This window comes from Oncorhynchus gorbuscha, linkage group LG06 (assembly GCF_021184085.1).
Source record: "Oncorhynchus gorbuscha isolate QuinsamMale2020 ecotype Even-year linkage group LG06, OgorEven_v1.0, whole genome shotgun sequence".
NCBI classification, from domain to species: domain Eukaryota; kingdom Metazoa; phylum Chordata; class Actinopteri; order Salmoniformes; family Salmonidae; genus Oncorhynchus; species Oncorhynchus gorbuscha.
Window position 1 is genome coordinate 45,271,853 of NC_060178.1, and position 144,179 is coordinate 45,416,031.

Consider the following 144,179-nt stretch of genomic DNA (forward strand, 5'->3'; position numbering starts at 1 on the left):
ACACATATATTTTCTAATCCCCTCTCTCACCTCAAGACGTTCAGAGATGAGGTGGTTTTATGAGATCAAAGCAGGGTGAGTCTGTGGTGTATCCAATTTGTCATTTATTAATAAAATGTAAAGGGGACGTAAAGGGGACCGACCGATATTTTAGCTTATAAATCCATCTGTATATACCATAGATCGAAATGGCATTGAGCAATAGCCCTTGTTCACACGGACACAGACTCCTGGCTGAATCCTACAATCGTTACATTGTAGTGCAGCAGGAGAGAGCGGTTTCATCACGGTAGCACAATCAGAGATCGATATATAGCCATTAATCTAAAATAATGAATAGATTTTAAAGAAAAGAAACACTTGCTGTTTGTCATAGACGGACAAGATTATTATCAGATGAACGGCGAGTTCCTAACAAGTTCAGGAAGCCAAGCTAGAGCTATGTGATTAGTTCACAGTGATGGAGGCAGACGTTTTGATCAAGAGAGACCTTTAGAAAATATGCACATTTTCTCTAACACTAAACATACAAATATGTATTTGACAGTTATAAGGAAGGTGAAATCTTATAGTTAGTGGTTTTAGAATTTGATTATGCTTTATTTAGAAAGCATGTAAGCATTTCAAGCCTTATCCATACAGTTTTATTGAATAGGAAATACAATATAAAATATTTGAGCTTGTGTCCTCAAAAGGGACTACACCTCAGGAATTCCAAACTTTTTAATACAATATGTAAAAATTGAATTTACCAGAAAGTTTAGATTTGAACCTTTCTTGGAGTTTGCTCAATTACTAGTTATTTTCTACGAGCCTCTCGTGATAAATCATTTATTTTGGGGTTACATTTAATAACTGGTTTTAAATGTACAGTATTGTCTGTGCTATATCATACCCCGACTGTGGATAGACCATGTTTTGATAAGTAGACCTATGTAATGTGTAAATATGAATTTGTATTGATGTGTAAATAACATGGATTCTCAGCTGTGAACTCAGATGACTGGAAAGTGTTATCTGTAGAACAGACTGCTATTGTGTGTAAACAGTCGGACATGCAGGACAAAGCATGTCATTTCAAAGCAACCGCCTTCCTTTACTGCATGGCAATATTGACTGAGGCCAGGTCTAGTGAAAGTAGGAGGCGAGTGCACCTATGTAGTTACAAAGTTACTCATTGACTTGTCCTTCGCAACATGATTGAGGTGAACGCACCCCTTTCAGCCTCCATTTTATAGCACAGGTGAAAACAAATGTTCAGTGACAATGCTGCTTCAATGTGAGCTATAAGGAAGAGGGTCATATCCGCACCTGAGTTTCAGGTACATATTGACCAGGCTGACCAGGTAGGACACTTCTAAAAAGTGGACTTTCTCAAAACCTTTCCCTTTTGGGCTGTGTTACCTTGTTTACATTTGTCAACACTGAGGTCATATGACTTCCCTGGTCCACCTGTTGATATTGTAGTGAATACACTCATTACAGTATCTTGCTATATACTACTATGAAAACTTACTAGTATAATAACCAAATGGAAAGAACCTTTTGAACAATCTCAACTAGTATTCTGTATATCACTAATTACATTTGGATGGATATGGCAATATATATTCAAATGAAAGTAGATTCGCGAGAGAGAGAAATAAATACATGGGTCCATTTCTGAGGAAGATATCATACTGCAAGCCAATGCTGCTCTACCAGTCAGTCATGCACACAGAATAAGGCTAAACCTTTGACAGCCGCTGACTTCTCAGCCAGGGTGTTGATAATAATGTAAACCATTGTTCATTCAGGCAGGATGTTGTGGTGAGGTCCAGTTACATTACAATGGAGAAGTAGAGCGCAAAAAAAGGTAAGAAGCAGTGTTGTAGTACTCGATCCCGTCCTCGAGACTACATATTGAGCGTCTTCGTCTTGTCTCGGTGTACTCGGTCAGTGAGGATTCGTCATTTATTCCCGAGACCAGCGGAGTAAAAAAAAAACTCCTAATTATCATCTTCCATTCAGTCAGCGCATAAAACCGCTTCGACAGGCCAAATATGAAACATCAATATCTTAACAGTCTTTATATCTATTATAGACATGTTTGCGCAGTGCCAAACATATTCGCCTTCAGTGTGTGACAGGTTCGTGAGTCCGAAAGGACAGCAACAGTAATACCAGTTTACTCATGTAGGAGAGTGCACTTTTCGTAAAACACAAAGTCCCAGTGGTGTAGTGGAGGGTATACGCAGGTGTAAACAGTATGCTCTCTTTTGTTCAGTTCTTAATCCATTTCAAAGTAGGGTAGTGGAGGTATACGACTTTTAGTACGATAGAGAAATCATGCAAAGTTCCCTACACAATCGCAAAGCACGTGAGATATATTCACACGCCAAACACACAGCCTAGTTTCAACGGAATATCATCTGCAGGCAGCATGAGTTAAGAAGAAAAAAAGTCTCTCAATTGGTTTTTAGCATGGAGCAGCACGCAAAATCGCTAGCCGGTAGGGTAGGAAAGACGTTTCCACGTATGATATCTACCAGCAAATACAAACTAAGGCAACGATGGGTATGCAAACCAGGTATTGCAAAAGTTTAGTCCGAAGTGTTGGCTATTTGTGATGTGCAATTGTCATGATGTGCTGTTTGCATCAGGGGCATAGGCATGAATGGGCCTGGGTGGACAGAGGCCCACCCACTGGGGAGCCAGGCCCTTACAGGCCCACCCACTGGGGAGCCAGGCCCTTACAGGCCCACCCACTGGGGAGCCAGGCCCTTACAGGCCCACCCACTGGGGAGCCAGGTCCTTACAGGCCCACCCACTGGGGAGCCAGGCCCTTACAGGCCCACCCACTGGGGAGCCAGGCCCTTACAGGCCCACCCACTGGGGAGCCAGGCCCTTACAGGCCCACCCACTGGGGAGCCAGGCCCTTACAGGCCCACCCAATCAGATGAATGTGGTTGAAGCATTGTTGTGGATTTAGACCATCAAATGTGTATTTATTTTTTTAATTAAAAAAATGGGGAGGGGGGGATGAAAAAATCCATAGAAAAACTCACAAAAACAAACAGGAAAACACGATTTTTCAGACAGGGTTTTTCATTGGGAACTTTCTAGTTAAATTAGAGCATACCGACTTCTCCAGGCACCACTACACCACTGCATAGGGCCAATGGAAAGACAGCAGTCACACACAGCGTGATGGTAAAGGATCAGCCGTCCATAAACTCTGACATTAATAAGCCAGTAGGTCCCTATCATAAGTAAACAAAAACCATTAAGCATTTCCCAATCGAAATGTACAACTATTACTTCCCATTGCAAAAAAATATTTCATGTTTAGCACACAAAGCAATCAGTGACCTAAAGTTTAAAGTGTAACTGACAGCGCTTTAACAGATATGAAACAGACAATCATAATATCAGTAAAAAAATATAAAATTCCCAGTATGCTTCAAAACCAACTTTATAAGAGGTTTTAAAAATAGTTTTTTTTTCAACGTTCCAAGAAGTACACCAAGGCATTGTTGGCAGAACAGATGCATGCATTTCAATGCATGATTATTATAATTCACTAATACATTTCTTGGTAGTCAAAAACATATTGCCTTCAGGTTGTAAATCACAGCTGGCCCGGTACAGTGTTTTCTGCCTCCATTCAGGATGCACTGTTTCAGTTTCAATGACTGAAATGTAACTAACGCTGGGAATGTCAATTCAATCAAAATAGCAAGGGCAATGATCACAAGTCAGTCATAATTTGGCTAATAGGCTAGTGTATCTATTTATGTAGCTAGCTAAAAACACGGAGCCTAAAGTTAGCTAGATAGCGAGCTATCTGCTAGGAGGATAAGTGGGTGAGTGACTGATTTTTTCCCCCTCATATCGTTTTTCAGTTTTTCATACACAAGGATGCTACAATTCCCCCATCATTTATCAGAGCAATTCTGACGGCCAACTAGCTTAAAACTTATGAGGGTTTGTCTAATGTTTCTTCATTAGATTTTAGCTCATCTTGCTCTGGCTGGCATTAGTTGTTTGATCTTGTTGATGTGCATAACTGAGGGAGAGAGAGACTACCTGTTCATTGTTGTTTGATCAATACATACATTTGCAGAAATCCATTCAGGTGTATTTTGTGGCTTTTGGCGAATGCGTTCTAATGATCTAAAGTCATGCCTATGAACACACAGTCCAGTTGAAAGTGAATGATTGCAGGCCCGTGTGGCAAATGGCTTGTTTGTATGAAGGTCCACTGTAGCTCTGATTGGCTATAAACGCACCGGTCTGTGTAGACTCCGGTCCTGGACAAGACAGATGTTTTTATTCCGTTTTATTTACTGCAGTTTCTATTACTTCTCCAAATGCACAGCCACTATGCCTTGGTATACATAATTCCAAAACATACTAAGAATTTATGAAAATGACCATACTGTATCTAAGTAGTCGCTTGTCAGATTAAAAAAAAAAATCTTCCTTGATGTGTGTATGAACAGATTTGAATAAGATGTCATGTTGTTAAAATGCTGTCAGTTCCACTTTAAATGGAACAATGTTTCACACACGAGTTATTTTAAAAGAGACAACAGCAAGAGAGCTGCAACAAAAAAAACACATTTCTACTCAGCAGATGATTATTTGAAACGTAACTTCTTGATGAAAGTTATTCTTGAAAGGGAGAAGCTAACAAATTAGCAACAACATCCTCTTTGATAACACCTGCAGCAGCCACTGCAAACTAGCCGACAACAAAAGCTAGCTAGCTAGACCGTGGGAAAACTACTGCAAGCTGTTGCACAGTGACCTGTTGGCTTTCAAGAAGGCAGATGTTTCCATAAATTTGAGTAAAAACGGTCCCACTCATTAAGTCAAAATGTGATTGGTTGTTTCCACTGGCACGCCCATTTTATTTTGTGCCCTAATACAGTTGAATAGCAGATGCCTTTATCTAGGTTCTGATGGCCTAGCAAATGGCTGACTAAACTAGCTAGATTTATCTCCCCAGAGACCAGCAAAGAAAAATCCTGATTGGATCTTTTTTTTCTCTTCAGTGTTAACCCTTTCCATTCCACTGAAGCAATTAAATTAGAACATCATTGAAAATAGTAATATAGTTATCATTATAGTTACATTATAATCATTCTTTTATAAATCCTTAGCCCTTCTCTGAAATTGGTCTGAAATATGAGCACAGAAATACTGGACATTTTGGACGATGGTGGTGATTTGACAAAATGTACAATCATGGTCTTGAATTGGACTTTCATTTTTATGGTCTCGGGCTTGACTCGGTCTCAGACCCCTTGTCCCCCTCTAGTCTTGGTCTTGAATCAGTCTCGCTTTAGGTGGTCTTGAACACAACACTGGTAAGAGCTATTAGTCCATCAAATGTATTACTCTGCTATCTGACTAACCTCTAAAGCTAAATATATCCGTTTCATGGTGCTTTTGTTTGCACTAGTAGCTTGGCTCTATTGATGACATTGCAGAGTGTGTAGGCCTTTAAGTAAATGTTAGAAAGGATTGTATCCATTACCACTTTCTTTGTTTAGGACAAACAGTAGAATTCACCTAGTTGCAGTCGTAGATGTGAAACTCCTTCAAAGTAAAGAATAACTATTGTTAAGAATACCACCCTATTGCATGCCTAAAACATCTTCCTCATAAACAACCTCCCTCTCTCTTTGCCAGCTGTTTTTCCAATCACTGTATGATCAAACCATGTCCTTCATTCTTGACAAACAATGGCATCACTTAGTTCATCACGCAAAACAAATAACACAAATATATATCTGGCACCATGAATAAGGACTGAGGAGGTGGAGGAAGGTGGAAGGATGACTTGCTCAGTGGCACCAGGAGATCAGATGCAGGATGGCTTTGTGTGTGACTTCTGTACCCAGAGAGGAGAGGGAAGAGAAGGACAGGACCTAGGCAACCCATTACAGAACAGCAAGAGGTGGCACTGGGCTGCAGGGATGGGAGTGTGTGAGAGAGAGGGTAGTGTGGTGGTCAAAGAGCTCTTTGGCACTCCTTTCAAAGCCTACTCTTTTTAAATATATTTATTTATTTTTACCCCTTTTTTCTCCCCAATTTTCGTGGTATCCAATTGGTAGTAGTTACAGTCTTGTCTCATCGCTGCAACTCCCGTATGGACTCAGGAGAGGCGAAGGTCGAGAGCCATGCGTCCTCTGAAACACAACCCAACCTAGCAGCACTGCTTCTTGACACAATGCAAATCCAACCCGGAAGCCAGCCGCACCAATGTGTCAGAGGAAACACTGTACACCTGGCGACCTGGTCAGCGCCCGGCCCACCACAGGAGTCGCTAGTGCGCGATGAGACAGGGATATCCCTGCCGGCCAAACCCTCCCTAACCCGGACAACGCTGGGCCAATTGTGTGTCGCCCCATGGACCTCTCGGTCGCGGCCGGCTGCGTCAGAGCCTGTGCTCAAACCCAGAGTCTCTGGTGGCACAGCTAGCACTGCGATGCAGCGCCTTAGACCACTGCGCCACCCGGGAAGCCCTCAAAGCCTACTCTTAAACATACAGTGCACACTCATGCAGTCACAAACGCTAATGCAGATGCAGACACACAGACAAGCATGCACACACGCTAGTTGTATGCACACACACATACACACACCCTACTATTATAAAACAAAGCCCCTTGTGGGCTCCTAGGCTTTCCATAGCTCCCAGGCCTGGCGTGTTGTTTTTGTGCCTTGGCTGTGTGAGGACAGGAAGAGATAAAAAGAGCCCCACTCGGGTGTTTACAGCCAACAATGCTGAGCTGAATAGCAGGAGAAGGAGAGGGGAAGAGGCCCAATGGCAGACCGACCAGCCAGCCTGGCCCCTCTGTGAAAAATCACCACGGTGCCAAGAGGACTCTGAAAACAGAAGAGGCAGGGTGAAAAAAAATAAAGAGAGAGGAAGATACAAATGGTTCTAAGAAGAACTACGTAAGAGCACTCTGCAGAACAAAAGCTATTGCTATTGTGTGTGAAAAGCTCTTCATTCTATAACTAAACGCTTCAAATCAACTTTTTAGTGCATAGAAAGTGTGTACACACATCTTCATAGAAAATGTACAACACTAAACTGGTGGGAACACTAGCTGGTGTGGACGGACTGTTGTCTTTGTGAGAACATGCCAATAGACATCTTCAGAGTGCAATAAGTCATTTATGACAGCATGAATCAACATCACATGCAAACAAATGTACATTTAACATATTCATTTACAGAAGAGCACAGAGGTCACTGGTTGCAGCTTTGATTGAACATGTCAAAAACTGTTTATGTTTTTCAACCCAATTCTGGTGTTTTTTAGGGCTAGTAGTTTTTCCTGGTCAGGTATATTTCAGTTAGGCCATAGGCCCTATATGCCCCGTAAGTCAGGTTATAATTGCTACACAAATACAGTCCAATTCTAGTTCTGACTTACTTTTCAGTCTGATTAATATGTTTTGTGTTTCTCTATTTGTCATTTCTACAGGAAGTAGGGAACCATGGGGTCCTGGGGCCCCGGTCTGTGTGTGGTTTTGTGTTTCTGGGGAACAGTTAGTTGGAACACACTTCACGGTCACATTGTTGGCCCGTGTACTGTCAATACTGGCACGGTAAGAAAGACACACAAGAGCTTTGTCCTTCTCCCCATGTTCTTCCCTTTGTTCAGTTCTGAGCTGTCACATGACACAATGGAGAATTTCCTGTTTGTGCTACACTTCTCCTGTTGTTGATCATACAGTAAACTAGTGTTACCTCTGGGAGTCGCGTCTTCTTCGTTATAGGATATCGACATTAGAAGGATATGTCAAGATTGTGCTTCTGTCAGCAAATCTATTTGTTTTTCACAAATTGATCTGTTAAATATTAGATGGTTTTCTTTATCCTTCTGTTTTAAAGTGATTACATTCAATATTTAGTCATTAGCACTAGACAGTTGCAAAGACTCCTGGTTCATTCCACAAAATGAGGGCCTTTGATTTTTTTCAGTAGACATTGTGCACTAAATATTGAATTTTATAAGCCTGTTTTATTAAATAAAGTGCCCTTTAATATATACCACATGGACAATTCAATAAATCAGATTTATTTTATGTGAATAAAGGCTTGCTAAAGTGCAAAAATACTGCATTTTGACATGTCCCCCTGTGTCACCTCTAGGAAGATTTCAACCCCCTTAATCCTAACATTTCTCCACGTTTCACTATCATTGTAGAGCCTTAGTGATTTTGCTGTTTTGACAAAGTCATGTCTGAAGATGATTTACTTCATGTGATTGGTGATTAATTTACGTCTGTCCCTCGTTTTATGGTCAACCCTGTTATGTGCACTGACCTCTTGTTTTAATCAAATCAAATCAAATTTATTTATATAGCCCTTCGTACATCAGCTGATATCTCAAAGTGCTGTACAGAAACCCAGCCTAAAACCCCAAACAGCAAACAATGCAGGTGTAAAAGCACGGTGGCTAGGAAAAACTCCCTAGAAAGGCCAAAACCTAGGAAGAAACCTAGAGAGGAACCGGGCTATGTGGGGTGGCCAGTCCTCTTCTGGCTGTGCCGGGTAGAGATTATAACAGAACATGACCAAGATGTTCAAATGTTCATAAATGACCAGCATGGTCAAATAATAATAAGGCAGAACAGTTGAAACTGGAGCAGCAGCACAGTCAGGTGGACTGGGGACAGCAAGGAGCCATCATGTCAGGTAGTCCTGGGGCACGGTCCTAGGGCTCAGGTCCTCCGAGAGAGAGAAAGAAAGAGAGAATTAGAGAGAGCATATGTGGGGTGGCCAGTCCTCTTCTGGCTGTGCCGGGTGGAGATTATAACAGAACGTGGCCAAGATGTTCAAATGTTCATAAATGACCAGCATGGTTGAATAATAGTAAGGCAGAACAGTTGAAACTGGAGCAGGAGCATGGCCAGGTGGACTGGGGACAGCAAGGAGTCCTCATGTCAGGTAGTCCTGGGACATGGTCCTAGGGCCCAGGCCAGTTGAAACTGGAGCAGCAGCATGGCCAGGTGGACTGGGGACAGCAAGGAGTCATCATGTCAGGTAGTCCTGGGGCATGGTCCTAGGGCTCAGGTCCTCCGAGAGAGAGAAAGAAAGAGAGAAGGAGAGAATTAGAGAACGCACACTTAGATTCACACAGGACACCGAATAGGACAGGAGAAGTACTCCAGATAAACAAACTGACCCTAGCCCCCGACACATAAACTACTGCAGCATAAATACTGGAGGCTGAGACAGGAGGGGTCAGGAGACACTGTGGCCCCATCTGAGGACACCCCGGACAGGGCCAAACAGGAAGGATATAACCCCACCCACTTTGCCAAAGCACAGCCCCCACACCACTAGAGGGAAATCTTCAACCACCAACTTACCATCCTGAGACAAGGCCGAGTATAGCCCACAAAGATCTCCGACACGGTACAACCCAAGGGGGGGAGGAAACCCAGACAGGCCGACCACAACAGTGAATCAACCCACCCAGGTGACGCACCCCCCCAGGGACGGCACGAGAGAGCCCCAGCAAGCCAGTGACTCAGCCCCGTAACAGGGTTAGAGGCAGAGAATCCCAGTGGAAAAGGGGAACCGGCCAGGCAGAGACAGCAAGGGCGGTTCGTTGCTCCAGAGCCTTTCCGTTCACCTTCCCACTCCTGGGCCAGACTACACTCAATCATATGACCCACTGAAGAGATGAGTCTTCAGTAAAGACTTAAAGGTTGAGACCGAGTTTGCGTCTCTGACATGGGTAGGCAGACCGTTCCATAAAAATGGAGCTATATAGGAGAAAGCCCTGCCTCCAGCTGTTTGCTTAGAAATTCTAGGGACAATTAGGAGGCCTGCGTCTTGTGACCGTAGCGTACGTGTAGGTATGTACGGCAGGACCAAATCAGAGAGGTAGGTAGGAGCAAGCCCATGTAATGCTTTGTAGGTTAGCAGTAAAACCTTGAAATCAGCCCTTGCTTTGACAGGAAGCCAGTGTAGAGAGGCTAGCACTGGAGTAATATGATCAAATTTTTTGGTTCTAGTCAGGATTCTAGCAGCCGTATTTAGCACTAACTGAAGTTTATTTAGTGCTTTATCCGGGTAGCCGGAAAATAGAGCATTGCAGTAGTCTAACCTAGAAGTGACAAAAGCATGGATTAATTTTTCTGCATCATTTTTGGACATTTTTGGACAGAAAGTAACACGGTTAATATGGTGAAACTATTCCTTTCTAAATATTTATTTCTAAAGAAACATTGAACATCTAATAGTCAAATCATAGAGTAAAAGCAAATGAGCTGGTTCTACTCTTTTTGGCCATTTTCTGGTGTTTTGTGGTGGAAAACGGAGTGGATCAAGCATAGCACGTCCACCCTGGTACCCATAGGTAGACAGGCTAGAATAACACATCAACCCTGTTACCCATAGGTAGACAGGCTAGAATAACACATCAACCCTGTTACCCATAGATAGACAGGCTAGAATAACACGTCAACCCTGGTACCCATAGATAGACAGGCTAGAATAACACATCAACCCTGGTACCCATAGGTAGACAGGCTAGAATAACACATCAACCCTGGTACCCATAGGTAGACAGGCTAGAATAACACATCAACCCTGGTACCCATAGGTAGACAGGCTAGAATAACACATCAACCCTGGTACCCATAGGTAGACAGGCTAGATATGTTTAAAAATAATAATAATTGTACACCTTTTTTTTAATTCCCTGTTTCACACAAGAAGCTTCCATTCCCCCTCTAACAAGGGGATTTATGGCTGATTTAAGAAGGAATCGTCAACCCTGTTAAGGTGAACCCTGTTACGGTGAACCCTGTTACCGTGAACCCTGTTACTGTGAACCCTGTTACGGTGAACCCTGTTACGGTGAACCCTGTTAAGGTGAACCCTGTTACGGTGAACCCTGTTACAGTGAACCCTGTTAAGGTGAACCCTGTTACGGTGAACCCTGTTACGGTGAACCCTGTTAAGGTGAACCCTGTTACGGTGAACCCTGTTAAGGTGAACGCTGTTACGGTGAACCCTGTTACGGTGAACCCTGTTAAGGTGAACCCTGTTACGGTGAACCCTGTTACGGTGAACCCTGTTAAGGTGAACCCTGTTACGGTGAACCCTGTTACGGTGAACCCTGTTAAGGTGAACCCTGTTACGGTGAACCCTGTTACGGTGAACCCTGTTACGGTGAACCCTGTTACGGTGAACCCTGTTAAGGTGAACCCTGTTAAGGTGAACCCTGTTACGGTGAACCCTGTTACGGTGAACCCTGTTTATTTGGCTCTTTTTTAAATTTGATGTATTTGACCTTTATTTAACTAGGTGATTCAGTTAAGAACATATTCTTATTTACGATGACGTCCTACAAAGGCACTTAATAGACACTTTTTAAAGCCATTTCTTTTAAAATTTCACCTCTTGAGATGGGAAAACTGGTTTTTTGACATTGAACATGTGCTCTTTATGACAGAATGTTATAATTAGGTTACCAATTTACACTTCTCAAAAGGTACTGAATTGGTGGAATGACCTTCCTCATGCATTTTAACATCAACATTTTAATAATTGCCTTTCAATTCACCCATACAATGGTTTTAGGGAGAAAATCCTGAAGTTGATTTATTCTTTTCAAAACTCTTCTTGATTCTTGCACAATGGCAACCACAAAATTGGAAGGGTTGGCTTGACCAATCTTGTCCATCTCTTCCACAAGGCATCATTTAACTGCAGTTGGAGGAAACTGGCCCATATTCCAACAGAGATATGGAACAATGCAACCACACTGGACCTCTCTCAGAACCACCTGAACCTTACTAACCCTCAACACCTCAGACAACTACAGAGGTTGGATCAGCTGGTTAACCTAAATCTCTCAGGAAACTACCTCCCTCTGCTGGAGAAAGGCCACTTCTGCAGCCTGCCCTTCCTGCAGATACTAGACCTCAGTGGTTGCCAACTGACCTCCATGGAGGCTGGAGCTCTGCAGGGTTTACCCAGGTTAGGGAAGCTGTTTCTGGGGCACAACATACTGCAAGCCCCCCTGTCTGTCTCTGCTCAAACTATATCCTTCCTGGATCTCAATGGGAACCAAGAGCTTGACCATGGCTCTGATGATACGTCAACAGAAATTAGAAGACCATTCCATAGGAAACTGTTAGAGGTCATTGAACATCCCAGCCCAACTCCAGCTAACTCAATGACTACAACTAATGGTATGGATCTCAGTTATATAACGTACATCTGCTTCATTATATCAATTCATTTCTATGTACTTAGTATCAATTATCTGTTGTCACTCTTACTCACGTGGTCTTTGCTGTTTTGGCAGTGAACATCAGAATAATGATTTGAGCAGTAAAAGCTATTCCCTTCTCCCAACAGGCAGTGAGGATGGTGGTCAGAGCCGTTTCTCCAAAAGCTGGCAGTACCTGGTAGCAGTACTGGTGTCAGCCATCTCCCTCTCCCTCCTCATCGCTGTCCTGGCCAAATGCCAGCTGGTCCGCCGCTACCTGGCCAGTTACCGTCACACCCGGCTGATCGAGGGGGACACAGCCAGCCAGTGTGACCCCAACAGCCTGGAGGTAGGCTTCTCTATGCACAACCATGGGGGACAGGCACGGAGCCCCCACCCTGCTGCTGTCCCCCAGGGAGAGATGTACATGGAGGATGAGGAGGATGATGATGATGGCTTCATAGAGGATAACTACATACAAGCCAGCGAGAGGGAGAGGGCTAAGAGGGCACTGGAACTGCAGGAGGAGGAGGAGGAGGATGACATGGTATTTTCCATTGGCTAGAAGAGGTGGAATGGGAGGGGAGAGAGAAATTAGAAAGAAAGACAGACAGACATACATACAGAGAGAGAGAGGTCACTGTAGCCAATTTGGACACTGATTAGGGCCAATGCTGATGTCAAATATATGCATGTTGTCATGACGTTGGCCTGGGGGTAGGTTTATGACAGTCATAAATACCTCTTCCCCCCATTTTCCTCTCTCTACCCTACTGATGTTACATTTGCAAAACCCTTGGTTAACAGAGATTCTGGGAAAATCAGAAGGTGGGGGGAAATGAACTATATTCTGGTAATCTGACCAATGGAACATATGCGGTGGTACTTAATGAATATGATGTCAGTTCGGTTGTCATCTGAGACATTCTCATCAATGATAAGATTACATAAACTCTACAGTGGAAAGTCTACACATCAGAGTTATCGGATTCACATGGAATTGTTGTTCAATATAGATGTTTGAATATGAAATTATTTGTGATGGGATGAAATGTGATTTTAGCTTCTAAAATGTGAGATTTGGGTTTTCATAAGGTAGGGCTCTGCTCAATCAGTGGCCCGCCCCTGTGAAGGGACGTGGGCTATAAAACTTATCAAACAAGCCCTCCTCTCCCTTCCTATATAAAGCCTTGATGACAATATAACCTCCTGTTCCGAGGATGTGAGGACGGCGGTCTGATGTCAGAATGGTTCAGATAATAACTACAGAACGAAGCCAACATCAGCATGAGCTTTGGTTGCGAATGGTATGAACTTTGAACTCTTATTCACTACAGAAGTGATACCTCCTAGCCATTGAGTTAGCAACAGCAGCTGCAAATTCATGTTAGGAAGGAACAGACAGAGTATTCCATCTACCACACAACAACGTTACTACAACGTATCCACTTTACCAGCAGAAACATTCTTCAACGGACCAACCTACCGAAGCGCAGCTCAGAGTAAATATTTATTGCATTTTCCTTTTCCAAATGGGCGGTAATTTAGAATGCATAAGGTACTGTATTTACGATAGCACAGCTTCGCCCTTTGTTCCTCAGTCTTCCCGCTCTTTCACTCAAACCCAGACCCTTTTATTTTGTGTAACAAGCTGTCATATCTGTTCTGCCCGCTAGGAACGTTTTCCTTTATGACGTAATTTGTAATCCAGTTATGATTTAATTATGTGTATGTGTAATTCTGTGTGATTGGTTAGGTATTGAGTAAATATATAATTAAACCCAATTTTGTATTGCTGATTCAACTTGTTAGCCAGGGTTCGTGCAGATAACCAAGAATTTACAACTTTCAGATGAGACTGAATTAAGATGACGATTAATATTGACTGGTATTGATGTAAAATATTACTAGGTCTTTAAGTTTATTCGGAAGATAACAGCTCTATAAATATATTTTTTGGTGCCCCGACTCTCTAGTTAATGACTGATTAGCTCAATCAGGTAATATTAATTATGGAGAAATAAGTTTATAGTTTATAGTTTAAAGTTTATAAGCATGTCATATCACTTTTTCCGGCATAGCCAAAGACATGACGATGTCTATCTCCATCATCTTGGGAGGGAAAAAACAGTCACAGATGAATACAAAACTGACAATAGCAATCTCTCTCAGAGCAGAGCCAACTCAGTGTAGCTTTGCAATAGGGTACCTGTGGATGTGTGTCTTTCATTGGAATTCCAAATAGGGTTGATTTTGTACGGACTTGAAATACAAATATATTTGAAAATTATTATAGAAAGTGGATCAAATAATCAATCAATTTGTTTTGAGTTTGCTTTTTTGAGTTCCGGCATAATTTTTTTTTTTTGGGGGTGTGCTTGCACTCCACTTTCATACATTTGTAGATCAAATAAACGTTTTTAAGTTCAATAGCACACTTCTGTAGAAAAAGCCATCAAATTATTTTGAAACACAGGTATGCATCGATCTATAATAAGGTATAACAATGTTTTATATAGTACAATAAGACAAACACTCCTGGTAGTAGTTTATGCATAACCTCAGTAGAGCAGAAGATAATCGATACCGTGGTATATAAACCCATTCATTGATGTAGCGACTCGCGCACAGACTGACTGTCCACACCGTGGGTTGGTTTTGCATGCTCTGTTGGGTTGAAAGCTGCTCGACAGTTTTGACGACGAAATACTACCCGGAAAAGAGCCGTGGCGTGGTTTAGACAACAGAGACAGAGCGATAGGAGGTTCACTGGATAAAATGTTGTAAGGGATATTGAACGTCAAAACATCAGTATATTGTCCGTTATTCGTTTATCAGGATGTCGGCGTCTGCTATATTTATTCTGGATCTTAAAGGCAAGGTGAGTTGAGATTTGACAGTTTACGTGGCGGAGAAGTTTATTGTTAAGGCATCGAGATCAACAGCGCTGAGCACAGGCTGCACCTGCCAGTGTAGCGCAGTAATCCGTGCGTAAAACTATAAATAAAAATAAATAAAAATATGAAAGATAGCGGTAGGGCAGGCTATAGTAAAATTACACACCTGTTTATTATCTTTGATTACTTACAACTAAATGTCGTTGTTTATTTCTGAATAAGTCAATGTCATTACATTCACAGCACAGCTATTTAACTTCGTGATCGGCTCAATTTTCCGTAGTTTTTTTTTGTCGGCAGAGAAATAGCAATCTACCTCAGCACTCTCTGAACCCTACACCTACATCAAATAAAACAAATTTCTTGATAAGTTATTTCTCAATCACTTATACACATTCTCAGCAGGTGTAGGCAGTGGCGTGTCCAGAGCATTTTAAATGGGGTGGCACAGACCCGGTTTTTAACCTTAATCAATGCTAGGTAGATTATTTCAATATCGTTATGATGGTTCAACGCCATTGGAGGCTGGTGACTTGAACAATCGAGGAGGATAGGAGACTCACAGCATAGGCGTGGACAGCACAGATGACAAAACTTGTTTTTTTTTTTAATCGAGGGAGTAGCAGTGTGCAGGACAGGCTCACCGTGGATGGATGGTGTGGGAGAAGAACTAAATAAACTCTTCCATTCAAGGCAGGATAGGATGCTACTGATAAAGATGTGCAGTTAGTTTAAACAGCCAGCACATACGTGCTAATGTTATCACTCCTCCCCCTATTTATTGCAGGATTGTGACTTGTGATTAATCAACATTGACACTAGTTCTTTACAGTCTAAACAACAATAGATAATTGAGTAAAGGTAAAGGTGAACAACCAAAATAATGATATCCCAGAGGTAGCCAACCTTGCTCCACTGACCCCTGCTCTTTACAGGGTGACCAGATGTCAGTTCCAGACCAGCAATAGTCCACTTGATTATCAACTCATTACAGTAGGTTTGACAAGTTGAATCGGGCGTGTTATTGCTGGGCTGAAACAGAACCCTGCACACCCAGCAGACCTCCAGCAGGGTTGACCTGCTCCTGTTATAGAAGGTATATATATACACATTGTGTGTGATGTTTTAACTGCATTTTTGTATACAACATTTGCTAACATACTGTATAATCCATGATATACGTTATACCCTTTAGTCTCAGTCTTGGGACATTCATTGGGACCTCGCTCTTCATCTGCAAACAGGCTTTCACAGCTTTCCATATGAGTTCCCAGTTGTTTTGTACGTGTAATTAAGAGTTGGGATTATGATGAATTGTTTAGCTAGCTACATGTCTAAACAAAAGACTCCACTATGAGAGGAACCATTTCACTGTACCATTTACACCTTCTGTATCCTGTGGATGTGACAAATAAACTTAGATTTGATTTGATATAGTGTGTGTTTACCAGAGACGGTAATGTGAAGAACAACATGACCTGCACCAAAATCAGATTAGGATAAAGGCCAAGGACTAGAAGTGTATTTTCACTACTACTTTTTGCTGCCACTTTTAGTCTTGAAATCTTTGGTTGTTTACAATACTGTGAATCCTCAAAGAGACGGGTGTGAACCATGCTGAATGGGTGTAGACAAAGAAAAGGTCTCCAGTAGGTGTACCAAAACATTCACAGGCCATTTTCTCAACAGTGGGGTTACACGTTTTTCAAAATGACTTTCTCATTGTTCCTCAACTGCAGTGCATGATATACAATTTTCTAGCCTGGAGTCTCTACTTTTGTCCAATGTAAAAAACTATTTCAAATGTTGCTGCATATGACCTAATCCAGGTGGTGGGTCACATGTAGCTAAGTGCTTTCTCATTGGCTAAACTAGGCTCGTAATAAAATCAAATCAAAATGAATATTTACGGATCCCATACAAGTTTGTAATGAAGGCACATTAAAGTTGACATGTTCAAGAAAGCATTTCTGAAAGAAAAAACATAAATGTCCCTCAAACAGCCTTACTGTCAAGTAGAAACTTGCGTCATCTGCCCCCATCGGGCTTGCATGTCACGTTTAATGTCTTATTAGGCAACTCTACGAACACAAGATAAGGTGCATTAATAGCCTAGTTTAATTGGCTCGTTCATGGTAAGAGGTTTACATACAAAGTGTGGGGTACCTGCTCACCCAGACAGCAGACTATAGGCTAATCAAGCCAAACCTGACTTTCCTTCTTTGTGTGGTTGTGGTAATAATATTGTGGAGAATGAGATCCTGAGGTTGTTATTAAGGGGATGGGTCCCTGGATCCCTATCAGTGCTAAAGCCTTTTCTGCCCTCAGGCCTTCTCCCTGCTAAAACCAACCCAGATGGGCTGTACTGGAGGCTGAGGATATCTATCTATGTATCTATCCATCGATCGAGGCTAGAGTGTCTGGATACAGTCACTGTGTCAACGCATTGTGTGTTTGGTCTTGAAGTTTGAGATGTTACGAAGGTCACTTTTTATGCTGTATTGGTCAACTGAATGCGTCGTCCTTTGAAATATATTGTTGTGCTGATAAATGGCTGCTTTGTTTTTCACACTGACTACAATCATGTATTTGAAATAAAACGTTTACACCAACACACTGATGAATGAGCCCGAGCGGTTTTAATGAGCGAATTATACAACTGGAGCATCTATAACGTTACTCTACTTTGTGTACCCTGCACATGCAATTCTGGATGTGTGTACACTAGGCTACTTTTAAACTACACTCTCACGTTTGCTGGCTTAAGTAATATACAGTGCATTCGGGAAGTATTCAGACCCCTTGACCTTTTCCACATTTTGTTACTTTACAGTCTTATTATAAAATGGATTTAAAAGAGCTTTTTTTCCTCATCAGTCTACATACAATACCCCTTAATTACAAAGCAAAAACTGTTTTTTAGAAATTGTTGCAAATTATTACAAATGAAAAACTGATATCACATTTACATACATATTCAGACCCTTTACTCAGTACTTTGTTGAAGCACCGTTGGCAGCGATTACATCCTTTAGTCTTCTTTTGTATGACTACAAGCTTGGCACGCGTGTATTTGGGGAGATCCTCTCAACATCTGTGAGGTTGGATGGGGAGCGTTGCTGCACAGCTATTTTCAGGTCTCTCCAGAGATGTTCGTTCGGGTTCAAGTCTGGGCTCTGGCTGGGCCACTCAAGGACATTCAGAGACATGTCCTGAAGCCAATTCTGCGTTGTCTTGGCTGTGTGCTTAGAGTCGTTGTCCTGTTGGAAGGTAAACTTTGGCCCCAGTCTGAGGTCCTGAGCGCTCTGGAGTAGGTTTTCATCAAGGATCTCTATACTTTGCTTTAATCTTTCCCTCTATTCTGACTAGTCTCCCAGTCCCTGCCGCTGAAAAACATCCCCAGAGTATGATGCTGCCACCACCGTGCTTCACCGTAAGGATGGTGCCTGGTTTCCTCCACACATGACGCTTTGCATTCAGGCCAAAGAGTTGGTTTCATCAGACCAGAGAATCTGGTTTCGCATAGTCTGAGAGTCCTTTAGATGGCTTTGGCAAACTCCAAGCGGGCTGTCATGTGATTTTTTTACTAAGGAGTGGCTTCCATTTGGCAACTCTACTATAAAGGCCTGATTGGTGGAGTGCTGCAGATATGTTTTCCTTCTAGAAGGTTCTCTCATCTCCACAGAGAAACTCTAAAGCTCTGTCAGAGTGACCATCGGGTTCTTGGTCACCTCCCAGACCAAGGCCCTTCTAACCCCGATTGCTCAGTTTGGCCTAGCGGCCAGCTCTAGGAAGAGCCTTGGTGGTTCCAAACTTCTTCCATTTAAGAATGATGGAGGTCACTGGGATTTTGGGGACCTTCGATGCTGCAGAAATGTTTTGGTACCCTTCCCCAGATCTGTGCCTCGACACAATCCTGTCTCTGAGCTCTACGGACTCTTCCTTCGACCTCATAGCATGGTTTTTGCTCTGACATGCACTGTCAACTGTGGGACCTTATGTAGACCGGTGTGCCTTTTCCAAATCATGTCCAACAATTGAATTTACCACAGGTGGACTCCAATCAAGTTGTAGGAACATCTCAATAATGATCAATGGAAGCAAGAGGCACTTAAGCTCAATTTCAAACCCTCATAAGAAAGGGTATGAATTCTTATGTAAATAAGGTATTTCTGTTTTTCATTTGTAAAACGTTAGCTAACCTTTCTAAAAACCTGTTTTCGCTTTTTCATTATGGGGTATTGTGTGTAGATTGATGAGGAAAAACATGTATTTAATCCATTCTAGAATAATGCTGTAATGTTAGAAAATGTGGAAAAGGGGAAGGGGTCTTAAACACAGATAGCCTGACGTGATGGGACATGGTCATAAATATAACCTGACATTTGTTTTCAAGGCGAAATATAGTGGCCATGGTGTGTGTTTGACTGTCAAACCATGTCATTCTCGGAGGGGAAAGTCATTTTAGACCCTCTGGTAGCGTCATAGATTTTTCATGGAACGTTTACCTCTAAATCACTAAGCTCGTTTCCCAACGGTACCCTATTCCTGATGCAGTGCACTACTTTTGACCCCTGTTCAAAAGTAGTGCACTACGTAGGGAATAGCGTGCCATTTGAGATGGAACCTGAGGGATCTCTGGTCTGTTTACCTTAACTGAGATGTCATACAGAGACGGTAGTTCACATTGATTGTAAACATTGTAAACAATGCCCCATTGACAATAACCAGTGTCCCATTGCCAAACAAACATCCCCTGGCTGAATCATCCCATCATTTTTAAAGGGATATGGTGTGTGTGTCTGTGAGTGAATAAACCAGGCCCTCATAGTCGGCCAGTGTGTTTTACTATTTGTCAGCCAAAAGTGGCACTGAATTTGAACCATAAGCCTGCTTTCATATTCCCAGACATGTCTCTCATTCAATCTCTAGCCCTTCCCACACCACTGCAGCAGTCTGACAGATCTGTCTGTGTCTGGTCTCTGTAGTACTGTAACAAGATGCACTGGCTAACTCCATTGGAGTTGCTGTGTGTGTGTGTGTGTGTGTGTGTGTGTGTGTGTGTGTGTGTGTGTGTGTGTGTGTGTGTGTGTGTGTGTGTGTGTGTGTGTGTGTGTGTGTGTGTGTGTGTGTGTGTGTGTGTGTGTGTGTGTGTGTGTGTGTGTGTGTCCTTAGGTTCACCTTTTTAAAGTTATCAGAATATTAGTCTCACGGTACCCAGACCCCCAACACTGTATCATGGCTGGAGTCTAGGCTAGCAGAATACAAATGTAATGGTTCAACAGAGAAAGTGTTTTAATGAAAAACAAAAGGTGGCTGGAGTGAGGTTTGTTAGCTCAGGATGACTGCAGACAGTGGCTGGGGATTAAAACAAGAATGACCATGATGAAGGGTTGGCGACAAATGGGTTTTGAACAATATTTTAACTTTTTATTTCCTTGAACCTCAATGGCAGTTTAATGTACTTTTTAAGCAGAAGCCAAACACGTCCTCCAAAGCCATATTTATTCTCAAAATGGTAATAATTGTGATCACTGAAATCTATCATTTTTCTCTACGTTCTTAACATTCAGGTAGTGTTTGTGTTTCCTGCAAGGGCAGACTGCTTTTTATATGCAACAACCTTTGAAATGTCTGTCCATCTGTCTGGGGTTCCGCCTGTCCATATCCTTTCACTGTGTGATGAGTTTTTCATTTTGGTATTTCCTTTGTCTTATTGGTTATTTCCTCCTCTTTTGTTGTCTCTGCCCTGTGTGATCTCCTCGGCACAGAGGCCCCTCTAGTACAGAGGGTTGTAAGGCCATGTCTTCAGTGTGTGAGATCCCTCAAGCATAGGCTTTGATCTCTTTCAACACTTATTTCAGAGTGTGAGGGCTCCAGCCCAGCGACTCTCAATACTGACTCATCTTGTTATTGGCGTTGGAATGAGTGTGTGTGTGTGTGTGTGTGTGTGTACATTTTATTATACTTGTGAGTACCAGAAGTCCTCAAAAGAATAGGAAACCAACTAAAATTGAAAGACATTTTGCCGGCCTCACATGTAAAAAAGGCTATTTAAGGCTTAGGTCTAGGTTTAGGGTTAGCAGTTAGGTTTAGAGTTAAGGTTAGGGTAATGGTTAGGTTTAGAGTTTGGGTTGGAGGTTAGGGTAATGGTTAGGCTTAGGTTTAGGTTTAGGGAAAATAGGATTTTGAATGGGAATCAATTGTTGGTCCCCAAAAGTCCTCACAAGCAGTGGCAATTTTATCATGTAAATCTTGGTGGGGCAAAAAAAAAAAATTGTGGGATGCATGTCAGCAAAGCCACTACACAACACTCAACAATACATTAATTGCACTATAACGGTGACAAACGTGGCCCAGAAACTGTTAGGGCCTACATAAAGCTGCCCCAACAGCAGCGTCCCAACAGCAGTCCCATCACCATACCACTGCTACACCTGGCTATCAGCGGAGCCTTGTTTGGCAGCGAAACAGTTCATTCAGCCTCATTTACTGCCTTTAAAAAACATGATATGGTTGACTTGCTTAAACAATTGTGGTTTCTACAGACAATTGAGACGTACAAACTATGGCATAAAGGGACGACGAGGCAATCCGTAATTTCGATTAAGACATTAATGAGCGAGCTAGGACGGATGTAGTCAATATGACTATTTGTTCAGCACTTTTGAAATGTACAGCGACAGAATTCAGAACATGGTATGTTCTTACAGTGTTTTCCCTGTACACCAAGTCAGAACCGAAGGATAAATAAAGGGGGCATATAAGCAGACAATGAAAGCCCTTACAATATTTGTTGATTACATTTCTCTAGAACAGGTTATTGGCTAATGTGCACCACCAAGTCAGAACAGTAGGCGAAATGAAGACAAATCAAATCAAATCACATTTTATTTGTCACATACACATGGTTAGCAGATGTTCATGCGAGTGTAGCGAAATGCTTTATACAGTTGCCATTCATACAGGTAACGAGTGGAGGACAGAGGAGCCTCTTAAAGAAGAAGTTACAGGTCTGTGAGAGCCAGAAATCTTGCTTGTTTGAAGGTGACCAAATACTTATTTTCCACCATAATTTGCAAATAAATTCATAAAAAATCAGACAATGTGATTTTCTGGATTTTTTTTCTCATTTTGTCTGTCATAGTTGAAGTGTACCTATGATGAAAATTACAGGCCTCTCATCTTTTTCAGTGGGAGAACTTGCACAATTGGTGGTTGACTAAATACATTTTTGCCCCACTGTACTTAGTATTACTTTTCTTATCTACAGCATACATATCTCTCTGGATATTACATAATTTATGCATCAGCATACAAGACATTTCTGGACACACCTTGTCGTGCTGTGCTCACTTGAACATGAAGTTGGCGCGGCGTTCCTTCGTATACAAACGTTGTTATCAAAGTCTGGCATTCTACATTTACATTTACATTTAAGTCATTTAGCAGACGCTCTTATCCAGAGCGACTTACAAATTGGTGCATTCACCTTATGACATCCAGTGGAACAGCCACTTTACAATAGTGCATCTAAATCTTTTAAGGGGGGGGTGAGAAGGATTACTTTATCCTATCCTAGGTATTTCTTAAAGAGGTGGGGTTTCAGGTGTCTCCGGAAGGTGGTGATTGACTCCGCTGTCCTGGCGTCGTGAGGGAGTTTGTTCCACCATTGGGGGGCCAGAGCAGCGAACAGTTTTGACTGGGCTGAGCGGGAACTGTACTTCCTCAGTGGTAGGGAGGCGAGCAGGCCAGGGGTGGATGAACGCAGTGCCCTTGTTTGGGTGTAGGGCCTGATCAGAGCCTGGAGGTACTGAGGTGCCGTTCTCCTCACAGCTCCGTAGGCAAGCACCATGGACTTGTAGCGGATGCGAGCTTCAACTGGAAGCCAGTGGAGAGAGCGGAGGAGCGGGGTGACGTGAGAGAACTTGGGAAGGTTGAACACCAGACGGGCTGCGGCGTTCTGGATGAGTTGTAGGGGTTTAATGGCACAGGCAGGGAGCCCAGCCAACAGCGAGTTGCAGTAATCCAGACGGGAGATGACAAGTGCCTGGATTAGGACCTGCGCCGCTTCCTGTGTGAGGCAGGGTCGTACTCTGCGGATGTTGTAGAGCATGAACCTACAGGAACAGGCCACCACCTTGATGTTAGTTGAGAACGACAGGGTGTTGTCCAGGATCACGCCAAGGTTCTTAGCGCTCTGGGAGGAGGACACAATGGAGTTGTCAACCGTGATGGCGAGATCATGGAACGGGCAGTCCTTCCCCGGGAGGAAGAGCAGCTCCGTCTTGCCGAGGTTCAGCTTGAGGTGGTGATCCGTCATCCACACTGATATGTCTGCCAGACATGCAGAGATGCGATTCGCCACCTGGTCATCAGAAGGGGGAAAGGAGAAGATTAATTGTGTCGTCTGCATAGCAATGATAGGAGAGACCATGTGAGGTTATGACAGAGCCAAGTGACTTGGTGTATAGCGAGAATAGGAGAGGGCCTAGAACAGAGCCCTGGGGGACACCAGTGGTGAGAGCACGTGGTGAGGAGACAGATTCTCGCCACGCCACCTGGTAGGAGCGGCCTGTCAGGTAGGACGCAATCCAAGCGTGGGCCGCGCCGGAGATGCCCAACTCGGAGAGGGTGGAGAGGAGGATCTGATGGTTCACAGTATCGAAGGAAGCCGATAGGTCTAGAAGGATGAGAGCAGAGGAGAGAGAGTTAGCTTTAGTAGTGCGGAGCGCCTCCGTGATACAGAGAAGAGCAGTCTCAGTTGAATGACTAGTCTTGAAACCTGACTGATTTGGATCAAGAAGGTCATTCTGAGAGAGATAGCGGGAGAGCTGGCCAAGGACGGCACGTTCAAGAGTTTTGGAGAGAAAAGAAAGAAGGGATACAGGTCTGTAGTTGTTGACATCGGAGGAATCGAGTGTAGGTTTTTTCAGAAGGGGTGCAACTCTCGCTCTCTTGAAGACGGAAGGGACGTAGCCAGCGGTCAGGGATGAGTTGATGAGCGAGGTGAGGTAAGGGAGAAGGTCTCCGGAAATGGTCTGGAGAAGAGAGGAGGGGATAGGGTCAAGCGGGCAGGTTGTTGGGCGGCCGGCCGTCACAAGACGCGAGATTTCATCTGGAGAGAGAGGGGAGAAAGAGGTCAGAGCACAGGGTAGGGCAGTGTGAGCAGAACCAGCGGTGTCGTTTGACTTAGCAAACGAGGATCGGATGTCGTCGACCTTCTTTTCAAAATGGTTGACGAAGTCATCTGCAGAGAGGGAGGAGGGGGGGGGGATTCAGGAGGGAGGAGAAGGTGGCAAAGAGCTTCCTAGGGTTAGAGGCAGATGCTTGGGATTTAGAGTGGTAGAAAGTGGCTTTAGCAGCAGAGACAGAAGAGGAAAATGTAGAGAGGAGGGAGTGAAAGGATGCCAGGTCCGCAGGGAGCCGAGTTTTCCTCCATTTCCGCTCGGCTGCCCGGAGCCCTGTTCTTTCTCTTCTCTGGATTTTTGATGCTTTCAAGACAACAGGGAACTCTGAAAAAAACAAGGTTGAATCATGATGACGTCAGTGATCTTCAGGTCGTATCGCTAGAAAGAGGTGCAACTTCTGGATTTTCAATTCGAGTTGGATGACCGTTCAAAAGTAATTTTCCCAGTCTGAGCTAATTTTCTCCCGATTTCCCAGTTGTCTCGAACTCCCTGAAGTAAGATTTCGCAGTTCTGAGTATACAGTTTTGAGCGCGGCACAAATTATGCTTCATTGACAGCATGGCCAATGTTGAATGTTTATAGTTTTTTTATTGGAAAAGAGACCCTTTATCCCCTTAGGACAACACACACATCCACTCCACTGAATAGCAGGCTAGTGATTTCTTTGCAATGCTTGCAGTTAATCACTGATTCCTTCCCAACCACTCTTTGTTGAATTTGCGATTTCCATCTTGTTGTGTAATGTTTATGACCGATTAGCGCCGATACGTTTTATTTCATTTCTCCTCATTATTTGTCTTTATATGACAAGGATTAAAAAGGATTTGCCAGTAGATTGTCAAGTTGATTCATGAGGATGACAGCTAGCTAAGATTTTAAGTATGATGTTGACATGATCAGTCCAATCAAAGCTACTGTAGATGTAACGTGATTTGACGTCATTTTATCTGTGGCCAATGACCTTGAGCCTTCTTGGATGGGCACTTCTAATGTAACTCTATGGCAGCACCCAAGGGGCTTGCATTTTTTACCTTTACCCATAGACTTGGCGGTGACGTAGTGTCCCCATGAGTGACGGAACACTGAGCCAATCACAGTGCAACTAGAGAACATGACCAACACCTTCGCTCTGTATTTTCCACTGGCTGCCCTACCACCACAGAAAGCACTGAGCTGGGCTGAAACACCTGCATTTTGAAGCTGCCTTACTCAAGAAAGCAAAAAACGGCTTTGTTGACGCAATTACTTATTTTTTTATATATATTTTTATACATTGTTTACCAACTGAAATGTGTCATGTGTTAATGCCAAAATAACATGCAAAACAAGCACTTTTTTATTTATATATTTTTTGGCTTAAAATGTGGGGCTCAAAACAGATGGGGCTCAAAACAGCTGGGGCTCAAAACAGCTGGGGCTCAAAACAGCTGGGGCTCAAAACAGCTGGGGCTCATAACAGCTGGGGCTCAAAACAGGTGGGGCTCTGCCACTGCTTATTATACAATAAGACATAGGTGTGTGAGAGAGAGAGAAAGTGATGCTTCCCTCGGGCCACTCCAGTGTATATTGCACAATGCTGTTATTGAGTGGTGTGATCACAAGACTAGTTATTTACTGTTTCTGAACAGTGGTCTTCCTGGCAGAGGCTGCTGCCCATTTCGACAGACAATTTTATGATGTTACACAACTTACCGCTGAGCCGTCAGAACGAGGGGAAAGACATATGGCTCCATTTTTGGATCTTTTTCAATTTGTACTGTTGCATATTTTCCACTATGGACTCCTTGGAAAACATTTAGATTGAAATATACGAAATATCTAAATGAAGATGAACTGAATTGAATAGAAAATGAATGTACATCAATGTGTTACAATGCCCTTTGTCACGTTATCTAATTGGCCAGGCGTTGATATGTCGTAACTACAAGAGCAACATGGACATGTTGCAAATCTTCACCCTCTATTTTAATAATAATAATAATAATATAATAATAATATAATAATATAATAATAATAATAATAATATAATAATAATATAATAATAATAATAATAATAATAATAATAATATATAATAATAATAATAATATATGCCATTTTCATGTTATGTGTTTTCCTTGTAGGTGTTGATAAGTCGTAACTACATGGGAAACATGGACATGAATGAGATCGACCATTTCATGCCTATAATGATGAGGATGGAGGACGACGCAGACACGTCGCCCCTGGTGACCAGCGGCTCCTCACACTTCCTGTGGATCAAACACAGCAACCTCTACCGTATCCTGTCCAAGCAGGAAGTCCTGTTACTGCTCAGCCGGTCAGGCCGTCTGTCTCAGCCTCTGTTTCGCTCACGAGACGCATCTCACAATTCACAGTTCACATCCTCACTGCATACATGCAGATTCATGATGTCGTGCTGTGTACAGTACAAGTCAAAAGTTTGGACACACCTACTCATTCAAGGGTTTTTCTTTATTTTACACTTTTCTACATTGTAGAATATTAGTGAAGACATCAAAGCTATGAAATAACACATAGTAGTAACCAAAAAAGTGTTAAACAAATATATTTGAGATTATTCCACCCTTTGCCTTGATGACAGCTTTGCACACTCTTGGCATTCTCTCAACCAGCTTCATGAGGTAGTCACCTGGAATGCATTTAAATTAACAGGTTTACATTTTTAAAAGTTTATCTGTTTTGGTAAAAAGCTGAGGGATGGGGCTGGAGAAATGTAACCACTCAAATTCATAGACAGAGCTATGGATGCAAGGGCTGACCATCCCATGATATCAAATTATAGTTTTAACCATGTTTTGAGGCTATCTAGTGTTTGTTTACATTTAGTTTGTTTACAAACATTGGAGTAAAGCAAGCTTATATTTTGGGTTCTGTTGGGATAAGGCAGTTGAACTAAGGCATTTCTAAGTTATATTCTTCAAGAGTCAATCGGTATGTATCATTAATTTACAAGTCCAAAAATAGATGTAGCAACTGCAGATTGTAAATGCTCCATTTGATAGATTTAAAACAGCAGTGGCACAGTACCTTTTTCTGTTCAACAATGTAGTACGTACTTAACAGTCGTCCTTTAGTGGTGGCAATGACCAAGAAGAATGCCAACGCTGCTCTGGTATACTCCTTCCTCTACAAAATAGTACAGGTGAGTGTGTGCTTCACTGACAATACCTACTATAATACACTGTGCTTACTATTCTGGTATTGTATTGATCTTGTATTTAAGTTGTCTGTAAATCTGTAGGTGTTTAAGGAGTACTTTAAGGAGCTGGAGGAGGAGAGCATCCGTGACAACTTTGTGATTGTGTATGAGCTGATGGACGAGGTCATGGACTTTGGCTTTCCCCAGACCACAGACAGCAAGATCCTGCAAGAGTGAGTAGAGGACTCGGTTACAGTCAAGACTACAGTCTGGCCTGGGAGGCTTGGCATTTTAGACTGCAACACAGGGACAATGCTAAAACAGACTACCATCCAACAGACTACCATAGTGCTGAGTAGGCTACAGTATAAAGTTCAAAGGCCTTAGCTCAGCTGTTCCGGAACTAGGGGTCGTGACCCCAGGTGGGGTCACTTGATATGAAAATGGGGCATGCGGGAGAATTTACAAAATATATATACATATACACTGCTCAAAAAAATAAAGGGAACACTTAAACAACACAATGTAACTCCAAGTCAATCACACTTCTGTGAAATCAAACTGTCCACTTAGGAAGCAACACTGATTGACAATAAATTTTCACATGCTTTTGCGCAAATGGAATAAACAACAGGTGGAAATTATAGGCAATTAGCAAGACACCCCCAATAAAGGAGTGGTTCTGCAGGTGGTGACCACAGACCACTTCTCAGTTCCTATGCTTCCTGGCTGATGTTTTGGTCACTTTTGAATGCTGGCGGTGCTTTCACTCGAGTGGTAGCATGAGACGGAGTCTACAACCCACACAAGTGGCTCAGATAGTGCAGCTCATCCAGGATGGTACATCAATGCGAGCTGTGGTAGGAGGGCAAAAACCCAGCAGTAGAACCCCTACCTCCGCCTTTGTGGAAGGAGGAGCAGGAGGAGCACTGCCAGAGCCCTGCAAAATGACCTCCAGCAGGCCACAAATGTGCATGTGTCTGCTCAAACAGACTCCATGAGTGTGGTGTGAGGGCCCGACGTCCACAGGTGGGGGTTGTGCTTACAGCCCAACACCGTGCAGGACGTTTGGCATTTGCCAGAGAACACCAAGATTGACAAATCCGCCACTGGTGCCCTGTGCTCTTCACAGATGAAAGCAGGTTCACACTGAGCACATGTGACAGACGTGACAGTCTGGAGACGCCGTGGAGAACGTTCTGCTGCCTGCAACATCCTCCAGCATGACCGGTTTGGCGGTGGGTCAATCATGGTGTGGGGTGGCATTTCTTTGGGGGGCCGCACAGCCCTCCACGTGCTCGCCATAGGTAGCCTGACTGCCATTAGGTACCGAGATGAGATCCTCAGACCCCTTGTGAGACCATATGCTGGTGCGGTTGGCCCTGGGTTCCTCCTAATGCAAGACCTCATGTGGCTGGAGTGTGTCAGCGGTTCCTGCAATTTTTTTAAAATTTTACCTTTATTTAACCAGGCAAGTCAGTTAAGAACATATTCTTATTTTCAATGACAACCTGGGAACAGTGCCCCTGAACAGGTTAACTGCCTGTTCAGGGGCAGAACGACAGATTTGTACCTTGTCAGCTCGGGGGTTTGAACTCACAACCTTCCGGTTACTAGTCCAACGCTCTAACCACTAGGCTACGCTGCCGCGCCAAGAGCAAGGCATTGATGCTATGGACTGGCCCACCCGTTCCCCAGACCTGAATCCAATTGAGCACATCTGGGCGTCTCGCTCTAGTCCAGGTCTGGGAGGAGATCCCTCAGGAGACCATGCGCCACCTCACCAGGAGCATGCCCAGGCATTGTAGGGAGGTCATACAGGCACATGGAAGCCACACACACTACTGAGCCTCATTTTGAATTGTTTTCAGGACATTACATCAAAGTTGGATCAACATGTAGTGTGGTTTTCCTCTTTAATTTTGACTGTGACTCCTAATCCAGACCTCAATGGGTTGCTAAATTTGATTTCCATTGATAATTTTTGTATTTAAGTATTTAATAAGAATATTTCATTCATTCAGATCTAGGATGTGTTATTTTAGTGTTCCCTATATTTTTTTGAGCAGTGTATATATTATAATATCATCTTTGTATCTCACAATTATTGTAATGTGGTTAACCATAAAAAAGTAAATGAAAATTATTCAAATCCAACGAGATCTTAGATGAGCCCTTAGATCATGGAAAAAGGCCTTGACTGGTGCACTTGAATCATTCCCACGGTGAATGGCTAGGCCGGATATGAAACCACGCACTATTGCAGAGACTTTGATATTACCAGCTGCAATTGATATGGTGAAAAGGATGTGTGGGGAGGCAGAGGCAGAGAAACTCGCATCAATACCTTTGTCAGATAGCACTGTTAACTGAAAAATGTATGCTATTGCTTGCAATCCAGAGGAAACTCTGACTGAATGACTCAAACTCCCCAGCGTATGCTCTTCAAACTGACGTTAGCTGTGAGGGCCGAGATGCCCATGCGTGTCGGGGGATGCTATTCACGAGGACATATTGTTCTGTCTCGCGATTCCTGAGCATGAAACGACATAGGGGATGTTCAGTGTGCTGCGTGGCTATATTGACAAAAAAGTTTTGCACAGATTGGGCGCCATCTATCACAGGACGGCGGGCAGGCCTCTGCACTCTAGTTATGAATGTGTCTCCCTCTGACATATGGACACATTGTATGATAAACCGAGAGAAAAAGGTGGCAAAAGAGCTGAGCACGGAACTCGGGAGATCTACTGCAGCACGTATCTTCAATTGTAAACTACATCAAATCACATCAATTGTGCGAGCGCCTTTTCGCAAAACTATGAAGCGATATGGGATCAGAGCATGACTGTTCTAATTCACACCGAGGCTTGGTGGTTATTGAGGGGGTGTTGGAAAGTTTTTTTCACACAGAGAGGAACTTTTGTCATTCACAATGGATGTAAAAAATCTGACTTGGTTGACTTTCTGTGTAATGAAATGAAAACAACAGAAAATAACATCAGTGTGTCCCACATGGCTGCTCACCTCTCATGCTCGGAAGAGCACTTTGGGACTGACCTACTTCCCGTTTTGACTGTGATCCTGGCTCAGTTGACATGTCGGTAAATGAAATCGTACAGCTGATCAAGCTGTCATGTGACCGAATGCTACAGACAACGCATTTACAGTTCACTACGGAGGAGGCTTGGTTCCTGTCTCAAAGGAAATACTCTGCCGTCTCCCTCTGAGCATTAATTACACGTTCAAAACAACTGGTAATTCGGAACTGGGAACTGGGAAATCTCCAACTTCAGTACGTTCAAGACAACTGGGAACTCTGAAAGAAACGAGCTCCGACTGGGGAAAAATGGTTTTGAACGGTCATCCCACTCGGAATTCCAACTAGGGAACTCGGACCTCTTTCTCCAGCTCTGACTTTCCTCACTGACGTCATGATTTGACTTAGTATCTTTCAGAGTTCCCAGTTGGTTCGAAATCACATGGTAGGCAACCCTTCGCCAGCCCATATCGATGTCAAACTGGATTCAGTGCTCTCTCGTGTGTATTAAAACCAAATAGGATCCAGATTGGATGTGACAGCGGAGATGAAGTGCGCGCTGTCGACCACGCCCCCTGATGTTGAGAAGCTCGGACGCGACACGCATCAAGCACACACATCTCATTGGCGGTGGTGAGATGAGAGACATTACTCATTTGCAATTGACTGCCCCACATTAAAAGTATACAATTGCCTTCTCAACTCACAATCGGAAATGCTGTTAGAATGTTTTTCAATTGACGGACATGGCCCCAAATAAAAAAGTGAACATTGGCTGTTAATTACATTATTGCGACCCCACCCACTTGAAAAAAAATACTTTTTCAGATATCAAAATGGGGTCGTAGGTCAAAAAGGTTTGGGGAAACCCTGCTTTAGCATGTTAAGTAGACTTTATATGTCATGTTTTCTTCTCTGCTAAAGAGTAGAGTCGGTTCGAGTCAGTCAACACCTGTCTACTAATCTCTCTACTAGATGGCTTGCCGTTTGATGCCATAAAAGACTAGCATCTAGGCTAGTGCCAGACAGTATACAGTAGCCTATAGGGTTCAGAGGGTTTAAAAGACTAGCATCTAGGCTAGTGCCAGACAGTATACAGTAGCCTATAGGGTTCAGAGGGTTTAAAAGACTAGCATCTAGGCTAGTGCCAGACAGTATACAGTAGCCTATAGGGTTCAGAGGGTTTAAAAGACTAGCATCTAGGCTAGTGCCAGACAGTATACAGTAGCCTATAGGGTTCAGAGGGTTTAAAAGACTAGCATCTAGGCTAGTGCCAGACAGTATACAGTAGCCTATAGGGTTCAGAGGGTTTAAAAGACTAGCATCTAGGCTAGTGCCAGACAGTATACAGTAGCCTATAGGGTTCAGAGGGTTTAGCTCGTTAACGAGACATTGTTTTCCTGTTCTGTTACTTGCCCCTGGGAATGGTGCCATGTTCTGGCAGAAGGTTCCGTGTTCACTTAATTAAGTCCAGACTACCATGGCAATCTGCCTATTTTGTCTGCTTAATTACCTGTTTGTAATTAGTCTTACACTTTAATTGAAAGCCTGTATGTAACATCATATAATATAATTTTGTCTTTTTATAATTGCTCAAACAGATGGTTTACTTTGATAATATGGTGACTGTCTGATGTGGATGTATGAAGATGTGTTTTTGCCCTGAGCTTTGATGAGGTCTTTATCAGTGTGTTGTCTGTGTTGTCTGTGAATGTGGGCCTGAATAGGGCTGATAATCGCTAGCCTGTCTCCCATTGACACATACACAATGCCACCGACAGCTGACTCCACTCGACACCCAGACAGACGAGCTCAGCTCTGCTCCTCATTTCGCCAAGGAACCCCTCCACCACATCCCGAAGCTCCTCCCCTGCTTCTCCATCTCCCCCAACCAGGCACTTTCACAACAACCCCCCCCACTTTAGCCTAAAATACTGCCCACCTGGGCGCAATTTCCCGATAGCAATGGAATTTAGGCTTGTGACTCTTTTAACGATGCACTCATTACAAAGTGGAATTTAACTGTGCCATTGCAGGAGCTGTCCCTTGCTGAAATTATTCCCGACATTAAAGGCTAGGTGTTTTTTTCCGGGATATTTTGTATGCAATGTTTGATTATGTAGGCTAAATCCTACATTTCTTAAGTTTGTGTAAACTGTGAGCAAGAATGAATAAGGCCATTATATAATGACAAACTGGGGCGTAGGTTTAACTACTTTTAATGAATATATTCAGCTAGAAAACGCCATGTTTAGCCATGCAAGGCATTCTTTAACCATCCGCCTCCCACATAGCCTGCTGGGTAACGTAGTCTAAATGTTATTAACACATAACAACACATCTTCTTTCCTTTAAAATAAAACTACTTGTCTATGTAACTACACGTCACATCACATTTGTTTACTCAACCTCCATAACATGCCGTTTTCAATAACACACATTTCATTCCCCCAATTTTCTGAAAAAAAACCCAATATTTTTTAACTAAATATAGTCTGTCCAACAATGCTCTATTGTGGCCCTATTTATTTTCACATAAACCAAACATTCAGTCGAGGTGCCCCTTTTTATTTTATTTTTTTAGCAATTCTCAATTAGCCTTTCAGGGGCTCTGACAGTCCTTTTTGGTCGTTCTGCTGAAGTGCTTCCTGAAACAGTTGGACAGTGTTTGTCGTCAGTCAGGGTGTTCTGACTGAATTGTCCATTTCAAAAGGCATTTGATGCTTCAGCAGTATCCTCCTGATGATCCTCGGTCCCTTGAGTGAATGGCTGAAGCCTTAGATCCACTCTGTTTCGTCTCAGTTGTGATCCATTCTCCGTTTGGATCTCATAGGATCGCGGTGCAACATCTCTCTGCACACACCCTCTCTGCATCCAGGTTCCTGTAGTGATGTCTCGGAGTCGTACATGATCTCCAAGGTTTCAGTTCAGGTTAGTGTCTTGGACTTTTGTCGTGTCACTGTTTTTGTTTGTCTTTCTGTTTTTCCTTTGCGAGTTTGACTTTGTGAGCACCTCTGGGTGTTGACATGTCCTCATGGATGGGTAGGTTGGTTCTGATGCGACGTCCCATCAACATTTGTGCAGGTGAAAGTCCGATTACATGAAACAGTGGTCTGAGCTAATTTCCTGGTTCAATCTTGGCCAGTACATTACTTCGCGTGCTCGTCGCTTGCATTTTTCCTCACCCAAGTGGCCCTCGTGTATTTTCTGTAGCATTTTTTTGCGTGGTGTCATTGGAATAACAATCTTGTTGCTTTTGAACACTATGTCATCCACAACGGTGAGCTCTGCTCTGCACATCCAGTCATCCTGTATTCTCCTTGGACAGTTGTTTTTCTGTGCATCCTATCAGTGTTTCTTTCAACTGTGCCATTGTTCGGTCAGCTGCGGTCTCTCTTTCGATCTGCTGCATTCTCTCAGGAGACACAGGAAGTGATGCTACAATCATGTCGACGTTGGCCTGAATCTCAGTGTTTCTCTGTGTGTCGAAGCTCTCCTTGTCGACTGCTCGAGAAAGAGTGTCGGCAGCGAACATGAACTTTCCCGGGGTATCATCTTCCCATAATACTTTTGCAGTCTGATCAACATTCTCTGGGTTCTCATTGGACAATCATTCAGTGACTTAGACATGATTGACACCAATGGTTTGAGGTCGGTTTCTACTTCGAAGTCTCGTCCGTAGACGTATTGGTGAAACCTTTCGCAAGCATATGTGCTCGCCAGTAGTTCTCTCTATTTGTGCATACCTTGTCTCTGCGCCTGTCAAGGCTCGGTACGCATAAGCGCCGGGTTGCCATGTGTCGTCATGCTGTTGCAGAAGAACTGCTCCCAGGCCAAACTCTGACGCGTCTGCAGAAATCCTTGTGCTTTTCTCTGGATCATAGAACCTGAGCACTGGCTCTTCTGTGATGGTCTTCTTTAGGTTTTTGAAGCAGTTTTCCTGTTCATGGGACCATTCCCATTCCCAAGCTTGCTGAACCACTTTACTCCAGCGAACTGTGACATTATCTCTTGTCTGGTTGGCAACTTGAAATGCTCTCTCTTGATTGCTTTGTTGAGATCTCTCGGGTCTAGGCATATCCTGAGATCGCCGTTCTTTTTCACCACAATAACCAGTGAGCTTTACCCAGTCTGTAGGTTCATCCATTTTTGTGATGACGTCCCTCTTTTCCATGCGTCCGAGTTCCTCTGAGTTTTTTCCTCAGTGCAAATGGAACTTTTCTGCATGCATGCACAACTGGAGTCATTTTGTCATCAGTACATATTTTGTGTTCTCCTGGTAAACATCCAAGACCCTCAGACACATCCTCATTCTCAGCCAGTAGTGATTCTTGGTCATTTTCAGTCTGTGATGTCACTACATACACTCTTTTCAACAAATTGAGCTTTTCACATGCATTGATTCCTAGAATAGGCTGTACACTCTTTTCCACAGTCAGCAGCTGTGCTCTGAACTGTTTATCTTTGTGCTGTAAAGTTACTATGTAGCTATCTTTTTGACTGGTACGTTCTTCCCAGTATAACCAGTAACCTTACTTTTCACCGGGGGTATTTTGCTCTTCACCTTCAGTGTTTTGTAGTCAATCCAGCGCCAACAGGTTTACCTGTGCTCCAGTATCAAGCTTGAATGGTATTACAGTTTCATCCACAGTCAATGGCACAATCCATTCAGCATTTACTGCATTGCATATTTCCACAGAATCAACAAAGAATTCTTCCATCTCGACTGTGTGAACCTTTGTCTTTGTAGCCTCAGCCTGGCAGCATTTTGAGAAATGATTATTTTTCCCCACAGTTGTGACATGATTTGCCATATGCAGGGCATTTTTGTTGGCTTGTGGATAAATCCACATTTTCCACATGTAGTGATTTCTCTTTTGCTTGTTTTTGTTTTGTAAGGCGTTGTGTGTGTTGCTCCTCTCTTTTTATTGCACTGACGTCTCTTCCCTGCTCAGCTCTTTAGCTCTGGTGGTTTCAGCTGCTCGACACGCAGCAATCTCTCCTCGAGTCCATTATCAAGTGGGGCGGCAGGGTAGCCTAGTGGTTAGAGCGTTGGACTAGTAACCGAAAGGTTGCAAGTTCGCATCCCCGAACTGACAAGGTACAAATCTGTCGTTCTGCCCCTGAACAGGCAGTTAACCCACTGTTCCTAGGCTGTCATTGAAAATAAGAATTTGTTCTTAACTGACTTGCCTAGTAAAAAAAAGTTTTATAAAAAATAAAAAGTATGCCACAGACCATCCTGTCTTTCAGATTTTCAAATTCACACGTTTTGCTCAGTGTGTTCAACTCAGCCAAATACTGGTCAAAACTGACTCCCTGTTTCTGATCATGAGAGAAAAACTTGTATCTCTCAAACGTAACGTTCTGGCTTGGTACAAAGTACTCCTCAAATTTAGCCATTAGCACAGTCAATGTCAAGTTGTAAATGTAAATGTCCAAAGCATCCTCTCCAATAACATGCAGAAAAATGGAAGCTTTAGGATATGTAGGATATGATGATAACCTTTTTACGTTATTGGTTCGGCTACAGTGAAATGCTTGAGCTTTCAGATAATGTAGCCGAGGTGTAGCCTAATGACCTAATACTAGTTATCTATCGATTGCACTTACATGAAAGAGATGTCAATATGTAGTCTAATCTAGCACTCATATAATTAGGTTCTCGGTTTCCATTTTTATATCCTTGCTTCGCTTGTTTATTACATTGGGAAAGGAGACCTAGTCAGTTGTACAACTGAATCCATTCAACTGAAATGTGTCTTCCGCATTTAACCCAACCCCTCTGAATCATTGCAAACTTTTTAGGCTATTTATAGTTAACTTGTTAAACTATGATGTTTTTAGGGTATTTTTATAGTTAACTTGTTAAACTATGATGTTTTTAGGGTATTTATATTTAACTTTTTAAACTATGATGTTTTTAGAGTATTTTTATAGTTAACTTGTTAAACTATGATGTTTTTAGGGTATTTTTATAGTTAACTTGTTAAACTATGGTGTTTTTGGAGGTCACAGAGACCAAATAAACATCTTCATTCTATGTTTAGCAAAGATTTTCTGTGTGTAAAATGACGCGGGAGGGGCAGAGGGCAAACAGTGGTCTAACAACTCATTTAGCTGTTCTACGAGTGGTCTTCAGATTTCCAGCGTTTAGATTACGATCGCTTTCAAGTGCAACGTTAATAAAGACAGATTTGGGAAACGGCTCGAAGGATCGAATGGTGATTTTAGCCATAAAATGCTTTTGAGAAAACTGAGCCCTGGCCTGTCTACCATTCCAATTGTCTTTCCCTGTTTGTGTGTATGTGAAAGAGGAGTGTGTTTGTGTGTTGTTTCGTAGTATGACTGTTGATTTTCCCGCCAACTCAGATGCTCTTGCTGGATACATCATTAGCATTTCTGGGGAGAATCAGGACCAAAACCAACACACCTAACAAGCCCAATTGTCTCCAACTTGACTTTCACCTCTTTCCACTCTCCTTGAGTCAAGATGAGGTATTGAGATGAGATGATCTCCCTGTATCACACGGGATTACCATAAAATATGAGGTCACCATGGCCTGTGTCAAGTGGTGAATTCAAACCAGTGTAATGTCATTTTTGGGGGCACGTTTGGGGGCGGCTATCGGTGCCTTTGCAATGTGCAGACACATTTTGAACCACGCTAGCCTCTTTCAAGCTGAGCAATAAGGGGATTCTCAAAGGAGCCCAGGGAAGGGTAGTCGGGGAGAGAAAGACTGCAGGCATCAGAAAGATCTATGGTTGAGATTGGATCAGTCTGTCATTACCACAGGGAGAGCTGGGAGAGATGCAGGCAGAGGAGAGATCTATCTGGTGGGATTACAGGTCGGGCGGTGTGTGTGTGTGTGTGTGTGTGTGTGTGTGTGTGTGTGTGTGTGTGTGTGTGTGTGTGTGTGTGTGTGTGTGTGTGTGTGTGTGTGTGTGTGTGTGTGTGTGTGTGTGTGTGTGTGTGTGTGTGTGTGTGTGTTTAAGGAAGTAGATGGCGTTGCTGTCTGTCACCCTGGTTGTGTGTGTGTGTGTTTAAGGAAGTAGATGGTGTTGCTGTCTGTCACCCTGGTTGTGTGTGTGTGTGTGTGTTTAAGGAAGTAGATGGTGTTGCTGTCTGTCACCCTGGTTGTGTGTGTGTGTGTGTGTGTGTGTGTGTGTGTGTGTGTGTGTGTGTGTGTGTGTGTGTGTGTGTGTGTGTGTGTGTGTGTGTGTGTGTGTGTGTGTGTGTGTGTGTGTGTGTGTGTGTGTGTGTGTGTGTGTGTGTTTAAGGAAGTAGATGGCGTTGCTGTCTGTCACCCTGGTTGTTTGTCAATGAGAGGTAGAGGCAGCAGGCAGGTGTTCCACCTACGGAATAAACGGTCATGTGTTTGCATAGGTACTGTATATCATCTCCCTCCTACCCACTCCCCGTCTCATCACATCATCCTGCAGCATACGGTATTGATAGTACAGCCAGTAGTAGACAATAGACATACAAGGTCTACTGTGTTTAAAGACACAATGGGATGGAGCTAGGCTAGAGAGATGTAAGTCGCTTTGGATAAAAGCGTCTGCTAAATGGCATATATTATTATTATTATATTATAATCACTCTCAAAGAGCTAAGGGTACAAGGCCTGACAGTCTGAGGTCAACTTGAACTATTGCAGATTGCACCTTTACATGAGCACACAAAATGCACTTCAAGATGATTTGAGCCTTAGTGTTTTAGTTTTGTGCCGTTTTAGTCTTTTGGTTACAATCACAATAGAATCACAATGTAAACCCCCTTGTTCCAATTACACCCATGACTAACCTGCTCACAACCCAAGACAAATCCTTTCATTAATCTATCTAATCCAGTGAGGTTTAATATAATTAACTTTCTATTCTGGGGTATCTTATCATAAGCTCATTAATCATGAATATATATATATAGAACGATTGATATCACCTAGAAAACAAACATCTTTGTACTGATCCTCACATTCTTGGATTCTACTTCAATATTTTTTCATATTCTGCTTTCTCCTCTGTTCTCGAACCTTAGTTGGAAAGTGAGGTAGCGACGACAGCATTCTTTTTCCTCTAAAGAAGCTCACATGGTATCTGTCCTCTCCTCTCTCCCCTCAACCCCTCTCTCTGCAGGTACATCACCCAGCAGGGTCACAAACTGGATGTGGGCGCCCCTCGCCCCCCCGCCACCGTCACCAATGCAGTGTCCTGGAGGTCAGAGGGCATCAAGTACAGGAAGAACGAGGTGTTCATGGACGTCATCGAGTCCGTTAACCTGCTGGTGAGGAGGCTTTTCACTCGGATGTCAGTAAAAAACACCTCAAGTATTGTAATTAATAATGGGTACTATAATAATATATAATATATGCCATTTAGCAGACGCTTTTACCCAAAGCGACTTACAGTCATGTGTGCATACATTCTACGTATGGGTGGTCCCGGGAATCAAACCCTCTACCCTGGCGTTACAAGCGCCATGCTCTACCAACTGAGCTACAGAAGGACCACAGGTCCACTATCAAAAGGTCCCTAGCATACCAAGAACACAGTAGCCACAACGTGCTAGTGAGGGTCTGCACTAGGATTTCAGTCTGTGACTATTGTGTTTGTTTAATAACGTGGTCTCTCTAAGGGCACTGTTTCCCCCCAACAGTACACATTTTTGTCGTAGCCCTGGACAAAGACGTATTGAACTCTTCGAGGACTTGATAATTAGTTGACAAGTTGAATCATGTGTGCTTGTCCAGGGTTACAGTAAAATGTGTACTTTTGGCAGTACTCAAAGACTAGGTTTGGAAGAAACTGCTCTAGGTTAACAGGGACTAAGTCTAAAATAGTCCCAGGTTTTCCCATAGCCTCCCGCAGGAAGTAGCCAGCACCCCCTGATTAAAAAAGCCTTTATTACTCCTGTATGAGCAGAGACTAAAATACACCTGAGCTTTATTGTATATAGTTTTACTATGCTTTACTGTATATACATCTACTACTGTACTACAGTGCATTCAGAAAGTATTCATACCCCCTGACTCATTACACATTTTGTTGTGTTACAGCCTGAATTCAAAATTGATTAAATATATATTTTTAGAAACCCATCGACACACAAGACCCCATAATGACAAAGTGAAAGCAGGTTTTTACAAATGTTTGCACGTTTTCCAACATTTGTTTCCAGACAGATTATTTCACTTCTAAATCACTGTATCACAATTCCAGTGGCTCAGAAGTTTACATTCACTAAGTTGACTATGCCTTTAACGCTGCTTGGAAAATTCCAGAAAATTATGTCATGGCTTTAGAACCTTCTGATAGGCTAATTGAGATAATTTGAGTCAAATGGAGGTGTACCTGTGGATGTATTTCAAGGCCTACCTTCAAACTCAGTGCCTCTTTGACATCATGGGAAAATCAAACTAAATCAGACCTCAGAAATATAATTGTAGACCTCCACAAGTCTGTTTCATCCTTGGGAGCAATTTCCAAATGACTGAAGGCACCACGTTCATCTATACAAACAATAGTACAAAAGTATAAACACCATGGGACCAAGCAGCCATCATAACACTCAGGAAGGAGACGCGTTCTGTCTCCTAGAGATTGTGAAAAGTGCAAATCAATCCCAGAACAGCAACAAAGGACCTTGTGAAGATGCTGGAGGAAATGGTTACAAAAGTATCTATAGCCACATTAACACGAGTCCTATATCGATATAAACCGAAAGGCCGCCCAGCAAGGAAAAAGCCACTGCTCCAAAACCGCCATAAAAAAGTCAGACTACGGTTTACAACTGCACATGGGGAAAAAGATCATACTTTTTGGAGAAATGTCCTCTGGTCTGATGAAACAAAAATATAACTGTTTTCCATAATTACCATCGTTATGTTTGGAGGAGAAGGGGGGAGGCTTGCAAGCCGAAGAACACCATCCCTACCTTGAAGCACGGGGGTGCTTTGCTGCAGGAGGGCCTGGTGCACTTCACAAAATAGATGACATCAAGAGGTAGGAAAATTATGTGGATATATTGAAGCAACATCTCAAGACATCAGTCAGGAAGTTAAAGCTTGGTCGCAAATGGGTCTTCCAAATGGACAATGACCCCAAGCATACTTCCAAAGTTGTGACAAAATGGCTTAAGGACAACAAAGCCAAGGTATTGAAGTGGCCATCACAAAGCCCTGACCTCAATCCTACAGACAATTTGTGGGCAGAACTGAAAAAGTGTGCGCGAGCAAGGAGACCTACAAACCTGACTCAGTTACATCGACTCTGTCAGGTGGAATGGGCCAAAATTCACCCAACTTATTGTGGGAAGCTTGTGGAAGGCTACCAGCAACGTTTGACCCAAGTTAAACCAATTAAAGCTAATGCTACCAAATACTAATTGAGTGTATGTAATCTTCTGATCCACTGGGAATGTGATGAAAGAAATAAAAGCTGAAATAAATCATTGTCTCTATTATTATTCTGACATTTCACATTCTTAAAATAAAGTGGTGATCCTAACTGACCTAAGACAGGGACTTTTTACTAGGATTAAATGTCTGGAAGTGTGAAAAACTGAGTTTAAACATTTGGCTGAGGTGTGTGTAAACATCTGACTTCAACTGTATATTTAACAATTTGATAATCATTTGCAGTGTGCAGACTAAGAAACCAGGTCAGATTTACAGTATTAATCAGCATTGTGTCAGAGAAGCTTCCAGACACCATTCTCAAACTTCCTTGAATTTGTATTTTTTTGATACAGCCAGGATCGAACCAGGGTCTGTAGTGACGCATCTAGCACTGAGATGCAGTGCCGTAGACCGCTACTTGGGAGCCCCAAAATGAATTGTCAGAAGTGGGAGGAAATGATTATTTCAGATTTCCTTACCACAGAAACCGGAGGATTGTTGTAACGGTGTTACACCAGGATACCCACGGCTCTTTGTTCTGACACGTAACCAGCCCCTTTCATGTATCCCAGGGGTCAGAGACAGAGACTAATAACTGGCTAATAACTGACTGATTGTAAGGAAGAGCAGGTCTGATGGGCCTCTCCATGCCACATGATCATTTAATTAGATAGCTGGCTTTCCTCAGAGTTCCCTTTTTTTGACAAGACATTTTTTCATCTTCAGTCTCTAGGTCATTCTCCAACATACCTTCTCGTTCTTTTCCATACCTCTCTCGTCCGTTCTAAAACTCCTTTTGTCATTTCTATACTGAATTCCAGGGTTTCCTGATTTCTTTGGTTCCTTCATGATGAAGGAGACTTCGCATTGCGAGTGTGGTAACGCAAGACTAATCTAAACTATAAATGTCCTGCTGTTGTCTCTCCCTATTTAAAGGGGGGCTGAACTCACCAATTCTGCCTGGGTTTTTCTGCTTCTCATTAAGAAAAAGCGAGACTTGCATCTTGGGGGTGGGTTATGTTTGCTATATTGTACTCTGGGGAGTTATTGTTGTTTGCCCCCCCCCCCTTGTGTCCCGGTAGAAACATTTCGCCCTCAAAATAGTCAGAATTATTCGAAGATAAATGAAGAAATCTCTAATTAATTTGAACGTTTTTGCCGAGGAGGTCTTAGTTGCTTAATTTCACATCAGGCAAAGGTGTTTGGTGCAGTATTTCTCAAGTTAAAATATTTGCATGAAAACTAGGTAGACCGTATCGAGTCAGCTGCTGCTGCATCCACAACCTCATCAGCAAGCTGTCAAACTATCGTGAGTTAAGCACAAACTACACACTGTTTATCATTGCCCAAGTTCCATCTCTGTGTCTGTCAATGAAGCAGCTAGTAGCAAGTGGCCACTCCATAAAGGGCTTAGGGGCCAAGTGTTCTTTCTACATAACATTGGCAATGTGTTATCTTTTATGTAATGATTGGATAGAGCAAAATCAGCGCAGGTGTTTCTCCGTGCATGACAATTCTCCCTAGGCGTTACCATGCTGTGTTAGTGGGCATTATTGAAATCAAAACCAAACCCTCAAATATCCACTGCATCTAGGAAATCTCACAAATCTCTGTTTTGGGAAAATACTGACTTTATGAAAAATAACGCTATTACACTTTGTAGTACATTTGTACACTGACTAATAGCGATGCAACATAGGCCCTTTTCAACCAGAGAAGTATATATTTTTTAAACTTCAGCTTCCCTTTAATGTAACCGTGTCTGTCTGTCTCCCTGTGCAAGGTAAGTGCGACCGGCAGTGTCCTGCGTAGTGAGATCATGGGCAGCATCAAGCTCAAAGTGGTTCTGTCTGGAATGCCAGAGCTCAGACTGGGCCTCAACGACAAAGTGCTCTTCGAGATCACAGGAAGTGAGTAAAAACACGTGCAGTATAATACACACACACACACACACACACACACACACACACACACACACTGTAAGGTGTTGCCATTAATTTATTTAGTAATTTGCAGGCAGCGAAGAGGCAAGTTAGTTCCTGTATTTCTTTTTGCAGTACACATACTGTAATATAAATATTGTATCAAATCAAATACTGTTTAATTAAGGACACAAACTACAATACTATAGAATTGGCTCTATTATACTAAAGAAAAAAGTTACAACTACTGTATTTGTAATGAATGGATGGATGGATGGATGAAATTCATTGAGGGGATATGGTGTTTGTATTTCACAGTATTTTAATTTGGACATTGAATTGGTGCAAACAGGTTGGCTGCTGAGTAATGTGTTTTATATCACCTGCACTTCTACAGGGCAGGTTAACAAAGGCTTCCAAACCTTTTGGTCTGGCAAACCAGACCAAAAGGACATGGCAAAATGCTCCACCATTTAAGGTTTAAGACTTGCAGACACTCCAATGGGGCACTATTACCACATACTAGTTGAAATTGGTACTCTCACTAACACGTGCAACAAATGTAGCCTCTTATAAAGGACACATCAAAATACTGCATGTTAAAGAGCCAGAAACAACAATCCCATGCACCCACTTAGTGGTCAAAAGGTTTTTGGAGCTCAAGATATATGGTACGGTACTGTATTTTGTGGAATGGAATTACAGTATCATTCCAAATACAGCAATTCTTTCTCTGCACACAAAATATTCCCACAATGCACCACAATCTATAGTATGCTGCTGTAAAACATTTTACTGTTGATAATACCCAAAAATACCATATAAATGACTGTTTTCCGTTACAGTGCGCACACACACACAACACTCACACAAGTACAATAACTGTACAAACACAATCCTACAAGTATGTAAACGGACACCAAGAGGTAAAGACTATTATACCAAAACAAATAATCTGACTCTTCAGACTTTGAGAGCGATGGTCATAATATAGGTAACATGGACAATTATCTTCCAGCCCCATGGTAAAATCCTCACCCTTCAAAATCTCAGTGTGCTCCCAATCCTGCCCAACTCACCCCCTTTCCCCCTGCCTCCTCTCCCCATCCCTGCTCCCACCACTCCACTGCTCCCCATCCCTACCTCCACCCCCCACCTTCACCGCTCCAGTCCCTGTTCTCACCCCTCATGTGCCCTGGTTGTGGGGCGTCTGGTGGATTACTCCTCCTTGGTCTAGCCCTATTGCTAATCCCTCCCCGAGGCTACTGCTGCTGCTGGCAGATGAAAGATGCCCCCTGGACGGCTCCTCACATGTGCATGCTGCCCACGGACGGGAAGTGGAGTGGGATGTCTGGAACAGAAAGGGAAAACCACTCCGACAAACAATGAATAGATAAACATGAGAATTTAAAATGGGCTTCTGCACTCACCCTATTGTACCATAACCAGAGGAGGCGGCACTTTAATATCTTTCTTATTTGTATGTTTACTGATCTGCGTCTGTGCGCGTCATACGTACGGATGCCTTTCAAGAGACACCCCACTGCAAAACCGAAGGTCACTTTCAACCACAAACGCTCGTGTGTTTGATTACTAACAAACGTTTTTTTTTTTTTTTTACAAGGTGAAGTCACGCTTACTGTTGCGACTGGCTTTCTACGCGTCAACAGACATGGGTTAAACATCACCTTCTTCTGGTCAGAGCCCGTTACTACATACAGTTTTGTGGAGGAGACGGGAGAGTGAGGACAGTCAAATCTGGGTATGAGGAAAGCATACAGATGAAACGTGCAGGGAAATCAAGACACGTGCGTACAGGGAGAGATTTTAAGTAGATTGTGAGAGAGATATACGAGAGCTGAAACAGTTCAAATTGGGAAAACAAATCAAACAAACGCAGGATTTCCGATCTGATATGGATACGTGACTGTTCTGTTGCCTCGTTAGGGAGATGGCACAGCCTTTCGGGTGAACCAGAGGGGACTGTGTACACCCCCTTAGAGCCAAAACATAAAGGACTGTGCCTCCTTTTTCACCTTTCCACAGTTACCCAGTGATGATGCAACATGGGACATCATACCTGTGTCGTGGACCAGTGCTCCCAAGGGCTTACCTGCCGGGATTTGAGCTGTCTTAACAGGTCTCCCCAAAGACTTGACTCGGTGTTCTAGCTCTCTGTATCCATACGACGCCTCTTAACCGACTTAGTTTGGATTCAGTGCACTGTTGAGTCTTCACATAGGAATGAATGGTGTCACGTGCATCTGTCGATGGCTGTCCATTTCTATACAGCCATTTCTGTATGGACAGGGTTATTCTTTCTAGGTTCATGGGGGGATTTAAGTGAAAGCCCAGTGGCCCTGATTCATTATAAAGAGCTTTTAACAGCAGTTCTGCTGGACCATTTACTCTGGGAAAACAACAAGACCATTAGGCTTTCTCACTACGGCACACATGCACATTGCCATGGCATTGTTTTCTAGCCCACTACTGAAGAGAGTGGTCTCCCGAAGAGCTGACTGATGGAACTCTTTATAAAGTCCTTATGAAGAAGACACAGTGGTGTGTGTCCAGTGTCACTGTGAGTTTTTAGATCACGAAGGATAACAGTGGAACAGACAGGAGATTTTTTTTTTTTGAAGTTAGTATCCGAGGCGAATAAGGTGTGCGGAATGTACAGTGTTTTAACTAGGACTGGTGAACTGCTGTGGAGATTTTGCACTTCTCAGGAGTTTATTAGGACATAGCAGACAATAGCCCCCTCCTTGCCTGTGTGTCGTATCAGGAGAGAAGAGTAAGACGGTGGAGCTGGAAGACGTGCAGTTCCATCAGTGTGTCCGTCTGTCTCGCTTCGAGAACGATCGAACCATCTCCTTCATCCCCCCGGACGGAGAGAGTGAGCTCATGTCCTACCGCCTCAACACCACGGTCAGTGACACACACACGCACGCACACGCACACACACACACACACACACACACACACACACACACACACACACACACACACACACACACACACACACACACCCTCCCTTGCCCAATGTTAACCTGATGACCTTCTCTCTCTCTCTCCTCTCCTGGCCTTTCCGTGACAGGTGAAGCCTCTTATATGGATCGAGAGTGTGATTGAGAAGTTCTCCCACAGCCGAGTTGAGATCAAGGTTAAGGTAAAGGATGTCCACCATCATTCACTGTCAATCTGTCAACATCTACTGGGTTTCACCAGTAGGTCCAACACTGACCTCTCTTAAGTACATCGTCCCAGACTCTTAAGTACATAGACACAGATGTCCACGTTGTTTCCATTTTTTGCTTCAATGTGCGAAAACCGTTGGGTTGGGACTGTTTCCTCACCCTTAAACTCATAGCAAGTTAATAATTGAACAGGAAATCTTCATACAATAGCCTCCGTTCCATGTCCATGACTGTGTTTCTTTCCTCATGACTGGCATCATCGCTGTAGTGTAAAAGTGGGTTTTACCCCATAAATTGCCCCCCTCCCCCTCTTTATGTCACTGCACGTCCTTGTCGGTAACCCTGTGACCCTTACCTTTTCCCCTCCACCCTGCAGGCCAAGAGTCAGTTTAAGAGCCGCTCCACCGCCAACAACGTAGCCATCATGGTACCCGTGCCCAGCGACGCCGACTCGCCTAAATTCAAGACGAGCACAGGCAGCTGCAAGTATCTTCCCGAGAAGAGCGTGGTGCAGTGGAACATCAAGTCCTTCCCTGTAAGTAGCCCACATGGACACAGCTAGCGTCATGAGATAAACTCAACATTACTATGCTAATAACCTATTGCAGATGGCATTCCTGTTCGTGCATCCTCTGCTATTATCATAGATATTGTACCAGTCACCATGTGTTTTTAGATGCTATTTGTTCAAGCCTTGCTCACCCAAGAGTAACACAAGGGCTATACAACAGCTGTAACTCTTCATTACCATACTATGGGGTCATTCCATGTCCTTTCAGGAAGCCATCACACCCACCATCTCCAATTGTTCTGAAATCGTTTCTCTCGTTAGGATTTGCATTCCTGCCACACTATTTTGTTGAAATATAATTTGATCTCTGAGAAATTAAGAATTGATTGGCCATTTTCATTTATTGGATTCATATAATATTCAGTAAATATATTGCCTTACAGTCGATTGGACCAAACTTTTAAAAAATTATAAAATGAGGAATCCAAATAAATGATTAATAAAAGTCCCACACACGCCAATCCCTACCCAACAATGAGTAGATCGAGAACTGATACTATGTCTGAGAAGTTGTATGGAGTTGCAGCTTGGACTATTGTTTCTTCATCCTATGTAATGTATTCTCAGTGAATTTGGTATATTTAGTTTTTTCTCCCCCGTTCATAGAAATAAGTCATTGAAGTTGTTAGGTTTATGTCCCATCCTACATCTTGATAATACCCGGTTCTGACCACAAGATGGTGCTGTTCCTGCTATTAATGTTAAAGGGATAGTTCGCTTAAATTACAAAATACCATTTTGGTTTCCTCTATGGACAAGGTATAACAATAACCCATGCTTTGGTTTATGTTTACCTGGCCACTGTTTCAAATGCTAAGTATGTATTTGTGACACAAATCCAATGCAAGTTAATGGTACCTATATTAGCATTTTCACACCTCATTTCCAAATAATCTAAAAGTAACATCATTGACTTATTTTTTAGATACTTTAGTATGATTTAAACAGGAAGCGTGAAATTACTGATATATGTACCATTGACTTGCATTGGATTTGTGCCACAAATGCAAAAAAGTTAGCATTTGAAACAGTGGCCAACAAAACCAAAGCCTGGGTTACTTTCATACCTTGCCAATAGACTGCATAAAGGGTAAGGAAACCAATGTAATTTTGTAAATTGGGTGAACTATCCCTTTAACATTCTGGTAATAACAGAAAGGGATATAAACCTAACAACTTCAATGAAAAGAGGATTTTTTTTTAAACATCACAAATTTCACTGGGAATACATTACATAGGATGAAGAAACAATACTCAGAGCCGCTGCTCCGTACTACCGTCAGACACGGCGAACTGATACTATCTACTCGTTGTTGGGGTGGGATTGACATAGGGTGTCCGTGGGGGGCTGTTGACCATTCCTTTGGATTCCTCATGTCTAACTCATTGTTAATTTAAAAAAAAGTTTTGTCCAAATCGACTGGTACTATATTTAGTAAATGTTATATGAATCCTATAAATTCAAATGGCCAATTTGGATGCAATCAATTAAACATCATTTCTCAGAGATCAAATTATATTTCAACAAAATAATGTTGCAGGAACACTAACATTATTTTCTTTCATGAGCTTTTTGAAGTGGAACAACCCTGTGTGTAATTATTGACTGAATGGTAGCTAAATAGTAAAAATAGAGTCTTGTCCTACCATTCTCGGAAGGCAGTACATACAAGTATTCTCACAGGAAGAAGCACATTTATAGATAGCATGTTTTTACACTGCCACCAGACGAACCCAGGGGAGGTTAGCCAAGTAATGACTGATAACGGCTTTAGAGGAAATATAAAAACGCCCCAACGCTTCATATTGATAAAGACCGATAAGGATACTGCACTCAACCCCATGACTATTAACTATTACATTCAGCATATGACTGTCAGCTCTCTCTGCTGCTGTAAACCCACATCCTTCCTGGCTTTGAAAAACAACAGAGGCGCACGGACAGTTTTAATAACTGTGTCGTGGTGTTATAGTTGATGTGTGGTAGGGGAATGGGTTCGATGTGTAACCAACGACATCCAAGTCACCTCTGTAGTTGTTTACTTCACCTTGATTGGACAAGGCTGTGAACTTGCGGATGTATCCTGCCCCAGTGCAGGTGTGAGGAGAGTTTTACAAGTATAGGAATGTATAGTCTAGCTAGTTTTGTTAAGATCAGATATGTTACAAAGAAACCTAACGGAGAGAAATGCCACAAATTTCCCAACGAAAGTGTGTGATCGTGTGCGTTTTGTGTGTAGGGAGGCAAGGAGTACATGATGAGGGCTCACTTTGGGCTGCCTAGTGTGGAGAGTGATGAGTTGGAGGGGAAGAGGCCCATCACTGTCAACTTTGAGATCCCCTATTTCACTGTATCTGGTATCCAGGTAAGTTAACCGAACCCATTTTATCTCTGTTAACGTGAACCCTCGTAGAGCCACACGAGTTTCATTGAATAGTGCATACAGGTTGGAAGGAGCAGTCTCACCAGTATGTGTGGTGTGTGTGTGTCTTGTTTATGTAACTGTTCTTTGCTCCTCCTCAGGTACGCTATCTTAAGATCATTGAGAAGAGCGGCTATCAGGCGTTACCGTGGGTACGCTACATAACACAGAGTGGAGGTGAGACACACACAAACACACACTCCTTATCTCAGCACTATACGACCCAGTAATGAACCCAGCTTTCATATCCATTACCTCTCTCCTTATAAAGCTGGGGGATCGGAATTATGCCTTGGTGCCATTAGGTTCTCCGTGTCACTTGGCACCGCATGCCAAGGTGACTATCACCTTTCCACTGTAATCAGCAGAGGTAGAGAGAGAGGGGGATGGAGGCAGAGAGAGATGGAGAGCGAGTGAGAGGAAGGGAGAGAGACAGACAGACAGACAGAGAGAGAGAGAGAGAGACAGAGAGAGAGAGATGGTGGCAGAGAGAGAGAGAGAGAGAGAGAGAGAGAGAGAGAGAGAGAGAGACAGAGAGAGAGACAGACAGAGAGAGATGAGAGAGAGAGAGAGAGAGAGAGAGAGAGAGAGGAGAGAGAGAGAGAGATGGAGGCAGAGAGAGAGAGAGAGAGAGAGAGAGAGAGAGAGAGAGAGAGAGAGAGAGAGAGAGAGAGAGAGAGATGGAGGCAGAGAGAGAGAGATGGAGAGAGAGAGAGAGAGAGAGACAGAGAGAGAGACAGAGAGAGAGAGAGAGAGAGAGACAGAGAGAGAGAGAGAGAGAGAGAGAGAGAGAGAGAGAGAGAGAGAGAGAGAGAGAGAGAGAGAGAGACAGAGAGGCAGAGAGAGAGAGAGAGAGAGAGAGAGAGATGGAGGCAGAAAGAGAGAGAGAGAGAGAGAGAGAGAGAGAGAGATGGAGGCAGAGAGAGAGAGATGGAGGCAGAGAGAGAGAGATGGAGGCAGAGAGAGAGAGATGGAGGAGAGAGAGAGAGAGAGAGAGAGATGGAGGCAGAGAGAGAGAGATGGAGGAGAGAGAGAGAGAGAGAGACAGAGAGAGAGAGAGAGAGAGAGAGAGAGAGAGAGAGAGAGAGATGGAGCAGCAGAGAGAGAGAGAGAGAGAGAGAGAGAGAGAGAGAGAGAGAGAGAGAGATGGAGGCAGAGAGAGAGAGATGGAGGCAGAGAGAGAGACAGAGAGAGAGAGAGAGAGAGAGAGGCAGAGAGAGAGAGACAGAGAGAGAGATGAGGCAGAGAGAGAGAGGCAGAGAGAGAGATGAGGCAGAGAGAGAGATGGAGAGAGAGAGAGAGAGAGAGAGAGAGAGAGAGAGAGAGAGAGAGAGAGAGAGAGAGAGAGAGAGAGAGAGATGAGGCAGAGAGAGAGAGAGATGGTGGCAGAGAGAGAGAGAGAGAGAGAGAGAGAGAGAGAGAGAGAGAGAGAGAGAGAGACAGAGAGAGAGAGAGAGCAGAGAGAGAGATGAGGCAGAGAGAGAGGCAGAGAGAGAGAGAGAGAGAGAGAGAGAGAGAGAGAGAGAGAGCAGAGAGAGAGAGAGAGAGAGAGAGAGACAGAGAGAGAGGAGAGAGAGAGAGAGAGAGAGACAGAGAGAGAGAGACAGAGAGAGATGAGGCAGAGAGAGAGAGATGGAGGCAGAGAGAGAGAGATGGAGGCAGAGAGAGAGAGATGGAGGAGAGAGAGAGAGATGGAGGAAGAGAGAGAGAGAGAGATGGAGGCAGAGAGAGAGAGAGAGAGAGAGAGAGAGATGGAGACAGGAGAGAGAGAGAGAGAGAGAGAGAGAGAGAGAGAGAGAGAGAGAGAGAGAGAGAGAGATGGTGGCAGAGAGAGAGAGATGGAGGCAGAGAGAGAGAGAGAGAGAGAGAGAGAGAGAGAGAGAGAGAGAGAGAGAGAGAGAGAGAGAGAGAGAGAGAGAGAGAGAGAGGAGAGGCGCACCACACTCCGATACCTTACACTGGCAGTGTTGACTTATTCATAAGCGAGTTCTAAGCGGTTATTGTAATGCCATTTATAACTGCTCCACTGACCCCAATGTGATCACTGTCATTCTAACCTAACGTAGCAAATGCATGAAACGAGATCCCCGACATACTGGGCTTGACGAGAATTTTTTTTTAAATGTAGGGGGAGGTTCTATTCTGACTGTTGAACCAATCCAGGAAATTTGGAGGAGTTAAGATGTGTCGCCTTGTTCACACCCAAAAGCGGAAGTAATGTCAAAGGCTCTCTTTTTATTTCCCCCTGAAAATCTGAACATCCAGTTGTTGGGGACTCGGCAGAAGGCACAGGCTTGCCGAGCCCCAGTTTTGTGGGTTTAGATGCTAACAGTGTTAATGTGATCAGCCACAGTACAGGGGCAAAGTGATGATACATAGAACAGTGTTAATGTATTACTGTTACATCTCCCTCTTTTGGCAGATTACCAACTTCGGACAAACTAAGGGCAAGCCTGCTGCCACACGAATGGATCTTCACTCCCTCCCCCTCTCTCTGGCTCCCTGGGAGTGAGGGACAGCAGAGGACAAGGAAAGGGTAACCATTTTCACCACTCTCCAAAAGGACCAGGCAGCCATCATGCCCCTGATCTGCAGACATTGAGTACCGTAAAGACTTTGTGACGATCTCAATTGCATACTCCTCTCTCTGTCATTTCCTCAAACCACATTGGATGAGGAAGCCAGAGGTCCCCCCTCTGACCATCTCCTCCAATGGGTTTTGAGAAGGAGATGAGGAGAGACGACGCGAGGAGTAGGCAATTGAGACCTTCCCATAGTTTCCCTTCAGAACTCGACTGATGTGTCACCAATGGCAAAAGTTTTACAGCATCTGAAGACATGTTTTCTCAGTAATGAACGTAGGGGTTTTTCCCTATTGGTCTTGGTCGTGTTGTAAAAATTGTATAGTTTGTTTATTCTCAAGGCACAGTGTGTTTAATTTGCCGTAAGAATTCAGGGTGTGAGACATGGTTGAAAGTCTGTGAACATTGAAACGTGGCTTTTACGCAGCACTGATAAACTTGTATCTGGTGGGTGTGGTTGTCAGTTGATGTTATCGTGGGGTCAGTTCTGTAACAGCATTCAGTCTCGTGAAATGAACACCGAGCTGGTCAGATCACCGATTACTAAGTAATACAAAATAAACAATATTGCCATCTTTGTATTTGCACTCAGTTTACAACTAACTATGTGGAAAAGACTGAAGGAATTACTTTTCTTTTTGCTTTACTGACAAGGAAGTAGTTTATCTACCTGGCGGAAACAGATCACTTGAGGAAAATACATGAAAGTAATAGATAACCCTCCAGAAATACAGGTGGACCAGTATGAACAAGGCCTTGCCTGGCTATTGTATGCCAAAATGGGTTAAAATTAATGGTTTTATATTTTTAATTGATTTTTCTCCATCAACAATAAAAAACCACCCAACTTTTCCAAAGCAGGTGTTGTTTGGTATAGTTACTGTAGTCTGTTGGGCACCAACCCCTCATATCAGCCTTGGGTCTCTGCCAGAGGAATAGAGTTGAAAGGTTCAGCCCAGACGCTAGTCAATTTGTTATGTGCATGAGTTTGCGGTGTGTAGGCCTACTGTATGAAATCCCATATTACACTTTCCTTGTAAAATAGTTGCTTGAGGAACAGAACAAATATGACGATTTTCTTTCAGAAAGGGTTTTAATGGATTAGTACATGTGTTTTTCAATCTCTCAATATCTTATTTATTAACCATATGTAAGTCAACAGGAGGCAAAAGGACCAATGTATAAATAAATGTCTTTGTACTTTTTCTTCTAGTTATTTGTCTATCAGTGAGATTTGTATTTTATCAATTGAAAGATGGGGACAGACGAGCTGAACCCCCTGGGTCCATACTTAAACTTTTGCTTAAACCGAGGTTTAGACCTTTGTTTTAAAATGTCTCGGTATTAGCTTTTCTCATAGCATAGTGGCTAATTGTGCCAGGTTTGCCTAAGTATGACCAGCTGAACAGCATGATTATGTCCGGTAACAAATTCCGTATCAGCCAATTCAAATTGTTGACGCAGTTCGACATGATCCAACACTTGCATAAAAGCGTCCTTAAAAGGGGTAGTTCACAATTTTGGTCATGAAGCCCTTTATCTACTTACCCAGGGTCAGATGAATGTGTGGATACCATTTTTATGTATCTGCGTCCAGTATAAAGTTAGAGGTAGTTTCGCGTGAAAATGCTAACTAGCTTAGCACAATGACCGGAAGTTTACAGGAACAGCTAGACTTTGTCGTTGCACCAAAACTAGTTAGCAATTGCGCAACTTCCTTCAAAACTGCACACACAGACAGACATGGTATCCAGACGTTCATCTGACTCTGGGGAAGGACCTCATTGGAAAATCCCAAACTATCCCTTTAACAGAAGTGCAACGGAACTTGGTATGTGAGTGACTGGTCAAATATCTCAGTGTAGGAAATCTACCTCCTGATAGTTGACCCAGTTTGCAGCAAAGGTTATAGAATCACACATAAAAAAAGTCCCTTTGAAATGTAGAATTACATTTGTGTTAGTGTGTTGAGACGAGAAGTGCAGACAACACCTTGAATATTAAGATTAATAATTAATTTCATAAGGAGCCACATCTTTCTTCAGCCTAGTAGACAAACACTCTGCAAGGATCTAATAATCATATTACATTTGACTTGATGACCAGTAGTGAAGCGTTATCCCCCACCCCCATTGTTGTTGTTGTTGCCACCAGTGAAATATGAACTCTCAGCAGTCTCATCCTCCAAACTTTGAGCATACCACCTTAGCAGACTGCACCATCAGTCAGTGAAAGCATAAAATAGAGGTACAGTATGACAAAACCACCATCCTTTAAAAAAAAAAAGTTTTTAAATAGCTACGAATATAAACATAGAATCCTCCTACGTATTTCTTTCCATTAAAAAAAGTCAATAGCCAAGTCAAAGATGCATCATGCAAATATTGGCACACTTGACTTGTTACCACTGGCTCCAGGTCATCTACAAGTCCATGCTAGGTAAAGCTCCGCCTTATCTCAGTTCAGGAGGGAGTTGAAAGTCCGTGTTGCACTGCAACAGCCTCAAAACATCACTGCTCTAGAGGAGATCTGCATGGAGGAATGGGCCAAAATACCAGCAACAGTGTGTGAAAACCTTGTGAAGACTTAAAGAAAATGTTTGGCCTCTGTCATTGCCAACAAAGGGTATATAACAAAGTATTGAGATAAACTTTTGTTGTTGACCAAATACTTATTTTCCACCATAATTTGCAAATAAATTCATTAAAAAAATCCTACAATGTGATTTTCTGGATTTTTTCCCCCTCATTTTGTCTGTCATAGTTGAAGTGTACATATGATGAAAATTACAGGCCTCATCTTTTTAACTGGGAGAACTTGCACAATTGGTGGCTGACTAAATACTTTTTTGCCCCACAGTATTTACTTTCTGCTCTTTTGCATACCAGTATCTCTACCTGTACATGACCATCTGATAATTTATCACTCCAGTGTTAATCTGCTAAATTGTAATTATTCGCCTACCTCCTAATGCCTTTTGCACACAATGTATATAGACCTTTTTTCTACTGTGTTATTGACTTGTTAATTGTTTACTCCATGTGTTGTCTGTTCACACTGCTATGCTTTATCTTGGCCAAGTCGCAGTTGCAAATGAGAACTTGTTCTCAACTAGCCTACTTGGTTAAATAAAGGTGAAATAAAAATAAATAAAAAAAATAGACCAAGGGGAATGACCTCTGGTGGCCAAGTTGACCTAGTAAGAAGAAATGCAATTGGATCGTGTCTCTACCATTTTAAGATTCTTTATTTTGTTACCGAACATACACTGAACAAAAATATAAATGCAACATGCAACAATTTCAAAGTTTCAGTTCATAAGGGAATCAGTCAATTCAAATAAATTCATTAGGCCCTAATTTATGGATTTCACATTACTGGGAATACAGATATGCATCTGTTGGTCACAGATACTGTACCTTTAAAAAAAAGTAGGGGTGTGGATCAGAAGACCAGTCAGTATCTGGTGTGACCACCATTTGCCTCATGTAGCACAACACATCTCCTTCGCATAGAGTTGATCAGGCTGTTGATTGTGGCCTGTGGAATGTCGTCCCACTCCTCCCACTCCTCTTCAATGGCTGTGTGAATTTGCTGGATATTGGTGAGAACACTGTCGTATAGATCGATCCAGAGCATCCCACACATGATCACTTGTCTGGTGAGTATGCAGGCCATGGAAAAACTGGGACATTTTCAGCTTCCAGGAATTGTGTACAGATCCTTGCAACATGGGGCAGTGCATTATAATGCTGAAACATGAGGTGATGGCACGACAATGAACGGCAGGATCTCGTCGCGGTATCTCTGTGCACTCAAATTGCCATCGATAAAATGCAATTGTATTCATTGTCCGTAGTTTATGTTTGCCCATACCATAACCCCACCAAGGGACACTCTGTTCACGATGTTGACCAGGCACGGAGTTACACCGGGGCTAGGGGAGGTTATAGCTACATCACAAATCTGCATAGCCCCAGTTAAGCCCCCTCAAAAGCATTAGTATTTTTTTTTAAATAAAGAAAAATGTCAAAGTTAATAACCAGAGATTCTGTTCCAATCCGATCCCTGGCTGCGTGCTCGTGTACCCTATGACGTGTGTCTGGTGTGTGCTAACTTCTAGCTAGCTAGCTAGCTAGAAGAACAGTTAGTCACTGCTAGCTGCTCCAAAGCCACCGTTAGCTGCACTGATAGCACAGCCACCACTCCCTCTGATTTAAGCCAGTCACCTGGTTGAAGAACCAAGGCGCCCTCTTCTTCGGCTTTATCCAGCCACAAAAGTTGGACAGCAGGATCGCTACTTCAATCGTAGATGGTATGAGGATTACAAATGGCTGGAATATTCTATCTCAAAGGACTGTGCTTTCTGCTTTGCATGCCGCCATTTTCAACATCCAAGAAACTATGGTGGAGAGAAGGCAGCATTTACCCACGATGGCTATCAGAACTGGAAGAAGGCCACAAGTTTGTTCAAGACACACAATGTTAGTGTGGAGCATAAATATGGAGTGAGTGGACTATTCAGAAAGATAGTCAGAGAACAGAGAGTATATGAGCAGTTGTGGAGTCATTGCATTTTACTGCAGACCAGGGACTTTCACAGAGAGGGAAACTTCATACCAGGGACTTTCACAGAGAGGGAAACTTCCTTGAACTTTTACAGGTCAGAGGCAAATTCGACAAAAGAAAATCTCAGATAATCCTAGAAATGCTAAGTGCACACATCATGATATACAGAATGAAATACTGGGCAAACCCTTCGACTCAGCAAGCTTGCCTGCCTGTCCATAACACGCAGAAAGAACCAGGGCCCTGGATGTCCAGAAGATTATAGACTCAACAACGTATCGTCGTATCGTCCTTCTATAAAACAAACACTTGGGGAGTAACTGAAAGACCTTTTATTCATTGACAGAGCGCGCCTGTCCGCTGGTGGGAACATGATTCAATCGCGCCGATCTGGATCTGGATGGAACAAGAAGATGCATATTTGTCGGCCAACAAGTATGTTTGCAATAGAAATAGAAAATCGCTAAAGATTGTGATGACAGCCAGCTCGTTTTACACCATGTGGGCAAAGTTGACAGGCAACACTTCTCATTGTGGCTGCAACGTGTATATTATTCCTTTCATTAAATTGGTAACATTATAACCAATGCACAGCCGGACGCATGTATGTCATCGGCCTACAAGTTATTTTTGTTTGTAATAGAAATATAATCACTAAGATTGTGCTGATAGCCAGTTCGTTTTACAAGTGTGTGCACAGTTAACAGGCATCGGCTAAATGCATTGCACTTCTCGTTGTGGCTGCACTTTGGATGTTAGTCATTTCATTTCTGACCTTGTGATAGCCATTTCATCCGAAACATTATTACCAATGCACAATTGTCAGGAATAAATGCACTTGTAAATAGTCCTGAAAATGTTCTTAGCACCCCCACGTATTGGTCAAGCCCCCCCCCCCCCCTTAGCACCGGGAGGGAAAGAAATCCTGGCACCGCGCCCGATGTTGACATCGGCAAACCAATCGCCCCACACGACGCCATATACGTTGTATGACATCGGTACAGTTGAAACCGGGATTCGTCCGCGAAGACCACACTTCTCCAGCGTGCCAGAGGCCATCGAAGGTGAACGTTTGCCCACTGACGTCGGTTACGACGCTGAACTGCAGTCAGGTCAAGACCCTGGTGAGGACGACGAGCACGCAGATGAGCTTTCCCTGAGACGGTTTCTGACAGTTTGTGCAGAAATTCTTTGGTTGTGCAAAACCCATCAGCTGTCCCGGGTGGCTGTTCTCAGACGATCCCGCAGGTGAAGAAGCTGGATGTGGAGGGTCCTGGGCTGGCGTGGTTACACGTGGTCTGCAGTTCGAAGGCCAGTTAGGCTTACTGCCATATTCTCTAAAACGACATTAAAGGCAGCTTATGGTAGAGAAATGAACATTAAATGATCTGGCAACTTCTCTGGTGGACATTCTACAGTCAGCATGGCAATTATACACTCCCTCAAAACTTGAGACATCCGTGGCATTGTGTTGTGTGACAAAACTGCACGTTTTAGAGTGGCCTTTTATTATCCCCAGCACAAAGTGCACCTGTGTAATTATCATGCTAAATTAACAGCTTCTTGATATGCCTCACCTGGAGAAATGGTCACTAACAGGGATGTAAACAAATGTGTGCACAAACTTTGAGAGAAATAAGCTTGTATGGAAAATTTGGGGTCATCTTTTATTTTTATTTCACTTTACATGCTGCATTTTTATATTTTTATTCACTATACAAATGACTCATGGTAGCCAGATGGCCAATTGTGCCAGGTTTGCCTATGAGAAAAGCTAGCAGATAGACATTTTAAACCTAAGGTCTAAACTGCCAGTTTAAGCACAAGTTTGTGAGTATGAACCCCCTATGGCCTGAAAGGTGGACTGCACCTGAGGGTTTAGCTCGGTCTCTCTTTCTCGTCTGGTTTCTCTCCTGTCGCTATATTGTACTGTTTTCTCTTTCTCACTTCCTCTCCCATCACTGTTTCGTGGCGGTAGTCTCTCACACTCTCTGTCGTGAATGCACAAACCTACTTGGCACCACTACCTAAAGAGCATGTCCTGCATAGCATTGCACAGCAGAGACAGAGAGAGACTACAGGTCAGAGAACAGTCCTTTGTCAATGAGGGATTACAGCCACAGTCGCTGCCGCTGTGTGTGTGTGTGTGTGTGTGTGTGTGTGTGTGTGTGTGTGTGTGTGTGTGTGTGTGTGTGTGTGTGTGTGTGTGTGTGTGTGTGTGTGTGTGTTAAGAGAAAGCCGTACTGGGCGACGCCAACCCCTTACGATCCACAGCCTGCCCATTGTCCATTGGCCTGGCCGGCCGTCGGTACAACAGCAATGGCCGCCTCAGTGACCCCTATTGTCTCTGAGCGACAGACAGCTCACATGTACTGCCTGATAAGGAGTTGCGAGGGCCAGACACACACACACACACACACACACACACACACACACACACACACACACACACACACACACACACACACACACACACACACACACACACACACACACACACACACACACACACACACACACACACACACGCTTTGTTCAATTAAACCATATTGTGCCATTCAACAATGGCATTCTCCTCACATTCTTCGTAGAGTTGCAAGGCCTTTGACTACCCAACACAGCTGTAAACCTGTGACATAAAAAGGTGACAAAATGTGACATTTATCAGAAAATCACTTCGTACAGTAACCTGTTTACATTATTCTACGATGTGATTATTCCATACAGCAGCTTTTTTCACCAACTGCTTTGTAGTGGATGATACTATTAGATTAGACACATTATGAATCTTAATCTTTGTTCTGTGTCCGGCACCAGTGTCTGTGTCACTGTCATTCGGTTTATTTCACATTATAGAGAGCAGTGCTCTGCTGGGGTTCCATCTCATAAGTGATTATCCAAGGATGGCCAATGCTTGAATCATTAAAATAGCACATGTTGTGTAGACACAGCTCTCTATCCCATATTGCAATTCATGGACCTGCAAAATTGAATTGATACTTAGTTGCTCCAAAGGCGGCCACTTTGCTCAAATTCCATTTTCACATGTGATGTCCATTGGTCCCTCCCAGACAACAAGGTGGATGTGGCCCACGTTCACACCAAATGGGGCCCAGCAACTAAGCCCACCAATCTCAAGCCAGAGTGGACCAATAAATTCCAACCCTCCACGGTGCCCATATATGGATAAGATCTGGGCCATACGAGAGTTGCGGTCATCTGCTGTTTCGGGCTACCTATCCCATGCCATGTCTCTGGTGGTCAGGTCAGATGAGGTTAGCCAAGCTGGAGGTGGTCTCCCTCCTACCCTGGTCCATGTGTCGTCCAGAGATAGTGAACACCCCCATGGCCCTATCCCTGAACCTCTGTCCCGGCCACGTCCTCTCCAACAGGAACACCAGCCCCGTGTACACTCCCACCCCCACCACCACTGACCCTCCTCCAGCTAACAACACCACCCCAGAGATGTACATATCATTAAGGGCTACGCCGGGCTTGGGCATGTGGTGTCCTAGTGCCAGCTTCAGCAGCACGGCCCCACAGACCACCAGACACAGCCCTGTGATGAGAACCACTAACAGATCCGACAGCCCTCCACTCTTCAGGATATCGATCCGCCTCCGGCTGCGGACACAGTTCATGTCCTGCACGGCGGAGCTCAGGAGCTGTTTGAGCAGGACGGCCAGGGCTAAGAGACACAGAGCCATGCCCGCTCCCATGCGCCAGTCACTGGAGAAGCTGGTCGTGGTGGAGAGGAGGAGTATGCCTCCCAGGCCGCAGCCCAGGATGAGTAGGACGGCAACGGCGTAGCACAGCAGAGACTTGGCCGGGTCGCGGAACCACCACAGCTCTACCTGCTCGTCCAGGATGCTGCGCTGGATCTGGTTCGGGTCAGGACCAACCGGCTGGTCATCCCGCATCGGGGGGAAGTCCTCCAGCTCTGGCATCCTGATTCTCCCAGCCTGACGGCCACAACCTGGACCACTGGTACGCTCAGTGCCGGGTCATAGTTCCTTCTCTCCGAAACTCTCAGTCCTCAGTGAATCACAGCAGCCCTTGGTGGATCGATCACTGGGCCTCTCTCCGGATCACAGTTCCTTCTCACTGGATTACAGGTATTATTTGTGGATCACAGGTTCCCTCATGTAATCCACTGCAGCCTGAGAGGACAGCCCGTCACTGAACCCTCAGAGTTATGGGACCAGGATGGAGCCTGGGGAGAGGAGAGACAGGGAAGATAAGAGCCACCTGCTGACATGCATGCACACACGCACACACACTGCGGCATATGCCATCTTCACAGCAGCTGTAAACAGTAGAGCTCCTGCCATATAAATAGAGGTAGCCTGCAGAGAGAGGCGTTTGGACTGACTGAAACCATACTGCTGAAATGGCAACCTGAAACCCCCTCATTCTTAATCCGCAAATGTGTACAGAGGCAAATCAGGTGAGACCACGATCATAGGCTAATCGAACACACAACACACAACACACACACACTTTCTATTCCGCACCCTTCTCTCCCTCTCATACCATGGCCTGTCACCTTTACAGTTCACTCCTCCTGTGCATGCAGACCAGCACCCTGTAGCTACGTGTAGTAACCCAGGTCTCGTCCTCCGTGTTGTGAGCAAAGCAACCTCTTGTTTATTCCCCCGGGGGTGATGTTTCTAAGATAGCGGCGCAAGCGACAAAAAGGGGCCGAAGTATTCATCCCTTTATCAATACGCCGTCCCTGTAGTCGCAGCGACTCTCAAGGTCATGCCGCAGACAGCTCGTCTTTAAAAGCCTGTCAGCGTGTTTACTGTCAAAGACAGCAGCGCGAGCCGAGGCGCGAGGCGAGCGCAGAGCGGCAGGCCTGCTTACACAAACACGACCCGTCTGCCGGAGCTGAACAGCAGCAGGGTGCGATGAGCCCTCATCACCAACACACAGGGACTCACACTGAGACAAGGCGTTCACATGAGGCGTGAAGTGAAGGGATACTTAATTGCACAGAGCGCATTGTGTTTATTGAACTCCCAATGTTCGACGTGGTTTCAGTTCATAACTGTGAGGTGGATGTGTGTGTGTGTACTGTGTGAGAACATGGTGTGCAGTGTGTGGGAGAGAGGTGTACAGTGTGTGTGAGTGTTGTTGAGTCACTAATTAAATCCCAGCAGGTTTGGATCTGATGCCACTGACAGAACAAGAATAGAAGGCAGTAATTAAGGTAGCATATGAAAAAAAACAATACTCACACACCTACACCTCACACACCTCTCTCGCTCTCTTGCATGCACTCACCCACACACACCTGTACACATTCTACCCCCCCCCACCCCCTCTCTCTCTAAGCCTTTCTGCCTTCTCTCTTATCACAGCTGACCTCTCCATCATATCACCCAGATTACACGGACCTCAATATAAATACCTTTATCATCTGCGCCTCTGTTTTCTCTCCCTGCGCTCTACTGTAGTCTCTCTTCCGTATTGTCTAGCAGACAGGTGCAGACAATGGCTTCTCCCAAACGTCTGCACCCAACCATGTTGATGGCAGTTGTGTGCAGTGCAGCATATTTCAGTTATGCAAATGTTCTCTGTGATAATGATGATGATGATGAAATCCCAGAGATAACCGTAAGCCTTGAAGAAAAGAAAAAAAAAATCAGTCAGTTCATGCCTTTTTGGTTCCGAGTTTTCAGCCTGAAGGTCAGTCTGTCGGTCGGCTCGACAGAGAAGCTGTGCTTTTCTCCAATTACCTGCTATGCTTTAGGGACACCGTATTCCCTCCTCTTATTTGGCCCTGCTGAATTCATCCCACCAAGCCATTAGTGTCTAATTTTATGTTGAAGTGCTATTCCCTTTTTTATTTTTTTAATATAGGAGTCGGCCATTATATGGTAATCAGTCTGTAGATCAAGTAGTAATGGGTTCAATATAATAACAATGTCCAGTAAAGAACAAACAGAATTGTGGTGGTTTGACTTCTGTCTGGAGGAGAGGAGAGTCAAGGGAGCCAGAGAGTTGCAGAGGTTTTGCTTTGATCTGCAGTTAAACGGCAGAAACTGCTTCTACCTCTTTTCTCTTTGCAGTGTCGTTTGACCTATGACCCCGTGACTCCGATCCCTTCAATCAGAAAGGGTTTAAAGAGGCCTATAGAGCTCCCAGCAGCACTGAGCCTGAGCTTGGCTGTGGAGTCTGTTTAATAATTCATCCAGGCCTGAGAGGCCAGGCCAGCCAGGAGGGAAAGAGGAGAAGTCCCAGATAGGATGAAGTTTCACTGGCTTTCAGCAAACTAATGTCGTACTCCTGCACTGGTCCTGGTCCATGAGCGCATTATCATACAGTCTAAACAGGCATGGAATGGAACGCCTAAAGAAGAAGTCTGATGGTGGTGAAATCTCAAAGGCGCAAATTGGCCGGAGACAAACAAAACAGGGACCTCACCGAGGTCCTGCTGTGTGAACGTGTTTATCTGAGGCCCTTGGAGAGGATGTGGGGCTAGGATTTGCCGTGGCGACGGAGCTCCCTCTTCCTGTTCCTGTCAATGGGCGGTCTCTCTGTGGCGGTGTGGTCCCCCACGGGCGAGGAGAGGGGTCAGGGTTGGCACCATCTGTCCTTGTGGTGGGAATCAGTGCCAAGTGCCATGGGCCGGGAGGCTGTGAGGCTGGTGCTGCTAGGGGCTGGCGGCAGGCAGGCGTCTGGGGATGAGATGTTCTGGATAGAGGTGGCGTGGTGGGTGGAGAGAGGGGAAAAGAGACAATGAGGGTTTGAGGGAGAGAGAGAGAGGGAGGGCAGAGGTTAGTAAGTACACAGAAAAGAGAGAAGGAGAGGGAAGGAGAGAGAGATGGAGTGAGAGAAAGAGACAGAGGTTGTGAATGGTTCTTTATTCAGGCCGTGTCTCTGTTCCTGTCACTTTCCAGTCGGGGGCCTGGGGACCCTCTCTGTGGCTAGGCACAGTGAGGGGACAATGGGCTGACTCACTGCCTGTGTCTCGGACTCCTTGTCACTGTGTCCTCCTTAGACATCAGACCAAGGATGCCTTCAGTCTGCAATGAGAGAGGAAGGGCGTTAGAGAGATGTAGCGAGGTTTGGGAGGGCAGGTTCGGTTCAGTTAGGTTTAGTCTCACCATCCCAAATTTGCTTTAATGCTATTTTAATTGGAGCCTGTCAAGAGACTCGTACAAACATAAAACACTGGTATTTCCAGCCTGCTGGTCTCAGACGTCTGGCTCGAGCTCTTCTGAAAACTGGATGGAGAAACAACAGAACACAAGTTTTTATATTTATATGCCATTTAGCAGACGCTTTTATCCAAAGCGACTTACAGTCATGTGTGCATACATTCTACGTATGGGTGGTCCCGGGAATCGAACCCACTACCCTGGCGTTATAAGCGCCATGCTCTACCAACTGAGCTACAGAAGGACACAAGCACACGGTAACCGTATGCCCCATCATAATCCTACCCCGATTCTGAAAAGTGTTCTGAACAGCATTTCTATCCTAGGATGCAGACTGTTTCCGCTCTCTTTCTGAGTTGCTTTCTCCTAGCGGCCTGCCTGATAACACAGGGAGTTTGAGCCCATGGCCCCAGTATGCCTGTACTGAGCACAGCTGCCATATTAAACCACTAATCAAATCACCAATTAACATGCACTCGCGTCTGGTCTCCCTTGCCTTGCTCCACTCTGCAGGAAAGGAAACTAGTTTACTTATTTGTTTGTTTTTGTTCAACTTCTCCTTTTTATTTTTTTAATCTCGCTGTCGCTGTGTTGGTTTAGAGGCAGCCTTCGGCATATTTGCATATCCCTGCTCTGGGAAACAGGAGACGAACCTACAACCAGATCCTCACAGGGTTCCAGGCTGCAACCTACCGAACACAGCACAAGCCAGAACACAATCTGTGTCATACACATATAGTACCAGTCGGTTTGGACACGCCTACTCATTCAAGGGTTTTTCGTTATTTTTTAACTATTTTCTACATTGTATTATAATAGTGACGACATCAAAACTATGAAATAACACATGTTGAATCATGTAGTAACTAAAAAAAATTGTTAAACAAATACATTTATTTTATATGAAAGATCCTTCAAAGTACCACTGATTGGCTCAAACACATTAAGAAGGAAAGAAATTCCACAAATTAACGTTTAACATGGCACACCTGTTAATTGAAATACATTCCAGATGATTGCCTCATGAACCTGGAGAATGCCAAGAGTGTGCAAATCTGTCATCAAGGCAAAGGGTGGTTATTTGAAGAACTTCATAAAATATATTTTGATTTGTTTGACACTTTTTGGTTAGTACATGATTCCATGTGTGTTATTTCATAGTGCAGAAACATAGTAAAAATAAAGAAAAACCCTGGAATGAGTAGGTGTGTCCAAACATTTGACTGGTACTGCACATCGGTGACACTCACACATACAGTTGAAGTCGGAAGTTCACATACACTTAGGTTGGAGTCATTAAAATGTGTTTCTCAACCACTCCACAAATTTCTTGTTAACAAACTATAGATATGGCAAGTCGGTTAGGACATTTACAGACAGATTATTTCACTGTATCACAATTCCAGTGGGTCAGAAGTTCACATACACTAAGTTGACTGTGCCTTTAAACAGCTTGGAAAATTCCAGATAATTATGTCATGGCTTTAGAAGCTTCTGATAGGCTAATTGACATCATTTGAGTCAATTGGAGGTGTACCTGTGGATCTATTCCAAGGCCTACCTTCAAACTCAGTGCCTCTTTGCTTGACATCATGGGAAAATCTAAAGAAATCAGCCAACACCTCAGAAAAAATGTGTAGACCTCCACAAGTCTGGTTCATCCTTGGGAGCAATTTTCAAACACCTGAAGGTTCATCTGTACAAACAATAGTACGCAAGTATAAACACCATAAGACCACACAGCCACGTTCTATCTCCTAGAGATGAACGTACTTTGGTGCGAAAAGTGCAAAAGAGGTACAAAAGTATCTATATCCACAGTAAAACGAGTCCTATATCGACTTAACCTGAAAGGCCGTTCAGCAAGGAAGAAGCCACTGCTCCAAAACCACCATAAAAAAGACAGACTACGGTTTGTAACTGCACATGGGGACAAAGATGGTACTTTTTGGATAAATGTCCTCTGGTCTGATGAAACAACAATAGAACTGTTTGGCCATAATGACCATTGTTATGTTTGGAGGAAAAAGGGGGAGGCTTGCAAGCCGAAAAACACCATCCCAATCGTGAAGCACGGGGGTGGCAGCATCATGTTGTGGGGGTGCTTTGCTGCAGGAGGGCCTGGTGCACTTCACAAAATAGATGGCATCATGAGAAGGAAAATTATGTGGATATATTGAAGCAACATCTCAAGACATTAGTCAGGAAGTTAAAGCTTGGTCACAAATGGGTCTTCAAAATTACCCCAAGCAATGACCCCAAGCATACTTCCAAAGTCGTGGCAAAATGGCTTAAGGACAACAAAGTCAAAGTATTGGAGTGGCCATCACAAAGCCCTGACCTCAATCCCATAGAAAATGTGTGGTCAGAACTGAAAAAGCATGTGCGAGCAAGGAGGCCTACAAACCTGACTGAGTTACACCAGCTCTGTCAGGAGGAATGGGCCAAAAAAACTTATTGTGGGAAGCTTGTGGAAGGCTACCCAAAACATTTGACCCATGTTAAACCATTTAAAGGCAATGCTACCAAATACCAATTGAGTGCATGTAAACTTCTGACCCACTGGGAATGTGATGAAAGAAATAAAAGCTGAAATAAAATCACTCTACTACTATTCTGACATTTCACATTCTTAAAATAAAGTGGTGATCCTAACTGACCGAAGACAGGGAATTTTTACTAGGTTAAAATGTCAGGAATTGTGAAAAGAGTTTAAATGTATTTGGCCCGAGGTGTACGTAAACTTCCGACATCCACTGTACCCACACGCTCCTTAAACATCACCGTTCACTTACTATTCTCTATTCTTACTATTCTCTCTCTCATTCTCTCTGTTTCTCCCTGCCATACACAAGCACGCATTGACCTTTGCTTTGTATGGTAGCTTTATAAAAGTGGAGTCATCGTCCATGACACAGCTACATCATAACAGTGTTCAGAGGTTGGAGGACAACACTAACACTGTGGTCCAAAGGTTAGGGTGGGATGTGATATTGACAGAAACAAGTTACAGTATAGGCTACTTCCTGGTTCACTTAAGTCAAAACACACGAGACAATTCAGTCCTGTTCCACCCATTTGGTCGGTCAATAACATGTTCATATTTATTCAGCTATTCCAGTATGGCATAAATGTGTCTGAAAACAGAATATGCTAAATTATTTGCATCATATGTAGACTGAAGAATGGACAGGATAAGGAGTGTTTTTTTTTAAACTCGTGACTGTAAGGAAATGTACCATAAGGTCACTGGTCTGTTCACACTATTTGTTAATGTACTAATAATTAAACCTTATGTCAAACAGCTAATAACCATGATTAAATATTTTAAAAATACCTTTATGGGGGGGGGGGGGACAAGCAAGTGGCCAATTTCCCACGTAATTTTTTTTGTAGTAATATCTCAATTATGAGCAACAATGTATTTATGAGAGATAACTTTCAGGAAAATAGGCTTGGAGTCTTTCAGAAAATACATCGGGTTATTTGAATTCAATGTTGCAACTGCAGTGAGCGAACTCTCCGATGTAGCCGACTCTGGGATAATTGTCTCACGAGAATGGTGACATGGTGGACATTTCAATAAACATACAGTAACACATTTCCTTAGGCTATCATTAAAGCTAAATAACACTCAAATGATGAACTCCTTCACCTCTATTAACTGGACATTTTAAAAATGGGAAATAGGCTCGTCTATGCAGTGGTCTGACTACCTACTTCAATTAAGTAGCCCAGAAAGAAACTAAACAGAGGTGGATGGATTCATATTATAATAGAAAGTTACAGCGCGCTTTTGGTCATTTGACTGGTAATTTTATCGAAACGACTGTGCGATTCATTCGCCGTCTGTCTGGCATTTATATTCAATACGTTATTTACCTGTCCGTGCTGCTGACACGTTCGCTGTCGCTCTTAATCCCCGTTTCTCAGTGGCGTGAAACGGAACCGCTCCACACGCAGATCTGCGCTCGTGCGCCGGGAGCCATTTCCAATTCCCAACCATATGCCGCGGCTAATCTGGTGCGTGCCGAAACTGTTTGAAAGCGTCTCGTCTCGATAATCAACGCACAACTCTGACTTGACTACATTTCTGCGGTGTGGAGCCACTGAGGGTGATGAAAGTGTGTGCCTCTCGCTCCTGGAACAGTGCTCAGTTCGAGTGGACTATCCCTGTTGCAGGTCTGGTCACAAGACGCCGCAGCGACGCCGTTTGGGAGGCGAGAGCTGATCGGGCTACACTTTCAGACACACTCCACGTATGCAGTTATCCTACTTGGGCTACAGTGCAGCGCGCGACCTTTCGCCGACGTCCCACGAGGAAAGCCCGCGCTCTAGGCTGGAATTATAACCACATCTCATGAAGGGGGTGTGCACGGCTGAGATAGCACGGAGCAAACAGACAAAATAGGATTTTCCCAATACTTTTTCAGGGCCAGAGAATGACAGGCATATCGTTTTTGCCATATCCCATTATTATGGTTGTAATAAGAAGGAATACCATTTCACCAGGCAGCCCCGTTAAATATGCACACCACATGCATCACTCAAAACACAAATAGGCTACTGACAAGCCTATAAAATATTGAATCAATATGGTGTAGACTGTTTTGGATTAACAATAAACAACCATGTCAATTGTTCTTGTTAATGAATCGTTTGTCATAAAAACGTTCATATTGTTCTTTTTATTTGGTTATATTGTTCTTTATATTCTGTTTATTATATTATTATTATGATGTGGAGGTCTTATACTGCATGGGTCTGTGTGTTGGGTGAGTGGTAGTGGTGGTGAGGAGGATATGTATTGGTTTGGAGAGAGGGTAGCTTGGCGGGGGATGGGGGTGGTGGGTATGTGTTGGTTTGGAGGGAAGGTAGCTTGGTGCTGGAGGGGGGTCTGTAGGGGTGGTGGTGGGTATGTGTTGGTTTGGAGGGAAGGTAGCTTGGTGCTGGAGGGAGGTCTGTAGTGGGGGTGGTGTTGGTTTGGAGGGAAGGTAGGTTGGCGGTGGAGGGGGTCTGTAGGGGTGGTGGTGGATATGTGTTGGTTTGGAGGGAAGGTAGGTTGGTGCTGGAGGGAGGTCTGTAGTGGGGGTGGTGGTGGGTATGTGTTGGTTTGGAGGGAAGGTAGGTTGGCGTTGGAGGGAGGTCTGTAGTGGGGGTGGTGGTGGGTGGGTGTGTTGGTTTGGAGGGAAGGTAGGTTGGCGGTGGAGGGAGGTCTGTAGTGGGGGTGGTGGTGGATATGTGTTGGTTTGGAGGGAATGTAGGTTGGCGGTGGAGGGAGGTCTGTAGTGGGGGTGGTGGTGGATATGTGTTGGTTTGGAGTGAAGGTGGGTAGGTTGGCGGTGGAGGGGAATCTGTAGGGGTGGTGGTGGGTATGTGTTGGTTTGGAGGGAAGGTAGGTAGGTTGGTGCTGGAGGGGAATCTGTAGGGGTGGTAATGTGTTGGTTTTTACGGTAACGTAAAAAGGAATACCATTTCACCGAGCAGCCCCGTTAAATATGCACACCACATGCATCAATCAAAACACAAAAAGGCTACTGACAAGCCTATACAATATGGAATCAATATGGTGAAAACGGTTTTTGATGAACAATACCCAACAATGTCAATGTTCTTGTTAATGAATAGCTTGTCATAAAACGTTCATCATTTCCAGTCAGACACAATTACTTATTGATTTGATTCACCGGGACAAGAAAAGCCTCCATTCACAAAATTCCAATGGGCCCCATCTCATTCAAAAAATATATATACAAACTCAAATAGGAATTGTTCTACTTTTTATTTCCAAGTTGCTTTAAAAAGAAAATGCCATTAATGATTACTTCTGCTAAAAGGCACTATAAATATGTAAACATTTTCTTTAAATTAATTTGACTAGGATGTGGAGGTCTTATACTGCATGGGTCTGTGTGTTGGGGGAGTGGTGGTGGTGAGGAGGTTATGTATTGGTTTGGAGGGAGGGTGGTGGTGGTGGTTATGTGTTGGTTTGGAGAGAGGGTGGTGGTGGTGGTTATGTATTGGTTTGGAGAGAGGGTGGTGGTGGTGGTTATGTATTGGTTTGGAGGGTGGTGGTGGTGGTTATGTATCGGTTTGGAGAGAGGGTGGTGGTGGTGGTTATGTGTTGGTTTGGAGAGAGGGTGGTGGTGGTGGTTATGTATTGGTTTGGAGGGTGGTGGTGGTGGTTATGTATTGGTTTGGAGAGAGGGTGGTGGTGGTGGTTATGTATTGGTTTGGAGAGAGGGTGGTGGTGGTGGTTGTGTTGGTTTGGAGAGAGGGTGGTGGTGGTGGTTATGTATTGGTTTGGAGAGAGGGTGGTGGTGGTGGTTATGTATTGGTTTGGAGAGAGGGTGGTGGTGGTGGTTATGTGTTGGTTTGGAGGGAGGGTATTGGTTTGGCGGTGGTGGTGGGGGTCTGTAGGGGTGGTGGTGGGTATGTGTTGGTTTGGAGAGAGGGTAGCTTGGCGGTGGATGGGGGTCTGTAGGGGTGGTGGTGGTGGTTATGTGTTGGTTTGGAGGGTGGTGGTGGTTATGTGTTGGTTTGGAGGGAGGGGCGGTGGAGGGGGTCTGTAGGGGTGGTGGTGGTGGTTATGTGTTGGTTTGGAGGGAGGGTAGGGGGCTTGGCGGTGGTGGGGGTCTGTTTAGGGGTGGTGGTGGTTATGTATTGGTTTGGAGAGAGGGTGGTGGTGGTTATGTGTTGGTTTGGAGGGAGGGTGGTGGTGGTGGTTATGTGTTGGTTTGGAGGGAGGGTGGTGGTGGTGGTTATGTGTTGGTTTGGAGGGAAGGTAGCTTGGCGGTGGAGGGGGGTCTGTAGGGGTGGTGGTGGTGGTTATGTGTTGGTTTGGAGGGAGGGTGGTGGTGGTGGTTATGTATTGGTTTGGAGGGAGGGTGGTGGTGGTGGTTATGTATTGGTTTGGAGAGAGGGGGTGGTGGTGGTTATGTGTTGGTTTGGAGGGAGGGTAGCTTGGTGGTGGAGGTGGGTCTGTAGTGGTGGTGGTGGGTATGTGTTGGTTTGGAGGGAGGTTGGTGGTGGTGGTTATGTATTGGTTTGGAGGGAGGGTGGTGGTGGTTATGTGTAGGTTTGGAGAGAGGGTGGTGGTGGTGGTTATGTATTGGTTTGGAGAGAGGGTGGTGGTGGTGGTTATGTATTGGTTTGGAGAGAGGGTGGTGGTGGTGGTTATGTGTTGGTTTGGAGAGAGGGTGGTGGTGGTGGTTATGTATTGGTTTGGAGAGAGGGTGGTGGTGGTGGTTATGTATTGGTTTGGAGAGAGGGTGGTGGTGGTGGTTATGTGTTGGTTTGGAGGGAGGGTGGTGGTGGTGGTTATGTATTGGTTTGGAGAGAGGGTGGTGGTGGTGGTTATGTATTGGTTTGGAGAGAGGGTGGTGGTGGTGGTTATGTATTGGTTTGGAGAGAGGGTGGTGGTGGTGGTTATGTATTGGTTTGGAGAGAGGGTGGTGGTGGTGGTTATGTGTTGGTTTGGAGGGAGGGTGGTGGTGGTGGTTATGTGTTGGTTTGGAGGGAGGGTAGCTTGGCGGTGGAGGGGGTCTGTAGGGGTGGTGGTGGTGGTTATGTGTTGGTTTGGAGGGAGGGTAGCTTGGCGGTGGAGGGGGTCTGTAGGGGTGGTGGTGGTGGTTATGTGTTGGTTTGGAGGGAGGGTAGCTTGGCGGTGGAGGGGGGTCTGTAGGGGTGGTGGTGGTTATGTATTTGTTTGGAGGGAGGGTGGTGGTGGTGGTTATGTATTGGTTTGGAGAGAGGGTGGTGGTGGTGGTTATGTGTTGGTTTGGAGGGAGGGTAGCTTGGCGGTGGAGGGGGGTCTGTAGGGGTGGTGGTGGTGGTTATGTGTTGGTTTGGAGGGAGGGTAGCTTGGCGGTGGAGGGGGGTCTGTAGGGGTGGTGGTGGTGGTTATGTGTTGGTTTGGAGGGAGGGTAGCTTGGCGGTGGAGGGGGGTCTGTAGGGGTGTATCTTCATCAGGACATGTATCTCCTCTCTCAGTCTCTGGATCTCTAGGCGCTGCAGCTGGATGATGCGGTCCCCTTCATCCTCTTCATTCAGACGGACCACCATGTTACTGTGGTTGGCCCTGGGAGACAGCAGGGCTGGGTATAGGGACCAAATACAGAGTGAGATCATGCAGGAGTTACTTTATTGGGAAGTAGAAGTAAACCAATAGGACTTTACCCTAAATTCTTAGGATTTACACCAAAGAACTTATGCCTTCTTGGGATGAAACAGTGACCAGACACCCACTTCTTAAGCACTTACAGTTGGAAGTTTACATACACCCAAGTTAGAAGTTTACATACACTTTAGCCAAATACATTTAAACTCAGGTTTTCACAATTCCTGACATTTTATCTTCGTACAAATTCCCTGTCTTAGGTCAGTTAGGATCACCACTTTATTTTCACAATGTGAAATGTCAGAATAATAGTAGAGAGAATGATTTATTTCAGCTTTTATTTCTTTCATCACATTCCCAGTGGGTCAGAAGTTTACATACACTCAATTAGTATTTGGTAGCATTGCCTTTAAATTGTTTAACTTGGGTCAAACGTTTCAGGTAGCCTTCCACAAGCTTCCCACAATAATACCTCATGATGCCTTCTATTTTGTGAAGTGCACATGTCGCTCCTGCAGCAAAGCACCCCCACAACATGATGCTGCCACCCCCGTGCTTCACGGTTGGGATGGTGTTCTTCAGCTTGCAAGCCTCCCCCTTTTTCCTCCAAACATAACAATGGTCATTATGGCCAAACAGTTCTATTATTGTTTCATCAGACCAGAGGACATTTCTCCAAAAAGTACAATCTATGTCCTCACGTGCAGTTACAAACCGTAGTCTGGCTTTTTTTATGGCGGTTTTGGAGCAGTGGCTTCTTCCTTGCTGAGCAGCCTTTCAGGTTATGTCGATATAGGACTCGTTTTACTGTGGATATGGATACTTTTGTACCCCTTTCCTCCAGCATCTTCACAAGGTCCTTTGCTGTTGTTCTGGGATTGATTTGCACTTTTCGCACCAAAGTACGTTAATCTCTAGGAGACAGAACGCGTCTCCTTCCTGAGCGGTATCACGGCTGCGTGGTCCCATGGTGTTTATACTTGCATACTATTGTTTGTACAGATGAACGTGGTACCTTCAGGCGTTTGGAAATTGCTCCCAAGGATGAACCAGACTTGTGGAGGTCTACAATTGTCTTTCTGAGGTGTTGGCTGATTTCTTTTGATTTTCCCATGATGTCAAGCAAAGAGGCACTGAGGTAGGCCTTGGAATACACCCACAGGTAAACCTCCAATTGACTCAATTATGTCAATTAGCCTATCAGAAGCTTCTAAAGCCATGACATAATTATCTGGAATTTTCCAAGCTGTTTAAAGGCACAGTCAACTTAGTGTATGTAAACTTCTGACCCACTGGAATTGTGATACAGTGAATTATAAGTGAAATAATCTGTCTGTAAACAATTGTTGGAAAAATGACTTGTATCATGCACAAAGTAGATGTCCAACCGAGTTGCCAAAACTATAGTTTGTTAACAAGAAATTTGTGGAGTGGTTGAAAAACGAGTTTTAATGACTCCAACATAAGTGTATGTACACTTCTGGATTCAACTGTATATGAATATACAAGTTATTATACAGACTATACACACAGTGACACCCAGTGGCTAGAAATATGGACGCTCTACCTCAAAGAAAAGTTCAGGGAACTTAACTCAACCAATCTTTCCAATGAGTAGAACGCTGCACTCTATTCTCTTTCCTGTAAATCAGAGAGATGAGAGAGAAAGAGGTCACCTTTGAGTGTGTTGGTCTGCTTCAAGTCCTTCTTTCCCATCAGACTCTTGTAGTCGTGGACCTGGGAGCGCGTCAGATGCAGCTGCCGCCGCAGGTCGTTGACCTCACTGATCAGAGTCACGTTCTCCTGTAGCAACCAATCAATTATCCAATTAAGCAATCAAGTAATCCAGTCAGTCAATTAGTCCGTCCGTCTGTCTGACAGCCAGTCAAGGACTACGACATTAAAACGACAAGCCTCGTTTTAGGGTGTCATTATAAATGGGAATGAAACCAAATCCACAAATCATATGAAAATAGTTTTGGGCACACAGACACACTTATCCACCTAACCCAATAGTCCTTTCTGAGAAGTCTCGTCTCTGTCACCTGCATGATCTTGACGTTGTCAGCATGGTGGACCACGCTGTCTTGGGCCAGCTTCCTCTTCAGGGATGCCACGTTCCTCTCCAGGTGGTCCCTTTGCCTAGCGTACTCCCTCTGGACGTTTGGGTCCACACTAACTTTATCCAGCTGAGAGACATGAAGAGCAGCCATTTAAAGATGTGTATTCATTCACTACTTCTTAACAGGAACACACAGTAGCCAACACTGTCTCACCACGTCACTCTGCTGTGCGTAGCGGTCGTACAGGTCTCTGATGCTCTCCTTCAGCCTCTTGGGCTCTTGGATGAACCCCACACAGTTATGGAGGTCCGTCTTGAACCTGCGTACCAGGGCCTCCACATCTCTCACCTGAGAAGGAGAAGAAAGGAAAAGTGAGGGATGGAGGTGAGACTGTGGGTGAATATTGTGGAGAAGGGAGGAAAAGTGAGGGATGGAGGTGAGACTGTGGGTGAATATTGTGGAGAAGGGAGGAAAAGTGAGGGATGGAGGTGAGACTGTGGGTGAATATTGTGGAGAAGGGAGGAAAAGTGAGGGATGGAGGTGAGACTGTGGGTGAATATTGTGGAGAAGGGAGGAAAAGTGAGGGACGGAGGTGAGACTGTGGGTGAAGATCGTGAACTTGTCAGACACATTGGGTGACACTGATATTCAGACAAAGATAAAGGCACAAATATAAACGTATGGACTTCTCTCTCTTGCTACATATACAGTACACACCTTCTGCAGGCCCTTGTGCATTTCCTTGTCAGTGGTGGTGAGTTTGAGCTTCAGCTCAGCGATGTCCAGCTCCCCCTGAGTGTTCTTCTTGTGGAAAGTATCCAGCTCCTCCTCCATCTACAAGTCACCGGAAGCCAATAGCCTTTTTACATCGTTTTTAAAAATACATTTAGCAGACACTCTTATCCAGAGCAACTCAGTTAGTGCAGTCATCTAATGACAGCTAGGCGAGACAGCCACATTATCACAGTCATGGTAAGTAATTTTTTTCTCTCGCATTATGTAGTTATGTGTGAAGTCAGTGCTAGTAGGAAAATACAAGTGTGAGTGTAGGTAGAGTGTGTGTGTGTGGGGGGGGGGGGGCATAGCTTTGATCTCCATATTCTCCACTCTCTTCCACCTCCCTCTATCTCACACAACTGATCTATAGGACTCATCTAAACCCTGATCAACCCTAAATCGATATGGACCCCAGTGCTCATTTCCATGTTGATGAAAAGGGCCTGAAGTTGGCAGGCGCTTTCAAAAAATATCAATGGTGACAAGTACAAAAGTAGGAACTGATTTCTTTTTCTGTGAATATTGAATTTTCATTCTAATCAAAGGGACATTTCAGTTAGCCTACTGTGGACAACCGCCGATAGAATGCATGTATTCAAGGGACATTTCAGTTAGCCTACTTTGGACAACCGCCGATAGAATGCATGTATTCAAGGGACATTTCAGTTAGCCTACTGTGGACAACCGCCGATAGAATGCATGTATTCAAGGGACATTTCAGTTAGCCTACTGTGGACAACCGCCGATAGAATGCATGTATTCAAGGGACATTTCAGTTAGCCTACAGTGGACAATCGCCGATAGAATGCATGTATTCAAGGGACATTTCAGTTAGCCTACTGTGGACAACCGCCCGATAGAATGCATGTATTCAAGGGACATTTCAGTTAGCCTACTGTGGACAATCGCCCGATAGAATGCATGTATTCAAGGGACATTTCAGTTAGCCTACTGTGGACAACCGCCCGATAGAATGCATGTATTCAAGGGACATTTCAGTTAGCCTACTGTGGACAACCGCCCGATAGAATGCATGTATTCAAGGGACATTTCAGTTAGCCTACTGTGGACAACCGCCAATAGAATGCATGTATTCAAGGGACATTTCAGTTAGCCTACTGTGGACAACCGCCAATAGAATGCATGTATTCAAGGGACATTTCAGTTAGACTACTGTGGACAACCGCCGATAGAATGCATGTATTCAAGGGACATTTCAGTTAGCCTACTGTGGACAACCGCCGATAGAATGCATGTATTCAAGGGACATTTCAGTTAGCCTACTGTGGACAACCGCCCGATAGAATGCATGTATTCAAGGGACCGCCGATAGAATGCATGTATTCATCATTCAAGGGACATTTTCAGTTAGCCTACTGTGGACAACCGCCAATAGAATGCATGTATTCAAGGGACATTTCAGTTAGCCTACTGTGGACAACCGCCGATAGAATGCATGTATTCAAGGGACATTTCAGTTAGCCTACTGTGGACAACCGCCAATAGAATGCATGTATTCAAGGGACATTTCAGTTAGCCTACTGTGGACAACCGCCCGATAGAATGCATGTATTCAAGGGACATTTCAGTTAGCCTACTGTGGACAACCGCCCGATAGAATGCATGTATTCAAGGGACATTTCAGTTAGCCTACTGTGGACAACCGCCCGATAGAATGCATGTATTCAAGGGAATTTCAGTTAGCCTACTGTGGACAACCGCCAATAGAATGCATGTATTCAAGGGACATTTCAGTTAGACTACTGTGGACAACCGCCGATAGAATGCATGTATTCAAGGGACATTTCAGTTAGCCTACTGTGGACAACCGCCGATAGAATGCATGTATTCAAGGGACATTTCAGTTAGCCTACTGTGGACAACCGCCGATAGAATGCATGTATTCAAGGGACATTTCAGTTAGCCTACTGTGGACAACCGCCAATAGAATGCATGTATTCAAGGGACATTTCAGTTAGCCTACTGTGGACAACCGCCCGATAGAATGCATGTATTCAAGGGACATTTCAGTTAGCCTACTGTGGACAACCGCCCGATAGAATGCATGTATTCAAGGGAATTTCAGTTAGCCTACTGTGGACAACCGCCGATAGAATGCATGTATTCAAGGGACATTTCAGTTAGCCTACTGTGGACAACCGCCGATAGAATGCATGTATTCAAGGGACATTTCAGTTAGCCTACTGTGGACAACCGCCGATAGAATGCATGTATTCAAGGGACATTTCAGTTAGCCTACTGTGGACAACCGCCGATAGAATGCATGTATTCAAGGGACATTTCAGTTAGCCTACAGTGGACAATCGCCAATAGAATGCATGTATTCAAGGGACATTTCAGTTAGCCTACTGTGGACAACCGCCCGATAGAATGCATGTATTCAAGGGACATTTCAGTTAGCCTACTGTGGACAATCGCCCGATAGAATGCATGTATTCAAGGGACATTTCAGTTAGCCTACTGTGGACAACCGCCCGATAGAATGCATGTATTCAAGGGACATTTCAGTTAGCCTACTGTGGACAACCGCCGGTAGAATGCATGTATTCAAGGGACATTTCAGTTAGCCTACTGTGGACAACTGCCCGATAGAATGCATGTATTCAAGGGACATTTCAGTTAGCCTACTGTGGACAACCGCCAATAGAATGCATGTATTCAAGGGACATTTCAGTTAGCCTACTGTGGACAACCGCCAATAGAATGCATGTATTCAAGGGACATTTCAGTTAGCCTACTGTGGACAACCGCCGATAGAATGCATGTATTCAAGGGACATTTCAGTTAGCCTACTGTGGACAACCGCCGATAGAATGCATGTATTCAAGGGACATTTCAGTTAGCCTACTGCATGTATTCAAGGGACATTTAGTTAGCCTACTGTGGACAACCGCCGATAGAATGCATGTATTCAAGGGACATTTCAGTTAGCCTACTGTGGACAACCGCCGATAGAATGCATGTATTCAAGGGACATTTCAGTTAGCCTACTGTGGACAACCGCCGATAGAATGCATGTATTCAAGGGACATTTCAGTTAGCCTACTGTGGACAACCGCCCGATAGAATGCATGTATTCAAGGGACATTTCAGTTAGCCTACTGTGGACAACCGCCGATAGAATGCATGTATTCAAGGGACATTTCAGTTAGCCTACTGTGGACAACCGCCGATAGAATGCATGTATTCAAGGGACATTTCAGTTAGCCTACTGTGGACAACCGCCAATAGAATGCATGTATTCAAGGGACATTTCAGTTAGCCTACTGTGGACAACCGCCAATAGAATGCATGTATTCAAGGGACATTTCAGTTAGCCTACTGTGGACAACCGCCCGATAGAATGCATGTATTCAAGGGACATTTCAGTTAGCCTACTGTGGACAACCGCCGATAGAATACTCAAGGGACATTTGTTAGACAACCGATAGAATGCATGTATTCAAGGGACATTTCAGTTAGCCTACTGTGGACAACCGCCCGATAGAATGCATGTATTCAAGGGACATTTCAGTTAGCCTACTGTGGACAATCGCCCGATAGAATGCATGTATTCAAGGGACATTTCAGTTAGCCTACTGTGGACAACTGCCCGATAGAATGCATGTATTCAAGGGACATTTCAGTTAGCCTACTGTGGACAACCGCCGATAGAATGCATGTATTCAAGGGATATTTCAGTGATGGTTTTCAACCATTTCAAAAATGGCAGTTATCCCGTTAAAGAGCTGATAAAGGAGGAAGAAGAGAAACCATCTTGTTTCACCTCGTGGATCTGCTCCTTCATCTCCTTGATATCATTCTCTCTGGGCTCTATTTGTTTCTTCAGCTCTTTGATCTTGTAGTCCAGGACAAATTTAAACTTCTCCAGCTCCTGGTTCTTCTTCTTCAGATCATAGATGCGTTTCTCCTACAGTACACAGGAACAGGACAAGACTTTAGCCTGGTCCCAGATCGGTTTGTGCTGCCTTGCCAACTCATTGTCACGCAACAACAATAGGAGTTGGTAAGAAAGCATAAATAGACTTCAGATCTCTGTATAAAGTTAAGTTTGTATTCAGACTACACATTTAACAGCCATGAGATTTTTATAGTCACTTTTTTCAAGTTCAATTATGTTCATGGTCCTCTTCCAAACTTTGATCCCATGAAATTGATAGGAAATGTAATGTTGTATAGGTAGTTCAACAATGAAAGCCCTTTGGTGATCCAAATCTAAATGTTCGGCTTAACTTCTGGGCAGCACCTCTTAATGTTCAAATGTATTATCGTTAGAGACAAGCGAGCAAACCAGACAAGAGAGCGTAGGAACAACAGATGCCAAGGTTATTGCTGCTGAGTGTGAATCTTTATTCATGAAGAGGAAGGTGTTTCAAATGAACTGAGGGGATCCTCTTTTGATGCAGAACCATTTTGTTTGAATTTACTCCCTGTCCAATTAGCTGTTTGAAACCGTTTAATTTTGTGTGTGTGTGTGTGTGTGTGTGTGTGTGTGTGTGTGTGTGTGTGTGTGTGTGTGTGTGTGTGTGTGTGTGTGTGTGTGTGTGTGTGTGTGTGTGTGTGTGTGTGTGTGTGTGTGTGTGTGTGTGTGTGTGTGCGTGTAGGGGGGGGTGATCTTTTCATAGGACAGCATCTGTGACATTTACACACTAATTAAGTTTCCCTGTATGCACAAAGAGCCAACAGAGAGAGATGCAAATGCCTTTCTCCCCTGTCTACCCCTCATAACACCGAGGGTAAAATATGTACATGCTCTTTAAGGGAAATAACAAGCTACAGTGTCTCACACATCAATAGCGCTAACAGCAGCATGCGTGTTGTCAAGGAGGTTTTACGCGCTGGCACATGTTGTGCATGCCTGCGTGCATGCCTGCGTGCACGTGCGTGCACCTATGCACGTACGCGTGTGTGCGTCTGTGAGTTCGTGGTCACAGAGCAGGTGTCTGAGTGGGATTAGTCATTAGTGGACCTTCACTTCTCAAGGCTCAGTGCTGTTTTGCGCCGGGGGGGGGGGGGAGTCTTACAGTCACCTCGCCTGGTGTGATGCATGGCACTGGGACTCAGTCAGGATGAATGGCTGGCTGGGGGAGAGGAAACTTTTTGATGGACAATCTATAACAGCGTATGAGTTGACTGTGTTTGATTCCGAGAGAGGGGCATTAGAACAAATTGAACTGGAACACAATCATACGAGTAGATCTCCATTGTACAAAACAGACTGTTGTTCCTTCCTCAGTGGTTTGACAGTTTCAGTGACGTCCAGTCACCTATACCTTTCATGTTTCTGTTCCAAAAGCCTCGCTGCTTTTGGAACAATACTAACCCTCTCCTTTCCTCGGCATCTTGCTGTACCCCATGCACCTCTTGAACCCCTCACCCCAGCCACTCACTCACCTTGTCCTGGATGGTCTCGTCCCTCTCCTGGATCGCTTTCTTCAGAGCCAGGATGTCCTTTTCCAAGGACTTGACGATGGCCTGTAGCTTCTGCTGCTCCAACTTCATCCTCTCCATCTCCACGTTGCTGTTGTCTATATCCTTCTGGAGGCTGCTGAACTGCAGTGTGTGTGTGTGTGTGTGTGTGTGTGTGTGTGTGTGTGTGTGTGTGTGTGTGTGTGTGTGTGTGTGTGTGTGTGTGTGTGTGTGTGTGTGTGTGTGTGTGTGTGTGTGAGGGGTAGAGGAGGAAAATGTCATCAGTCACCAGTCCTCATAACTCATTGTCCCTTACACAACGGTCATATTCTTTTTAGCTTCCATAACCCATAACAAGACCTCCACATCCAAAACCATATTGGATAGTAAAAATGGCCAGACTTGATCTAGGAAGAAAGGGAAGGAGACAAAAAAAGACAGAGAGAAGACGAGAAAAGACAACATATAGACAGGGTGGGACCGGGTGTATAGGACGGCTGAATGTGCAGAGGATCTGATTCAACGTCATCCCTTTCCATTAAAGTGATCCCTGTGATATTGAGTGAGCATGCAGAGGGAGCGCATTAGAGCCTAACTGTGGACAGACGGACATGCCCTGCTTGCAGTCTGATTGGCTGTAATTATGATCTACCACACTGCAGGCTGGGAGAGAAGAGCTGACTGGGAGGTGTGATGAAAAGGCAGGCAGGGGCTAGGTGGGAGAGGGTTGAGTGGGGTGTGTAGGACGGGATGGGACTTGGAAGCAAAGTAGGGGTGAATATTGCATCCTCCCGTTCTCTCCCCACTTCCTTCTCAAATTATCAGAGGAAAGTGAGGAGAGGAGCCTCTGATCTTCTCCTCCAATTGCTCTCCTCTTATCCCTCTGATGTTCTGAGAAGAAGGCAAGAGGACAAAAGGACAAAAGGAAAAAAGGAAACTTTTGAGAGAGATTGGAAGAGTGGGAGCGAGAAGATCATGTCTCTACCTTCTTCTTCATGATGCCGGTGTCTCTCTTCATGCGCATGTTGGTCTCCCTCTCGTCCCTCAACCACCTCTCGTAGCGGACCCTGATGTCCTGGATCTCCCTGTCCCCATCCTCCTCCATCTGCTTTCTGCTCTCCTCAAACTCCCTCGCCTGGATACGAGACTCCTCCTGGCACTACAGAGGGTAGGGAGGGAGCGAGAAATAAGTGGGAGATGGTAGAACAAGCTTCCATTTGACACTAGGACAGCAGATTCCCTGTCCATCTTTCGAAAACATCTGAAACCCTACCCTCTTCAAAGAGTAACTTAAATATTCCCACAGCAACCACCCCTCACCCCCCACAAAAAATAAACAACACCCTTACCCTTGCCTTTCATGTACTAATACTTAACTTTGTTCTACCAGTCCTGGTTTTGCTGATAGCTACTTTATTTAAAAAAATACTGAGATGTGGATGTCTCACCTAGCTACACTATACAGTATATATACACGCATGTAGACACCCCTTCAAATGAGTGGATTTGGCTATTTCAGCCACACCCCTGCTGATAGGTGTATAAAATTGAGCACGCAGCCATGCAATCTCCATAGACAAACAGTGGCAGTAGAATGGTCTTACTGAAGAGCTCAGTGAATTTCAACGTGGCACCGTCATAGGATGCCACCTTTCCAACAAGTCAGTTTGTCAAATTTCTGCCCTGCTAGAGCTGTTATTGTGAAGTGGAAACATCTAGGAGAAACGAAGCGAAATGGTAACACAAGCTCACAGGATGGGACCGCTGAGTGCTGAAGCGTGTAGTGTGTAGCGTGTAGCTCGTCTGTCCTTGGTTGCAACACTCTCTACCGAGTTCAAAACTGCCCCTGGAAGCAACATCAGCACAACAACTGTTTGTCGGGAGCTTCATGAAATGGGTTCCCATGGCCGAGCAGCCTCACACAACCCTAAGATCACCATGCGCAATGCCAAGCGTTGGCTGGAGTGGTGTGAAGCTCACCTCCATTAGACTCTGGAGCAGTGGAAACGCGTTCTCTGCAGTGATGCATCTGCAGTGATGAACCTTCTGGCAGTCCGATGGGTGAATCTGGGTTTGGCAGATGCCAGGAGAACGCTATTTGCCCTAATGCATAGTACCAACTGTAAAGTTTGGTGGAGGAGGAATAATGGTCTGTGGCTGTTTTAGTTCCAGTGAATGGAAATCTTAATGCTACAGCATACAATGACATTCAACGGTTCTGTGCTTCCAACTATGTGGCAACAGTTTGGGAAAGGCCCTTTCCTGTTTAAACATGACAATGCCCCCATGCACAAAGCGAGGTCCATACAGAAATGGTTTGTAGAGATCGGTGTGGAAGACTGGCCTGCACATAGCCCTGACCACAACCCCATCGAACACCTTTGGGATGAATTGGAACGCCGACTACAAGCCAGACCTAATCGCCCGACAATCAGTGCCCGACCTCACTAATGATCTTGTAGCTGAATGGAAGCAAGCCCCCGCTGCAGTATTCCAACATCTAGTTGACATGCTTCCCAGAAGAGTGGAGGCTGTTATAGCAGCAAAGGAGGGGACAATCTCCATATTAATGCCCATCATTTTGGAAAGAGATGTTTTGACGAGCAGGTGTGCACATACTTTTGGTCATGTGGTGTATCTTAAGATGAACGCACTAACAGTTCGTCGCTCTGTATTTAAAAAGCAAAATGTGATCGAGAAAGAAAAAGGGAAGGCGAAAGAGGTAGCAAATCTCTCTCTCTCTCTACAGAGTTAAATATTAAGGTGATTATGCAGGCCCTGTGGAGAGCTACAAAGGGGAACTTAGGGTCAATGGTGGAAGGTTGGGAAGGCCCAATTATGTTACATCAACAGTATACTTCTCCATGTACTATTTAGATTTTTTTTTTGTAATATTTTTTTGTCAATTTCAGCAGATGCTTTTATCCAGAGCGACTTACAGTAAAGAGTGAGGCCATACATTTCTATACCCCCCCGTGGGAATTGAACCGACAACCCTGGCGTTGCAAGCGCTGTGCTCTACCAACTGAGCCACAAGGGATGAAGGATGAAACTGTCAAGAGTACTTGAGCAGAATATAAACTATTGAACTGAAACTGCTCACTCAGAATGGCTCTGTTCTAGACATAACTTTACTGGGGAAATACTGGGGTCATTCTTACATGAGAAGTCTCGTTTTGCTACTCTCTCTCGGGGATATGGCCGCTCTTTGCGCTTTCTTTTTTAATCTAGAGTGGTCGGTATCTCAGCGCAAATCCATGCCGGGGATTTCTATTCTGCTCTCTACAGGGCGGAAGACTGTGACTCTACAGGACTTCCTAAACTGGGCCCTGAGCAGAGAGCTGCTTAGGACTCGGACATTACTCTGCAGGAACTGTCCACTGCAATTATACAGATCTCCTCTGGTCTCCCTGGTATTCATGGTTTGCCATCAGACTTTTTACAAACGTTTCTGGGAATGTATTGGGTGGGGGGGTGAAGTGGGTGGGGGGAATGTATTGGGTGGGGGGTGTATTGGGTGGGGGAATGTATTGGGTGGGGGGGTGAAGTGGGTGGGGGGAATGTATTGGGTGGGGGGGGATGTATTGGGCCAGGAGTTTTTCCGGACCACATGATCTGACCAGGGAGAACTCTGGGCGCTAACCCCAGGTTATTCCTGGTGAGGGGAAAAAACAGGACCCTATCTGTGAGGACTCTATATAAAGCTGCAAATCCCACCTCCAAACGTCCCCATACAACCCCTTGACATCCTAGTATCCAGTACCTGCTCCAGCACCAGTAGTTTCTCCTGCATCTTTCCCTCGTAGTAGAGGGTGAGCTCCTCCAGGGCAGCAGTCTTGCTCTCGTCCATCTGCTGCAGCTGCTTTTCGTAGTCCTGCTGCATCTGCTGAGACTTGAACTGCAGCTCCTGGTACTTCTCATATTCCAGCATCAGCTTCTGACTGTTGGCCGATTCTAGGGGAACGCAGAGAGAGACAGAGAGGATATCCAATGAGGACCCTGGATCAAAGACAGTCAATGCCATCATGTGCTGCTGTCAATGTACACACTGCAATGGGAGTCATTCAAGTCTCATTCAAGTCTCTTAACTACAAACTTAAAGGTCACTTTTGTTTTCTTCTGAAAGATGGACAAGAACTGAGAATAGCATAGAATAGAACAGAATAGAACAGAACGTACCCATATCCTGCAGCTCTTTGGAGTGTTTCTCCATGACCTCGAACATGGTCTCCTGATTAGCTACCTCCATATTGTCTCTCTCTGTCTTCAGGATCTGACGGGAGAGATGGACAGAGGGATGAAGAATGGTGGAGAGGGATATCTCTGCACATGCACCTCACTGAGGTGTTCACCTTACGCCAGCCCAGCCAGAGCCACTTTCAATTCTCATTTCCATGTATCGATCTAGCAGTAGCTCTTATCAAGGCCGACTCTTACAAGGCAAAGTACACTCAGTGCATACCATAATGAGAGTAGAACACTTTTGAAAGTTAAACCGTGTTAAAAGTATTATACTGAGCTACACGCTTAGAAAAAAAGGTGCTAAGTAGAACCATAAATGGTTCTTCGTTTTGTTCCTTTTTGCTGCTAGGTAGAACCATTTGCAGAAGGTTCTACCTAGAATGTTCTTTATAATCAACCAATCATTGTACATGGAAAAACATAGATATTTAAACAAACTATTCTGAAAACCACCCTTCATTAGCGCATGCTGTGAAATATGATATATGATTCTATGTAGAACCCTTCTTGCCTTACAAAGAATTATCCTCCAAAAACGGTCCCTTAGGATGTTAAAGGTAGAACCCTATGTTCTAGGTAGAACCCTATGTTGTAACTTTAATGTGTTAGAGTTAATGTTTAAGTTTATTCTTTGAGCTGTATCTGTAAAGATATTTCTTTAGATTTATTTGCATATGTAATTGTATTGGGTTGTGTTGAATTATGCTTTTTACTGCAAGTCCCAGAATGCCTTGCGAGAGGAATGAGTGATAACGTGCCAATTATGTGCAGGTGTTTGATGATTGTGGCTGACTTTCCGACAGCATCTTACCTGCATTGCTATGTACCAAAACCATTGTTGTTAAATGTAACGTAAACAAGTATTCTTACTAAAAGAAGTTTTCTTATCAAAACCGACGTCCCGAGTCATTAATTTGAAGTTAGCAAATCTAAAACCCTATCCCCCAACAAGATCCATGGCCCGACGCCTTCAGTGATGATCCATGGCCCGACGCCTCCAGTGATGATCCATGGCCCGAAGCCTCCAGTGATGATCCATGGCACAAAGCCTCCAGTGATGATCCATGGCCCGACGCCTCCAGTGTTGAACCATGGCACGAAGCCTCCAGTGATGATCCATGGCACGAAAGCCTCCAGTGATGATCCATGGCACGAAGCCTCCAGTGATGATCCATGGCACGAAGCCTCCAGTGATGATCCATGGCCTGGAGCCGCCATGTTTTTGTTTGGTGTTCTGAGTATTGAAGATCATGAACACTTTGGTCTACTTCTTCAGACGATCGTCACATATAATTAATGTGTAATTCGTACAATCCTAAAGTTAATATAACTTTGTTTCATCATTGGCTGCTTGGCTAGGGTTTATTTTAACACTGCATTACAATTGCCACCAACCCAGTAGCAATGACAAAATCTCATGTGCCCAGCAAGGGACAACAATAGTGACATGTCAAATATTTCAATGTTTAGCCAACATATAGTGATGAAAATGACGATAGTTTGAATTCTTGAACATTAATGCTCAAGACAGTATAAGAAAAATGCAGCAGTCGTAAAAACTACTTTCACCTGCAAATAGTGAGGGAGAGAACCTAAATGGGCATGTGCTGAGAGAGTTTCATCACTTGTTTCTGTTTGGAGAAATTCAAGGTCCCTTTTACAATTGCCCCCGGTCTCCCATACTAGTTCATACCATATTAGTGTTTATCTCAGAGCTTATTTACCATCTAAATGTAGCTTCATTACTCTAATTTACTAAATGAATTGAATCAAATTGATGAGTACTATCATGCCTGCTCTCCCTCCCTGGCGCTCGAGGGCACACCTGTCACCATCGTTACGCGCATCAGCACTTCTTTGGACTCATCTGTACGCCGTTACTTTGTTGAATGCCACCTCCTATATCTGCCTGTTTCTCAGTTTGATCGCTGAGTCAGCATTACTTTAGTTATGTTTCCCCTGTCCAGACGCTGTCCTTGTTTGTTTCATGTCGGTCACTTATTAAAATGAAGTACTTTATTTAGTTAAGTTGCTTGAGGTAGGTAACTGATTATGTTTGAAGCCCTGTCTGTCTCACCTGTATGTTGGTCTTGAGTGACTCCATCTGCCGAACAAACGTAGTTGACAGCTCCTTGGTCTTTTCGTTGTAGTTCATGTCCTTCAGACGGAGCTGGTACTCATTCTCCATCTTCAGCTCCTCCACACGTGTCTTCAGCTCTAACATCACCTGGTTCTGTCATAGGAGGAGAGGAGGTAGTGAGGGAGAGAATGAGCGAGGGACAAGGTAGAGAGAGAGAAGAAGAGTAGTAGCAGTGAAGTGAAGTGAAGTGAGTGGGAGAAGAGAGAAAAGGAGGCATGAGAGCAGGGGAGGAGAGGGGGAGGAAGAGGAGAGGACGAGAGGACAGGAGGACAGGGATAATGTGATTAATCAGGTTAGAGTAGGAGTGACCATGGCCCTCGCAAACCTACAATAATGGAACACACCCAACCCATGTATCAAGTCAGTGTAATGCTACAAAAATCCCCATGGTGGGCTACCTTCTCCTCCAGGTCTGACTTGGTGATGAGGATCTCCTCAGCATAGGAGATCTCCTTGTCTCTCTTCAGGCCGCGGCCCTCCTTGTCTATGATCTTCCAGATGAGCAGACAGCCATCCTCAGAAACCGTCAGTAGGTACTGGTCATCAAAAGTGATCACCATCTGTCATGCAGGTGAAAGAGGACCCAAAAGCGACTTAACAGAAACAGAGTTTATTTAAGTCCAAACAGGGAATAACAGAAATCCTCTAGTCTGTAGAGGGGAATAACTGGAGAAGCGGCCACAGACTGCAGGTAGAGATCGGGTGGCGCAGGCCGTAGTAGACAGAGACACCTGCTCACACGCAGCATCTGATGAAGGCAAAAACACGACAGGACAGGGCGATACACAATCACAGCAAAAACACGACAGGACAGGGCGAAACGCAATCACAGCATGGTGAATACTAAACAAGGAACCGACGGGACAGGAACGGAACACAAAGGAATAAATAGGGACTCTAATCAGGGGAAAGGATCGGGAACAGGTGTGGGAAGACTAAATGATGATTAGGGGAATAGGAACAGCTGGGAGCAGGTGGAACGATACTTTTGAGAGAAGAGAGAGCGAGAGAGTGAGAGAGGGAGGGGGAGAGAGAGGGATAGAAGGAGGGAAAGAACCAAATAAGACCAGCAGAGGGAAACGAATAGAATGGGGAGCACAGGGACAAGACATGATAATAAATGAAAACATGACAGTACCCCCCACTCACCGAGCGCCTCCTGGCACACTCGAGGAGGAATCCTGGCGGCAACGGAGGAAATCATCGATGAGTGAACGGTCCAGCACGTCCCGAACGGAACCCAACTCCTCTCCTCAGGACCGTAACCCTCCCAATCCACTAAGTATTGGTGACCCCGTCCCGAGAACGCATGTCCATGATCTTATGTACCTTGTAAATAGGTGCGCCTCGACAAGGACGGGAGGGGGGAGGGAAGACGAACTGGGGGTGCGAAGAAAGGGCTTAACACAGGAGACATGGAAGACAGGATGGACTGACGAAGATGTCGCGGAAGAATATCGCACAACAGGATTGACGACCTGGGAGACACGGAACGGACCAATGAACTCGTTCGGAGTCAACTTACGAGAAGCTGTCGTAAGAGGAAGGTTGCGAGTGGAAAGCCACACTCTCTGGCCGCAACAATACCTTGGACTCTTAATCCTGCGTTTATTGGCGGCTCTCACAGTCTTCCCCGCAGACAAAGGCAGACCGGTAATGAAGCCTAAGGCAATGTGAGACCATGGTCGAGAAGGAATGGGGAGCGGTCTGAGACGACCGGCAGGAGGAGAGTTACCCGACTTAGTCTGCGCGCAGTCCGAACAAGCAGCCACGAAACGGCGCGTGTCACGCTCCTGAGTCGGCCACCAAAAGCGCTGGCGAATAGACGCAAGAGTGCCTCGAACACCGGGATGACCAGCTAACTTGGCAGAGTGAGCCCACTGAAGAACAGCCAGACGAGTGGAAACAGGAACGAAAAGGAGGTTACTAGGACAAGCGCGGGGGACGCAGTGTGCGTGAGTGCTTGCTTAACCTGTCTTTTAATTCCCCAGACTGTTAACCCGACAACACGCCCATAAGGAAGAATCCCCTCGGGATCAGTAGAAGCCACAGAAGAACTAAACAGACGGGATAAGGCATCAGGCTTGGTGTTCTTGCTACCCGGACGGTAAGAAATCACAAATTCCAAACGAGCGAAAAACAACGCCCAACGAGCTTGACGGGCATTAAGTCGTTTGGCAGAACGGATGTACTCAAGGTTCTTATGGTCTGTCCAAACGACAAAAGGAACGGTCGCCCCCTCCAACCACTGTCGCCATTCGCCTAGGGCTAAGCGGATGGCGAGCAGTTCACGGTTACCCACATCATAGTTGCGCTCAGATGGCGACAGGCGATGAGAAAAATAAGCGCAAGGATGAACCTTATCGTCAGACTGGAAGCGCTGGGATAGAATGGCTCCCACGCCTACCTCTGAAGCGTCAACCTCGACAATGAATTGTCTAGTGACGTCAGAAGTAACGAGGATAGGAGCGGACGTAAAACGTTCTTTTAGAAGATCAAAAGCTCCCTGGGCGGAACCGGACCACTTAAAACACGTCTTGACAGAAGTAAGAGCTGTGAGAGGAGCAGCAACTTGACCGAAATTACGAATGAAACGCCGATAGAAATTAGCGAAACCTAAAAAGCGCTGCAACTCGACACGTGACCTTGGAACGGGCCAATCACTGACAGCTTGGACCTTAGCGGAATCCATCTGAATGCCTTCAGCGGAAATAACGGAACCGAGAAAAGTAACGGAGGAGACATGAAAAGAGCACTTCTCAGCCTTTACGTAGAGACAATTCTCTAAAAGGCGCTGTAGAACACGTCGAACGTGCTGAACATGAATCTCAGTGACGGAGAAAAAATCAGGATATCGTCAAGATAGACAAAAACAAAAATGTTCAGCATGTCTCTCAGAACATCATTAACTAATGCCTGAAAAACAGCTGGCGCATTGGCGAGACCGAACGGCAGAACCCGGTACTCAAAATGCCCTAACGGAGTGTTAAACGCCGTTTTCCACTCGTCCCCCTCTCTGATGCGCACGAGATGGTAAGCGTTACGAAGGTCCAACTTAGTAAAGCACCTGGCTCCCTGCAGAATCTCAATCATTGAAGGCTGATGACATAAGGGGAACGGATAACGATTCTTGACCGTTATGTCATTCAGCCCTCGATAATCCACGCAGGGCGCAGAGTACCGTCCTTCTTCTTAACAAAAAGAACCCCGCCCCGGCCGGAGAAGAAGAAGGCACTATGGTACCGGCGTCAAGAGACACAGACAAATAATCCTCGAGAGCCTTACGTTCGGGAGCCGACAGAGAGTATAGTCTACCTCGAGGAGGAGTGGTCCCCGGAAGGAGATCAATACTACAATCATACGACCGGTGAGGAGGAAGGGAGTTGGCTCGGGACCGACTGAAGACCGTGCGCAGATCATGATATTCCTCCGGCACTCCTGTCAAATCGCCAGGTTCCTCCTGAGAAGTAGGGACAGAAGAAACGGGAGGGATGGCAGACATTAAACACTTCACATGACAAGAAACGTTCCAGGATAGGATAGAATTACTAGACCAATTAATAGAAGGATTATGACATACTAGCCAGGGATGACCCAAAACAACAGGTGTAAACGGTGAACGGAAAATCAAAAAGAAATAGTCTCACTGTGGTTACCAGATACTGTGAGAGTTAAAGGTAGTGTCTCAAACTTGATACTGGGAAGATGACTACCATCTAAGGCAAACATGGGCGTAGGCTTGTCTAACGGTCTGAAAGGAATGTTATGTTTCCGAACCCATGCTTCGTCCATGAAACAACCCTCAGCCCCAGAGTCAATCAAGGCACTGCATGTAGCACCCGAACCGGTCCAGCGTAGATGGACCGACATAGTAGTACAAGATCTAGATGAAGAGACCTGAGTAGTAGCGCTCACCAGTAGCCCTCCGCTTACTGATGGGCTCTGGCCTCTTACTGGACATGAATTAACAAAATGTCCAGCAACTCCGCAATAGAGGCACAGGCGGTTGGTGATCCTCCGTTCCCTCTCCTTAGTCGAGATGCGAATCCCTCCCAGCTGCATGGGCTCAGTCTCAAAGCCAGAGGAGGGAGATGGTTGCATCATGCGGAGCAGGGAAACACCAGCAAGGGACAATAATAGTTGAAGCGAGCTCTCTTCCACGAGCCCGGTGACGAAGATCTACCCGTCGTTCTATGCGGATGGCGAGAGCAATCAAAGAGTCCACATCTGAAGGAACCTCCCGGGAGAGAATCTCATCCTTAACCACTGCGTGGAGTCCCTCCAGAAAACGAGCGAGCAGCGCCGGCTCGTTCCACTCACTAGAGGCAGCAAGAGTGCGAAACTCAATAGAATAATCCGTTATGGACCGTTCACCTTGGCATAAGGAAGCCAGGGCCCTAGAAGCCTCCCTACCAAAAACTGAACGGTCAAAAACCCGAATCATCTCCTCTTTAAAGTTCTGGAACTTGTTAGAGCAATCAGCCCTTGCCTCCCAGATAGCTGTGCCCCATTCTCGAGCCCGGCCAGTAAGGAGTGAAATGACGTAAGCAACCCGAGCTCTCTCTAGAGTATGTGTTGGGTTGGAGAGAGAACACAATCTCACACTGCGTGAGAAAGGAGCGGCACTCAGTGGGCTGCCCGGAGTAGCAAGGTGGGTTATTAACCCTAGGTTCTGGAGGCTCGGCAGGCCAGGAAGTAACAGGTGGCACGAGACGTAGACTCTGGAACTGTCCAGAGAGGTCGGAAACCTGAGCGGCCAGGCTCTCCACGGCATGGCGAGCAGCAGACAATTCCTGCTCGTGTCTGCCGAGCATGGCTCTTGGATCTTGACGGCAGTGTAACAAAGCGTCTGAAGTCGCTGGGTCCATTCCTTGGTCGGTTCCTTCTGTCATGCAGGTGAAAGAGGACCCAAAAGCGACTTAACAGAAACAGAGTTTATTTAAGTCCAAACAGGGAATAACAGAAATCCTCTAGTCTGTAGAGGGGAATAACTGGAGAAGCGGCCACAGACTGCAGGTCGAGGGTAGGCGCAGGCCGTAGTAGACAGAGACACCTGCTCACACGCAGCATCTGATGAAGGCAAAAACACGACAGGACAGGGCGATACACAATCACAGCAAAAACACGACAGGACAGGGCGAAACGCAATCACAGCATGGTGAATACTAAACAAGGAACCGACGGGACAGGAACGGAACACAAAGGAATAAATAGGGACTCTAATCAGGGGAAAGGATCGGGAACAGGTGTGGGAAGACTAAATGATGATTAGGGGAATAGGAACAGCTGGGAGCAGGAACGGAACGATAGAGAGAAGAGAGAGCGAGAGAGTGAGAGAGGGAGGGGGAGAGAGAGGGATAGAAGGAGGGAAAGAACCAAATAAGACCAGCAGAGGGAAACGAATAGAATGGGGAGCACAGGGACAAGACATGATAATAAATGACAAACATGACACCATCTGAACACAGAGAGGACACACACTTCAACACCTCCGTTCAGTGCATTCGGAAAGTATTCAGACACCTTGACTTTTTCCACATTATGTTACGTTACAGCCTTATTCTTAAATGGACTAAATAAAACTTTTCCTCGTCAATCTACACACAATACCTCATTATGACAAAGCAAAAGGCGATTAGAAATAATAAAAAACTGAAATTGAGCTCAGGTGCATCTTGTTTCCATTGATCATCCTAAAGATGTTTCTACAACTTGATTGAAGTCCACCTGTAGTAAATTCAATTGATTTGACAATATTTGGAAAAGGCACACATCTGTCTATATAAGGTCCCACAGTTGACAGTGCATGTCAGAGCAAAAACCAAGCCATGAGGTTGAAGTAATTGTCCATGGAGCTCAGAGACAGGATTGTTTCGAGGCACAGATCTGGGGAAGGGTACCAAAACATTTTTACAGCATTGAAGGTCCCCAAGAACACAGTGGCCTCCATCATACTTAAATGGAAGAAGTTTGGAACCACCAAGACTCATCCTAGAGCTGGCCACCCGGCCAAACTGAGCAATCGGGAAAGAAGTGCCTTGGTCAGGGAGGTGACCAGGAACCAGATGGTCACTCTGACAGAGCTCCAGAGTTCCTCTGTGAAGATGGGAGAACCTTCCAGAAGGACAACCATCTCTGCAGCACTCCACCAATCAGGTCTTTATGATAGAGTAGCCAGATGGAAGCCACTCCTCAGGAAAATGTACATGACAGCCCGCTTAGAGTTTGCCAAAAGGCACCTAAAGACTCTTAGACCGTGAGAAACAAGATCCTCTGGTCTGATGAAACCAAGACTGAACTCTTTGAACTGAATGCCAAGCGTCACATCTGGAGGAAACCTGGCACCATCCCTAGGGTGAAGCATGGTGGTGGCAGCATCATGCTGTGGGGATGTTTTTCAGCGGCAGGGACTGGGAGACTAGTCAGGATCGAGGGAAAGATGAACAGAGCTAAGTTCAGAGAGATCTTTGATGAAAACCTGCTCCAGAGCACTCAGGACCTCAGACTGGAGTGAAGGTTCACCTTCCAACAGGGCAATGACCCTAAGCACACAGCCAAGACAACGCAGGAGTGGCTTCGGGACAAGTCTCTGAATGTCCTTGACTGGCCCAGCTAGAGCCCGGACTTGAACCCGTTCGAACATTTCTGGAAAGACCTGAAAATTGCTGTGTCGTTACGTGCCCCATCCAACCTGACAGAGCTTGAGAGGATCTGCAGAGAAGAATGGGAGAAACTCGCTAAATACAGGTGTGCCAAGCTTGTAGGGTCATACCCAAGAAGACTCAAGGCTGGAATCGCTGCTAAAGGTGTTTCAACAAAGTACTGAGTAAAGGGTCTGAATACTTATGTAACTGTGATATTTCAGTGTTACATTTTTTTATACAAAAAAACTGTTTTTGCTATGTCATTATGGGGTATTGTGTGTAGATTGATGAGGGAAAAACTATTAGAATCATTTTTAGAATAAGGCTGTAATGTAACAAAATGTGGACAAAGTCAAGGCGTCTGAATACTTTCCCGAATGCACTCAAATCAATGGCCTTTGCCATCAATCTTGAATTCAGCGCGTCATCAAAAATCAAATCAAGTCAAATTTTATTGGTCACATACACCTATTTAGCAGATGTTATTGGTCACATACACATATTTAGCAGATGTATTTGCGGGTGTAGCGAAATGCTTGTAAAACAGGTTGTGTCGGTTTTTCTGTTGTTGTGGTTCATTACACAGTAATCGCTCAAATTGTGATGCGTTGTGTAGTGTTCCATTGCAATGCACAGTATTTTACTGTTTTGTGAAGGTATTGCAAGTCTTACCTTTGTGACAGGTGAAGAGTGGGCCTGGTACTCGATCCAGTCCTTCTGGGTGGACAGGGGGTACTTGATGGCCCTGATGGTTCCGATGGAGGTCCCAGTGAAGAGCGTGCGCCCAGAACGGGACATAGCGATGGTGGTGTAAGCCACATCTTCAGCGGGCACTTCACGTAGGATCTGACAGAGAGAGAGAAGGGACAGCCAGGGGATGAGGACACAGTGGATGTGCATATAAAGGCTACCAATGTTTTATTTATTTAACCTTTATTTAACCAGGAAAAGCCCATATAAAGGCTACCATATAAAGACTACCATATAGAGGACTACCATATAAAGGCTACCATATAGAGGACTACCATATAAAGACTACCATATAAAGACTACCATATAAAGACTACCATATAAAGGCTACAATATAAAGACTACCATATAAAGGCTACCATATAAAGGCTACCATATAAAGACTACCATATAAAGGCTACCATATAAAGACTACCATATAAAGGGTACCATATAAAGGCTACAATATAAAGACTACCATATAAAGGCTACCATATAAAGACTACCATATAAAGGCTACCATATAAAGGCTACCATATAAAGGGTACCATATAAAGGCTACCATATAAAGGGTACTATCAAGGGATGGCGAGAAACAAATGCAGCAGAGGTAAAGTGTTGTTAACATTCATGAATAACATTAGCGTTATTATGCCAGCCTCACCCAGGAGTGTACATGTACATTTTTTAAGTAGAACTAAGTTACCCCGAGGGACTCATTTATTGAAGTGGATATTCTGTCAGTGAAAGTTGTTTACTTCACCAACACTTGGAATGCAAATAGCCTAATGGGGAAGGATGAAGGCATCAAACATCCAACATCCAACAAAACCACTGATCTATCCAGGACTGGATAAAACTCTTCCAAATTGAGATGTTTATGATTGTTGTGGGTTCTTCTCTCCAAGCTCCGGCAGCCCAGAATAACTCAAAGGGCCTCTATCTGACGGACTGTATCCTCTTTCCTGATTAGTTTCACAGACTGTCAGAAAGACGGCCGTCAACTCTCTGGCCCCAGTCATTATGACGGAGAGGGAAACACTATTTATTTCCCTTTCAGAACTTCACTTCACACAGCTGGAAACTGACACCATCCCAAAAAATGTGATGAAGAGTTAAGGGAAATAAGATATGAACTCAAAACAGTCAGCATAGTACCGCTCTCGAAGGAAACTTCTGCGCACTAAGAATAAGAAGATACTTTAGAACTGTCTAATAAGTTCTAACTGCACCCCTCAATTATTAAAACCATCTTGTAGCTATTATTATAGCCAGATCCTCAAAATGTTCTACAGCTGCACCATCGAGAGAATCCTGTTGCATCACCGCCTGGTATGGCAACTGCTTGGCATCTGACCGTAAAGGCGCTACAGACATCCAGGACCTATATACCTGGTGGTGTCAGAGAAAGGTCTCAAAAAATGTCAAAGACTCCAGTCCCGGCAAGCGGTACCGAAGCGCCAAGTCTAGGAGCAAAAGGCTCCTTAACAGCTTCTACCCCCAAGCCATAAGACTGCTGAACAATTCATCAAATGGCCACCAGACAATTTACATTGACAACCCCCCCCCCCCCCCCACACCTTTGTTTTTACACTGCTGCTACTCGCTGTTTATTATCTACACAGTCACTTTACAAATGACCTCGACTAACCTGTACCCCCGCACATTGACTCGGTACCGGTACCCCCAGTATATAGCCTTGTTATTGTTATGTAATTTTCTTGTGTTAATTCTTTATTTTTTATATTTTTTTTTACTTTAGGTTATTTAATAAATATTTTCTTAACTCTGTTTCTTGAACTGCATTGTTGGATAAGGGCTTGTAAGTAAGCATTTCACTGTAAGGTCTACTACACCTGTCGTATTCAGCATTTCACGGTAAGGTCTACTACACCTGTTGTATTCAGCATTTCACTGTAAGGTCTACTACACCTGTTGTATTCAGCATTTCACTGTAAGGTCTACTACACCTGTTGTATTCAGCATTTCACGGTAAGGTCTACTACACCTGTTGTATTCAGCATTTCACTGTAAGGTCTACTACACCTGTTGTATTAAGCATTTCACGGTAAGGTCTACTACACCTGTTGTATTCGGCATTTCACTGTAAGGTCTACTACACCTGTTGTATTCGGCATTTCACTGTAAGGTCTACTACACCTGTTGTATTCAGCATTTCACTGTAAGGTCTACTACACCTGTTGTATTCAGCATTTCACGGTAAGGTCTACTACACCTGTTGTATTCAGCATTTCACGGTAAGGTCTACTACACCTGTTGTATTCAGCATTTCACGGTAAGGTCTACTACACCTGTTGTATTCAGCATTTCACGGTAAGGTCTACTACACCTGTTGTATTCGGCATTTCATGGTAAGGTCTACTACACCTGTTGTATTCAGCATTTCACGGTAAGGTCTACTACACCTGTTGTATTCAGCATTTCACGGTAAGGTCTACTACACCTGTTGTATTCGGCATTTCACGGTAAGGTCTACTACACCTGTTGTATTCGGCATTTCACGGTAAGGTCTACTACACCTGTTGTATTCAGCATTTCACTGTAAGGTCTACTACACCTGTTGTATTCGGCATTTCACGGTAAGGTCTACTACACCTGTTGTATTCAGCATTTCACTGTAAGGTCTACTACACCTGTTGTATTCAGCATTTCACGGTAAGGTCTACTACACCTGTTGTATTCAGCATTTCACTGTAAGGTCTACTACACCTGTTGTATTCAGCATTTCACGGTAAGGTCTACTACACCTGTTGTATTCAGCATTTCACGGTAAGGTCTACTACACCTGTTGTATTCAGCATTTCACGGTAAGGTCTACTACACCTGTTGTATTCAGCATTTCACGGTAAGGTCTACTACACCTGTTGTATTCAGCATTTCATGGTAAGGTCTACTACACCTGTTGTATTCAGCATTTCACGGTAAGGTCTACTACACCTGTTGTATTCAGCATTTCACGGTAAGGTCTACTACACCTGTTGTATTCAGCATTTCACGGTAAGGTCTCCTACACCTGTTGTATTCAGCATTTCACGGTAAGGTCTACTACACCTGTTGTATTCAGCATTACACGGTAAGGTCTACTACACCTGTTGTATTCGGCATTTCACGGTAAGGTCTACTACACCTGTTGTATTCAGCATTTCACGGTAAGGTCTACTACACCTGTTGTATTCGGCATTTCACGGTAAGGTCTACTACACCTGTTGTATTCGGCATTTCACGGTAAGGTCTACTACACCTGTTGTATTCAGCATTTCACGGTAAGGTCTACTACACCTGTTGTATTCGGCATTTCACTGTTGTAAGGTCTACTACACCTGTTGTATTCGGCATTTCACGGTAAGGTCTACTACACCTGTTGTATTCGGCATTTCACGGTAAGGTCTACTACACCTGTTGTATTCGGCATTTCACGGTAAGGTCTACTACACCTGTTGTATTCGGCATTTCACGGTAAGGTCTACTACACCTGTTGTATTCGGCATTTCACGGTAAGGTCTACTACACCTGTTGTATTCGGCATTTCACGGTAAGGTCTACTACACCTGTTGTATTCGGCATTTCACGGTAAGGTCTACTACACCTGTTGTATTCGGCATTTCACGGTAAGGTCTACTACACCTGTTGTATTCGGCATTTCACGGTAAGGTCTACTACACCTGTTGTATTCGGCATTTCACGGTAAGGTCTACTACACCTGTTGTATTCGGCATTTCACGGTAAGGTCTACTACACCTGTTGTATTCAGCATTTCACGGTAAGGTCTACTACACCTGTTGTATTCGGCATTTCACGGTAAGGTCTACTACACCTGTTGTATTCGGCATTTCACGGTAAGGTCTACTACACCTGTTTGTATCACGGTAAGGTCTACTACACCTGTTGTATTCGGCATTTCACGGTAAGGTCTACTACACCTGTTGTATTCGGCATTTCACGGTAAGGTCTACTACACCTGTTGTATTCGGCATTTCACGGTAAGGTCTACTACACCTGTTGTATTCGGCATTTCACGGTAAGGTCTACTACACCTGTTGTATTCGGCATTTCACGGTAAGGTCTACTACACCTGTTGTATTCGGCATTTCACGGTAAGGTCTACTACACCTGTTGTATTCGGCATTTCACGGTAAGGTCTACTACACCTGTTGTATTCAGCATTTCACGGTAAGGTCTACTACACCTGTTGTATTCGGCGCATGTGAAATTTTTGTTGTTTTTGTTGTTGATTTGATTACAAGACAAACCTGATATAATTTTATAGCATCATTATAACTGACTATATCTCAAAACTAATACGCAGTTGTCCGAGTATCTGACATTTCAAATCAATTTAAATCTAATGTTTTACATCAGCAGTTGTCAAGAGAAGCTTTACAGTAACCCAGCCTAGACCCCAAAGAGCAAGCAAAGCAGAAGCAACGTACAGGAAAAACTCCCTAGAGGGAAGAAGCATGTCACTTTTTGGAGGGTCTCACTTGACAGGCCTGGATCTCTTTCAGGGTACAGTCGTTCCCCACGGCGAAGATAGTCTTGGCGTCAGGGGAGATGGTGACGCTGGTGTAGCTGCAGGACTTGAGGACGCTCTCCGACTCCCGCTTGCTGGTCAGGGTGTTCCACTCGTACACAGCCCCCTCCACACCACACGACACCAGCCTGCTGTCATCACCACTCCAGGCTATGGAGCGCACCTGTAGATGGTGACAGGCGAGCCTCAAACAAAATACCCACTTGCGGTCACGTTATCTCTGCGAGGGGAACTGACCAGGAAAAACTTAAAGCTATAACTAGGGCCAAACTGTATTTCCTGGTCAGGTCACATGGCCAGGAACTGTTGGCCTGAGGCGAGGCCTACTGGAACTGTGGTTGGTCAAGCGGCTGCCAGATGTGGGCGAGAAAATATGCCGGAGGCGGGCTGCTCGTGGGCTAGTTGGAGCTTGCTAACTAGGGTCTTTACTCTCTGTTGATGAATCAAACGGTAAACCATCAGTGCCCTCCCCCAGTGTACCATTCCTAACCTTCCCATTGTGTCCTTTGAGGTTGAGGACGTTCTCGAACGTGGTGGTGGAGTAGATGTGGATGATGTTTCCATTGACCGCAGCAAACAGGTGTCCTCCGTGACTGAAGGCACACTAAAAGGAAAAAGCATACAGTACACTGCAAGAGCTGGAATGGCTAGAAATCAATGTTTGAGTACCAGTGATGTTCAGCTATCGACAATGAGGCACTGTTGGCACTGAGAACTCTTCGTTCTGACCTCTCTACAGGCTCGCACGGTGAACTCCTTGAAGGTCCTGACGTCGTCTATGAGCAGGTTCATGAGTCGCAGCTTGTCAGAGAAGCCCACCATGACAAACAGGCCAAACGGGTGGAGGGCGATGCTGAACGCCTCCTCCTGGAACTCCTTATACAGCTCGAGGGTGCTGGGGGGGAACGGAAAGGAGACAGACCTAACAAAGGCTTTAAAGAACAGACCTAATATAGGCTTTTAAAAAAACAACTTAATATAGGCTTTAAAAAACAGAGCTAATATAGGCTTTAAAGAACAGACCTAATATAGGCTTTAAAAACAGAGCTAATATAGGCTTTAAAAACAGAGCTAATATAGGCTCTAAAAACAGAGCTAATATACGCTTGAAAAAAACCAGACCTACCTAATATAGGCTTTAAAAAACAGACCTAATATAGGCTTTAAAAAACAGACCTAATATAGGCTTTAAAAAAACAGACCTAATAAAGGCTTTAAAAAACAAACCTAAATTAGGCTTTAAAGAACAGACCTAATATAGGCTTTTAGTAAAAAGATCCTATATAGGCTCTAAAAACAGATCTAATATAGGCTTTAAAAAACAGACCTAATATAGGCTCTAAAAACAGACCTAATATAGGCTCTAAAAACATATCTAATAAAGGCTCAAAACAGACCTAATATAGGCTCTACAACAGAGCTAATATCGACTCTAAAAACAGACCTAATATAGGCTCTAAAAACACACCTAATATAGGCTCTAAAAACACACCTAATATAGGCTCTAAAAACACACCTAATATAGGCTCTAAAAACACACCTAATATAGGCTCTAAAAACAGATCTAATAAAGGCTCAAAACACACCTAATATAGGCTCAAAACAGAGCTAATATCGACTCTAAAAACAGACCTAATATAGGCTCTAAAAACACACCTAATATAGGCTCTAAAAACACACCTAATATCGACTCTAAAAACACACCTAATATAGGCTCTAAAAACACACCTAATATAGGCTCTAAAAACACACCTAATATAGGCTCTAAAAACAGATCTAATAAAGGCTCAAAACACACCTAATATAGGCTCAAAACAGAGCTAATATCGACTCTAAAAACAGACCTAATATAGGCTCTAAAAACACACCTAATATAGGCTCTAAAAACACACCTAATATCGACTCTAAAAACACACCTAATATAGGCTCTAAAAACACACCTAATATAGGCTCTAAAAACACACCTAATATAGGCTCTAAAAAAACAGATCTAATAAAGGCTCAAAACACACCTAATATAGGCTCAAAACAGAGCTAATATCGACTCTAAAAACAGACCTAATATAGGCTCTAAAAACACACCTAATATAGGCTCTAAAAACACACCTAATATCGACTCTAAAAACAGACCTAATATAGGCTCTAAAAACACACCTAATATAGGCTCTAAAAACACACCTAATATAGGCTTTAGAAAACTTACCAGCCAGCCAATATTTTTTTCCCTCAGATATACTGTAACTAACATTCAGTGTCTAAAACAACAAAGGAGCTGAGTTAATCATCACAGGCTGGGACACTGTATAGTCTTGACATTAACTCCAGGAAATCTGTATTAAAAGGGATTGTGAATCCCGCAGCTCTTACTTGGTCTCAACGTTCCAAATGCGTACAGACTGGTCCAGGGAGCAGGTGGCGATGATGGGCTTGCGGATGCAGACGGACAGGCCGGTGATAGGCCCAGAGTGGAAAGAGTGGGACAGGAACTCAAACTGGACCTGCTCCCCCTTGCACATCTCAGCGGAGGACAGGGTGATACTGTAGAGCTGACCACGATCTGTGCTGGTCACTACAGTCTCTTCTGATGGACTGATGACCAGAGAGACGATCTGCTGCTGCTCTGCCTGGCTGGGCTCGTGACTGCACTGGTCTGGGGGGATCTGAATGGAACACATACATGAACACACACACACATATACATGCCCACCCAACACAGTTACATTAATACAAAACACACAAGCATAAATACAAAGGCAGAGACCTTATCAGAAACCTCTTTACAAATAGTCTATTTGTACAGAAGGTGCGTAGATTTGCAGTATACAGCTCGCTTGAGTGATTGTTATAGTTTGGTGAAATAAATTTGGTCACCCTGATCTCCCTGGTCTTCCTGTAGTTGTCCTTGTCGTCGGTTCTCTCAAACAGATACACAGTCCCAGGACCGGCCGAGCAGGCAAAGCCTTTCGAGTAAGCTGTGATGACCGTAACCCGTGGCAACTGAGGGGTCTCTTCATCATTTCCCTCTGCACTGTAAAACATTTTATTTGTATTATTATTTTTACGGCATTAGGAGGGTAACATACACAGACGTTTCAGCTTTCACCTTCTTAGGTATGCAGGCAAAACGAAACACAGCAGGCATGGAAATTGTGTGACATCTGTTCTGTGCCCTGTGCAATGAAAGAAGTTGCCCAAACTGGACTCTAACTGCCTCTGTGGTATGATATCCAAGAGCACTTTAGATTGGTCTAACTTTCCAAAACAACTCATTTGGTAACATTTTATTTCATGGTAGATAGTTACTGTGTCAGCACAAGCCTCTCTCCTTATGCCCACCTGTCTGGGTCCTGTGACATGGTGGTCTTGGTGGTCACACTCATGTCCCATCGGAGGTCTCCAGACTCAAACACCATCAGCCTCCCAGCTTCTGTCCCTGCAATCACCCTCTCCTCAGACATCCAGGCATGGGATAGGAAGTTATGAGTCTCTTGCTTATGGAAGGCGGACTGCTTCAGAACCCCCTCTGCATAGCGGAACAGCTTGAAGACCCCATTCCCACTCACACAGATCTGGGTGTTGTCGTATGGGTTGAAGCTGACCTGGAAACATAGACAGTGCCATCATAATATAGCTTTTGAAAGTAAATAAGTATGTGTGTGATCAGCTACAGAGTGAATACTATTACAGAGTAAGGAGCAAGGGCCCGGAATGCGATTTGTTGCCTTACCTTACCTTACCTTACCTTACCTTACCTTACCTTACCTTACCTTACCTTACCTTACCTTACCTTACCTTACCTCGGTGCTGGGGCCCTTCCTGGGTGCACGTTTAGTTTTTTTGCCCTAGCACTACACATCTGATTCAAATAATCAAAGCTTGACGATAAGTTTTCTATTTGAACCAGCTGTGCGGTGCTAGGGGGAAAAAAACTAGAGACCCACCATGACAAACAGGCCAAACGCCCCCCCCCTCCCTGGGTGCTTGTTGGGAAACCCTGCCTTATCTATGGAAAAATAACACTGCAATTTTGAATGACCACGCGGATCATTCCACATCACCATTTCCTTGCCAAGGACTCCCTGGCCCCAATAACAAGAGAGCAGTCCGACATCACCTGGTTGACTGAATTAGTGGCCACAGTGGTCTTCACCATGGCCATGACCTTCTGCTTCTCCCACATCCAGTAGAAGAGGGTGTAGTCTGGCGCTCCTGATTGGCCAATGAAGTACTTGGAGTCGGTGGAGAAGGCCATGGAGACAAACTCCTGGACATGGATGTCCCCTCCATTCAGCACCTTCCTCTTCCGGCTCTGCTCGTGCTGCAGGTCGTACACCGTAATGGTGGCCCTCTCTCCACGCTCCGACACCGCCAGGTAGCGGCGGTTTGAGCTGATAGCCAGGGCATACATTCCCTGACTCCTCTCCAAACCTAAGGAGCAAAATCAAAGATAAATCACAAAGACAACATAACTGGAAGTTGGATATCTTTAACAGGTTGTTAACAGCAACAACAACAAAAAAGTATGCCAGGTTTAAATTTGTCTATGAATAGATTTCAGAGAAAGTGATGTAGTGTCAGAGACACTAAACAACTATAACACACCCTGACCCAGCCATATTGTTGTACTCCTGAGATGTGAGCATGCAGATACCTGGGATGAACCTTTGCCATTTCTGATCAATGTTATAACGAACACAGTTGTTCCCGGATGGGAAGATGACAGTCTGCTCATCAAAGTAGAACAGGTTATTGGCCACGCCCCTCTGCAAACCAAAGCTGTAGTGGCACTGGGCCACCACTGCAGACATCAGAGTGTTGTCAAATCAAAGCTGCCAGTGAAAGGACAGAAGAAGAAAAAGCTATTTCAGAAGGGTTTTGATCTTAAAAATATGGCAAGCAAAACTCTTAAGGACACTAATTAAATTATTTAAGACCATATTGATCCTTTTCACTTTGATCTGAAATTGCGCTATTGGACCTGCACATTTACATCTACAACTCCTGATCTACAATAGGCACATTTTTATAGCCTTTACCTGGAACCATACATTCAACTTTGAAAAGTAATTATTCTTATTTAACTAAGCTACTTACCTTTATTGGGGAAAAAATGGTTGATTCCTCACAACTCCTTATCCATTATTTATTTTTTAAATCATTGATACATTCAGAGACTAACATGCTATGTTTTTTCCGAGGCGTGGAATATAATATAAGATGAATAGAATGTTATTGTTACATTCTATCACTATGGAAAAGCATTCATACAATGCGTAATTACATAATAAAAAAAGAATATAAATGATTAAAGCATACACCCATATCGATATAAATTGAATATGTTTTTTTTGTCCTGACTCTTCTGGTCTTTTTTTTCTCCATGAGTTGTAAATCCAGGAAAACTGTAAATACTGCAAAAATAAACGTCGCGTAGGAACCTTTGATCTACTTGGGCTGAGTGTTTCCCCGGAAGATATTTTCGGAGGACTGTTATAAAGCCGCCACTTCCTTCCCACGTGAACCGCTCCATGTGAGCACCGCTTTTACATCAAATAACTGTTTGTATCCAATGATTCTCGTTAACAATACCATGGATATTAACGAAGATGACGAGCAATTAGGTGAGACGTCTGATGAGGATGACAGCGAATTATCTGACGGAGAGGTAAGTGGATATTCTATAGCGGTGGTGCTTGGTAGCTAGCTAACATTAGCGAAGTTAAATATTAGTTACGTTAGTTAGCGATGTCTTTGCTAACTCTACTATAGCTAGGTCATAAACAGCTTTCATTTGCTGTGTTTCTTTTTCATTAGCTTCAAGATGCATTCGCAAAGGGTTTGTTAAAGCCTGGACTGAACTTTACAACACAAGAACCGAAGAAGATTGTCAACAATGTGGTGAGTGTTGACATGCGCAACCCACCATTGTTTCCAAAGACCTACGTCCAATGTAGGCTATAATCGTTAAGCCTGGTTAAACTGTTCAGGGTCATTTTTTGCTCTCTCTAAATGGTTCAACTAGTGAACATTACACACGCAGGGGGGATTACATTCTGTTATTATAGAGGTTTATTGTCAACATTACACAATATCAATAGCTTAAACGGATAAATGTCTTTGATTTGTGTCATACACTCTTGGGGTTGCGGGATTTAGAATGTAGCTATAATTTTCTTTCTCAAACGGCGCGAATAATTCGGGTAGGTCTCCATAAAATTTGCCACACACCAATACACAAATTTGACTGTCAAATGTATCACTTTGATAACAGCCAACCTTTGTCACTGTTTGTATTATATATTTTTTATTTCACCATTATTTTAACCAGGTAGGCCAGTTGAGAACAAGTTCTCATTTACAACTGCGATCTGGTCAAGATAAAGCAAAACAGTGCGGAAAAAACAACAACGGAGTTACACATGGGATAAACAAACATACAGTCAATAGAAAAACATGTATACAGTGTGAGGAAATTAAGTAAGAAGGTAAAGGCAATAAATAGGCCAATAGTGGTGAAGTAATCACAATTTAGCAATTTACACTGGAGTGATATATGTGCAGATGAGGATGTGCAGGTAGAAATACTGGTGTGCAACAGAGCAGAAGAACAAATATGGGGATGAGGTACGTAGTTGGTTGGATGCTCTGATAGCTGATGCTTAAAGTTTGTGAGGGAGATACAAGTCCCCAACTTCAGTGATTAAAAAAATATATATAAGCGTATTTATTTTTTGCAATGTTTTCGTCATTGGCAGCAGAGAACTGTAAGGAAAGGTGGCCAAATTAGGTTTTGGCTTTGGAGATGACCGATGAGATATACCTGCTGGAGCGTGTGCTACGGGTGTGTGTTGCTATGGTGACCAGTGAGCTGAGATAAGGCGGAGCTTTACCTAGCAAAGACTTATAGATGACCTGGAGCGAGTGGGTTTGGCGACGAATATGTAGCGAGGGCCAGCCAACGAGAGCATACAGGTCCCAGCGGTGGGTAGTATAGGGGGCTTTGGTGACAAAACGGATGGCACTGTGATACACTTCACCCAGTTTGCTGAGTAGAGTGTTGGAGGCTATTTTGTAAATGACATTGCCAAAGTCAAGGATCGGTAGGATAGGCAGTTTTACGAGGGTATGTTTGGTAGCATGGGTGAAGGAGGCATTGTTGGGAAATAGGAAGACGATTCTAGATTTAAATTGGGATTGGAGATGCTTAACCTATTACTCATACCCCCTACTTTTTCGAACATTCTGTTAAAAATCACGCAACATTTCAGCGCCCTGCTACTCATGCCAGGAATATAGTATATGCATATGATTAGTATGTGTGGATAGAAAACACTCAGACGTTTCTAAAACTGGTTAAATCATGGCTGTAACTATAACAGAACGTGCGTTTCATCAAAAAGCGCAGGAAAATCTGATCACTGAAAATGGGAAAATATATCCATGCGCGACTTGAACCCATTGATAAAGGTGAACCACATTTAATGGGGCTGAGGTTGCAATACCTACAGCTTCCACACGTTGTCTAGAGTCTTGTCATTTGCCTAGGCTTTGTTTCTTGGTCAAACAGATGCAAGGCAACGCATTTCTTCCGGTCTCCGACCGGATATTTTGGTTGAGAATTACCCGGACATTATTTCCAGACGGACAGCTAAAGAATATACTTCGCCTCGTGATCAATTTGATCGCTTATTAACGTTTAATAATACCTAAAGTTGCATTACAAAAGTATTTCGAAGTGTTTTGTTGAAAGCTTATTGTCAACTTTTTTAATTAAAAAAATGACGTTACGTTATAAGACGCTATTTTTTTTGTTTATCACACAGTCTTCATAGATCGATATCTAGGCTATATATGGACCGATTTATTCGAAAAAAAGACCCAATAGTGATTATGGGACATCTAGGAGTGCCAACAAAGAAGATGGTCAAAGGTAATGAATGTTTTATATTTTATTTGTGCGGTTTGTGTAGCGACGACTATGCTAATTATTTTGTTTACGTCCCCTGCGGGTCTTTTGGGGTGTTACATGCTATCAGATAATAGCTTCTCATGCTTTCGCCGAAAGGCATTTTAAAAATCTGACTTGTTGCCTGGATTCACAACGAGTGTAGCTTTAATTCAATACCCTGCATGTGTATTTAATGAACGTTTGAGTTTTAACGAGTGCTATTAGCATTTAGCGTAGTGCATTTGCATTTCCAGATGTCTGGATGGGACGCCTGCGTGTCGGGTGGAGGTAAGAGGTTAATGCAACCACTGTCAGATTTCAAAAAAACTTAAGGAAAAACCATACGATGCAATAATCAGTACGGCGCTCAGAGACCAAAACAGCCAAAGAAATATCCACCATTTTGGAGTCAACATTAGTCAGAAATAGCATTATAAATATTCACTTACCTTTGATATTCATCATGATGCTCTCGCAGGAATCCCAGTTCCGCAATAAATGCTTGATTTGTTCAATAAAATTCATAATTTATATCCAAATTCCTCCTTGTTGTTAGCGCGTTCAGTCCAGTAATCCATATTCATGAGACGCGAGCACTAGGTCCAGACAAAGTCCAACAGTTCCGTTTGAGTCCGTAGAAACATGTCAAACGATGTATAGAATCAATCTTTAGGATGTTTTTAACATACATTTTCAATAATGTTCAAACCGGAGAATTCCTTTGTCAGTAGAAAAGCAATGGAACGAGGGCTACCTCACGTGAACGAGCATCACGAGTATGTGGCACTCTGCCAGACCACTGACTCAATGAGCCCCTCCTTTACAGTAGAAGCCTCGAACAAGTTTCTAAAGACGTTTGACATCTAGTGGAAGCCTTAGGAAGTGCAATTTGACCCCATAGACACTGTGTATTCGATAGGCCAAGCTTTGAAAAACATCAAACCTCAGATTCCCCACTTCCTGGTTGGATTTTTCTCCGGTGTTCGCCTGACATGAGTTCTGTTTTACTCACATACATCATTCAAACAGTTTTAGAAATTTCAGTGTTTTCTGTCCAAATCTACTAATAATATGCATATATTAGCAACTGGGACTGAGTAGCAGGCAGTTTACTCTGGGCACGCTTTTCATCCAAATGTGAAAATTCCCCCCTATCCCAAACAGGTTTAATGTGAGTCTGGAAGGAGAGTTAGGTATTTATAGTTGTCCACATATTCTAAGTCAGAACCGTCCAGAGTAGTGATGCTAGGCGGGTGGGTGCAGGCAGCAATCGGTTGAAGAGCATGCATTTCGTTTTACTAGCATTTAAGAGCAGTTGGAGGCCACGGAAGGAGAGTTGTATGGCATTGAAACTCGTTTGGAGGTTTGATAACACAGTGTCCAAAGAAGGGCCAGATGTATAGCGAATGGTGTCGTCTGTGTAGAAGTAAATCAAAGAATCACCTGCAGCAAGAGCGACATCATTGATAAGGACTGCCCGTTCCATGATCTCGCCATCACGGTCGACAACTCCATTGTGTCCTCCTCCCAGAGCGCCAAGAACCTTGGCGTGATCCTGGACAACACCCTGTCGTTCTCAACTAACATCAAGGCGGTGGCCCGTTCCTGTAGGTTCATGCTCTACAACATCCGCAGAGTACGACCCTGCCTCACACAGGAAGCGGCGCAGGTCCTAATCCAGGCACTTGTCATCTCCCGTCTGGATTACTGCAACTCGCTGTTGGCTGGGCTCCCTGCCTGTGCCATTAAACCCCTTCAACTCATCCAGAACGCCGCAGCCCGTCTGGTGTTCAACCTTCCCAAGTTCTCTCACGTCACCCCGCTCCTCCGTTCTCTCCACTGGCTTCCAGTTGAAGCTCGCATCCGCTACAAGACCATGGTGCTTGCCTACGGAGCTGTGAGGGGAACGGCACCTCAGTACCTCCAGGCTCTGATCAGGCCCTACACCCAAACAAGGGCACTGCGTTCATCCACCTCTGGCCTGCTCGCCTCCCTACCACTGAGGAAGTACAGCTCCCGCTCAGCCCAGTCAAAACTGTTCGCTGCCCTGGCCCCCAATGGTGGAACAAACTCCCTCAACGCCAGGACAGCGGAGTCAATCACCACCTTCCGGAGACACCTGAAACCCCACCTCTTTAAGGAATACCTAGGATAGGTTAAGTAATCCCTCTCACCCCACCCCCCCCTAAGTTTTAGATGCACTATTGTTAAGTGACTGTCCCACTGGATGTCATAAGGTGAATGCACCAATTTGTAAGTCGCTCTGGATAAGAGCGTCTGCTAAATGACTTAAATGTAAATGTAAATATATACAGAGAAAAGAGTCGTCCCGAGAATTGAACCCTGTGGCACCCCCATAGAGATTATGGTTAGTTTTGGGGCTCCCAAGTGGTGCAGCTGTCTCTATTTGCAAATAAATTCATAAAAAATCCTACAATGTGATTTTCTGGATTTTTTTTCTCATTTTTAGTGTCATAGTTGAAGTCTACCTATGATGAAAATTACAGGCCTCTTTCATCTTTTTAAGTGGGAGAACTTGCACAATTGGTGGCTGACTAAATACTTTTTTGCCCCACTGTATGTTCCGTTACACTCCTAATCGACTGGTATTTCCATCAATGAATAGGCCAAAAAGCTTTATTTTGCAATGGGATTTTTTTCTCCCTGACAATTGACCTGCGATAGTTCTTATTTTGTTTAGGGGCTTTTTTGTTGTTGCCAAAAGCCGGCAATTGCTGGCTAACAGAAACCCTAGTGATTAACAAAAGTGTTACACTTACTGCGTTGGTGACCCACTATAATCAAAATGCAGCACTGCCTTTTTAAAAAAAAAACATGATTAGTATTGTTGTAAGTTTTAGGAATATAAATAACTTTCAACGTTCGTTTCCAATGTTATCGTACTTAATAAGGTAAAACTGCTGAATGAGTCCAAAAACGTGCTGCGATTTTTGTTAATCTACCAGAAGTCACCAAATTGGTGTTGCCCTGTCTAGTATGTGAATCACAGGTGGCTTTTCTAATACTTATTTTCTTCATGGTTGTGTACAGGAGGGTTTGAAACAGTGCCTCGCCGACTTCCGTAAGAACACACTACCCTGGGTAGAGAGGCTGGACATGGTCAATCTCCCAGCTGATGACATCGTTGCCAAGTCCGAGGGCAGACTTGACAACAAGGCTAGCGGAGACCTCAACCCGGATGACGACTTCCAGAGAGAGATGTTCTTGTGAGTGTATTGCCCCGATACATGGGTGTGGGGCTCCCGAGTGACGCAGCATCACAGTGCTAGAGCCGTCACTACAGACCCTGGTACGATCCCGGGCTGTCTCACAACCAGCCGTGATCGGGAGTCCCATAGGGCGGTGCACAATTGGCCTAGCGTCGTCCTGGTTAGGCTTTGGCGAGTGTAGGCAGTCATTGTAATTAAGAATTTGTTCTTAACTGACTTTCCAAGTTAAATAAATAAAAAAATCAATTCATATCATACTGAAGAGAGACTTTGGTGTAATATTATGCTCTTTAAGCTATGGCAATTGTAACACATCCTCTCTTACGGTGATGTCCTCCAGCTACCGCCAAGCTCAAGCCGCTGTTCTGGAGGCGATGCCCCGGCTCCTGAAGCTTAAGATCGCCACCAAGAGACCTGAGGACTACTTTGCAGAGATGGCCAAGTCGGACCAGCAAATGCAGAAGGTAGGATGCCCTGAGGTAGCCTTAGACCCAGAGATATCATGCCATGTCTATGTCACTTAATTGTATCAGGTATGGGTAGATCTCTGACAACAAAACTGTTATAAAAAGAGTTGTTTTACTTTTCCATAATTGTCTGTTTATGCCAGATATATAATAATTTTTTTAATGCTTAAAAACATTATTTGACAAAGTATCCTGACAAAAATCAATATCCTCTTTAAATCACATTGGCTATGCATGGAGATTGGTTCAGGTTGTCTTGTTATCTTATAATCTCTAATCTGCCAGTCTGTCTTGAGCTCTCGCTTGCCAACTAGCAGCATTGTATCATGGTTCTGGCCCACAATGTTTCCTGTACCAGTGAGACTATGACGGACATAACTTTATGCATACAGGTGAGCCGTGTCATACAAGTCCACCAAGAAGGAGTATTAAGATGAAATCATTTTGATTTCCTCCTCTTCCACTAATCTAATGTCTAGTCGAGTAGTTGGCCGTTTAAAAGAAGAAGAAAAAAAAGTAAGAAATGCAAATCAAGCTAACTAGCTACTTTCACAAGGATAAAGGCACAAGTTGAACAAATAAATGGACACTGAAACAGCGGATATTGACAGATGGACAGAGGGAGACGTGCTTTATTATTAGTGCAATCACTTCCATAGTGGTGTCGTGTCAATAAATCACCAGCGGGCACTCCTAATAAAACATTATCTTACACGTGGAGGCATTCAAATGGATTTCTATTGGTATGGCTGTTGAATCTCACATTTGTCCAGCAAATTCTGACATTTTACTGGCACTGAAACACTGGTGTGGTCATGAATAATGTGATCCGTTGTCTTTTCCCACAGATCAGGAAGAAACTCATCATGAAGCAGACAATGATGGAGAAGTCAGAAAAGGCCAAGAAACTAAGAGAACAGAGGAAGTATGGCAAGAAGGTCTGTAATCCTCTCCTCCCATCTCTTTTTCCTTAAAGGACAGCAGTGGTGGTCTCACCTGCATGTAACCTTTTATTATGTCATCTTGGTACAAGTGGTCATATGAAATCTGTCCTGTAGGTGCAAGTGGAGGTTATTCAGAAGAGACAGAAGGAGAAGAAGGCCATGATGTATGCTGTGAAGAAGTATCAAAAAGGTAGGTCCTCAGTTCTACGTGTTGTGGCCTACGACCCAACTTGTTCACACTTGTTGTCGGTAAGTGGCTCTGGTTGACAGTATCTGCTGAAACTGCCCAATGTGATTCGTGACGTTTAAACACCCTCCTCTCTCGTAGGCATGACTGACAAACTGGACTTCCTGGAAGGAGATCAGAAGACGGCTAAAGGAGGAGCTCCAGCTAAAGGAGGATCAGGGAAAACAGCAGGAGGCCAAACACCTGATAAAAAAGCCATGAACAAAAAGGGGTAAGACGCCACACACAGATGTGAATGTCGTGCACCAATGCTTATTCTCCACTACCTACCTATACTCATTTGTGTTCAGTGCTTTTTCTAACACATTTGTGTGTACTGTACCTCGACTCAAACCTCTGACTTGACAGCCCCAATGCTAAGAGGAAGTATAAGGACCAGAGGTTTGGCTTTGGCGGAAAGAAGAGTGGAACCAAGTGGAACACCAAGGACAGTCACAATGATGTGTCAGGGTTTCGTGCCAAGGTGGCTCATGGGAAAGGAGGCAAGGGAGGGAAAGGAGGCAAAGCGGGACCTGGAGGAAAAGGAGGAAGGGGCCCCTCCAAAGGAGGGACTGTAAGTGACTGACAGACGTCATTGATCACATTTTGAAATAAAGTAAAAAATAATTGATTGTTTAATTACATTTTCCCTGTTATGTTATTTGAAATTGTAGTTATTTTGTAATTTTGCTCCTTTTCTAATATGTTTTGTGATACTTCAGAAACGACCGGGCAAGAATGCACGCAAGAAGATGAAGGGTCGCTCCTAAGGAGTTGAGTGCTGAAGGTCCTGCAGTTTGATTGGTCCCTCGGTCTATGACATCAGCCAGGTTTGCACCTCGTCATCAGTCTTGGGTTACACACATTGCATCCCAGCTCTCTTAATCACACACACCAACTGTTATTGAGCCCTTGGGGCAGTGGACTGATATGAAGGAATTTGTGTCACTATGACCCAAGATGTCCACTTGCATCCTGCCCTCAGAATGATCTTTCCTAGAATATCGCTGAGGCTAGATGCGGACTTGGCTGCATGTGAGCTTTGGAATGTCACCTTGTACAAAACCTGACTGAGCGGAACCGTACCATATACGCCAAATTCAATAGCAGCACTGCTACACTCCCTCTGCAGAGGGGTGGTTTAAAACCCCAAACATGAATTTGGACATCAAAAGACAATTACATTTAGTTTATTTTATTACCGCCTGTAAAAAAAAAAATGTTTGTTTTAAAATAAATCTTTATACATTGTTGTATCGCGTTTTAAGTTTGTGATGCTATTTTCTGATGGTGATTAAAATGATCAAGCCACTTCAATAAATATCTGCTGTCATTTAGTTTTTGTTAATACTTATAGATTTTTAGCGAAATCTGCAATTTTTCAAGTCTGCGAATTGACACTGATTGTCTGTAATACCTACATGTTTCACACAGACCACCATAGTCCCTGTGCCCAAGAAAGCAACGCTAACCTGCCTAAATGACTACCGCCCCGTAGCACTCATGTCTGTAGCCATGAAGTGATTTCAAAGGCTGGTCATGGTTCACATCAACACCATTATCCCAGAAACACTAGACCCACTCCAATTCGCATACCGCTCCAACAGATTCACAGATGACGCAATCTCTATTGTACTCCACACTGCCCTTTCCCACCTGGACAAAAGGAACACCTATGTGAGAATGCTGTTCATTGACAACAGTTCAACACCATAGTGCCCTCAAAGCTCATCCCTAAACTAAGGTCCCAGGGACTAAACACCTCCCCCTGCAACTAGATCCTGGACTTCCTGACGGATCGTCCCCACGCTGATCCTGAACACTGGGGCCCCTTCTGTACTCCCTGTTCACCCACGACTGTGTGGCCAAGCACGACTCCAACACCATCAAGTTTGCTGACGACACAACAATGGTAGGCCTGATCACCAACAGGTCAGAGATCTGGCAGTGTGGTGCCAGGACAACAGTCTCTCCCTCACTGGCAGTAAGACCAAGGAGATGGTGGACAATAGGAAATAGAGGTACGAACAGGGCCTCATTAACGTCGACAGGGCTGAAGTGGAGCAGGTGGAGAGTTCAAGTTTTTTGGTGTCCATATCACAAACAAACTATCATGGTCCAAACATACTAAGACAGTTGTGAAGAGGGCACGGCAACAACTTTTCCCCCTCAGGAGACTGAAAAGATTTGGCATTGGTCCCCAGATCCTCAGGAATTTTGACGGCTACAGCGAGAGCATCCTGACGGGTTGCATCACCGCCTGGTATGGCAACTGCTCGGCATCTGACCGTAAGGCCCAGAACATCACTGGGCCCAAGCTTCCTGACATCCAGGACCTATATACTAGGCGGTGTCGGAGGAAATCCCCCAAAATGTTCAGCCTCCAGTCATAGACTACCGCACGGCAAGCGGTACCAGAGCGGCAAGTCTAGGACCATAAGGTTCCTTCACAGCTTCTACCCCTAAGCCATACGATTGCTGAACAAAAAATCAAATACTACCCCAGACCATTTATATTTGTTTTTACACTGTTGCTACTCACTGTCTATTAACGATGCATACCCCCTGTATATAGCCTTGCCATTATGTACGTTTCTTGATTAATTTTTTTTTTTTTAACTTTAGTTTATTTAGTTAAGATTTTCTTAAAGCTTTCTTGAACTGCATTGTTGGTAAAGGGCTTGTAAAGTAAGCATTTCATGGTAAGGTCTACCTACACCTGTTGTATTCAGTGCATGTGAAAAATAAAATTTGATTCGAGTGCCTTTCTGTGGTATGATACAAACTCCTTGTCACTCATTGTCATGTGGTGTCATGTTTGGCTTGACATTAATGACCACAATGGAGATGGCAAGGGCACAAACAGACCTGGGACCAGGCTATTCCTGCTCCTGTTTCTTTTTGACAAATGATTTGTACTAGTTCAATATTTATGTTCTGAATGACGTTATGGTGTTTGACATTATACAGTAGGTCGGTCTGCAAACAGTTGTTTGCTTGGGACAGTAAAGCAATATTTGTCATAGCCATGTTTCCATTTAATATTTCTCAATCGATATCCAGCAAAGAGGCCAATGATCCAGTAGTTTATCCAAATTGAGGCTTGTAGTAGGCCGGAGATCTAGCCCAAGTTCTGTGTCTGTTCTTTCAGACGCCATGTTGCATCCATGTACTTGGTGATCTCAGAGTTCTGCCGTGGCCAGTTCAGTCTCCTATCACTGCGATCTGAAACAATCTTGACAGGGCAAAAATGTGATTGTAGGAATGCAGGCTAAGGACACTAGAGAAGGGGACAACTTTGAAACGTATTCTCATAATCACAGAGGGGGAGTTCTTACCAGAGGTCTGGATGTCCAGCCTATCTCTTGGCTCTCCGTTTGGGGGTGAGTGTATTTCTTGGTTGGTTCCAAACAAGCCCTGTGGATGATCTTCAGGAAAGCAGCTGGGGAGGAAACATAATCTAAGAGACTGGCCAACATTTCTGATAATATTGAAAATCTAGCCATTATACTTACGATCCTCCTCTATGTTGTCGTGGGTGGGGCTGGCCATAGGCTTGTCAGTCAAAACATGAACTGAGAAATAAAAGAAGATGACTATTGGTTTATTTGTCAGAGATTTAGCTAGATAGCTGATATGTAGTTCCGGACAGAAAACTATATACATCATCACAATATAACGCTTAAGATATCTCTATATGTAAAACAAATCAAAACATGCAAGAATATACAATATAATGATACCAGTTCAGAGTTGAAATTCCTTTGGTCCTACAGTATCTGACATTTTAAGTAACATAATGCCTTCATCTTCACATGACTGGTTTTACACTATAGACACCTTTTTCAGGTCTACCTTGAAACTAGCCAAAATACTCTCTCATTGGTTGGCAGGGTGTTCCACAATCCAGACGCTCTGACTGAAAAAGCTTTCGGGACATGTTAGGTGGCCCTGAACTGAGTTGAGCAGACTCCTCTGGTTGAAGCTCTTGTCCTGGTATTGTCCTTGCAGTATGTTACTAACAGACTGATCTTAAACAGCAGAGAGGTGTCGGCAAAGCGGAAAAGGCTGTCGAACTCAGGAGGTTGTATTTCATAATTGGGAGTGTGGTGATAGCTAGGTGTTTTATTTATTTTTGTCAAGTACTTTTGAGTTTGTATATAGCTAAAGCATTCGAAGTGGTTTCATTCCTGCGATACTAGTTTATGACCCAGTAGGAGAGATTGGACAAAATCAATTACAGTAGTTGTTCATCATGAAATTCCTTCATGGTTCACATTAATACACAAACCTTTCTACGGCGGATCGAATGTGCTTACCTCTTTTGTACGGGTTTATGCTAAATAGCGTGTACAATCGTTGACTCCTATTCTCCTTCTTTATGGTCTCGACGTGAATTGCGTTCTGATGAACAATATCCACCGGGTGCTTTTCTTTTGGTTGCTTAGCCGCTGCCATCCTGGTTCGTGTAAATTCGGACGCAATCCGGAGGGAACACGGGAGACACCACGTAGTTGGGCAACTTTGTAGCAAGCCAGCCTTCGAAATACAAACTAATATTCAATCGCAACAAGTCTTCTTGAGGTCTCTCATTGCCTGACAACAGTAAACAAAATCTCAGAATGTGCAAGTATTTAGTGGCCACACGAGGGCGCACAGTACACATTTTCTTTCAGTCAGCCGTGGACGAAATTAAAAATGTATTTCTGTTCAGAGCTACAGGGGCTGTAGTCTACTGTGCTCTTGCCCTGCTAGTGAAGAGAGTACATTCTGTCTTGTAGGCCACCATTAAATCAATTTACTTCAACGTTGGCAATTGAAAAACATCAAAGAAAATATTGCAAAATGCATGCCAAGTTTGCTTGTTTGATATCTAGAGATGCTATATCAAACGTTAGGTGCTTTAAACATTTACACGAGCTTCTCCGTTCAGTACGTGTTTTAAAAATATATATATTTAGGCCTGGCTGCATGAGTAGAATGTGATGACAAGGTCATAGCTGTATTGACATGAGGATCCCCTGTCTCCCTCTATATAACCCTGCCAGAGGTGGTGGCCAGTTCCAATACAAGACATTGGTTGTCCTCGGCCGACCTCTTCTCTAAGGCTATATTTATATATGATAGGCTCGGCTAATAATAATATATATATATATATATATATATAGCCTGAGATTATTGCTTGGTCAGTCTGTGAGTTTTTGTTTTTCAGACTGCTGTTGATTTAATTTCAAAGACCGTTGTGTTTGATATTGATTCAGAGTTTTCACAGAGACCCATTTGTCTTGTCTTTGGTTTTATGTTGTAAGCTTACTAGGTTTTGCTAGTGGCTATCAATCTTACTTTTTTTTGTCTTCATATCTTGATTTATTTTCCCCCCCCACGATCTCACCAATCAGAATGTTTTAGCTGTACACTGTCCCAAAAGGCATCTTATTCGCTACATGGCACACTTCTTTTGACCAGAGCCCTATGGGCCCTGGACAAAAGTAGTCCACTATATAGGGAAAAGGGTGCAATTTGGGACATACTCTTTGTCATGCAGACACTGGCAGAAGATACTTGGAGCACTTTAGTGTTCAGCTGCTCTTTCCCCATCTCCATCTGTTAACGTCTCTGTGTTGCTGATGCACTGTACGTAGCCTACTGGGTTAACTGTGATGAATATTTAACAGTAATGGGAGAAAGTACAGTCTAGTGACTGACTGCACAATGCTTGGAAACCGAATTGAGGTTTTCAGATTGTGCAGAACTACGCTTGAGTTAGTCTACCATCTGTAGTGTCACGATCAGGGCTTCTCACACACACATGCACATTTACAAAGGCACACACACTTCCTCTTGTAAATGGAGCATTTGGTTGGATGGGTCCCTCAGGATCACTGGTATATTTGCAAAGCAGTGATGACAATCTCACGGCTTTGAAGCGCCTGCACTTGTCCCATCACATAAGTCCTTTTATTTAATTTCCCTTTCATTTCCCTTCCTCCAGTCTTCCTTAGTCCCTTCCTCATTCCTTCCTCCTGTTCTGAGACAATCATTATTGTCCCCCCTCCCCTTCTGAGGGTTTCTGAGCAGTGTGTGTCTCTGCTGGTTGGTTCTGTGTCACTGCTTCCCTCATGGAAAGAGACAGGTTAATAAAGTCAGAGATCCTCTGCTGTTCTCCCTTCCATTGTCGTAACCTGATTTAAGGGTTATTGTTGTCTCCGGAAAATAATGAAAAGTATAGTAAGTAATAACAGGAAAAATGGACTAGCTTCCCAGGGAGTTGGAGAATCAGCTTGTGTTAGAGTGCAGCTTTGTTATTGGGAAGATCTAGAGGCAAATTAGTGTGTGTGTGTGTGTGTGTGTGTGTGTGTGTGTGTGTGTGTGTGTGTGTGTGTGTGTGTGTGTGTGTGTGTGTGTGTGTGTGTGTGTGTGTGTGTGTGTGTGTGTGTGTGAGAGAGAGAGTTTGTGTCTCGTGTTTGTGATATTTCTCTGTGTGTGTGAGGGACTCGGGGTGTGTCATGTCAAGCACATCCCTCTGTCCCCTGTCACAATGTCCATCCATGTTAATGTCAAGTCAGTCACTTTCTCTCCCTTTGCATTCTGGGTCAGAGAACAGAGAGAGGGCAATTTTTAGATTGTCAGGTTGGCATTTTGATGTAGTTCACATCCTCAGGCCATAATGGAAGAATGTGTAACTATTTCCCCTTGTTTGAATATACCTATTATTTAGAAAGGCCATGGAAAAGAATATTAGATTTTATGGCAACTGTATACTCCATATAATGTCTTTTAGAACTAGTGTGTGTGCAAAGTAGAGAGAGATCGAGAGTTTGTGCCCCAGAACATGGCTCAGTATCAAAGCCAATAACGGCTCAATATGCACAACCCTTTCCATAGTAGACAGTCCAACTCGGCGCCATGGCAATCAACAGCTTTTGACTGTTCATGACGAGGCCATGTTCTAATTACAAATTGCCCTCCAACTAGCCTGCTTATCAAACATGATGTAATGTGCAGTATAATACAGCCATTTCCTCCCTGATTAATCCAACACAGAACTAACAAGAGCCTGCGTTTATGCCTTCACACTCTCTAATCCACTTAGTTATGACCACTAATGAACTCCACTGATATTTACTTACTAAGGGGAATGAACAACACACTGGTGGTGGAAATTGGAACTGTAATTTCAATGAACTTCCTGTGTAGCTTTTCTTTTACTGAACATGACCTTTTGGAACACGGGTGGTTGTGGATGAGGATCAAAGGGAACCGTAGAAATGTCTCATCAAATAGCACTTTGAAACTGTGAATGTATATATTATTTCTCATAAACTGATGTTTTTATGAAATAGGGAGCGTGTTGTGCACCAGACTCCTTAGGGATTCATGGGATCGGTGGGGAGATAAAAAAAAAAAAAAACAATTGAAAGACTCCAGAAAAGGAATTTGACATTTAAAAAAATGTTATTCGGAATTTATTCTAACCAAATCAAATAGCGATAGAAAAAATAAATGGCTATATTTTTATCACATGAACAAGAAAACAAGACTACCTTAGAGATGATGTTAAGGTAGTGACGAATCCCAACTAACCCTGCTCATCAGCCAGTACAGAAGAGAACCCATAGAAGACAGTGTTGCACATAGACTTTGCTATCTCCAGTGAAGACCTAAGATCGTGAGAAAATGATTTCTCTGGGGGTTTGTACCTGGAGCCCCTGAGCCTAGTGCAGTCTGTGACTGCCAGTCATCCAACACAACTCTCAGCACAGCCCTCCTCTTATGGCCTATTGTCTCCGCACACATTAAGATAATGCCCACACACAGCTACACATACTGTACACTACTGTGGTTCGACATCAAGGAAGGGACTGGCTGACTCTGTGTGTGTGTGTAGCTGCTGAGTGAGATAAGTGTTCTTCCAGTCTCCCCTTTCCGCTTGTGTTTGGTGGAGGAGGGCAGGCACCACTGCCCACACATTCAGTGCCATGCAGTCTAGCCATGTCTACATATTACACTCACAATGGAGCCGGCAGGACAGGTGATAGCAGGGGAACGTTTATCTGGAGACAGACACACACACACACAGACAGACAGACACAGACAGAGACGGAGAGCTGATGCTTGTGATTTGTTTGTGTGAGGTGCAGTGGAGACACCCCGGTCGCGAGAAAGCCGTCCTCAGATCAGATCTCACTGTTATGTCACCATTACTCCTTTCTCAAATCTCCCTGTTGTGCCTCCAGTACTCCAGTAGACTTTCTCACTGATTGAGCGCAGCCGATTAGAGCTGCACAGATTAGAATACACCTTGTTGTAGAATAGATATCTGACCATAGTTACTTTATAGTCTACCCTTCCCTGCAGACTGTGGTATCTTTTTTGGGGGGCCAGAAAGGCAAGAGGCACTTTCATAAGTGTTGTATGCTTTCTGCTCTCTTCTTGTCTCAGGCAGTTGCATGGTTTCTCCACCGGGTTGCAGTAGTGGGTGATGTGAGCTCACTCATCTATGGCGCTCCTCTGCCCTCCGCTATATGTAGTCGTGTTTTAATCAAATTTGTCCTCCTATTTGCCCTCCTCACTACACTAGCTCATCTTCATTAATATCACTGGCCTGGAGTGAGACAGGGAGCGTGGAGGCTGGTGATTCTCTCTCTGCCTTGTTTGCTAACAGAGCTGATTAGCTAGAGGCATTAGAGGAGAGAGGCGGAGAGACTGGGCACCCCCGGGTGCGATTGTGTGTCTGCTGAACACCCCATTGATTCGGTTAACGGCATTGCTAGGATTTGAGGAAATTGGGGGCTTAGCACAAAGATGGGGAACCTTAGCAGGGGGGTCTGGGGGTCTGGGGGTCTCACCCAGAAAAAAAGGAATTTCAACATCCTAAATGCAGATAGTCGTCATATTTATTTATTTGAATCATATTTATTTATTTTAAGACACATATTGATGCCATAAATCAATGGCTTAACCTGTCAATGAATGTAGAGGACAGGATAATTGTGATTGAAATGGATTGACTGTGCAGATCCAGGAACAATGTGTGACTGACTACGTCCGGCGGTGGTCAGGAAGGTCTGATCACAATCAAATCACGATGTGTCTTTTAATCATCTACACATGTCAACAAAATTGAGCACAATCAGAATGGGACAAGATCAGGACAACGGACACATGTTAGAACCAGGTATAAACGGGGCCCAATGAGCCAAACTGCTTCAAGAATCACACTCTTACCCAAGCTCGCCTTCTCTCTCTCTCATACACAATCACCGCCCACTTTATTAGGTACACCCATCTAGTACTGGGTCGGACCCCCTTTGCCCCCAGAACAGCTTGAATTCTCAGGGGCATTGAGTCTACAAGTCGGAAACGTTCCACAGGGATATTGGTCCTTGCTGAGGCAATGGCATCACACAGTTGCTGCAGATTGGACAGCAGGACGCCACCACCACAAGCCTGTACCGTTGACACCAGGCAGGATGGGTCCATGGACTCGTGCTGTTTACTCCAAACCCTGACTCTGCCATCAGCATGAGGCAACTGGAGCCGGGATTGGTTGGACCAGGCTGTTTTCTCCTCCTCCATTGTCCGGTGTTGGTTCCCACTGGAGCCACTTCTTCTTGTTTTTAGTTGATAGGAGTGGACCCTGGAGTGGCCGTGTGCTGCAATAGCCCATCCGTGTCAAGGATCGATGATTTGTGTGCGTTTCAAGATGCCATTCTGCACACCCACGGCGCCGTTATGTGTCTGTCTGTGACCCGCCTGTTAGCTTGCATGATTCTTGCCATTCTCCTTCGACCTCCCTCTCGTCAACGAGCTGCTTTCTCCCACAGGACTGCCGCTGGCTGGATGTGTCTCTGTCTGGTCGTCCCACCGTTACTCGGTAAACCCGAGACACTACCATTGGTGAAAAGCCCCAGGAGGCCGGCTGTTTCTGAGAGACTGAATCTGACAATCATACCACACTCAGTCGCTTAGGTCACTCATGTTGCCCAGTCTCGCGTTTCATCAAACAGTAACTGGATACCTGCCTGCTTTATATAGCAAGCCAGGCCACGCGACTCAAGCCATCCAGTTTCGTGAATGGAGTGGTGTACCTAATAAACTGTATGGTGAGTGCACAGTTCAGTCAAATAAAATGGCACGCTTACGATTGTCGTCATAATCCAATGTCGGCTTTCTTTCAAAGGAGAGATCGGCAGACCTTTACAATGCCGAAAGTACAGTCCATCCCTCTTAATATGTGCATTTTCTGTACTATATTTACTGCCCTGTTAACATATATTTGTTTTCAAATAGTGATAGAATGGACCATCACACTTTCTTTCTTTTTTTTCCATTTTAGGACCCTGAAACAAAGCTGTAAAAGGAAAAATGATGCCCCTTTTGAATCTGGCCTTTATAAAGAACACAAAGATATGTCAAATTTAAGTCTGAATTAATGCATCATGCATCGTACAAGTATTGGAATATTCCGGAAAGCAGAAGGAAGATCATCAGGCAACCATTGTGTAGTTCATCTTTCTTAGAACACAAGATATGTGTTCACTTTCAGGAATGGGTTCATACTTGCTAATAGCCCGATCCGCTCCAAGGCTGGAGCCAAATTTATAGGAAGATTATCACAATTGAATGAAGTTACTCCAGTCATTCTGTGGTTTTGTCAAAGTCCCTTCTATCGACTTATGCACGGCTTGTGAACGTTGTGGAGGGGAACAGAAGGGGCACTGTATGTTCCTCGGGTTCTTAGCTTTCATGTTTGGGGTCACAACAGCTAATAGCCTAAGCCGTTCACACCCTAGAGCCAAGTTTATAGGGAGAAAACAGATACAACATGCTGGCTTTAGAAACCGCTGTGTGCAGAGTCAAACAGCCTGCCTGCCTGTTCCGAGGTGTTTGCATGGTATTTTTTACAGGCCGCAATTTCACGATTATTTGACCATCAAAAGGTTAGGGGCTGGACTGAAAACACTCAGGGCTGCAGCCCTGGAAGCCCAACCCTAACTACGCCGATGCCTTGAAGTCTTCAATTCAACAAGTGGAAATGGGTTGGAGGCATATCCTACCTTATTAAATATCTTTGACGTAACATTAACCAAATGAATTCATATCCAATAAAGCCTGAGGGAGACAAAATCAATTTCATATTTTTGTTGTCATAGCAGGACAGCTTAGCGTGCAGGTTGACATTTGTTGTCACAAATCTTGCCCTGGAGGCTGCAAAGAAAAGTTGGTTATGTTGTAAAAATTCATGAAAACAAAAAATTATTTAGGGTTCGGCATTAGGGTTAGCATTGTGGTTCAATTTTAAAATCAGATGTTACGACTTTGTGGCGGTGCTAGCTAGTGAGCACTCTGCAGTGCTGCCTTCAGGGCAAGATTCATGACAATAAATGCCAACCTGCGTTTAGCTCAGGGCTAAACGTCCACGGCTCACCATGCCTCACCTCTTCTAAATAGTACTGCTGTTGAGAGAGGGATGGCAGAAGAGACCGGGTCGTCCTCCATGTCACATTCCTGACAAGAGCAGAGTGATCTTTGTTCAGGAAGGGGATCCACCTGTGGGGCCATGCCCTAACCTGACCACGTCCCCTGGCATACCTCACAGGTGAAAGGAAGTCATGACAGCAGAACTCATCCCAGAGGTCACAGGTCACTGCAGGCATAGAGGAGAGGGACAGGGCAGAGAGAGAGAACGAGAGCGCAAAGGCAGATCATAAAATGACCCAAAGGTCACATCACTGGGAGTGAAGAGGACACTTCATGACTCAATACACTGCCCTTAGTGAAAGGCTGAAAACAGGCTTTGGATAGCAGAATTTGAAAGGAAGCTGGAGATTGATGTTCATGGGGATATGATTAATTCAATCTATATTATATACACTGAAAGAAATATAAACGCAACATGTAAAGTGTCATGAGCAATAAAATGTAAAAATCCCAAACATTTTCCATACACAGAAAAAGCTTATTGCTCTAAAATGTTGTTCACAAATTTGTTTACATCCCCGTTAATGAGCATATTTCATTTGCCAAGCTAATCCGTAGGCTAACGTGGTAGGCTAACATTGTATGACAACTGACTCGTGAAATGGGGCTCATCCAGACATGAGACATGTCCTTATATTTTATATCTCATATGTCAGTTACATCCACTTTAACCAACTTCAACACTGACAGGAGAGCTCTGCCCTGGCTGTAACTGGCTCTGTCTTGTCCTCCTGTTCAGTACCTGGCGTTTATTCTCTTAAAAGTTTGCCCTCCCTCTCGCCGGCGACTAGAACGCAGCCATGTTTATATTGACAGTGTAATTCATGTCAGAAATCACACACAAATATACACACACACTCGCAGTGACAGGCCAGTGACAGGCCACTTACAGCGGGCCAAAAAAAAAGGGATTGGGATTTCCTTAGAGAGGGAGGGGCCTGACCCTGTCTCCATGTCTCTCTCTGTCTCTGAGGAGGTGGATGTGAGTATAGACCAGGGGGTAAAGTAGGGGAGGAGGGAGTTAGGGGAGAGAGTAGGGGTATGAAGGGTGGTAAGACAAAGGGTGAGTTAAAGTGGTGAGGTTGTGTCGAGGTTAGGTGGCGATACAAGGAGTGGGCATGTTCTCCATAGCTTCACATTGGTGTCTAGATTATTCATTTATCAGATTAGCTCTAATGAAACTTCCAAATTGAGGCTCTGCACCCTCCACCTCTTCCCATCCCTCCATCTCTCCTCATGCCTCCATCTCCTCTCTCTCTATGTGCACCTCTCTAAAATGGTCTGTCTTGAGTCTCCTCTGCTCTTCAGACAGGTGGACCAATCAAGCCTAACAAAAAGACCAAAAGAAGAAAAACCTTAAGGGTTTTCAGAGGCTGCACTGGAAAAAAAAACAAAACAAGAAAGATAAAAAATAATAGTAACAACAAACACCATTTGTACTTCAACAGGGGCGGTTGCACACTCCCATCCACAACGTCGGGGCCCCTGTGGAGAGGGTCAAGAACTTTAAGTTCCTCGATGTCCACATCACCTGAGGAAGCAACATGCTCCTCTCACACCAGAACAGTCATGAAGAAGGCACGGCAGTGCCTCTTCTCCCTCAGGAGGCTAAAATGATTTGGCATGGCCCCTCAGATCCGTAAGAACCCGTGAAATAGCTGTTTTCACATCTTGAGCTGAAATGTGAAAACAAAAGAGACACAAGTGAGGTCAGTTGTTATGTAAACACCACGTTCTCACCCCCCCCCCCCCCCCAAAAAAAAAAAAAAACGTTCACTTGTGACATGTTGAAATCTAATTTGCACTTGTGAAAAACTTTTCAGTAAAAATATAACTCTCACATGTGGAATTTTCAATTGAAAAACATTTGCATGTGAAAATTGAATTAGCAGTTTTACATGTGAAAAACGTAAAAATGTTGTCACGTGAAGCCTCATGTTATCGTGTTCAAATGTTGTCACGTGTAGCTTCATGTTATCACGTTCAAATGTTGTCACGTGTAGCCTCATGTTATCACGTTAAAATGTTGTTACGTGTAGATTCATGTTATCACATTAAAATGTCACGTGTAGATTCATGTTATCACATTAAAATGTTGTCACGTGTAGATTCATGTTATCACATTAAAATGTTGTCACGTGTAGCTTCATGTTATCACGTTAAAATGTTGTCACGTGTAGATTCATGTTATCCCACATTAAAATGTTGTCACGTGTAGATTCATGTTATCACATTAAAATGTTGTCACGTGTAGATTCATGTTATCACATTAAAATGTTGTCACGTGTAGCTTCATGTTATCACATTAAAATGTTGCACCCCCATTTTTGACACATTTATTTCACCAGTCCATGTTTTCACATGGCGCTGTTTCATGTTGTCGCGTTGCTTTTACAGGTTGTAACATGTTACCTTGATGCAAGATCACGTGACCACATGTGTAATTAATGTGGTTTTCCTGTAAGGGTATCTACAGAGCGACTCGCAGCAGCAATTAGTGTTAAGTGCTTTGCTTAACCCTTTACACCGGGTTTTGGCTTATAAGGTAGCAAGTGAAAAGAACCGTTTGGAGATGATGGAGAAAGGATCAGACCAAAGGGGAAGACACAACAGTTCACCCTGACACAACACTGAATCCAAACATTTCAACGGTTGATTTTATGTGCAGTTTACATTCACTGTACTTTTTTGCCTCATATTTTGATAACGTAATCTGAAAATACTCTGCATACATTCAGCAACATGATAAGACTATTCCTGGGAAACGTGGGGTAGGTGCAACATAAGACAACAAAAATTACAAGGGTTTGAGTGAGAGGATTAACTGGTGTCTCCAAGTGGCCACACACCTCTCCAAAGTGTGCACAGTTCCTAAGCAATTTCAATGCACTTTAATGACTCAAAGAAGAGTCTTCAACTAATACGGTACTTTTTTGAACTCTCCTAGCTGTGCCGTTGAGGAACTACAGCAAGCACACCACTTGTAGTTGTGTCGTTTGGAACAATTACTGTTGTTGTTTATGCAATCCAAAAACGGTCTATTATAAATCGCAAACTGGGTCAGGCGGGCATCATTTGAAAGCTTGTTCTATTGCCAACATGACTAGTTAAGTTATAAAATACGATCCTACATTGTTAGGCTTTCACAGGGCAAGTCAGAGAGATTTTTGGGTTCGGAACAGAAAGGTGTCGTGAGTGCAGTACAGCAGCAAATTCTCTTCACAATAAACAAAGTCATTCTGTTCAGAACAATCCGGGGGTCTTGACGCTACGTCATCTTGGACCTGTTTGTCCAACATAGTGATCATAAACGTTGGCTCTGTCAAAGCCGCCTTGCGTTTTATGATTTGGAAATGTGAAAACATTTGGAAACATTTGGACTCGCAGGTGTTTATTACATTCCTCAACGTCTCCTCTTTAAAAAATGCATAGTCATCTTAATTTGCAGCATTTCCCTCTCACTCCGACAACAAAACATTTGGAAAGGTTTCCCTAATTGTCAGGAGGGGTGGAGGCAACTTCTTGTGGTGCGTGGTACTGAAGTTCAGAATGGCTGTCAGTCAAAACCCACACAGCACTGTGAAGCGCAGAGCTCTGATGTATAGCATGTTACTGTACAGCCACGACGTTCCAATTTAGGTGCTTATTATTGCCAAAATCTGCCATGTGCGAGTGTGAGTGTAATGGACTATGATCACGTCAACAGAACTTTCACCTAGTCAGCTCGGGGATTCATTGCAGAGACCTTTTGGTTACCGGCCCTACACTCTTAAGTGCTAGGCTACCCCTCTCTCCAAACAGCTCAACATCACCATAGATAGTTTCCACTCTCTCTGTCAATACAAACCACTGTTTCTTCCTGTGCAGTTCCCCCTCGTTCGAACCCCACATAAAAACCATCACCAGGACAGCGTTCTTTCACCTCTGCAATATCTCCAGGCTCCGCCCCTCACCAGCACCAAAACCCTCATCCATGCCCTCGTCACTTCCTGTTTGGACTATTGCAACACTGCTCACTGGTATCCCTGCCAAACTCACCAACAGACTTCAACTGTTCCAGAACTCTGCTGCCAGAATCTTCACCCACACCAAATCCACGGTACACATCACACTAATCCTCATCAATCTACAATAGCTCCATGTGCAATCCCTTAAGACACCCCTCACCTACAAAGCCCTTCACAACCTGGCACCCTCCTACCTCTCAGACCTTCTCAGCTTCCCTCTCCCTCCGCTCCTCCTCCGGCCTCCTTGTCGCCCCCCCCCCCCCCCCCCATTACGCCTCTCCACCATGGGTGCCCAGCCAGGCTCTGGAATGCACTCCCCCCACACATACAACATGCAGACACTTTCAAAAACCTCCTAAAAACAGACTTCTTCAAGGATGCCGAAAACCTATAGCCCGTGTTCTAGAATTGACTCTGTCCCACCCCCCCCTTCTGTGCATTCTCAGTATACCTATGTGAACCCACAACCTTACCCTAAACCAGGTTTGTATACTCTACCCAACCCCTCCCTCCTCTTTTTATCTATCCTGTTTCGTCTTGTCCTTTGATTGAAATGTTACTTTGATTGATGCAATTGATGTTATGATCTTATGTGCTGCACTTGCTTTTATATAGGCCATCTTTTAATGCAAGATGTCATTGAGTAGCCTGAAAGGCGCAATAAAATGTATTATTATTCCCTGTCGCCCCATACATGCCAGGCGGTGTCTGAGAAAGGACCGAAAAATTGCCGAAGGATCCAGCCTCCTGAGACATGGACTGTCATCCATGCTTCCATCTGGCAGATGATACCGGTGCATCAAGGCTCAGACCAACAGACCCCTAAACAGCTTCTGTCCCCTGGCTATAAGACTAGTAAATGGTTAACAACTACTGCTCCCCCTCACACCTATGCTGCTGCTAAAATGATGATTGGTTAGGTTCATTATTACCAAATCAAATTGTATTTGTCACAATTCGTAAATAACAGGTGTAGACTAACACTGAAATGCTTACCATTGTCATGGCTGTGGGCTTAGGATCGTTGTCCTGTTGAAAGGGGAACCTTCGCCCCCAGTCTGAGGTCCTGAGCGCTATAGAGCAGGTTTTCATCAAGGATCTCTCTGTACTTTTCTCTGCTCATCTGTTCACAGCATGATGCAGCTGCCACCACCATGCTTCACCATAGGGATGATGTCTGGTTTCCTCCAGACGTGACGTTTGGCATTCAGGTCAAAGAGTTCAATATTGGTTTCATCAGACCAGAGAATCTTGTTTCTCATGGTCTGAGTGTCCTTTAGGTGCCTTTTGGTAATCTCCAAGCAGGCTGCTATGTGCCTTTTACTGAGGAGTGGCTTCCATCTGGCCACTCTACCATAAAGGCCTGATTGGTGGGGTGCTGTAGAGATGGTTGTCCATCTGGAAGGTTCTGCCATCTCCACAGAAGAACTCTGTCAGAGTGACCATCAGGTTCTTGGTCACCTCCCTGACAAGGCCCTTCTCCCCCGATTGCTCAGTTTGGCCGGGCGGCCAGCTCTAGGAAGAGTCTTGGTGGTTCCAAACTTCTTCCATTTAAGAATGATGGAGGCCACTGTGTTCTTGGGGACTTTCAATGCTGCAGACATTTTTTTGTGCTCCCCAGCTGTGCCTTGACACAATCCTGTCTCGGAGCTCTACGGACAATTCCTTCGACCTTATGGCTTGGTTTTTGCTTTGACATGCACTGTCAACTGTGTGCCTTTCCAAATCACGTCCAATCAGTTGAATTTACCACAGGTAAGCTCCAGTCAAGTTGTGGAAACATCTCAAGAATGATCAATGAAAACAGGATGCACCTGAGATCAATTTCGAGTCTCATAACAAATGGTCTGAATACTTATGTAAATAAGGTATTTCTTTTTAAAAAATGCAAACATAAAAAAAAAACTGTTTTCACATTGTCATTATGGGTTATTCTGTGTAGATTCATTGTTTTCCTCATCAATTGAATCCATTTTAGAACAAGGCTGTAACTTAACATAATGTGGAAAAATTGAAAGGGTCGGAGTACTTTCCGAATGCACTGTATATCCGCCTACACTGACACACACACACACACACACACACACACACACACACACACACACACACACACACACACACACACACACACACACACACACACACACACACACACACACACACACACACACACACACACACACACACACACACACACACACACACACACACCACTTACGCTGCTGCCATACTGTTTTCTATTTGTAATATTATTTATCCTGCTACCAGTCACTTTCTCCTAATCCCTGCCTACGTATACATACCTACCTCTAGTATCCTTGCACATTGTACATGTGGTACTGGCTCTGTGTTTAGCATACTCTCTCATTTCTTATTTATCCTGTGTTTTTTTTTCAACAATACAAATATTAGTAATACTATTGGATGTTGAATACTGAACTGTTGGTTGGGGCTTCCAAGTTACGCATTTCATTGTACTAGTGCATGTGACAAATGTAACTTGAAACTTAAAATTGAAACTCAATCGATAAAAAGGTCTCGGTAAGAGCACCCCTATTGTTTGATTTGGTTGCTCTCTAAAGCAGAATAAATGGAGATTGGTGTAATTGTTAACGGAAAATAGACTCCCAGACAGCTCATTAGAACTACACACAGTCCTCTCTGTTTGCGTTAGAAGACCAAAGCGCAGAACATTAAAATGGAGCGTGTCCATCATACAATCACACTATACATACAAAAGTATGTGGACAGCCCTACAAATGAGTGGATTCAGCTATGTCAACCACACCTGTTGCTGGCAGGAGTGTAAAACTGAGCACACGGCCATGCAATCTCCATAGACAAACATTGACAGTAGAATGGCATTGCTGAAGTGACTTTCAACTGTCATAGAGTGCCACCTTTCCAACATGCTAGTTTGTCAAATTTCTGCCCTGGTAGAGCTGCCCCGGTAGAGCTGCCCTGGTAGAGCTGCCCCGGTAGAGCTGCCCCGGTAGAGCTGCCCTGGTAGAGCTGCCCCGGTAGAGCTGCCCTGGTAGAGCTGCCCCGGTAGAGCTGCCCTGGTAGAGCTGCCCCGGTAGAGCTGCCCTGGTAGAGCTGCCCCGGTAGAGCTGCCCCGGTAGAGCTGCCCCGGTAGAGCTGCCCTGGTAGAGCTGCCCCGGTAGAGCTGCCCTGGTAGAGCTGCCCCGGTAGAGCTGCCCCGGTCAACTCTAATCGTTCCAAACTGCCCCTGGAAGTAACGTCAGCACAAGAACTGTTTGTCGGGAGCTTCATGAAATGGGTTTCCATGGCCGAGCAGCCATGCCTAAGATCACCATGCGATCACCGTGCGCAATGCCAACCGTCGGTTGGAGTGGTGTAAAGCTCGCCCCCATTGGACTGAGTGGAAAAGCTTTCTCTGGAGTGACGAATCACGCTTCACCATCCAACGGACGAATCTGGGTTTGGCGTATGCTAGGAGAACGCTACCTGTCCGAATGCATAGTGCCGACTGTAAAGTTTGGTGGAGGAGAAATAATGGTCTGGGGCTGTTTTTCCATAGTTCGGGCTAGGCCCCTTAGTTCCAGTGAAGGGAAATCTTAACGTTACAGCAAGCAATGATATTCTAGATGATTCTGTGCTTCCAACTTTGTGGGAACAGTTTGGGGAAGGCCCTTTCCTGTTTAAACATGACAATGCCCCCGTGCACAAAGCAAGGTCCATACAGAACTAGTTTGTTGAGATCAGTGTGGAAGAACTTGACTGGCTTGCGCAGAGCTTTGATCTCAACCCCATTGAACACCTTTAGGATGAATTGGAATGCCGAGCCAGGCCTAATCGCCCAACATCAGTGCCCGACTTCACTAATGCTCTTGTGGCTGAATGGAAGCAAGCCCACTCACAATGTTCCAACATTTAGCGGAAAGCCTTCCCAGAAGAGTGGAGGCTGTTATAGCAGCAAAGGGGGGGACCAACTCCATATCAATGCTCATGATTTTGGAAGGAGATGTTCGACAAGCAGATTTCCACATACCTTCGGTCATGTTGTGTATCTAAATTTCAAACTATTTTGATATCTCAACCTCTCTCCAATGTTCAACAGAGATGAATGGGTTAACAGGCTATGTGTCTGGTGCTTCATGTTGGCAGGGTTTTGTTTGCTTCGCTGATTCCTGTGCATCTCAAAGCAAGAACACACTGAGCCCTGTTAACCTGAGCGGATGAATATCTAGGACAGCTTGTAGGTTGCTCTCCCTCTGTCAGTCCTCTGTGATCTGAAGCAATATCTCTGGGTGACACCTCACTTTGTAGTGCCTGGCAACATTACTCTTCAAATGTCAGAAACATGTTGTGGAGACACACACTCATCTTCAATCTAATTCAAACATACAGGTTTATTTATGTAACATCAACTTGTTGAAATCTCCATTTAGTCGATGTTTGGGATTTAAATCGAAATTTGGGATTTAATCGAAGTTTGCAACACAGTTGTAGCTCTGTGTGTGTAGGTGGGTATGTGTTAGTATGGGTTGGAGGGAGTGGAGGACGACCATACTGTTAGTTCAGCTTTCATATCACACTCCTACCGGGAAGGAAGTTCTGACTGGCAAATTTCAGAACAGCATATTGGACAACATCCATGAACACCCACACATGCATGGACACGCACGCATGCGTATACACACACACACACACACACACACACACACACACACACACACACACACACACACACACACACACACACACACACACACACACACACACACACACACACACACACACACACACACACACACACACACACACACACACACACACACACACACACACACACACACACACACACACACACACACACACACACACACACCTCATGAGGAATGGCTTTACATGGAGCTCTGGTCTGCGGCCAGCTCTTGTGATGCCGCGGCGACTGCCAACAACCAATCGTCACACTTTTCACCTGGCAGTGGCTTGGCAGTGCATCATCTTACAACTCTCCTGTTAACGTGTCAGAAAATGACTAGCTGACAATGAACTCAGTCCATAATTTGAGCTGTGATGAAGGCATCAAAAGTTTTTGTTTCACCGCGGTACACACACACACACACACACACACACACACACACACACACACACACACACACACACACACACACACACACACACACACACACACACACACACACACACACACACACACACACACACACACACACACACACACACACACACACACACACACACACACACGAGCCATACATTGCCAGCTGGTTATCTGCTAAGCACTATTCAAGGTCCATCAAGTACGGTAATAGGCTTCATCTAAGATCTTTGTTTTTTTTTCATGTGATCGCTAGCCTATCAGTACATAATGGCCCCATGCATCTCCCTCCATACGCTCTGTGCATGTGTTGTGTATCCGTCCAGTTTGGGCAGGGATCAACTGCTTTGGCAGCAATGGCTGTCGTGCTCTCAAAGAGATGGCGAGCTGCAGGGAAACTCCGACTCTTATCTCTTTTCAAGTGTCCAGTTTCTCTCTGGTTTTTCTCCTGTTGTTTGGGGTGCTCTATGTAATGCACATCATACAATAAATGGTGACGACATCATGGCCAACATGACAAATGTCACCATTGATGGTCTACCCCTGTCTACCCCTGTCTACCCCTGTCCCCTGTCTACCCCTGTCTACCCCTGTCTACCCCTGTCTACCCCTGTAGCTACATTGGTCAAAAAAACTGAACTCAAAAAGGAGATTATGATGGCATATGCTTTCTTTTTTCTTATATTTTCAACCGTCACCAGACCACAGAGTAGAAATATGCAAACAATTCAGCCAATCAGTCAGAGCTTCACTGACTTGCTATCAGCAAGAGACGCGTTGTCATGTGAACTGTCGGTCGAAGTCCGATTTGAGGTGATGAGGGACCGTTTAAGCTGATCCCAAACCGAGGTGGTCGACTGCAGGACCGGACAGGTAAGAACAGAGATCGAGGCCCATTCCTCCCCCTCCCTCCATCCTTGGGAGTTGGATTCTACCTGGGAGGGAAGGAAGATGGTGACTCACTACCTGTCACGTCTGACTCTATTTGGAGGATCGCGTTATAGCAATATCCCCCTCCACTTAGAGACGCACTCAACTCAAGTGGCCTCCTTTGTTCAGGCATGTGTTCTGCCTCTTAAGACTACCTCCGTCTGTGGGGTGTCACTGCTATTCTGCTACTGCCAGACTCTGACAGGACGGTGATAGGGTTAGGCTGGTTTAAATGTTGTACTGGGGGGTAATTGAGTTATACCAGGCCGCTGTAGGCATAATGTAGAAGCTTTGTGGAGTTTTGTTAATCCAGATATCTGATTGGGTATCTTGGCATCAGGTGAGCTGGGTAGATGACATCTCTTAGTGGAGGGCTGAGAGTTGTCCGGTAACGACCGGGTTAAGTACCTGTGATGACTAGAGGATGGTACAGCATAACACCAATGCTGGTCCACATTGATAACAACTATATCAACCTAATAGGCCATCTTATTATATCATCCTACTGTCATTCATGTCATCTCTCCTCGATGTTTCTCTCTGTGGTCTTACTGGTTCTGTTGCTTTTTGCTGTTGTTGTTGGTTCTGTACTCCAGCCCGTTTGATTTGACCCAATGACTGGGGTTCAGGGGCAAAATGTCAACTTTAATTTGAGGGTATTTTCATCCATATCGGGTGAACCGTTTTAGAAATTACAGCACTTTTTGTCCATAGTCACACCCCATTTTAGGGGACCAAAGGTATTGGGACAAATTCACTTAGATGTGTATGAAAGTAGTTTGGTCCCATATTCTTTAAACCCAATGATTACATCAAGCTTGTGACTCCACAAACTTTTTGAATGCATTTGCTGTTTGTTTGGTTGCGTTATAAATCATTTTGTGCCCGATAGAAATGAATGGTAGAAAATGTATTGTGTCATTTTGGTGTCACTTTTATTGCAAATAAGAATAGAATATGTTTCTAAACACTTTTACATGAATGTGGATGCTACCATGATTACAGATAATCCTGAATTAATGGTGAGTGAGAAAGTTACAGAGGCATAAATATAATACACCCACAAAAAAACTTACCTCTCCTGTTATTGTTCTGGTGAGAGGTTAGCATGTCTTGGGGGTATGGTGTCCAATGTGGGTCAAAATACTCTCAAATTGAAGCTGACAGTCTGCACTGTATCATTTCAAATCCAAAATGCTGGAATACACAGTCTCCCCTTTCCAAAAGTTGGGTTTATAATAGTTATTAGGCCAAATCCTTCTGAAAACTAACGACTTTTTCGCGAGAAAACTGATTTCCGGGATATCGCCTGGTCTGACAAACAGCGGCTGTAGCTCTGCCACTCTCTACTACAGATGCGGAAGGGGGACATAGGTGGATTGTGACACAGCCCGTGCAAAACAAACATCTCTCTAGCTTAAACGTATAGATTTTTATGGGGATGTTATGTTAGTTTGTTTGGGTGAATGAAAAGGATTTAAAACAATACTAGTTATTTCCTCTGTGTTTTCTCTGTACAATTACTGGGTGATACTGTGTCACTTATTATACTGTGATTCTGGAGACAGACAGACGCAGTGTAGTTTTACCCACAGAGCTAGGATAGCATGGTAGATCAGAGCAGTGCAGAACCATGTCAGTGATAGGGCTGAGAGAGATGGAGGGATGGGAGAATAGGATAGGAGAAGGAGGAGTGGAGGCATCAGGGCTGACACCCAGTCTGACAATCCTATAAGTGTCACGTCCTGACCTTAGTTCCTTTTTTATGCTGTTTTAGTTTGGTCAGGGCGTGAGTTGGGGTGGGCATGTTTTGTACTCTAGGTTTTGTATTTCTATGTGTTTGGCCTGGTATGGTTCCCAATCAGAGGCAGTTGGCAATCGTTGTCTCTGATTGAGAACCATACTTAGGCAGCCTGTTTTCCCACTATGGGTGCGGGTAGTTGTTTTCTGTCTCTGTGTCTGCACCAGACAGAACTGTTTCGTGTTGGTCTATTTTTGTTATTTTGGTCTTAGTGTTCTGAGTTATAATAAATATGAACACGGACATTTACCACGCTGCACCTTGGTCCTCTCCTACTCCTACCTACGACAGGCATTACAATAAGTCCCAGTATCTCCATTGTCCCGTGTGTGTGTGTGTGTGTGTGTGTGTGTGTGTGTGTGTGTGTGTGTGTGTGTGTGTGTGTGTGTGTGTGTGTGTGTGTGTGTGTGTGTGTGTGTGTGTGTGTGTGTGTGTGTGTGTGTGTGTGACCCATACATATTGACCTACATTCTCCCAGATTGTGACCCTGTTAGGTGTAACATTACTAGACAGAGAGGAGAGGGTGATGACAAACAAACAGAGAGAATCTACACTCTGATTGTCTTAACGAGGCTCCTCAGCTTGTAGCATATGTTCATAAGTTCCTGTGACTTTACAGTAGGTGAAAAAGGTTCATGCATACACTGTATCATTGTGCAATGCAAGTCAATATTCTCATTTAATAAATCACGAGAAATCCCCTGAAAGCTGAAAGTAGATTCAGTGTTTCAGTCTGTTCTGCGTGCCGTGCTCCACTCAGGAAAAGCCCAGGCCGCTTAAGTGGAACACAATATCCAAAATCGACAGAGCAGCTCCTCTCATCGGTGCATGAACCCCTTAAGTTAAACAGAACTTGTTAATGTCAAACCTATTTTTGTCAGCCATCCATCCACAACCTCATAATACTCGGTCATTTTGGGGAAAAAACTATCCCAATTTGTCAGCTGCTGGAGCTGTATTTTCTCATGGTTCAGAGTGGTGGTAGTTCAGCAGCCAATTTAATTCCTGCTGATAATTTGGGTGTGCACCCCAAATGGCACCCTATTCTCTACATAGTGCACTACTTTTGACCAGAACCCTATGGGCCCTGGTCAAATGTAGTGCACCACATAGGGAAAAGGATGCGATTTGAGATCCTTTCTCTGGTGTCCGTGACTAGGAGGGCAGTGATTGAGTACTATACTCAGTGGAAACTAGCAGGGAAGGGAATGGCTTTCCTCCCTCCACACACACGATAATGATTGATAAATAATAGTCTCGAGTCGGTACTCTTCACTCGGTGTGTTAATGATGGGGACATGGTGAGGAGAGAGTGGAGTTAAAGACTTCAGTGAGTAAAACCTTCCACTGCCTCTGATTGCTACTCAGTCAATATTCACAACACTATATTCAGTGTCAGTGAATTGGCCTTTCAATCCTGAGTAGGCAGGTTTCCATTGAACCAGGTTTATTCGACTCAATAAGCCATGTAACGGACACGTCAGATGTAGGAGACATTTTTTGAAATATCGACTATCATTTGATCCATTCGACAGGGGTGTATTTTTCTTTTGGTCAAACTTTATTGAGAAAATGTATGATGGAAACAGTGTTTTTCAAATAAATGGTGATTGTCGAATCATTTTGAAGTTGCGGGCCCGTGATGTCATCACGAAAATGCCTACTGCTTGGAAACTCTATTTACTCACCAATAGAATAATGTTTCTTTGCAGGGCAAGGATTGTCTTGACTTTCAAGAATGCCCGCAATTTAAAAAAGGGTTTCAGATTTATTACATGAGTGCAAGGTTCACCATGAAACGAACTCTGACGATAAGTAGGCTTAGGCACATGATAATTACAATAGGCCTATGACAAATATTTGTACATTTTTACATTCCGTCCATGCTAGCTCTTGAAGGCTACCTGAGACATGAAACAGATACAGCTGAAGTGGGAAGTTTACGTACACTTAGGCTGGAGTCACTAAAACTCGTTTTTCAACCACTCCACAAATTCCTTGTTAACAAACTATGGTCTTGGAAAGTCGGTTAGGACGTCTACTTTGTGCATGACACAAGTCATTTTTTACAACAATTGTTTACAGACAGATTATTACACTTATAATTCACTGTATCACAATTCCAGTGGGTCAAAGGTTTACATACACTAAGTTGACTGTGCCTTTAAACAGCTTGGAAAATTCCAGGAAAATTATGTCATGAAGCTTCTGATAGGCTAATTGACATAATTTGAGTCAATTGAAGGTGTACCTGTGGATGTATTTCAAGGCCTACCTTCAAAATCAATGTCTCTTTGCTTGTCATCATGGGAAAATCAAAAGAAATCAGCCAAGACCTCAGAAAAAAATATTGTAGACCTCCACAAGTCTGGTTCATCCTTGGGAGCAATTTCCAAACGCCTGAAGGTACTACGTTCATCTGTACAAACAATAGTACGCATGTATAAACACCATGGGACCACGCAGCCGTCATACCACACAGGAAGGAGATGTGTTCTGTCTCCTAGAGATGAATGCACTTTGGTGCGAAAAGTGCAAATCAATCCCAGAAGAACAACAAGGGACCTTGTGAAGATGCTGGAGGAAACAGGTACAAAAGTATCTATATCCACAAACGAGTCCTATATCGACATAACCTGAAAGGCCGCTCAGCAATGAAGAAGAAAGGAAGAAACCGCATAAAAAGCAGTTTGCAACTGCACAAAGATCGTACTTTTTGGAGAAATGTCCTCTGGTCTGATGAAACAAAAATAGAACTGTTTGGCCACAGTGACCATCGTTATGTTTGGAGGAAAAAGGGGGAGGCTTGCAAGCCAAAGAACACCATCCCAACCGTGAAGCACGGGGGTGGCAGCATCATGTTGTGGGGGTGCTTTGCTGCAGGAGGGACCGGTGCACTTCACAAAATAGATGGCATTGTGAGGAGAGAAAATGATGTGGATATATTGAAGCAACATCTCAAGACATCAGTCAGGAAGTTAAAGCTTGGTCGTAAATGGGTCTTCCAAATGGACAATGACCCCAAGCATACTTCCAAAGTTGTGGCAAAATGGCTTAAGGACAACAAAGTCAACGTATTGGAGTGGCCATCACAAAGCCCTGACCTCAATCCCATAGAAAAATTGTGGGCAGAACTGAAAAAGCGTGTGCGAGCAAGGAGGCCTACAAACCTCACTCAGTTACACCAGCTCAGTTACACCAGCTCTCTGTCAGGAGGAATGGGCCAAAATTCAACCAACTTATTGTTGAGGACTACTTTATTATTATTATTTTTATTTCACCTTATTTTTATTTCACCTTTATTTAACCAGGTAGGCTAGTTGAAAAGTTCTCATTTACAACTGCGACTTGGCAATGCAATGCTACCAAATACTAATTGAGTGTATGTAAACCTCTGACCCACTGGGAATGTGATGAAAGAAATAAAAGCTGAAATAAATAATTATTTCTACTATTATTCTGACATTTTACATTCTTATTTTATACAATATTTTAAGGTGTGACGTCACTACGTCCAGCTGTTTTCAGTGACACAAGATGGTTCAAGAGAAAAGCAGGCAAACTTTGTAAATGTCGACAAAAAAATCACTGGACAAGTTCATGGAAACATAGCTAGTGATAAAGTTTTTTTTTGTTGTTAAAGCTGAAATCCGTATTAGTAGAAATAGCGCCACTTGCAGCCCCAGATATATTTGTTTTTTATTTGTTTATTAAACAGAGGAGAGGAGCTTCAGCGTTGTGGTAAAAACATTTTTGTAGTACATACTCTACTGTTATATCACTTGTGCAATGGTGTCCAATTTGTAAGTCGCTCTGGATAAGAGCGTCTGCTAAATGACTTAAATGTAAATGTAAATGTGTCCAACAATAGAAGACAGTGCTCTTTGTTTGAAGTATCATCTTATTATTGGAATATCGCAAATACAGATTCCAACTTTAAAAAGGGAGCTTTTGTTACCTTTCTACATTTCCCACATCTTGTTACGTTACAGCTTTATTTTCAAATTGGTTAAATCGTTTTTGTTCCTCATCAATCCACACACAATACCAAATCATGACAAAGCAAAACCAAGTTTTATACATGTTTGCAAATGTATTACATTTTAAAAATGTAAATATGACATTTACATACAGTACCAGTCAAAGGTTTGGACACACCTACTCATTCAAGCGTTTTTTTCTTTATTTTTTAAAACTATTTTCTACATTGTAGAATAATAGTGAAGACATCAAAACTATGAAATAAAACATATGGAATCAAAAGGTGTTAAAGTAGCTACCCTTTGCCTCGAAGACAGCTTTGCACATTCTTGGCATTCTCTCAACCAGCTTCAACGGGAATGCTTTTCCGACAGTCTTGGAAGAGTTGGGTTGAGGTCGGGTGATTGTGGAGGCCAGGTCATATAATGCAGCACTCCATCACTCTCCTTCTTGGTCAAATAGCCCTTATACAGCCTGGAGGTGTGTTGGGTCATTGTTCTGTTGAAAAACTAATGATAGTCCCACTAAGCACAAACTAGGTGGGATGGCGTATCGCTGCAGAATGCTGTGGTAGGCATGCTGGTTTAGTGTGCCTTGTATTCTAAAGAAATCACTGACAGTGTCACCAGTAAAGCAACCCCACACCATCGCACCTGGTTGTCCAATCTCCACAGAGTAACTCGGGAGCTCTTTCAGAGTGACCATTGGGTTCTTGGTCACATCCCTGACCAAGGCTCTTCTCCAGGTCTAGGAAGAGTCTTGGTGGATCCAAACCTCTTCCATGATGGATGGAGGCTTATGATGGAGGCTACTGTAAACCTTGGGGACCTTCAATGCTGCAGAAATATTTTGGTACCCTTCCCCAGATCTGTGCCTCGACACAATCCTATCTCGTAGTTATATGGACAATTCCTTCAACCTCATTGCTTGGTTTTTGCTCAGACAGGCACTGTCAACTGTGGGACCTTATATACAGTAGACAGGTGTGTGCCTTTCCAAATCATGTCCAATCAATTGAATTTACCACAGGTGGACTCCAATCAAGTTGTAGAAACATCTCAAGGATGATCAATATAAAAAACAGGATGCACCTGAGCTCAATTTCAAGTCTCATAGCAAAGGGTCTGAATACTTATTTAATTTTAGAATAAGGATGTAACGAAATAACGAAACGGTCTGAATACTTTCCGCTGTACATTATTTGAATAATAGTCACTTTTGCTGAAAGAATCAAACACACTCTTACGCTGTTATACAATCTGATGTATTGTATATTCCACGATCACAACTCTCCTGTCTCTATAAAGTAGTTGTTAATACACTGGAGGAAGGGTTGTCTGTAGGCTAATCTGTGAGTACATACAGTATGCACATACAGTCAGGTCCATAATTAATTGTCAACCTTGATAAATAGATTGTATGAAATAAATAATTGAAAAACTGTATGCTAAAAAAAAGGGAAATTATTTAATTTTATACTTTGATACAGTTTGTTTGTACTGTATATAACCTATGTGATGGGATGAAAGTGTAATTGAAAAGGTCTCGGAGGGGAAGTATGTGAACATTGGCCTGATCGACCTCTGGTCCGGAACGGCTAGCACAGGGCCCTCTGTGTGTGTGTGTCTTTACGTCTGTCTCACTCTCCTGCTCTGGTTCAAAGGGATAGAGACGGTCTACTGTGCATTGGTATAATCCCCACAACACATGTTTAACCATTACGCTCACAGCAGAACCGTGTTGTCACGCCTCTGCTGATTAACCCTGCATATACTCTGAGACGTAGCTAGTTATCCAATCAACCCTCTATAAGCCATGTTTTGTGTTCAGAGCTAAGGCCTAGTGATCCACTGAACTAGTGTGTCTTATTAAACTCCCATTGGGTCTCAGCCAAAATGAGCAAACAGTCCCCCTGCTACTCCTTCATCTCTACTGAATACACAAGAAACATACCTGTGCCCATTGTGTTAAGAATCACTCAGTGACTAAGAAAGCCTGACAATTACCCCCTTCGCTATGCTCTTCCAGGACCATCTACCTGTCACCACAGCCTTCTAGAAGAGCTGTTGCCATAACAGGGCTGTGAGACTGGGTGTCAAGGGGCTTTACACACAACCAGGGTCTTGACTGATCACAGGTCAGTGAGTGGGTGGAGGTTTAAAGAGGTCTCGAGATGGATTTATAACGGTATAGCAGAGTCTTCACGTGTAATGATACCACAATCAACTCAATGAGGTGTTCTCAAATAGACACTAGCTAACGCCCTAGCTGAAAACATTAGCTTGAGTCGTCTGCCATGTTCTCTCCTTCCTGTCCGTCATTGAGATTTTCTGTCCGCTACACACTATTATGATAGTGTCCCTCGCTGTTTATTATCTATGCATTGTCACTTTACAAATGACCTCGACAAACCTGTAATCTTGCACATTGACTTGGTACCGGTACCCGCTGTATATAGCCTCGTTGTTGTTCTGTCATTTTCTTGTGTGTTAATTGTTTTCATTTGAATTCACTTTAGTTTATTCAGTAAATATTTTCTTAGTTCTGTTTCTTGAACCACATTTTTGGTTGAAGGTTATAAGTAAGAATTTCACGGTTGCATTTGACGCGTGTGACAAATAAAATGTGTCTCTGTATCTGTGTGATAAGGAATTGCGTTACGTGATTCACACCCATCCAGTTGTTTTTCTTTTTGAGTTTTTCCATGGACTATGACACACACGGGCGTTGGGTGTAAATGTCACGTCGCAATTGCTACAACTGTCTCTTATTAAATCTAGTCTTGTCCCACCTGTCAACACGCTGCCTTGCCTCCCCGAAGTCTGTGATGATCCAAGCCTCTCAGTGTTGTAACAGGAGAAAGCCATCTGTAAGTATGTGTTCAAAGCGACATACTTTCGTCTTAGATATCAAACATTTGGCAGAGCACCAGTGTAAGTAACTCAATAAGTTATTGCAGTAAAGGGGATACAAGGCGCTCAAGCGTAACATCGCTCAGTGCCTTTCATTTGTCTCTACTCTCTCTCTCTCTCTCTCTCTCTCTCTCTCTCTCTCTCTCTCTCTCTCTCTCTCTCTCTCTCTCTCTCTCTCTCTCTCTCTCTCTCTCTCTCTCTCTCTCTCTCTCTCTCTCTCTCTCTCTCTCTACCTTTCTCTTTCTTTCTCTTCATCCCCTCGTCTCTCTCTCTCTCTACTTCACTTCACTCCACACTGGGGATTTCCCCCGTTCCCAAAGCCAGTGACACTAACAAATCCACCCATCTCTCCTCTCCAGGTTTCAAATGGCCTTTTCCCTGTGGCTAATGTTTTGTCATCCGGTACAGTGATGTTATGTGAATTACCTTGCGCTGGCGCAGGAGAGGTGCCTTGTGGGTGATTTATCACCTGTTTGGTCGAGCCGGCTGGGGGGCGACGGAGGCGAGCGCCGAGCGGTTGGTTCCTCTTGGTCTGACGTGCCGAGAGACCATCTGGTGCAGGGGGGTTAATTGAGGGCGATTAAGGTGATTAATAGGTTTGTTTGAAGTGAAAACACAAGACAGAACGGCTTCTGTTACAGCCCAAATATTTTTGGGAAAAAGCCATCAGCCAAGTGTGGGTGGAGTGGAGGGAGAGGGGAGGGGGCCTGAGTGGTAGTGACAAATACGATTAGGCTGTGTGTGAATGTGGTGTGTGTGTGTGTGAATGTGGTGTGTGTGGCTGAAATGGATGTATGAAAGCAGGTTTGTGTGTCCGTGTCCCTGGGTGTGTATGTGTCTCAGGTGGAGGTGTTGTTAAAGCAGGTGTGTGTGTGTGTGTGTGTGTGTGTGTGTGTGTGTGTGTGTGTGTGTGTGTGTGTGTGTGTGTGTGTGTGTGTGTGTGTGTGTGTGTGTGTGTGTGTGTGTGTGTGTGTGTGTGTGTGTGTGTGTGTGTGTGTGTGTGTGTGTGTGTGTGTGTGTGTGTGTGTGTCAGAAACAGAGCAGGCTCCAAAGACAGCCCCAGGTCGGAAGGGAAGGTGAGAGGCTGAAGGCCGGCAGGCAGGTAGGCCTGATGGTGTGGGGAAACAGAGCCCTGTGCTGTGTGCACTGAGGGGGAAAGAGTAATATTGACACGGAGCTAGCTGGTTATAAAGAGCAACTGTTTCTACTCCAATCTCATGATTGTCTGTGCGAGACGACTCTCTAAAACGAAGCGTGATTCAAAAGTACGAATCTCGGAGCATCGTAGCACCATTAGGTGAAAGAACTCGACGTACCCAGTTGCGGCCCACTTTTTGGAAGCGAACCACTCGATTTCGTCCCTATGTTATATCGGCATCGAACACGTCACCCTCCTTAGGAGAGGGGGTGACCTCGACAATTTATTGTTAAAACGTGAGGCTGCCTGGATCTTTCATTTAAAGACCCTTGGTCCCCTTCGGTCTCGACGTAGACTTTGATCTGAAGCCAGTCTTGTGATTTTGCGTTTCATTGTAAATGTTTGTAGGCCTGTGTAGCCAAATTGTATCCATGATCGTACGCTATTCATTCATGTTTTTTGCATGTTCAATTGATATCTCTGAATTAACCAATGATATCAAGACACACCCGGCCATGATTACAGACACCTGTGTGTCCTTTGACACTATATAAACTAGTGACCTGCAGTGTTTGTCATTACACCCTGATGAAGACAACTTGTCTGTCAAAACGTTGGTTATTAGGTTATTGCATTATTGCATCTGAGCTCCTAGAGTTTGCAGCCCTCCTTTTATTTTTCAAGTGTTCTACTCCGCTAGCCAGCACCTCGCCTAAACTACAGACCCGGGTTTGATACTGGGCTGTATCACAACCGGCCGTGATCGGGAGTCCCATGGGGCGGTGCACAATTGGCCCAGCGTCATCCGGGTTAGGGTACGGATTGGCCGGAGTATGCAGTCATTGTAAGTAAGACTTCGCTCTTAACGGACTTGCCTAGTTTAAATAAATTAAATCACATTTTTTAAATAATGTTTTGGAGAAATGGAAAGATGCAGGAGCAACAAAAACACGTTTGTGCGTGGAGCAACTGCGAAATTTGGAGCACGTGGACGAACGTCTCATTCTGTAGTGAGACTGTGATCGTGTGTTGTATTTGCGTGCGTGTGCCCACACAGCCGGTGCGGTGTGTGTGTGTGTGTGTACCATTCTGAGAGTGTAAATGATCTTCTCCTCCATAGGACAAACCGTCTCACAGTCTATGGTTCCCATAGTCTTTCTCGAAGGCATTCCTCATTACCGGTGGAAAGCCTGAAGTAATGCGTAGTCCTACTCATCTGAATCAAGTGCAGCCTTTTCCCACAAGCACCACATAAACGGGAGGCAGTCAATACCGTTGCATAGTAATAGATACCATCACCTTCAGAGAGTAGAATCCCCTTCTCTTTCCATTTCAGTCAATGAAGTCAGTGGAAGACTTTCTGATTGATGTCTGTAATTCTACACCATGATTGTACCTGTGTTTATTCATTTTGTAAAAATCGGTTTATGCACTATCATGACAAGTAACCTTATACAAGATGCAGAGTGATATACAGAATCATTCATGTTGAATGTGGTCAGTCAGTTGGAGCATCGAGCAGGCGCGGGTTACTCCGGTCTACAGGCGTGACTCAACGTTCAGCTTCTTATGGATCTGCTAACATAGTCGTGAAGGTCATCTGTCAAAACAGAGACTTAGCGATCAAATGAAAAGGAAGTGTTTCATTTCAAAAAGTGTGTGTGACACATAATGACCAGACGTTAAACTGGGGCTGACTGTCAATCTAATTAACATATCCCAATCAAAATATGTCTGTTTAAGCTAGAGATGTCTGGGGGATTTTTTTTGCATGAGTCTCAATCCACCGCATCCCCCTATGTTGGCCTTCCGCATCTTAAGTGGAAAGAGGCAGAACTGCAGCGCTGTTTCTCAGAACAGGAGACATTCCGAAAATTGGTCTTCTCACGAAAACGTCTGTGGCGTCTGAACTGTTTGGGCTACAAACTGATATGGAAAAGAGGAGGCTCTCACACACCCGATGGTGTTCTACGT

General features: G+C 44.1%; 6 protein-coding genes across 12 annotated transcripts; 3 read left to right on the forward strand and 3 right to left on the reverse strand.

Annotated features, from left to right (window-relative positions):
- The first annotated feature begins 1,069 nt into the window (after nt 1-1,069).
- On the forward strand, nt 1,070-13,842 carry LOC124038013 (type III endosome membrane protein TEMP-like). Of its 4 annotated transcripts, XM_046353366.1 has the most exons (5): nt 1,132-1,346; nt 1,797-1,855; nt 7,488-7,611; nt 11,721-12,219; nt 12,389-13,842. In XM_046353366.1, exons 3-5 carry the CDS (start codon nt 7,501-7,503, stop codon nt 12,802-12,804), a joined length of 1,026 nt encoding a protein of 341 aa, XP_046209322.1. In that variant the 5' UTR covers nt 1,132-1,346; nt 1,797-1,855; nt 7,488-7,500; the 3' UTR covers nt 12,805-13,842. The 4 variants fall into 4 exon arrangements, with proteins under 4 accessions (XP_046209321.1, XP_046209322.1, XP_046209323.1 ...); XM_046353365.1 differs by lacking the exon at nt 1,797-1,855 and having other exon boundaries at nt 1,070-1,346; XM_046353367.1 differs by lacking the exon at nt 1,797-1,855 and having other exon boundaries at nt 1,132-1,322.
- Nucleotides 13,843-14,208: 366 nt separating this feature from the next.
- On the forward strand, nt 14,209-52,832 carry LOC124038014 (AP-1 complex subunit mu-2-like). Its single transcript, XM_046353370.1, has 12 exons — nt 14,209-15,120; nt 26,449-26,605; nt 27,424-27,491; nt 27,591-27,721; nt 38,665-38,812; nt 42,709-42,835; nt 45,633-45,775; nt 45,945-46,016; nt 46,421-46,579; nt 48,856-48,981; nt 49,140-49,215; nt 51,461-52,832. The coding sequence occupies exons 1-12, from the start codon at nt 15,079-15,081 to the stop codon at nt 51,481-51,483; spliced, it is 1,272 nt and encodes a 423-aa protein (XP_046209326.1). The 5' UTR covers nt 14,209-15,078; the 3' UTR covers nt 51,484-52,832.
- A 5,005-nt stretch (nt 52,833-57,837) lies between these two features.
- LOC124038015 (transmembrane protein 125) lies at nt 57,838-67,683 on the reverse strand. 4 transcript variants are annotated; one of them, XM_046353374.1, is made up of 4 exons: nt 67,238-67,683; nt 62,619-63,421; nt 61,603-61,814; nt 57,838-60,402 (listed from the first exon to the last, which is right to left on the reverse strand). In XM_046353374.1, the coding sequence occupies exon 4, from the start codon at nt 60,134-60,136 to the stop codon at nt 59,456-59,458; it is 681 nt and encodes a 226-aa protein (XP_046209330.1). In that variant the 5' UTR covers nt 60,137-60,402; nt 61,603-61,814; nt 62,619-63,421; nt 67,238-67,683; the 3' UTR covers nt 57,838-59,455. The 4 variants fall into 4 exon arrangements, with proteins under 4 accessions (XP_046209330.1, XP_046209329.1, XP_046209328.1 ...); XM_046353373.1 differs by having other exon boundaries at nt 61,931-63,421; XM_046353372.1 differs by lacking the exon at nt 62,619-63,421.
- A 3,254-nt stretch (nt 67,684-70,937) lies between these two features.
- Nucleotides 70,938-103,694, reverse strand: LOC124038016 (cilia- and flagella-associated protein 57-like). Its single transcript, XM_046353375.1, has 22 exons — nt 103,146-103,694; nt 102,703-102,880; nt 102,166-102,479; nt 101,388-101,650; nt 100,923-101,079; nt 100,419-100,711; nt 98,781-98,946; nt 98,542-98,655; nt 98,002-98,214; nt 93,443-93,616; nt 86,525-86,686; nt 86,064-86,219; nt 83,924-84,017; nt 83,508-83,698; nt 80,730-80,903; nt 79,730-79,888; nt 78,102-78,245; nt 74,255-74,371; nt 73,751-73,885; nt 73,520-73,663; nt 73,151-73,277; nt 70,938-71,451 (listed from the first exon to the last, which is right to left on the reverse strand). Exons 2-22 carry the CDS (start codon nt 102,857-102,859, stop codon nt 71,258-71,260), a joined length of 3,648 nt encoding a protein of 1,215 aa, XP_046209331.1. The 5' UTR covers nt 102,860-102,880; nt 103,146-103,694; the 3' UTR covers nt 70,938-71,257.
- Nucleotides 103,519-112,119, forward strand: ebna1bp2 (EBNA1 binding protein 2). The gene is made up of 9 exons (XM_046353376.1): nt 103,519-103,716; nt 103,866-103,949; nt 109,051-109,226; nt 109,570-109,693; nt 110,545-110,634; nt 110,755-110,830; nt 110,969-111,098; nt 111,236-111,440; nt 111,589-112,119. Exons 1-9 carry the CDS (start codon nt 103,621-103,623, stop codon nt 111,634-111,636), a joined length of 1,029 nt encoding a protein of 342 aa, XP_046209332.1. The 5' UTR covers nt 103,519-103,620; the 3' UTR covers nt 111,637-112,119.
- Nucleotides 112,120-113,095: 976 nt separating this feature from the next.
- Nucleotides 113,096-115,481, reverse strand: LOC124037153 (protein FAM183A-like). Its single transcript, XM_046351817.1, has 4 exons — nt 115,186-115,481; nt 114,382-114,441; nt 114,205-114,308; nt 113,096-114,101 (listed from the first exon to the last, which is right to left on the reverse strand). Exons 1-4 carry the CDS (start codon nt 115,322-115,324, stop codon nt 113,988-113,990), a joined length of 417 nt encoding a protein of 138 aa, XP_046207773.1. The 5' UTR covers nt 115,325-115,481; the 3' UTR covers nt 113,096-113,987.
- Between the last annotated feature and the right edge of the window lie 28,698 nt (nt 115,482-144,179).

Excerpts from the sequence above, each read along its gene's own strand:
- LOC124038013 (XM_046353365.1), top strand. The coding sequence starts at position 7,501 with ATGGGGTCCTGGGGCCCCGGTCTGTGTGTGGTTTTGTGTTTCTGGGGA. Across the intron at positions 7,612-11,720 it reads GTACTGTCAATACTGGCACG|GCATCATTTAACTGCAGTTG; the intron begins GTAAGAAAGACA and ends CTCTTCCACAAG. Across the intron at positions 12,220-12,388 it reads CTCAATGACTACAACTAATG|GCAGTGAGGATGGTGGTCAG; the intron begins GTATGGATCTCA and ends TTCTCCCAACAG.
- LOC124038014 (XM_046353370.1), top strand. The coding sequence starts at position 15,079 with ATGTCGGCGTCTGCTATATTTATTCTGGATCTTAAAGGCAAG. Across the intron at positions 45,776-45,944 it reads CCTACCGCCTCAACACCACG|GTGAAGCCTCTTATATGGAT; the intron begins GTCAGTGACACA and ends TTTCCGTGACAG. Across the intron at positions 46,017-46,420 it reads GAGTTGAGATCAAGGTTAAG|GCCAAGAGTCAGTTTAAGAG; the intron begins GTAAAGGATGTC and ends TCCACCCTGCAG.
- LOC124038015 (XM_046353372.1), bottom strand. The coding sequence starts at position 60,136 with ATGCCAGAGCTGGAGGACTTCCCCCCGATGCGGGATGACCAGCCGGTT.
- LOC124038016 (XM_046353375.1), bottom strand. The coding sequence starts at position 102,859 with ATGTCTGCAGTGGTGGCCCAGTGCCACTACAGCTTTGGTTTGCAGAGG. Across the intron at positions 84,018-86,063 it reads CACTCAAGACCAACATACAG|ATCCTGAAGACAGAGAGAGA; the intron begins GTGAGACAGACA and ends CTCTCCCGTCAG. Across the intron at positions 78,246-79,729 it reads ACGAGACCATCCAGGACAAG|GAGAAACGCATCTATGATCT; the intron begins GTGAGTGAGTGG and ends TGTGTACTGTAG.
- ebna1bp2 (XM_046353376.1), top strand. The coding sequence starts at position 103,621 with ATGATTCTCGTTAACAATACCATGGATATTAACGAAGATGACGAGCAA. Across the intron at positions 109,227-109,569 it reads TTCCAGAGAGAGATGTTCTT|CTACCGCCAAGCTCAAGCCG; the intron begins GTGAGTGTATTG and ends GATGTCCTCCAG. Across the intron at positions 109,694-110,544 it reads CGGACCAGCAAATGCAGAAG|ATCAGGAAGAAACTCATCAT; the intron begins GTAGGATGCCCT and ends CTTTTCCCACAG.
- LOC124037153 (XM_046351817.1), bottom strand. The coding sequence starts at position 115,324 with ATGGCAGCGGCTAAGCAACCAAAAGAAAAGCACCCGGTGGATATTGTT. Across the intron at positions 114,442-115,185 it reads CATAAACCCGTACAAAAGAG|TTCATGTTTTGACTGACAAG; the intron begins GTAAGCACATTC and ends TTTATTTCTCAG. Across the intron at positions 114,102-114,204 it reads GCTGGACATCCAGACCTCTG|ATTGTTTCAGATCGCAGTGA; the intron begins GTAAGAACTCCC and ends TGCCCTGTCAAG.